The 144,179-nt window shown below is 47.6% G+C and overlaps 1 protein-coding gene across 2 annotated transcripts; it reads right to left on the reverse strand.

Moving 5' to 3' along the window:
* Positions 1 to 10,144: 10,144 nt before the first annotated feature.
* Positions 10,145 to 111,282, reverse strand: LOC111162340 (exportin 6). 2 transcript variants are annotated; one of them, XM_022526704.1, is made up of 24 exons: positions 110,823 to 111,281; positions 80,042 to 80,132; positions 76,306 to 76,418; positions 75,340 to 75,537; positions 69,037 to 69,196; positions 66,856 to 66,933; positions 58,883 to 59,336; positions 55,457 to 55,583; positions 48,662 to 48,771; positions 40,169 to 40,277; positions 37,948 to 38,040; positions 36,698 to 36,767; positions 30,614 to 30,773; positions 27,198 to 27,290; positions 24,180 to 24,324; positions 22,669 to 22,815; positions 21,607 to 21,796; positions 17,552 to 17,707; positions 16,472 to 16,586; positions 16,124 to 16,295; positions 14,568 to 14,729; positions 13,730 to 13,828; positions 13,336 to 13,566; positions 10,145 to 10,849 (listed from the first exon to the last, which is right to left on the reverse strand). In XM_022526704.1, exons 1-24 carry the CDS (start codon positions 110,823 to 110,825, stop codon positions 10,748 to 10,750), a joined length of 3,378 nt encoding a protein of 1,125 aa, XP_022382412.1. In that variant the 5' UTR covers positions 110,826 to 111,281; the 3' UTR covers positions 10,145 to 10,747. The 2 variants fall into 2 exon arrangements, with proteins under 2 accessions (XP_022382412.1, XP_022382413.1); XM_022526705.1 differs by having other exon boundaries at positions 10,748 to 10,849; positions 37,948 to 38,037; positions 110,823 to 111,282.
* Positions 111,283 to 144,179: the final 32,897 nt, after the last annotated feature.

Raw genomic sequence — 144,179 nt, forward strand, 5'->3', positions numbered from 1 at the left:
GGCTCCTGCCAAGCAAGGCGGCTGTGGCAAGATGTCAGCCCCTGCCTGGGCAGTATTGGGGGGCCGGGGAACACTGTGTTAAACACTTCAGACTTTCCAATACTGTTTAAAATTCATGTCAAAATAATACCAACAAAAAATACCTCATAATACTCCTCCCTTGCCCTCTAAATTCTAGCCACACTGGTCTTCCTTCAGTTCTCAACCATGCCCAGCCGATTCTTGCCTCAGGACCTTTGCACGGCTGTTCCTCCTGCCTGACAAGCTCTCCATTTGTCCCCACCTCAGAGAGCCTCTCCCCCACCGCTGACCATCCATCCAAAGGTGGCCTCTCCCGTGACTGTGTACGTCCCATCACCAACACAGTCTTCGCTTGGCGCCGACTGAAATGGCCCATGTGTAGTTCCTCAGTTGTTTCATATCCCGGCTATTCTGTCTCCTCCCCTGGAACACCAGCTATCCGAGGGCAGGACCCAAGGGGGAGGCAAACAGAAGAGGATCCATGAAGAGCCACTTTCAGACGCCCCAAGCCCTTGTCAGTCTGAGATGAGCTTTGCCTCAGGACGCGGCAGGACCCGGTGACCGTGAACACAGGCTCCCGTGTCAGGCTCATCACGTGTTGGGATCCCGGACCCATCACTTGTGCCCTTGGACAGGACACTTAACCACCGCTGACTCAGTTGCCTCACCAGCAGAGTCGGGGTGGTCTCACGGGGGACGTGGAGACTCATTAAGATAATAGCTGGCTGGACCCCAAGGAGGGTTTTGTCCCTGCTTGGTAGCTAAGTGCCAAAGCCAAGGACCAAAGCTGTCCCGTCAAGTACCCCACCCCCGACACACACACACACACACACACACACACACACACACACACACACACACTCTTACAGAGAAGGAGGCTCTCTGAGAATTGCACAGACAGCCCGGGGATGCCTGCTGGGGAGGGGACTCTGGCCTCGTGCTTGCAGGCTGGAGGGTGGACCCCCGCCAGTGCCCCTGCCAGAGAGAAGCCCAGGCAGGAGCCTGGGGAGGTGAGTAATGCATCTTTATTTTCAGTCCCTCTCCCCCAGCGTGGGGCGGAAGATGGAGGTATGTCTTGGTTCCCTGGGGCCAGGATAATCCTGTATAACGAAGAGCCCCACTTGTTGAAGTGCCCACAACAACACGTGTTTATTTAGTTCAGGAAAAGCAGCTCACTGGGGCTGTTTGATCTAGAATGAGCTGGCTGGAGAGCTCTGCCGATCTCCCCGGGGCCCACTCGTGTGTGCGGGGAGGGGCGGAGGGGGGGGCGGGGCGGCGGGGTTGCGGCTGGCATCCTGCTCTCAGCTCTACCTGCTTGCCTGTCTGGGGTGGATCCGGGCTGGGTTCGGCCGCCCAGCTCAGGGCTCTGCGGCTGGCTGGTGTTGGCGAGCTAGACTGGCCTCGGCTCTTCCCCACATGTCCTCCACCCCCTCCTGGGACCAGTGGGGCTGTCCCCGCTGACTCTTCCTGACAATGGCAGACGGGGACACAAACAGGGAGTCTCTGAAGGTCCGGCCTCAGAAATGACCACCGTCACTTTCACTTACCCTCTAAGCCCAAGTCACAGGGCCAAACCCAGAGTCAAGGGGTGGGAAAGAAATTCCTCCTCTTTAGTGGAAGAGTGGCAAACCACAAGACAAAGGGGGTGAAGAACCAGGGCAATGGTGATCTACTGCTCAGGGCTTGGTTGCTGGAATTTGGGGGAGCCCTTTGGAAACTGGACATCAGTGGCATTTCTGGCACAGTGACTTTTGAAGGTGGGAGGTCCATTACAGGGGTCCAGGACCCTAGTTGATCTCAATCTGAAGGCCTCAGGACCTTTGCACTGACCTGGAGGGACCAAGGGGAAATCCCCTTTCTTTGTCCATGGTCCTCAGAGGATAGCAGAAGTTGTCTCAGGAACATGCCCAAGGCCATTCAACAGGAATCAAGAAGACTGGAATTCTGAGTCTATAGCTATGCTGTCTCCCATTTTAAAGAAATGAAACCATTTCATTAAACTCCAATGAGTTAAATGCCCCAACACAGCACTTAGTAGGTGCTCAAGAAATATTAACCCCCTGGCTTTTGCCCCATCTGCTGCTGACCAGCCATCACGAGGCCCCCGACAGCCCAGAGGACCCCTGTTTATTGAGCAACGACTGTGCCCCGAGTTCGAAGAGGAATGCTTCTGTCATCTCCCGTGGCCCTTCAAGATCCCCTGGGAGGAACGCGTCCTAAGGCTGCTCTGTAGATGAAGGCCCAGCACCAGAGAGCCTAAGTGATTTGCCCGAGGTCACACAGCTGGGCTGACGGACGTGCTCTTAGCTGCCCAAGAGATCAGCCTGCCTACAAGGGAAATAGTTCCACTTGAGAAATAGCAAATCTAACTCTCGGACTTTAGTATTGGTTTTGTTTCCCTCCCCTCACCGCAACCTCAGTTTTACTAGCTGACTGGTCTAACTGACTTAGAACTGCTTCTATTTGGAATTACTTAGCGGTGGGAGTGGCACTACGCTTTTTCCAACATTTAGGGCATGACCCTGCAGTGAGGATGCAGAAACATGGGAACTTGAACCCAGAACCCCAGATCTGCCCGCATCTGACTCTTGCCTCCTCGGTGAGGTCAGAGAGACCCTGACTCCCACAGCCAAGCCCTCAGACACCTACCTCTCCAGCTGCTTCCAGAGAGGTCGGGACTGGGAGAGGAAGACAGAGGGAGGGGGCCACCCCCCCACACCCACACACCCCTGGAAGACCCAGGCCTGCAGGCTTGCTCCGCTGGCCCCCCTCACGGAGGGGAGGGTCTGGGAGGCAGGTCTGGCTGGAAGAGGCCCAGGGATCCAGAAATACCTGTGTGGCCCCCTAGTGGGCACAGGTCACCTTGCAGGTACCCACCGCCTTTGAAATAGGCTTTGTGTCTGGGGGAAATTCTCAAGTCGGGAGTCCATCCCCACCCCCTACCTCCAGTGTAGATGGCGATACTTGCGTCCCAACCCCCCTTTTATCAGATGTGCAAGCTGGGAACGAGGCAAACCGCTTCTCAGAGCAGGAGGCCGAGCGTGTGCGGGGAAGGACATCAAGACTTCAGAGGCAGGCTGTAGGGCTGACTGGCGGTTGGAGTGTGGCTCCTAGTGGAAGAGCTCCGGGCCTGATTAAGGACTCCCCGGGCAGCCGGATGTCCTCATCAAGTCGCCTGGGTGAGCGCAGACATAAGGCATCAAAGCACCTTTCCCTACGGAAGTGGATTCCCTTGGTTCTCGCCAGTGTGAGTGGCCGGCCAGGAAGCTCCTGTCCCCTCAAGCGCATGAGTCCAAGACTGACCCCCAAACTCAGCCCCTGGGAGGCTGAAGGAAACTGGGGGATGGGAGAGAGAGAGGGCAGACAGACCACATGGAGAGAGGACCAGCGGCCACCACCCCCGTGACCTTCACCTGTTGTCACATCCAAGCTGCCAGAGCAAGGACTGACCACAGAGGATGGGGTGGTTGACAAGAGGGAAAACCCTAAACCCCTGGGGCCCAGGAGGACCAGAGGGAGGCCGCTGAGTCACCCGAGCCAGAGCAGGGGGGTGGGGAGGGGGCCAGTTCCCATGATGGGAGAGGAGGGCCGAGGCTCATGAGTAGGGGGACCCCTGTGCTGCCCAGAGCAACAGGCCACCTGGGCAGAGGGGAGCGGCTGCAGCACCCACGCCCAGACTGGGGGGCTGGGAAGGCAGGGGGGTTGCTCACACCCACTACAAACAACACTGAGGCCTCAAGGCCGCTGGCTCTGAACCTCTGGTCTGCTGACAGGGACAGTGGGGTCTGCAGGGGCCAGCAACAGCCTTCACTAATATCCACGGGCTGCATCCTGCGGGAGACTGGGAAAGGCCAGATATTACAGATGCGAGCATGGCCTATAGACTCACGGAGCCTTGGATCCGGAATCGAGTCCATTCTGGATATTCAAGCAGCCCTATCTACTGAGGGTCTAAAGTCTAAAACAAGGGCCAGAGGTCCCTCCTGCAACCCCATAGACACATGAGCTGCACCAGCCCCATTAAAGCCACCTTGGAAAGAGGAGGGATGAAGGGGAAGGGATACCTTTTGAGACAAGACAGTTTTGATGGAAGTTTGACAAATTCGCCATGGACAGCCGTGCAAGTTGTTCACTGTCCAAGAAGGCCTGGCTGAGGGGAGAGGTACCAGCTGAAATCGTGCCCACCCTCCACTCTCCTTGTACAGCGCTGCACCTGCTCGGAGGAAGAGAGCCTTTTGGAATTCGCACCAAGCCTGTCTAGAGTTTGAACTTTAACTGAACATTTTATCCGGAAGAGCCTGTTTTAAATCTGGAAAGAACGGGTTCTGTTAAATCCGCACATTTTTTCAAAACACATTTTTCCTGCCACCCGTTTTCCAGAGCACGAGGAGATCAGTTATAGAAGGAGGTACATTCTGTGCCCCTCTGACTCCGATCAGAGCACACACAGTACATTCTGTCCACCGCCTAGCATGTGTGCGTGTGCACTCACACACGCATATCCAAGTAAAGCCAGTAAATGGGGCACACAATAGGACCCCCCCCCCCTTTCTGAAGGACGGGACTCCTGTGTTATCCATGCTTCACATCTAACCCTTGACCTGGCACCCGTCACAGTGAAGACCATCAGCAAATGTCCGGTGATCAGCAAGACCGGACCATAAATGACATGCGTCCTTGAACTGAGGGTGGGTCGAGGTGCATGGTCACAGCAAGGGGAACCTACACAGCCGGCCCTGGAGTCCACAATCCCCAGCCATGTAGAAACCCCAAGGACCCTTGCCCTCCTGGGGCCAGAGTGCCCAGGGCCTCCCGGATGTGCAGCCCCATCTGGATCACGGGCAAACCTAATTCTGCAAACAGCTCTCAAAGCCCCCAGGACATGGAGGACAGAGGAGCAGGACCCCTGGCTATGGAGACCTGCCGTACCGTGCGCCAGGAAGCAGGTCCCCTCCTCACACCCGCTGGCTTGACTCCCCACCACATCTCCAGACAAACAGGGCCCAGAAAGGGACGGGGATGGGACGGGCAGGCACCATGAATCCAGGACGCACGGGGACCCCGACTCTGAGCTCTCAGCTCCCTGTTCTTCCCACAGCTCAGGCACCACCCACAAAGTGCCTCCACTCAGGTCTGTCACGAGGAGGAAAACAAAGCAAAGCAGTCACAGTGTCTCTGGCAGGGAACAGAGAAAGATTTGGAATTCTCCAGACTCTGGAGCCCTATGGACCTGAACGCGGACCCCAGCTTTGCCTGTTACTTGCTGTGTGGCCTTGGGCAAGTCACCACCCTCTCTGAACCTCGATATTCTCATTTCTAAGCTTTTGGTCTGAAGGCAGGGAATCCTAGGTTGGGGGGGAGCACCTGCAAAAGGACAAAGCTGGCTGTGTCTGGGAGGCGGTGATGGCCTGTCTCCTCCTGTCTCTTCCAGCATGGAGGAGGTGGGAACCATTTTTGGAAATGCCACAATACAGATCATTAACGTAATAAAAGCCCCCAGAGCTTCCTCTGGGCTCCTGGCAGCTCCCCAGGCAGGCTCGGCAGGGAAGATTGAAATGCTCCGCACATCTTTCTCTGGAGTCTGAATTCGTCCTTCTTGAGTGCCCTTCAGAGGCTGGAACCAAGGTCGCTGCCACTCCTGGGGAACTCGGGAGTCATCTGCTTCAGCATGGGAACGCGGGTAGGGATGGGGAGGAGGCAGTACAAGGACCTCCTGGAGGCCCTGGGCCTCGGGCTCCACCTCTGTATAATGGGGGTTGTGCCTTCCTCAGTGGCTCCAAGAATGACAGGGGTCCTCTCTCTTGACGTCAGGGAGAAGACTCACGTCTGGATGAGTCTCTGGCCTCAGCCCCCCGCTGGCTCCAGACACCACTGTGAGTCTGCGAGACGAGGTCCCAGATGAACCTCCCACAGTGTCCCAGCGGCCACCTCCACCTAACCACCCTGGCGTGGCTTAGACTGAAATAACCACGGAGACCTGGGGTCTCCCCACATGATTCGCCCAGAGGGGTGTGTGTTTTTGTGCAAAGAGGCTGCCACACACGTAACATGATCTTATTCCCACTGGGAGAAAGAGGTGTTATGTACGGACATATGTATGTAAATGCAAGGAAAGTTCTGGAAGGCCACCCACTGAGACATTATTAAATGGCTTTGTAGATCTTCATGTTGTTTATCTCCAAGGAATATGTATTATTTCTGTAATAAAGGGGGGTGAACGAAGCTTATTTTTATTTTAATAAAGATTTATTTACTTGAGAGAGAGTGTGCTTGCGTGTGAGCTGGGGAGGGGCAGAGGGAGAGGAGAACGGGAACCCCAAGCAGACGCTGTGCTGAGCTCGGACCCGAGGCGGGGTTTGATTCCACAACCCATGAGATCATGACCTGCGCTGAAATCAAGAGTCAGACGCTCAACCCACTGAGCCACGCAGGCTTATTTTTAAAAAGAAAATCTACCCCATTGCCAAAATGCTCACCTACATCTGGCCTATGTTTTACTTAAGTAATTTTTCAGCCCACCCTCAGCCCACCCCGGGCAGGCACCTGGCTTGGGCTCAGCAGGCGCTTCTGGTGCTCTTCAGGGCCCCTGGGGCTCTGAGCCAGCTTTGGGCCTAACCCAGGAGGCCGCATGACCTGTGTGCCCTGAACCACGCCACCCCCACCAACTCCAAGGCTGGAACCAATGAATTAACATGGATTTCTAAAGATGTTTCCAATGATGCACGCAGGGATGAGCGGAAAAGGGAGCCCTTGAAATCCTTCACTTAAGAGCTGTTTACTCGAGTGCTTTTCCCTGAGGAGCCCTGAAAAGTAAGGCCGCGTGTTCGCAGCAGACACCCAGAAGACAGCAAATACCCAGAAGACAGTAAATCTGGAAAACCCTCATGTGCTCGACATTTTGGGGCACCCACTGGGGGCTGAGCCCCACCCTCTGCCTTCATTCAGGTGGGGGCTACCACAGGGGCCGTTAAGGTGGGCTCAGGAGAGCTCCCGAGGTGGCGGTCAGGGAAGACCTCTGCTTTCCCCCAGAGCGGATCCCGGAGACGCCCCAGCGCCGCCAGACCACATCCTCCTGCGTGCTCGAGGCACAGAATGGGACGCTGCCCGTCAGCTGTGTGTCCCTGGGCTGGTCACGGCGGCGGGCCTTCGTCTCCGGCCATCTGTGCTGGCGTGCCAAGCCCCACAGAGCCAGAGGCCTTCTCTTCCGGGACGAGGGAGAGCGGAAGTCCCGGTTTGCCCTGCTGGCCCAGGATGGCTGCTGATAGTGTCTGCTGTCACTCCAGACATCCTTGTATGCAAAGAAAAGCAAAACTGTTGGGTCTCCCCAACCATTTCTCCATCAAAGCTTCACGGCAATTTGGCAATCTGCGAAGTCTCCAGGCAGCTCCCGCCTGCTGGCCTGCCTTCAGAGGCCGTCACCCCGTGTCCTCACCGGCTTGCCCACCGGGGAGCTCCTCCACACCCTCCAGGGACGAGTTCGGTGGTCACCATCCTCGGTGAAGCCCCCTGATCCTCGGTCCTCCATCTGTTTTCCAGCCCCTAACCCCCATCACTGTACTTAGCACATCTCTCTCGGCAACAACCCGTCTGTCTGTCTCCTCATGGCCTGCAAAGTCCTGGCGGGCACCAGCTGCCTGATTAGCCTCCAAGTCCTTCACTTGCAACCCAGCACCTGGCTTAGGCAGGGATTCCGTAAATAACGTTTGTTAAATTCAGGGCTGTCAATCAGGTTCCTGTCAAGGGCCCAGGAGTCAGCTAGAACCAACCGCACCTTTCCTCACCCTGGTCCCATCCTCCCTGCAGAGACGTCACTCTGGAATAAATGGTGACTCTCGGAAATGGGCAGGAGAGTCCCCAAGATCCACAAAAAGCCGGGGCTGATATGGTCAAATGATCTCAGTGGACCTTATCCGCTCAGACATTTTGCAACTCTCAAGTCTGTGACTTAGCTTCTTCAGAATAGGAATCAGGCCCAGCAGGATCCATCAGAAGCCTTGAGAACACTTGTGCTGTCACCTTCGCACGGAGGAGGAGAACCTGCGGAAACCCACGACACAAGCACGGACGTTCACGGGCACAGATGCTCACTGCAGCACCGCTGGGGATCCGGAAAACTGTACACAAAGCGAGCGCCTGGAGCGGCCCCCGCCATTAAAAATCAAGTTTTAGAAAAATGGTCACAACGTGATAATGAATAAAAAAGGTTGCAAGACAACACGAGCTTGAGTTCACAGAGGAAAAAAGGAAAAGGAAGAGCAAAACTGTTATGTATTTGTACGTATTTGGGAAAGAAAATTCACCAAAATATTAACAGTGGTTTTCTCTGAGCAGTAGAATTAGATGACTTTTTTAGCTTTCTGCATTCTTCACAATATGTTAGGAGGGGGAAAAAAGGCAACAGAAAAGAAAGTTGACCCTCCATGGTGTGAGGCTGATGGCAGGCAAGTGGAGGAAAATGCTAGAAGTTGGAAGTGTTTCATCAGACCCCTTCCCAGAGCCAGCGGCTGTGCCTCCGGTGGATGCCGCTGACGGGGACAGACTATCACGGCGGCCTGCCCGCACGCAAAGATGGCAGAGCAAGTGTCCTCTTCAGTGAAAACTTCGGTGTTGTCAGGACTGACCTAAAGCCTACCTGCTATCCATCTCTGGCCTCCCCGTCCCCTGCCTCAAATGCAGTCTCTGGGTTTGTCAAAGGCCTGAGAACATACCCCATTCCAGCCACACTCCTTAAAACCTGCAGGGTGGGGGGCGGGGGGCACTGCAGACAAGAGGGATGAATCAGGGGAACCCACCAGGGGAGCAGCTCACCCAGCCTCTGCTTGCACACCTCCAAGGACTGGGAGCTCACTACAACCCACACAGCTGGGGCCATGCCCAGCAGTCTTGGAACAGAACCGCTGGGCCCACCTTATTCCCCGCAGCCTTCCCCCTACCCGCCGGAGTCCTGCCTCGAGTTCCATCCAAGGGTGCAGCTCTCTTCGCCTCTTCCATCCGCGGGCATTCAAAAAGCCCTTTCACCAGCTCAGGCGTAGGCCACACCCGGGCCTTTCCGCACAGGCAGGTGAGGCGGTATTTATAGCCCAGGAATAATTGGATGCTAATTCCTTTCTGCAAAAGAGCGACTGGAGTTTCAATTTCCTCCTCTCCGAACTCTGAAGAGGGGCTAGCTGCAGCTGGGAGGCTGTGACTGACGTGCACGCACGCACCGCCCAGGTACCCCTGCCCACCCCCAGCCCCCTCCCCCCACTGATGCTAATAAAGGCCTCAGAAGCACAAGCCATCAGACCCCAGCTCCCTTCCTCCCCAGTTCTACCACCAAGCCAGCTGCCACCCTCACTGCAGGTGAGCGAGCCTCTTCCCGCCAGGGCTGGGCCCACATGACAACCCAGCCTCATCCAGGGGCGCCCGGCAGGCTCAGTCGGTGGAGCGTGCAACTCCTGATCTCAGTGTTGTAGCTTAGAGCTCCGTGCTGGGTGTAGAGCTCACTTAATAAAATCTTAAAAAAAAAAAAAAAAAAAAAAAAGAATCTAGCCTAGTCCTGTTGGTCCGGTCACGGGGACTTTAAGGCAGGAGGAGCTGCTGACACGACATCCCAGCAACTTCAGGACAAGCACCGCTGCCACACATGAACACGGCCGACAAGGCCCGGCTCTCAGACACACCCGTGAGCCCTGAGTGCTCCCCAGCCCCGACCTCTCCTGAGCACACCAGTCACCCAGCCCTCCCCGCTGCTGCTGACCTCCGGCAAGACTTTGGTCCACCGCCGGCCAATGCCCGGCTGGGTGTCTCGGGCGGTGTCCATTCTCTAGGATGATGAGCGTGAGCCCAGGCCTGAGGAGTAGGGGTGGTGGACCCTACCTGGCTCCAAGCCCACCCGCACCTCAAGGGGAACCGTACGGACAAGTCCCTACCCTCTGACTCTAAGAAACGGGGCCCTATGTCTTCCTGCCGCTTAATGGAGAGGCGGCCTAGGGGTCCCAGCGCGAGCCAGCCCTCCTCTGCTGGGCTCTCCCGCGGCCCCGCCGCAGGCCTTGTGGCTCACAGCCCCGCTCCCCACCAGGACAGCCCCTCCACTGCACACTGGCCCCGGCGAGCTGAGTGGAAAGATGCTCCCTGACCAGCGTTTATATAACAACAACATAAGCATTTTATTTTTTCATTAAGCTTCTTAGTTTCTTAGTATCACAATGGAATGATGAGAAAACAAGAACAAAACCCCGCAAGTCTGCAAATCTCTGACGAAGAGCAGAGACTTCAAGGCAATCGGAGGGGAGGGCGGGAGAGGCTTGACAGAAGCGCCCCAACAGTTCCAGCATCAAGTCTCTCCGGGGCCGGCCGGGCCGGAGGTGGGGGTGGAATGGTGAGAAGGTGGCACGGTCACGAGCAGTCCTTGGCGTTTCGGCCGCATGGCTGACGCCCGCGGGCATGGCGCAGACCAGCCCACAGGATTCCCGCGGGGACTCCCTGGCACCTGGCCGCACGAGCCTCTGCCCGCTCCCGATGCCCTGGGCACTCCAACCAGTGCTAAGGTGCACCCTGAAGCCAGCTCGGCTGGGTGGGCAGCAGGACAGGAGCGTGGAGAGGGACGGGGGCAGGCAGCACTGTTCAGGGTGCGAGAATCCAAGGAGTGGCCGAGGCCTGTCCGGGAGCCATGTGTGGCAGAGGCGGAGGGGAGGCGGGTGGCAGCAGTGGGAGCTCGTGTCCCTTGGCGACAAGCAGGCCGTGCCTAGAGCTTCACGGTGCCGGGGGGCAGGCTGTCATTGCAGAGTCTGTAGTAACGCAGGTCGTTGACCAGCCTGTGCACGTTCTGGGTGAACGAGGGCAGGTCCTGGAAGGTAGGGGCACAGCTGCAGCCCAGCCCCACCCAACACCCCAAATCACCCAGCAATCCCACCCCAGCTACTTCGATCCCGGGGCGGGCCGCAGAGGTCTGCAAATGCCTTATAGAAGTCAGAACTGCTGCTCATTCACTCACCCTGTGTCAGCAGCGGCCCTACGGGGGCAAAAGAACAGAAGCTAACATTCCCCAGGTGCCCACCACAGGCCAGGCCCTGCCCCAGGCCATCCGGGTGCTAAGCCACTCAGCTTCCCCATGAGCCTGCAACGCAGGTTTCAGTAGTGTCCCCGTGTGAAGGGTGAAGAAAGTGAAGCACAGAGAGCTTCCAAAACTTGCCCCAGTTTCCACGGTAAGAAGGGAAGGGAACCCAGACTGGACTCGCCCATGAACATGGGTATGTCCACCAACGCACAACTCTCCATCACCACAGCTGGCCAAGCCGTGTCCACAGACTCCTCCCCGCCCAGGGCTCCCGATCAGAAGGGACACCCCCGCAGGAGCCCACAGGCCTCAGACACCAGTGGAGAAGGTCCCTTGCAGCTGGAACCCCCAAGTCTCCCCCAATCCAGCAAGACCACCCCAGGTCCACCTCCTCATGCTTAGGCTGGGATCACTGGGGGCCAGACTGCAGGTCCAAATGCGGAGTAACATCAACGGTGCCTGCCACTGCCATGGGGCCTGTGGGACCCCATGTGGCTGGCAGTGCCACAGGAGTACCTTCTGGAAGCTCGCTGGCGGGGCCCCTCAGCATCTTTCCCCTGGCTAACCTCCTTTCTTCTTCAAACTCATCTCAAAGCCAGCCTCTGTCAAAGAGGCCCCAGACGGCTGAGGCCGGCCCCTCTGCTCCTCGTTCCCCAAGGGCCCGGGTCACCGGCACGTGGGCAGTGCTCATTGGCTCCGCAGCTGGAACCCCCAGCCAGGAGTCCCGCTTCCTGGCTCAAGCATTCCCAAGTTCTCTAACCGCCAACTACAGCTGAGCTTGCAGAACCTCCGCTCATCTGTGAAATGGGATTAGTAACAGGACCTCCCCTCGGAAGGCTGCTGGAGGCTTCCACGAGCCAGGGCACGTGAAGTGCTTGGCCCAGTGTCATCAACAGGGAGGCAATGTTGCCTGTCTTCCCAGCAAGGCTCCTCTGAAGGCGGGGAGGGGCTGGAGCCCCAATGCCCCCACAGGGCCGGAGAGCCAGCCAGTTTCAGGTACCCGTGAACAGATGAATGAAGGTGCAGGTTCTTTTACTTATTTTGTCCTCCAGAAAACAAACCAAAGAGGTGTCTCTTAGATCAGTGGCTCCCAAAGGCCAAATTCCAAATGTCCTGGGGGGAACAAAGAGTATGTCTCTGTACATTTAATAGGCCCCCAGGTGCGCTGATGCAGAACTAGACTTGGAAGCCACTGCTTTAAATCAAGAAGTTGACTGATAAGGACATCATTAGAAAGTGAGAGTTAGGTATCAGGACTTGGCCTCAAGGAGCAGGAAGGAAAACTACCCAAGCAGCTACAGTGAGCTTCCAGAAGCTCAGGAGAAGACAAGACAGATCCCGGGGAAAGAAAGATTACAGACAAAGGAAAACAGGAGCTGCTGAGTCTAAGAGAAAACTACGCTGACGCATATCACAGACGAGATAAGGAGCGAGCAGAGTCTGTTCCAGCGGGAGCAGCGTGTCCGTCTGCACACGAAGTGGGGCTGCGGCCCGGCCACTGCAGCAGAGAAGGCAAGGCAGGGACGCCACAAGGATGGGGGAGAAAGGTTTCATTTTGCCACACGTCAGGCGGTGAAGGATGAAACAGACTCGTCCTAGGAAGAGTTCCAGGAAGAGTCCAGCAGGCAAGTGCAGAGACCTAATGGCTGAGGAGGGCGGGTGAGTGCCCAGACACGACACCCTGGGACAGGAGAAGCTGGGCGCCGTGGGACTCAGACGCACCAGCAACCATGGCTCCGTGTATATCCTGGGCCTCCGCCTCCCTAGCCCCCACCCCCCTTCCCTGCCACGTTCCCTGGGCAGACAGCAGGGGGCGACAAGGGTCCTCCCAGGTCAAGCCCCGCTGAACCAGGAGGCCTGGGCAGAGCCCAGGGTCACATTCCTAACCCTGGCGGGACTCAGAGATGTGGCTCCTAAGCACCAGTCTTCCCAGACTACAAGTCTGGGCTATAGCAGCTCAGGACCCAGGAGGAAATGACTGTGGCTGGGGGGCTGTGTGCATGATGCGGGGCAGGGAGCCCAAAGAAGCAGAGGCAATCAGATGGACTGCTGGGGCCGGGGCTGGGGACTGATGGCTGGGACGAAGAATGCACTTGCTGCAGAAGCCCACACCGTGGGTAGGTGCGGCCCAGCGTCCAGCCACAGCACCGAGTCATTCAGAAGCCACCAGTGGGCACAGACCACACACGGAAGTGGCCTGCCCCTTCCTCCCTGAGCGGGCGCCAGGGTGAGAACCCACGTCTGCCCGCCCTTTAGCCTCGCCTCTCTCTCCTCACCCGATCCATCTTGAAATTCCGCCCCAGCACGTTTTTCTGATTGGCATCCACGCCGTCACAGCTGGTCAGAAACTCTGGGAGGAAGGCTGCAAAGAAGCCATCAAAGTCCACAGAGGCCATATTGTAAATGGCAATGCCGATCTCCTCCTGCAGCAGGTCATGGGACTTGTGCACCAGGACCTGCAGCAGCACGTTCACAAACTGGAACAGCATGGTGGTCCGGAAGATCTTCTGCAGACAGAGAGGGTGGGCTGAGCGATGGCCCAAGGGCTCACTCCGCCCCCAAGCCCGTCCACATGCCATCCCGTGGCCCACCCTGAGCCCCTGAGGCTGTCCCAGAAGGCTGGGACTCCTCCTGCCCCACTGCCCCCTCCTTCTGAGAGAGGGCACTGACCTTGTGGTATAGCTTCTGCTTGGTGTTGAGAGTTTCCAAGTAGAAGAGATTTTGTTTAAATAGGTGGATATCCGGCTGGAGAAAGGACTGTCCGAAAGCCTAGGGAATAAGACCACTGTGTTAGGAGCAGCATTCAAAGCACCTCAGACCTGGCCCTTCTGGGGCCCCCACCCCACACCCAAAGAACCAACACTCTGCTGGTTCCTCGGGCCCAGCGGCAGAACAAGGGTACCCACGGCCTTAATGCCTCCGATCAGACCTTGGAATGTTCCTGAGTCATCTTAGCTCTAAAGCCCTCCTCCACTGGGCCTTACTTCACACATCAATCTCACCTTGACCTTTTGTAATAAACATCTGGAACCCATTATGGATTCCACCTTTGAAGCTAGAAGCTACTCAAGTGACTAGTCAAATCTTCAGCAATCCCAGCAGACTCTGAAGCCTGCCTCCTGCCTTCCCTAGAGCCAACCTCTGTCAGCAGACCCCTGGGCCCTTCCCTCAAGAGACTCCACTCAGCTTCTGGGCAAGGGTGCCTCAGTGTGCTGCAGGCAGCCCCCCACCCTTGGCAGCACCGGACAAGGCAGAGAGATAGGCATGTATCCAGCACCCCACTGGCCAGCTGCTGGGCAGAAGCGAACTCGGTCTCACAAAACAGGCAGCTTCTCTCTACAGATGGAGACCAAAGCTCCAAGAACTTAACTACCTGCCCAGCTGCTCAGCGGCAGCACCACGCTCGGACTGGAGACTATGGCGCTTCCCCATACACCAGGGCACCAAACCAAGGGACAGCCAGCCGAGGGAGCAGGTGGAACCCTCACGGGCCCTTCCCGCGTGTCACCTGCATGATGGCGCTGAACTGAGGCTCGTTCTCCATTGGCTCCTCGGTGACACCCCGCTGGACGCTGGCCAGGACACTGGACTTAAAGAAGTGCCTCCAGTTGTGATGGAGCGTGCGGAAGAGCAGCTCGAACAGTTCCGCCTTCACGTCAGGGGAGGGGCGCTGCGGGGACACACAGACCTTCACAACGGCCCTTCCTGCAGCTCCAGAGCAACACAGACCAAGCAAGCCTGCGACTGGCACCAGCACGGCACGGCACGGCATCAGAGTCAGTGTCCCGCCCACGTGCTCAACTGGTCAGGTGCCCTCTCGCGGGCAGCTCTAACCAGGCATCCTCTCGAAAAGACACGAGGCCCAGGTTGGGGCCAAGGGACCCTGTGTTCTTTTACTTTTTTCTAACAATTTTTTTTCTTAAGGATTTTATTTTTATGTAATCTCTACCCCAACATGGCGCTCAAACTCACAACCCCGAGATCACGAGTCACATTGTTTTACCGACTGAGCCAGCCAGGAAAAAAAGGCTACCTATTGCAGAACAATCAGAAATATGGCTTTCCTATTTAGAAAGCAGCTGGTATGACCTGTCACGTCGTCATGTAGTTCCTTTTCCCAGAACAAAGAATGCTGTTCCCAGCTAACCTGTTGATCTTACGCAAAACAAGTAAGAAGCTTTAAAAGCAGTTCTGCCCTCTGTGGAACAGGAGTTTAAAGTGCACCTAGAGCCACGGAAAGCAGCGGCAGAGGACTCCAGTGGGAGGCAGCGGGTGGGACTGGCTGCTCCCTGGGCCTGTCTCCGCTGTCACCGGTAGCAGGATTCGGGGAGGAGGGGATGGAGGGAGGAAGGCTCAGCAGTATTTTCTAACTGAACCGAAAACCTCCAAGTCATTGGAGGGCAGGCCAGGTCACAATATTCTAGATGTCTCTGTAAAATTAAAACTGTAAGGCCCAGATAATATTTAATTCACTCTTGATTAAAATTAAATTGGGACCAGAGGGCACGAGCTCCCATGGCAGGAATCCTTACAGGACCCAAGCGTGTTTAATGATGCAAAGCAACTGACTTATTTAAGCCTTAGTTGGGGAATTACAATGATTAGCTCTTATTTAACTATCACATAAAATGTAGTTAAATCCACACCTATTCTGGATCATGTCATTCTGAATGCCTGTTTTCTACGGAGGAAGAATGTCCCTTTAACAATAAAACCTTTGCACGGATCCAAGAACTAGCCTTAGAGTCTTGAGATCAATGGACGTTCTTACTGGAAAGTACATGTGTTACAGTGTTCGCTGGAGAAAACCACGTATTCACCTAAAGTGAGTGTTTGCCAGGGCAGACTGATCTCCCTCACCAACCAGCCTTGCTGTGCTTTCACTAGACCAGCTCGGATTAATCCAACCAGAAAGACTGGACTGAAGGCATTCTTTCTTGGAAAAAATTATTTTTACAAGAAAAATAACAAATTAGCTTTAAAACACAATGCGTTTTCTTCACTACTTCATTTCCTCCCCAGGTGCAGACCGGAGGCAGCACCGGGGGCCAGGCCCCCCCATACCTCGGCAATGATGGGATACACCTGCTCCATGCAGAGGGAGATGATGCTGGGGAGGAAAGGCTTGAACACCTGGCCAGGCTCCTGGACCACCACCTGCAGGATCTTCAGGAACTTCTCCACCACCCGGCAGCCGGTGCTGCCTTCGTTGAGGATGCTGTCGGCCAACTGTTCTCTGCAGACAAGGGGAAACGCGTGGTAGCCAAGGAAGCGTTTCTCTGCGGGCCAGCATGAACACCAGCGCTTGTGGCAAGTGAAGAGAAGGAGCAGAAAGCCCCAGGCTCTGTAGCCGGGGCCCCCCTACTTCTCGCTTGGGAGTCTGGAAGCCACGGAGAGCAGGTGTGCGGTTACCTGGTAAACATGTTGAGGAAAGTCTGTATGATCTGCTCTGTGAAAGGCACGCCCATCTGTACTCTGAGGCCTCGAAACAGAGTGAGGAAGAAGCTCAGCATCTCGTCGGTCACATCTAAATGAAGGCGCAAAGCCGAAGGTCAGAAGCCGGCGCACGGGGTAAGCAGAAGCGGCGGCCCATGGCCGTCCTCTGACAAGCCGCACTACTATCTCGACCGAAGGCTTCCTGCTTGAAGAAGTTTCCCCAACGCCCCCGGAGCCCATGATGGAAAGTGGGAAACCATCAGGGACATGCCGGAAAAATAGCTCTGGAGTCGTGAACCTCTGGCTGACCACAGCTCACTAGAGGAAGGGAAGGTCACTGGGCAGCCATCCTTACCGGCCGGCACCCAGCGTCACTTTTCTCCCTCCGACCACTAATCCGGGCACTTGGGTCAGGGGTTAAGTGGCTGAAAGTGGGTAAGGTGGATAAGGAGGGTGTATTCAGGCTGAATGGCCCCGGCCCACGAAAAGGGATTAATCGCAGAAAATACTGGCTACAGATCTAAACCATCATCTTGTGCAGTGTGTTTTGGCTCTAACCTCACACACTCTGCTCACAAGAGGCAATGAGGGAGCGCGTGCTGATTGACAAGACTCGTGCAAGGGCTCTCAGGAGAGCCAGGCCACGTGCACCGGGAGAGCCTCTGTAGGTGACACTGACGGAGGGCGGGAACCGTATCAGCAAAAGCCACCCTGCCCTCTAAGGAAATAAGCAGCACTCATGGGAAAAAGCTCTTTCCTCTCCTGTACCATGACCCCATCGCCTCATCCTCGCACATTTTGCACTGGGAGAAGGCAAAGACTTAGAAGTGCACGAGGCAAGATGCCCCAAGTGATTCTGGGCCACACAACACAGGCGCAAGACCCAGGTGAGGGCTCCCGGGGTGGGGGCTTGACCCCAGACTCTCCATAACCAACCCCCACTCTGCCTTCAGTGTCAAGGCCCGCGCTACCCACTTGGGTGGGCTCTACAGAGCCCAGCAGTCACTCTGGGACTTGCGGGCACCCGCCACCACGGGGCCTGCCACCAGCTCCTACCTGACTGATGGATAAAAGCTGGAAAGAGGGCCAAGGAGACCTGCACGGATTCCTGCAGCGACTGGTAGCAGATCTGCCGGGACTTGGTGGACTCCCCAGAGATATTCTCCACGATGTCTTCCAAGACACTAAGTGTCTGGTGGATAATCACTTTGGCTGCAAATCAAGATTCAGTGTGTGTTAGGACTTGTCTGAGGATAAAGCAGGATAACGGGAAACATACGGGAAGGGGACATTTGCACAGGTGGTTTAGGGGACAGCTGCAGAAGTCTTGCTAAAAGAACATGGTCTCTCTTGATGGAGTGTCCTCTCTCTCTCTTTTCCTACATCCTTTTCTCTCTTCTTTTTCCCCTTTTTACCGCCAGGACTCCGCTGGTCTGCCTACTCAGGTTTTTTTTTTTTGCCTCTCTTCTGCTTCTGTCCACCAGAAAAAGTCCAGAGAGAGAGGAAGGTACAGTGCGGCCTCCAGTTAGATGACGGGTAAGAAAGTAAGCCTCACAAGGGGACTACCCCGGGCGAGAGTGGACATGTGCACATCAGACTCGCCATCAGTTCCAGGTCTACGGCTAGCGGGGCAGTCCGCACCGGCACCCAGCAGCACAGCTGCGGCTGCGGTTGCGCTTGGGAAGACGCCATCTGCACCCGGGGCCTGATGATACACGTACGATGATTATCATATGACTTTGTGTTATTAACCGCATCTACTCCTAACGAGACCCCGATGATGCCCCATGTAGCACCCCAAGAGAGCAGAGGCAGTGGTCGGCCAACAGCAGGAGCTCAAGACGACGCCGCAAGGGCCCGGCCCAGATGAGCCGCAGAGGAACGACAGGTGAGCACTAGATGGCCCTACAAGTGGGGCAGGACTCCCGTCAGGGCACTGGGGACAGCCAACAGCCCTAGCGCTGCAGGGCTGCTGGGAGGAGGACAAACAAGTTTGAGAATGTTTCCAGCAAAGTGCCTAGGATATCAGAAAGTTCCATACAGGGAAGCTGCCGTCCTTCTCCAGCACTGGTGGAGCTGCCTCTCACCCTCAGACACAGGGCTTGCCCCCAGCTGCCCCCAGCAGGCCCCCGTGGCTCAGCCTGAGCTTGCCACTCAGCCCTGGCAGAGCTCCACAGGTAGAACCAGAGGCTGAACCAGAGCTGGGCTGAGAGCTGGCCTCCAGCTGGCCATGCTTCTGGGGCCGCCCTGGCCCCCCATGCTCCTCAGCCTCTAGGGGGCTGAAGCAGCTTCCAGGGAAGGTACGGCAGAAAGAATCGATGCTCTGGAGGTAGATGCGATCAGGTTTGACTCCTGACTCCGCTGCGTTCTAAGTTGCAGTTCCTCTTCTGAAAATGTGGAGAGAGAGATGACCCCACCTCACTCAAAGGATTTTAAAATAATGGCTCATAGAGGCACCTGGGTGGCTGAGTGGGTTAAAGCCTCTGCCTTCGGCTCAGGTCATGGTCTCAGGGGTCTGGGATCAAGCCCCACACTGGGGGTCTCTGCTCAGCGTGGGGCCTCCTTCCCCCTCTCTCTCTGCCTGCCTCTCTGCCTACTTGTGATCTCTGTCAAATAAATAAATAAATCTTTAAAAATAAAATAATGGCTCACAACAGGCTGGTCTTCTAACAGCTGGTCACACGGATACTGGCACGTGAGCCAAAGACACGGCGTCCCACTCAAGGAGCCACTCACGCCCACTACTGCAAGCACAGAGACTTTAGCTAAGCCAGGACACCACACTTGGGTCAGAGGTTTCCCTAAGAATGCACAAGGCGCAGGGAAAGCAGTTTAGGGGGAAAGCTAAAAGGGTAAAGAGACCAAAATCTGACCTCTGGTGTATAAGGAAATTGAAACAAGAACCAAAATGCATTCACAGAAATGTACAAGAGGAAACTGAAAGCACCATTAAATACGTAATAGGAGAACAGGTCTATCACATGTACCCCCACTGGACAGGACGTTACCAGACCATTAAAAACAACACTTTCAAGAGCAAAGGGGCAATGTGGTGAAGAATCAGGATCCGGAGCCATTCAGACCCGGCTCTGACTCCTGACCGCACCACCTTCTCTCTGATTCTGAGCAACCTCCACCTGCCAAGCAGGGGACGAGGGGTGGGTGGGGACTTGACAGTGGAGAGACTAGCAGTGCTGCTGGAGCAGATGATCACCCCGAGCATGCCACAGGGGACGCACAGAAGCGGTGCGACAGAGAGTACACAACACTGCCCAGGCGGTATTCCTGCCCCAACGGCTGGAAACAATCAGAAGAGCTTCTGGGACGTTTTACGAGAATATGGTTTTGGACTCTGCAAAAACGTCAATGTCAGGTAAAACAAGAACCAGGAATGCTTTTCTGTATTAAAGGACTGGAAAGATGTAACCAGCAAAGAGAACACATGACCCCGGACTATATCTTGGATTTTTAAGAAGCAAACGAACATCTGTACAGAAAGTTCTCGGCCCAGTGCGGGTCCAGGGAACATGCCACAGATGTGAGCTCTGCCATTAAGTCTGTTCCCTGTGGAAATGGCTCCTCCTGTTCAGCAGATGGCCCCAGCATGGCACGGAGGGCAAGGGGGCAGCATCCGCTCTGCAGGGAAGCTGCGGCCACATACCCCGATGCTCTGGCCACTGAACTGTGAGCGAACATACAAAGGCCGCGTGTCACCTGCAGGCCGGTGCTTAGAGCCGCTGGGAGCGCCACTGCACCATCCCCTGCATCCCTGTCCCAGTGTAAGAACAGACTGTGGGGTGGCCCTCAGCAGCCCAAGGCCTCGAGTGACCAGAATTAACAAGCAGGATGTTGCCAACCCCTTAGCCCCAGGTGAACATGTAAGAGCAGCAAGAAATACATCTTTCCTGGATTAAGCCACTAAGATTTGGGGACTGTCTGTTACCACATAGCCTCTGCTGACTGATAATAAGTACGTGTAAGATAAAGGGAGAAAAGACCATCGAACTTTCTAAAGTGTGATTCCACACTAGCCCTATGTAACCCCTGGGCAAATCACGTTGTCTTACACTAGTTTCCTCCCGGACTAAATCAGGCAACAGCAACGGACTCATAGGCTCCTGTGAGAATTAAATGAATGACAGAACGCTCAACACTGAGACCCAAGACCAGACAAACACCGGACCGTGAAGGGCGGTGCCGGCACAGCAAGACGCAGAGATGGAGAGAAGATGGCCCAGGCAGGGGCCCGCACAGGGCGCCCTCGCTCACTCTGCCGCTCTCACGCACCCACAGAGCTACAGAAGACACTGAAACAGAGAAAAAGGAAGACAACAAGATGCTAAAATGGTTACTTCCTAAAACACTGAAACGAGAGATTTAGTTTTTCCCGTCTTCATAGTATTCTAATATTTTTGTACAGTGAGCACTTATTAATGTTCCCGATTCTAAAAATAATGTTCTTAACAAGAATGCTGAGTACTTATCACTATTTCTAACATTTCACAAAGTGTTTTTGTTGACATTCTATAAACAGTGTCTCCCAATGTTTCGGTACTTAGTGTGAAAATACTGTACTTTTATAGTATTTCTATAAGATTCCTAGAAATCTGATGCCTTCTACTTGAACTGAGTTTTCTTATCTTTTTCCTCTCTTTTGAATATAAACAATCAGACTTGAAGTGTCATTTGTGAAGATACCAAGTTTTTTCAAAGCCTCTGAAACACATGTTTTTAGAGAAAGGTTAAAAATAATTTCAGAAGACAGTACTTAAATCCATTTTTCCCAACATGCAAAGGTGAAGTGCTTTGATTGCTTATACAAGTATCTGAAACGGATCAATTAGTCACTGAAGATTGTTTATCCACGGAAGGCATCACCGATGGTTTGCTTATTTTTTACATTTTCACTAAGCGAAGGGGTGTCCTATACAGGAAACAGGTGCAGCTGACACGAGCACAGAACTCCACAGACAACCAGGACTCTACCACCTAATGCTGGCTCTCCCCAGCCAGCAGCTGTGCGACAACGGACAGGTGAATACTTCATCGGCCACAAAGGAAGACGGTGCCTGCCCTATCTCCCTGGCCATCCCTGCCTTGGGGACACTTACTGTCATCCAGTGGCATCTTCCTCTGCGGGGCGACAGCATTGGGTTTCAGGTTGCGATAGTCCCGCGAGAGTGCGGAGATGAGACTGGCGTGGTTGATGGAGCGCACAGGCCACTGCTGCTCGTTCTCGGGGAGGTTTGGCCATGGAAGCAGCAGGATATTGGAGAGGGCTCGGCACACCAACACCTGAGCCTGGAGGAGACCCACACGTCAAAGGGCGAAGAGCAACATGCAAGTGCACATGACACGACCTAGGCACCTGCCACACACACACACAGTTCTGACCTCCAGGCTCCTTTCTCACAGGCCGGCCTGGGGCTTTGGTCCCAGTCTAAGGTAATGGCGGGAGAAAATGAAACAGCGACACCTAGTCTGGGTCCAGCACACTCCTTGGCCAGCCCCAATAATCTTTCCTGGTGCCATCCCTTCCCCTCGGCACCAGAAGCATTACTATAGAGGGAGAAGTCACAGACACGGCAGACACTGGCCTTCGACACCCTCTGAGACGCTGCTCAGAATAGGGCTGAGAGCGCGAGGCCGCAAGAGCAGCTCTCACAGTCCCTGTGCCCTCGGCGCTGGGTCGGAAGCAGCACGTTGACAGCCAGGTGCTCTCAAGGAACTGCTTTGACTGCCCTGACACCACCTCTGTTTTGTTTGTTTTTAAACTTCTAGTCTGAGCCTCCTGAAGGATTTTATGAAAATCGTTGACTGGATGGAGTATCTCTACCTCAAGAAAATACAACAGAAACAGACTATTTGTAAACCAAAAGGAGTGCAAGGGGCCTCTGACAACACCAGCCACATGGCCAGCTCTCAAGGCAGCACCCCCGGCTGCCTCCTGGGAGGAACTGTTCATGTGTTCTGCACACCGTGCGGCCGCGTGGTAAGGGCCCATCGGGAGAGCACGGAGGCTGCCCCAAGTGCCACCTATGGAAGAAACCACCCCTGTCGGCGTGGCCTGTAAACTCCGAGTGCAAAAGAAGAGCCAGCCTCCTCCTCCTCGGCCTCCCCGAGTCTGAGCCACACGGCTCCAGGGCTGCTGCGGGTTGGCCCTGGGGTCTCACCTTATCGACAAGTCGCTGAGCAGAGGCATCGGTGATTCTGTTGAACACCTTTTGCACCGCGGGGATGCTGATCAGAAAGACAGGCCGCACGGTGGTGGCCAGGGACACCAGTAAGTGGCACGCAGACAGCAGCAACTTGTCCTGGACCTGGAGACAGAAGAGGACATACCGGCTCACTCGCTCTCCTGGGGGGCCGCTATTAGAAGAACTTTAATGAGGTAGCCGCAAGCCAGATACGGTGCTGGGAGCCATTATACCACCTAGGCTCTGCATCAAAGCTTCTAGGGATGATGGCCAGCAATGAGGCCCCCTCCTCTGTGCCACATCGCGGCTCCCAATGTCAAGATGGAAACAACCCCTTCTGGTTCCTCTTGGCCTTAGTCACCGAAACCTCTGGGCTCAGTCACTTGTCAGCTCTACAATCCCATGGCAAATCCCCTCGCATACCATTCAAACTACTCGGGATTGTTCATCTCACTCCAACCACGCCAACCTCTCTCTCCACTTGCCTTCCTGTACCCCACCAGTCATGCCAGGCTCTCCTGCTTCCTCCCTTCGGTGTGCCAATCAAAACCTTGGTTCAGGACCATCTGTCCTTTTCAAATTAGCAAAAGAGAAAACTACAGATAGGATCTAATGCTGGCAAGACTGGTGAAAAAAGGCACACTAAAGAGTCACGGGCATGCAGAACTATTTTGGAAAGAAGTATTAGAATTTCCTAGAACCATAAACTATCTCTAACCTTTAATCCCCCTTACTCTTAAAAAATCACCCAAAAGGATAAAGGTAAGCTCGGGAGTATATACATTTCAGAATTATCTAGGGTAACTTTTTTTCAAATGGAGGCAACTTTAAAGTCCAGCAATGGCTAGGTAAATTATAAATTATATACCCCCCCCTCATGGGACACTGTAACTCATTTACAAATTACAATTACAAACTCAACAAAAATTTATGGAAAACAATACACTGTGAAGAGCAGGGCAGAATGCTACCCGTGGTTAAAACTACAAAAAGACAAACAAACAATCTATATGTTACACAATATAAATCGGTGTCTTCTCGAAGGACAACTGAGTAGAATCTATCAAATTTACGTGGATCCACCTTTGACAGCAAATCCACTTCCCGGAATCCATCCTACAGGGATGTACACACCAAGAACTAACTTCCATCAACAGGAAAATTATAAAACATCCCACTCCAGAACGGCAGGGTTTCGGAGGAGGGAACCAAGGAGTATCACGACTTTCTGGTCTATAAATCTAAATGGTATTTTACATTCTCACAATGAGCATGTATTTATGTGGGACTTAGCTAAAAAAAATAAAGTTATATTTGAATTTATGTGGGCCACAGTTCAAAAGGAACATGATATGACACACTGCTCTACCACAGTGGTGAGAATTAAGGGTCTAATACCAAGCAAGATCTGGGTTCTCTAGTAAGTGCGTATTTGGACAGAAGGGCAAGGAGTCCGCTACAAAGGGCAGCGCCCGCGGTTTCAGGACCTTGGTGCTGATCAGAGGTGTGACGGCATCCATGGTGGTGGAGATGAGCGTAACAAACTGTTGTGTGTTCTGCCGATGGGCTTCGCTGCAGTACTGCGCTAGCCAGTGCGAGTAAGCCTGAAGAGCGGCCAGCGACTGAGCGTGCCTGCGAAGGGGAGAGAAGATGCGATGTTAAAGGCCAAGGTCAAAATATGTTTGCATTAAAGGAAGAATCCCGCCCAGTGCATTTACTGTTTGAAGATACGTGTGATGGCACAGAAATCATTTACTTGCTCGGGTAGGACCTAAAAATGAAAACACCATCTAAACCTTGCCACCGCTGCCTCTAACACAGAAGGCAGTCAGCCCTCTAAGTAGCTGTGGCTCCTTTAGTGGAGAATGCACTTTAGAAACCAAGAGCCGGGGTCCTCAGGGGAATGTTCTTTCTGGGGTCTCACTGCTCCCAGGAACTTTTGGGGAACAGAGCTAGGACTCAGGCAAACCACATGGAAATCAAACTGAGCATCAACTCAGGAGGGCAAGCGGACCTCGAGGCAGGAAGAACACACGGCCACATAAATGTTAAACACCAATCTCATACAGTACAAAAACAACTAGACAAATTCAGACTTTTACGATTTTCTAAAATAAATAAATAAAGGTCTAAATGTCCAAAAATTCAGTTTCTCTTTCCCTCTCTTCCTCTCTCTTTCTCTCCCCGTCCCCTACCAACATGCACAATCTGGAGAGCTGGTCTAGATGACAGAAGGTAAATGTAACATGATTCGGCATTAGTTAGACCTTGGGTCAAAAAAAAAAAGATATAAAGGACATTTCTGAGATGACTGGGACAATCTGAGTAGGGAAAAATAATATAGATACACACACACATACACACACACACTCTTAAAAATGCTACATATTGGGGCGCCTGGGTGGCTCAGTGGGTTAAAGCCTCTGCCTTCGGCTCAGGTCATGATCCCAAGTTCTTGGGATCGAGCCCCGCATCGGGCTCTCTGCTCTGCGGGGAGCCTGCTTCCCCCTCTCTCTCTGCCTGCCTCTCTGCCTACTTGTGATCTGTCTGTCAAATAAATAAAATCTTAAAAAAAAAAAAAAATGCTACATATTGGGGCACCTGGGTGGCTCAGTTAGTTGAACGTCCCAAATCTTGGTTTCAGTTCAAGTCATGATCTCAAGGTCGTAAGATCCATCCCAGCACAGTACAGAGTCTGCTTAAGATTCTCTCCCTCTGAGGGGAGGGGGATGGGGGAATGGGTAAGCCAAGTGATGGGTATTAAGGAGGGCATGTATTGCATGGAGCACTGGGTGTTATATGCAAACAATGAATCTTAAGAACATCGTATCAAAAAAAACTAATGATGTACTGTATGGTGACTAACATAATAAAAAATTATTCAAAAAATTTTAAAAAAAGATTCTCTCCCTCTCCCTCCACTCATGTGTGCTCGCTCTCTACCTCAAATAAATAAAATCGGATGACTTTGTTCCTAGAGAAACATGCTGAAGGATTTATAGGTGAAGTGACATGTTGTCTGCAATTTACCTTCCAACAGTTCACCTAAAAAAATTAAAAAAGTATGTGTTCACATGTGAATACAAAAAGCGTAAGAAACAAAAGCCAATGGGGCAAAATACTCATAACTGATGAATCTAGTTTGAGTATGTAAGGGTGTTCATTCTATTTTTCCCCTTTACTACAGGTAGTAACTTTTTCAAGATGAGAAGTTAGGTAAGAAAAGGTATTAAGTACCTTAAAGTACAAAAATACAGGTAATTCATAGTGATCAAGTAGTTACTTTGTATTTTATATTTAGAATGCATTGATTGTTTTACCCTTCAAGCTTTGAGTACCAAAATTAAGAAAAGGACATCAGTGTGCCTTTGGGGTCTAGGAATTTCAGTCAATCTAACCAATTCACAGACCTCTGTAAGGCTGGAGAGAGGGGGCTCTGAAACTTCCTGAAACTGTGTGCAAGATGTTGTATTTATGAGCAAATTAGCATTTTTCTCGGCAGAAGCTTCACAGCTTTCTCTAAATTCTCAAAAAGGAAAGCTATATATATACATGCATATACATACACTCTTTAAAAAAAATCCTAAACCACTCCAGTAAATAAGACTCTATCATTTACCTAATTTGCAGCTCAAGAACTATCCAGAACAGGGGTTAGCAGACTTTTTCTGCCAACACCAGAGTATAAATATTTTGGGCTTTGCAGACCATACATACTCTCTCCGTCACAGCTACTCAACTCTGCCGCTGTGGCACAAAAGCAGTCACAGACGATGTGTAAAGAATGGGTGTGGCTGTGTTCCAGTAAAACTTGATTTACAAAAAGCTGGCAGTGGGCCCGATTTGGTACAGGCCATAGTCTGCCAACCTTTGCTCTGTTCTAGGGCAAGTCTGGGCACTGTGATCTCAGGGACATAGGCCCACCTCCAGTCCCCATTCCTCTAACCCTCCCACTTTCTTAATGGCTCTCCACTGTCCAAAAGGCTCCTCTGAGTGTGGTCCCTGAACGTCCTTCAAAATCACTCAAGTTCCCGCGTAACACACAAACACCCGAGGAGCCTCAGGCCACCCTGCTGTAGTCAGACTCTCCGAGTCACTCTCCATAGGCTACAGTTTCAGCCACTGGCCTACAGAACAAGACTTGAGGCCCTCAAGTTGTTTCCACTGTGGTCCTCCCATGCCTATCCGGCCTCCTCTCCCACCACACAAACTGCTCACCGCTCCCTGACTGTGGAACCCCGCAACACATCTGTGTCTGCGCTCCTGCCGCTCTTCCCTCCTGAGACGCCCACTCCACGCGCGCTGTTCTCGGCGGTCACCAGCTTGCTACATTCCACTTACTCCAGCCTCCCCTGCCCCCAGACAACCCTCTCTCCCTAGGTCTGGAGGAGGGAGTCTTTCTCTTCTTCACAGCAACCACCGCTGTTCCTTTTTATCTATAAACGGACTGGGACTAGAAGACTCGGTCTTTCCCAAGAATGCACCAGCAGCCCACTCTTACTTACACATCGATGAGATCAGGTTTCAGGACCGACGGCACAGCAGTCTCAATGTTGTACAATTTTATCTGAGATCCATAAAGAGTGACTTTGACCAACCTGTTGGCAAAGAAATCGGCAGGAAGAGACACTCAGCTTACAGACTATAACAGACAAAATGGACAAGGTAGCAACAAAGGTCCCAAGGACAGACATTTTTCCATCCAAATAAGAATCAAGACCAGACCTTCAATTTTATCCCAAAAATCTAATCTGAGATGTGCATAAAGGTTTATATAAAATACTAAGGCATGATTTACAGAGCCAAGAAATTCTGAACACAAAATAAATATCTAACAGGGAAATACAGTATAATATACACCATAAAAACAGTTAAAATCCAAGTATTTTATGTTGTGTATTTTACGACAAAAAATAAGAAAAAAGTAAATGTTTCACATGAATAGACATATGATAAAGAAAATAGAGCAAAATGTTCACTGTAGCATCTAAGTGATGGGTATATATGGGTGTTCGCTGCACAATTTTTCCAATTTTTCTGAAGATTAAAAAAATGTTCCTGTTAAAATATTTGAGGGAGGGGGCAGGGCATGAAGCAAAACTTTTTAGAACAAATTGAAGGGTTTTTAACTTCAAGCACAATCCTTTCAGAAGCAAGTTGCTGAGCCCACTGGCCGCCCACAGGCTCACTGCATACAAACAAGCCTTCAGTCCAGTAACCAAGAGCCAGCTTTCGGGGAAATGGAAACGCCTCTTTCACTGGAGACTGACGTTCCCTTCTGGGCAAAGGGAAGAATCCGGAGGCCCGGGGCAGCTCCGTCTGTGCCGGCTCTGTAACGAAGCTCTCTAACGGAGCAGGTCTGAGGCAGACACCAGGGAAGACAGAGGGCGTTCTCCGCCTGCGGTGCCCCAGGGCACAGCTTCTCAAGCTTAAACGACCCAAAGAACCCACAGGGGAGCTTGTTACTGTGCAGCTCCCGGGTCCGGCCCCACAGACGGACTCCGGGCAGTGAGGAGCAGCCAGCAAGTCTGCATCTGGCACTCCATGCCTGGGGACCACATTCTGAAAACCACTCCTCTCAGAAGGGAGTGGAAAGCAGGACCTGCCTAGAAAACCCCAAGCTTGAGTCCCAAAGCATGCAGGGCTGGGGAGCAATGGGGGTCAAAGAGCCAAGGGCTCTCAAGCGAAATTCTGGGAAGGGGCCGGCATGGTAACACAAGACACCCGTGCACCCAGCGTGTCATTCTGCAAACCACTCTCCGTTCTGTGCCCAGAGTACATCTCAGCCGTGCTGGATATACACACAGCGGGCAAGCACCGCCACGCGTCCCCTTTACCTTTTCATCCTATAAAACTCCACATCCACCTGCTTAAGAACAACTCCATCCCCCCTACCCCAAGCCTGGCCTGTCACTGCCCTTGCTCTCTGGTTCTGACTAGTGTCTGTATCTCCCGTGAGTGGAATCACACCGTGTTCAGCTTCACGTCTACAGCACCCTGAGTGCCGTTCCGCACTAAAAATGACTGCTGAACGCGTCTCCCGCCACTGCTGCACTTGGCAGCTTCGCCAGTAGGTCTGTCACATGCAGCCTGCAGGCGAGAAGCCGGCTCATCCCACTGGCCACGAAGGTCACGCAGCCCTAACGAGGAGCCTTCTCTCACACTCGATTCTAAACGAGGACAGAACAGCCAAGTATCTCTGAGTACTGGGCCTGCAAACCCAAGCAGTGCACAAAGAGGTACACCAAGGCAGGGAATCCGAAGTCTGAAAAAATGTGGTATCAGACAGGAAGAAAGACGCATCCCAAGCCTTGCCCAGGAAGGAGAGGAGGGGCGCTGGAGGTGGAAGCCCCGTGGTCCGAAGGAGCACAGCATGTGGACTCGGGAAGCTGGTCACAATCCAGGGTTCCCTCTTGTGAACCATGTGACCTGAAGCAACAAGGCACTCCCCATCTCGGGCCACGGCTGGCTCACAGATCACACGAACACCCCCATCCCTCAAAGTACAGAACAAAATAAAACGTGCAAGACCACTTTTTTGAAAATTTCCTATTACTGTGTGCTTTTACTATTATTAATCTGCCTTTTAAAGATTTACTTAAAACTCTTAGTTATCTGTGCTTTTAGGCGAAGAGTAACAGTTAAAGAAAACTCAGGTGTGCAAGTCACTAGGCTTGGGGCTCGGTTTTGCTCAGTGAGTTACCAATGATCCGGCTCCTGGGCCAATGACAGAGTCCGGTGACCTGACTTCGGCTGGACCCACATCCACCCAGTTTTGATCTAATCAGTCCACCAGCTACCTTGAAACAATCTGAGCCTCCTATCACACCGGAAGCACCTTTTTAAAGTTATTTATTTAAATTCAATTCCGTGAACATATAGTATTATCATTAGTTTCTGGGGCAAACAGCTGCATGACACCCACTCTCACTCCACCCCGTGCCTCCTTAACGTCCGTCACCCAGTTACTGTTCCCCCCACCACCCCACCCCTCCCGCAACCCGCAGTTTGTTTCCTAGAGTTAAGAGTCTCTTATGGTTTGCCTCCCCACTTCTGTTTTCATGTTATTTTTCCTTCACTTCCACCATGTTCATCGGTTTTGTTTCTTAAATTCCACACGAGATTGTACATTATTTGTCTTTCTCTGACTTATTTCACTTAGCATAATACTCTTTAGTTCCATCTACGCCATTGTAAATGGCAAGATTTATTCTTTTTGATGGCTGAGTCATATTCCTCTGTGTGTGTGTGTGTGTGTGTGTGTGTGCACGCGCGCGTGCGCACATGCATGTACACGTATACCACATCGTTATCCATTCGTCTGCCAAGTACCTGACTTAATATTTAAGCACATGGGTTTGTGAGAGGGGAGCGGGAGGCCTGGGCAGTGGGAAGTGGTCCTGAGCAAATGTCGCTGTACACCTGGGAGGGCCCCGAAGGGAGGGTAATGGAGAAGGCTGGTAGAGAGGTAGGGAACCACCTCTCGGGTCAGCTTTGACTCCTCAGGACTTAACAGGACTGGGAGAAGTCCCACCTCTGGCATCTGGCTACCTAGTTGGAAGAGGCTGAATGACCACTTATCTGTCCTTCGCCTGCCGGGCCTTTCCTACTGTCTCTTTACCGTGTGGGCTGAGACGTACGATTGACCTCACCTGGTTTCTTCTGAGACCAATCCTATCTTTTTACCTACAGACCCGTCTGCTATGTTCTGGGCACTGTGCTAAGTGCTTCCTCTCACTAATTCTCACAGTCAGCTGCAAGACAGCAGGTCCCTTCCACGTTACAGACAAAAGGCCTGGAGTTCTCAGAGGGTACGTGCTGCTCTGTGTGCACCACACACCTGGCCACACGCTGCCCTCACACAAGAAGGAACAACCGGGCTCTGAGGAAGGGAGGGCACCACGACGGAGCCACCACCTACCTCTCCACGACCGTGAGGGCATCGCTGAACCGCGCGGCGAACACATCTCCGATGAAGTACTCGGCCAGCCGGCCCACAGCCTGCAGGAGGGAGCTCAGGTCTCTCAGGGAGCAGTGCAGGCGCCGGCAGTCGTTCTCCGCTGTGATGTTCAACCTGTGTCCTGCAACACAACACCGCCAATGGGTTCCCGCGGGAAGGTGGCGCTGCAGTTACCGCTACAGCAAGAGCTCATCTGGGCAACTAGAGGGAGCAAAACCAACTGCCGAGGGGCGCCTAGGGAGCACAGTCAGTTAAGCGTCGGACTCCTGATTTCAGCTCAGGTCATGATCTCGGGATCATGAGATCGAGCCCCACATCAGGGTCTGCAGTCAGCGGGGAGTCTGCTTGAGACTCTCCCTCTCCCTCTGTTCCTCCCCCGACCAAACGTGTGTAAACTCGTACACTTTCTCTCTCCCTCTAAAATAAATAAATCTTAAAAACAAAAACAACTGTGAAACACAGCAACTTGCAGGCTGTTTCCCAGTAACAAGCCAGAACAGAGGGCCCTGCCTCCACCCAAACCCGCACACACAAGCATTGTAGGCCCAGAGAGAGCGAACAAGAGGGGCACACAGCCCACGGTGTGCAAACACGGACCTGATGTGATTCCTCTTGGGCCAGAGGTAGTGACACCACCAATCCTTCGCCCAAGGAAACAGGCGGGGCGGCGCAGTCACTTGCCGATACAGGTCATACTTCTGGGGTGGAACTGGTGTCCTAGACTGGCCACTACACCTGCAAAGCTGCCCACTTTCCACACCCGGGCTGACCATAGAATGCAGCCTCAGTGGGCAGACAGGCAGGATCCACCGCTCCGCAAAGAACAGGGTGGAGTCAGCACTCCACACCCCAGAAGGTCCGAAGAAGCATGGTCTGGGATAAAGGCACAGGGCCTGGAGTCCGAAGACACAGGGGCCCGAACACCTGCTGGCTCTGGGCCTCAGCCAGCCCTTCTGAGTCTCAGTTCCCTGTCTTTAAAAAGGAAAATAATGCTCCTATGGAATTCACTAGTGTACGGGCAAAGTCAGATGGCTTGCACAGGAAACCCTGTGAACTGTAAGGTGTAAAGCATCACTCAGTGTTTGTGTCACTATATATAACAAAGAGCATGTGGTTTTCTAAGACCTGAAACTTTCTTTTCAATGTAATTTCTTCACGCTGAGTGATAAAGGCACAAAGGTGAGGGACAAAAATACTTGCAATTCAGACACCTCCTTGCCCTGCAGACCCCTCCTCACAAAGGTCCACAAAAGACAGTGAGCATCGCTGGGCAGGGAGAACTCACTCTGCACTGGATCAAGTCCTGCACCCTCACGCTGTGGGAGAGAGGGCGAGCACCTGCAATGCCAGCGCTCCCAAAATACCAGCCCCCTCCCGCTGCCATGTCAGGAGTTTCCTCTCTGTGAGGAGAAAGAACTGGCTAAAGGCCACCCCCTCCTACGGCATTCCCCAAACATCTTCCCAGAACCCAGGCCTAAGCACACAGCTCCCCGTAAGCATGGTGCCAAACCACCTGGGGCTCCCTCCTGGCTCTGTGGGAGAACCTGAACCCCCCAGCATCCACTCCAGGGCTCTCACTGCCTCCTGCCATTCCTATTTCCCACCTGGACCCCCCGGGAACCCCCGGTGGCTGAGGTCCCCGCCTGGACTGCCCCCGGCATCCCTGGTCCCTCCTGCCTTGCGTACTCTCCCCACTCTCCAGACTCACCCAAGTCCCTTCTGGGAGGCCTGCCCTCTGCACTGCCCAGCAGAAGGAAAAGGCTTCCCTCCCGTCCTGCATTCCCCGCCAGGGCACCTCGGCGCACACCGGGAGATACACTAAGGAGCCACACGTCTCCTCACAGACCATGAACTTCCACAAGGGGAAGGGCGGTGGCCAGGACCTGGCACAGGGCCAGGTAGAGAACAGGCAACCACAACGAATGACTGAATGAGATGCTACAGAACACAGAGCAAACCGAGTAGGACCAGGTGTGTCAGGTGCTTGAGTTCCTCATACAGCCCTCCACCCTCAGGAATGTTCCCTTGTTATTCTAAGGCCACTGTGGACAGGCACTGTGAAGCCGCAAACAACAAGCCTGAACACCTCAGAAGGTGGCCAGGAAGCGGCAAGTCTGAGGCCTCAGACCCTACACAGACTTCCAAGTGCTGAGGCTTGGAACAGAGCCTGGGACAGCCCCCGAGCGTGGACAGGAGTCTGGAAAAGGGTGTGGGTCACGTTCCAGGGAGCAAGAGGACAAAAGGAAGGGGCGATGCAGGGAAGGACCTTTTAGGGACAGAGCCAGTGACAAAGGCCAGCTTTTGCCTGCCCCCCAGTCGCCTGCTCCTCCACCCTGAACAGGGAGCAGTGCCTCAGGGAATAAATACCAAGTGGGGAATAAATACCAAGCGGGATTCCCAGCCCGCAGGCGGCCTTCCCCAGGCCCCAGGAGCGAGTGCCAAGGAAGGCGAGCCAGCTTCCCCCCACCCCCCCTCCCCGCCCCTCCGTCAGAACAAGAGCTATTTTTGGTCCTCCCCGCGCCCAGGCCCAGCAGGCTCCACTCTGCCCACCAATTCTCAACTTACCCACACCTGACCCTACAGCTACGTACCCTTAGGCTTCCCGAAGAACTAGGTGCTTGAAGAGCAGTTACACAAAATGTTTCCCTTTTAAAAACCAAACCAAAATACCACCCCCTAAATCAGGTTTCCACTGGAGTGGGTTCTCAGCAGTCATCCTAAGGGGTCTGCCCCCCGCCGTCCCCACCCCCTGCACCCACATGAATACACCTGAGGCAGGGCCTCTTCCCCGACGCCCCTCCAGGGAGTTTTGCCTCTTCAGTCAGCTTGGTCAGAAACACTGAGGGAAGAAGTAGTCTTCCCAGTTCCTTATGATCATCAGCGGTACCCCCCTGCCGAGGGGAGAACACAAAAGCAGCCTAAGCCTGCTGACCCACGCCAGTCTTGAGGAGAGGGTGAAATGCAGCCCTGGGTCCCTTCATTTCTTGTGTCACCCTCCTGCTGAGAATCCTTGCCATCCTGACCGGTCCCCTCTAACCCACCCCGAATCTGTCAAAGAGCAGTACTTAGAGTAGAAAACAGATTGGGACTGCCATGATTTTAAATGATTAGTCTGAACCATAAGAAATTGCTGATATTTGACCATTTCTGACCGACCAACACTGCAATTCCATACAATTCAACTGAATACACATGTGCCATGTAAGGTTCACATTAATGCGAACTGTAGCTGCTTCCTTCCCGCTGCCTGCCAAGGCAGACACGTGCATAGGCAGGAAGTACCCCAAAGCAAAGTCGTCGCCCCCACCTCCAAACCCAGAACTCTCATACCACCGGAAGCACAAAATGTGGTAAGGAGCCAACCTCAACTCGAGGGGCAGGCCTGAGGGTCCACCAAGAAAGCTGTTCCCAACTACCCACATCTTCTGTTTGGCTAAGGCTTACATGTCCTCCTGACAGCAAAGAACATCCACAAAGGGGGACCCTCTGCTACACAGAGGTTTTCAAAAGAGAAAATCCTCTCCCCTAAAGCAAGTTACCCTGAAGCTGTCGAGATGCATTCTTTACCACGTCCAAAGGACAGCTTCCTGGCAAATCACATCTTAATGTTAACTAGAACTCCGTCTTCTCTTTGTTGGGGGGCTGGGGAGGTAGGGGTGTGAAAATCATTTGAGGAATTCCACTCTGAGAGAGCAAGTAGGTCATAAATAAACCCACGCAGAGCAAAGAATGTTTAGAGACACAACCACTGAAGACAGGACCTCTCAACCCAAGAACGGTGGGAACGACCAACAGGAGCAAAGGGGGAGCTCCCGGGGGCTACAGGGGAGCACAGCCACTGAGGTGCCATAGCAGCAACATGTCTTGCCTTGGACCTGATCACAGATGTGGAGGCAGAAGACTAGTAAGAGTCAACAGGAAGACTCCCATCGATATAGACTCCAGAGACCAAAGAATGAAAGGCTAGTGGGAAGCAGCACACAGGAACAGCGGGCCCACCCTGTCAGAGAAGACACCACGGTCTCTGGGAAGAGGCGGTAAGGCTGCTGACACGGCACGAGGGTTATGTCAGAGGGTGAATGGCCATGGGACCAGGGAACAAAATGTATTCAGAGTTTCCATTTTTTTAACAGGCCTTGCATTGGAAACTTGGCTTTGGAGCCACCAAGGGGTGGGGGAATGCTTCATCGTGGATAAGAAAACGTGTTTTAAAACGGGAAGTAAGTATTTTTTTGGCCTGAGAGGTTTTTGCCCCTGGAGTGTGCACCAAGGATCAGTGCTAGGGGTGAGATTTACAAACAATCTGGAAAAGCCAAGCACACTGTGAAATTACCAGCAAAGGGCTTTCGATGAGAACAGGTACGTGATATTGCACATAGGGAAAAATAAAACATTATCCTTCTCGGATGAGAAGTTATCAGTATGTCTCAGAAAAAGGACTTAAAAATCACTCAGACTTTTGTCCAAAGACAGACTCAATGCAACGTAAAGAAGGTAGAGACACCCTCGAAAAGGAACATGGGGTCAATGCAGGGAAGGAGGGGAGGGAGTGCTTGCTCAACCTTTTTAATGATCAAGAATAATGTCTCGAGGATGCCGAGTACATTCTAATTTGATGAGTGGCCCTGAGGAAGAGACCACCAGGGCACAATTTCTCCCCAAGAATGGATGCTAGAAACATCGGTAGCATTGGACCACGGTCAAAAGGATTTTTGTTAATGTTGACAGCATATTCTACAGGCATGTCTGCTTTGAAAAGTGGTCTTTTTAAAGTTCTAAGTTGTTCTTAGCCTATCTACAAACTTTGGGGCATGCCAAGTCCCATCGACCTCCTGGGGCCCAGTGGATTATTTAGAAGCTAATACAGTCATGGAAACAAACCGTCACAGGCCACCAAGAAGGGCAGCCTCAAAAAGAGCCTCTCGTGGAGGTCCTGCCATGAATAACAAGCTCGTCCAGGAGATGGTCTCTACCCTGGGCAGCTCTGTGCCAGGCTGAGACAACAGTTACACAACAGAGGGACCGGAGGCCAGGGCTGGGCACAACTCCCAGAGGGGGAACACTAAAGAAGAGCAGTGTGAAACCACCACCAGAGACGGGAGGGGCTGAGGGGCTGAGGGGCTGGGGGGCTGTGGGGCTGTGGGGCTGGGGTGAGCACAGGTGCATCTGCAAGCACAAGGGTAAGTTGCTGGGGTTTCTGGTGTTTTTGGCTAGCAAAATAGAAGTCAGGTTGGACTTAATTCAACCTTTTAATCGTTCCCTGTGACACCATCTTGGGACAAATAAACATCTCTGGACATTAATTTCCCATTCTGTGAAAAAGAAGCAACTGGTACTAATCCTCCCAGCTACAGGACAGGTGAGAGAGTTAAGGAGTGTAGGCAAATACTAAAGGGCCAGGCAGGTAATGCGCATTTAACAAATGGAAGCTATTACTGTCATCAACAAAACCCCAAAATGCCAAGAAGAAACCCCAAGCAGGCACAGCCAACAAAGGGCCACCCCAAGTCTTTCCGCGCAGCTATGGCCAGGCCTCCCGCGGGCCATCGACAAGAGGGCTGCGGATCGCTAGCTGTCAGCGTGCTCCACATGAGTCCACCTGCTCCGGAGCCGCTCCCATGTCCTGTTTCCAAACACCCAGGAACAAAGAGCACATGGCAGGGAAGCCCAAGGCCATTTTCCCTAGCATACTTGCTGGCTGACAAGACCTAAGGAAATATCCTAAGTGCTGGGCTTTTTGTGTTTTTTTGTTTTTTTCTCTTCAAAGTTCTCCCTCTTTGCTCCAATTAGCTGCCTCCCTCTCTCTCTCTCTCTCTGAAACAGCTCTCCAGAACGCACTGTCAGAGTCTCATCTTTTGCCTCCCCACAGGTCCTTCTTATCATATTCTTTAGAAAAGTTTTCCCTGTGCAGAAGTGGGGAGAGATAGAGCCACAAGGAGGTGGTAGTGGAGAAATCATGTTCCAACAGCAAAGACAGCAATAATGAAATATCAGCCCGATATTTTTTTAATGTTGGTTAAAGTGAGAAAATAAAAACCAGTTTACCTGACCCTGAAGTAACTATAAACTGCTGTAACCCCAGATAAACTTCTAAATTGTCCTGAAGAACTGGGAACTGAAAACAAAGAAACAAAGATTAAAAAAAAAAAAAAACATAAACGCAAATTTTAACAGCATTTTTAACATTAAAACATAAGTATCTATGGGGGGGTGGGCATCAGATAAAAGAAATTTCTCTGGGAACTTTTACAGGCAGCTAAGCTGAAGTGTCTCCATTCAGTGCCCTGCCCTCAACAATTTCTACAATTCACACCGCCAACTAACAGTTGGAGTAAGAAAGAAAACAACATTATCAGTTCGATACTCTTTTTCTAAACAAAGCAGTGGATGCTGGGTAGGACTATCAGAACTGTCATGTTCCTAAAAGAGGACGTCAAACCCCAAATGGTCTAGACCTTCTAGAGCTCAGAGACAGGGCCTATCTATATCCCTTCAATTCCAAGGGAAACTGTTCTGGAAAGAACTACCAGATATGCCTTATTAAAGTGCATAACAAAGTGAAAAGACAGGCCAAATTTTCTGGAAGTCAGATTCCCTTAGTCATTTAGTACACAGGACCTTCATAGCCAAAGCTCTATCTTTTCCTTCTAAAGCTGCTAACTCACCATTAAGATAAAGATCAGACTTTAATGTGACAGGTCCCTATGAAAGGCAGCTGGAAAACACAACAGCACTTTCTACAAGAGAACACAAGCCCCCCAGATCACCTCGCCCTTTGAAGGCTTAGGGAAATCTCCCCAAATAACAAGCACCACTTAGTGAATGAAAGCAGTCCTTACGCCCAAGAGTCTAGCACATAAATACAGGCAGAGTGCTAGCGATGAGCTTTACAAAGGCTCACTTTCCAGCAATGTAATCTTTGTAAGTCCTCTACGGGGCCTGGCCATTTCTGAGTTACTGATGCAGGCATGAAGGCAGACATTAGGAAAATTCCTATTACATCCAAGAGTTCAGGAAAGAAAAACAGCACTTCCAAAAGTTGATTTAAAATATTTGGGGAAAATGTTAACATTTGTTAAACTTAAGGGCTGGTTATGGTAATTACTATGTTCTTTAAAAATAAATAAGTAAAATTAAAAAAATATATATATATATACACACATACATATGTGTATATATATATATATATATATACACACAAAAAAAAGTATCAGTGAGCAAAAAAGCTTACTACTCATGCTACATGTGCAGGGAAAAACCTTAGGCTCCTCATCCCCCTCCGAGAGGTGAGTTACCAGTGTTGAGAAGGCGTGCGTGGGAAGGAGCTCCATCACCTTGGCCACCACCTCCAAGCTCTGGCGCAGGTAGCGCTGCCACTCTGTCTGCTGCTGCGGGGGAAACAGAGAAGGATTAGCTCTCCCGGGAAGGCAGAGTCTTGACATCTCCCCTGCCCCTTCATCTGTAACCTCAAGTCCACTCTCACACAGAGAATCTTGAAGAAATGGCAAATGATGGAACTGGGTTACTCAGTACTTTAAAAAGATCAACCTAGAGGGGTGCCTGGTGGCTCAGTGGATTAAGCCTCTCCCTTCAGCTCAGGTCATGATCTCAGGGTCCTGGGATGGAGCCCTGCATCGGGCTCTCTGCTGGGTGGGGAGTCTGCTTCTCCCTCTCTCTCTCCCTGCCTCTCTGCCTACCTGTAATCTATCTCTCTGTCAGATAAATAAATAAATAAATAATCTTTTAACAAAATTAAAAAAATAAAAAGATCAACCTAGAGTATTTTTTTTAATCCAATGAATTAACTTCATAAAAAGTTATTTCCTCAGAAAGCACATGACCCCCAGAGAATGGCCTAATTTTTCCCCTATGGTCAAAGGAATACAGATTTCAAAAAGCCACTTGTGAAGTGCTTGAGCCCCCCTTATGCCGTCCCAGCTATAGAAGTGTTCACGCATTCGTCACCTTCTGAGACAGTCCCTGACTACCTTCCTGTCAGTACAACGGACCACATCAGTGCCACTCAAAGTATCGCCCACAGGCAAGGCAGCATCTCTTGCAGGCTCGTAGAGAATGCAAATTCTGTGGCCCACCCCCAAATCAAAGTCTGCTTACCAAGCTGTCCCAGTGATTCTCACCCATGCTCAACCACGAGAAGCACTGTATGAAATCATACGGTTAACAAGAAGTGAAGCTCACATTTACCACACACACACAATGTGCCAGGCATGTAGCCAGTCCCTCCACAAGCTACCTTCATGTACCTGTCAGACACACTGCTCCCCTCTCGGGTGAGGAGAAAATTAAGGCTCAGAGAAATTAAAGGCCTAGACTTCTACCTCCTTGGGATCCAAGGCCTTTGGGCTCCAAGTACAAGGCTCTTTCTAAACCAAACATGGCCACCCCTCAAGGTCTCACCATGCCACCGTCATTGTTATTTGGAAAGACATACCAGTGACCTGAAAATTCTGAAGTGATGGTGGGTAAGAAAAAGGAACATGGGAATTGTGTCCTTCGACACATATTCTTGGATGGGCACACCAGCATCAATGAAGTCAAGACTGACTTTAAGACATGGATTTACAAAATACACTCAGAAGAGACTTCCTTTCGTTCTAGGCTTACCATTTAAGTCGTGCTTTATTTCCACCTGCATCCAGCTGGCTTTTGTTTGTTGCCCAAAGTTGGGGGCAGAGGTGCGGAGGCGAGGCAAGGGAACGAGAGGAATACAGAGCCCTTACTAAACCTCTTCTCACTGTGCATATGGCTTCTCTACTTACATCTCTAGTCCATACAGATAAAAATGCCTGCCAACTTCCTTTTACAACTACGGAACCACAAAAAACGAATAGGATATACAGCTGACCCTTGAACAACAGGGGTCTGAACTGCGCGGGTCCACTTATGTGGGATTTTTTCTCAATAAACACAGTACGGTACTAGAAATTCATTTTCTCTTATGACTTTTTTTTTTTTAAGATTTATTTATTTATTTGACAGAGAGAAAGAAAAGACAACAAGAGAGGAAATACAAACAGGGGGAGGGAGAAGCAGGCTTCCCGCCGAGCAGGGAGCCCGATGCGGGGCTCGATCCCAGAACCCTGAGATCATGACCTGAGCCGAAGGCAGCCACTTCATGACTGAGCCCCCCCAGGTGCCCCTCTCTTATGATTTTCTTAGTAACATTTTCTTTGGTCTAGCTTACTTTATTGTAAGAATACAGTAAAATACAAAACACGTGTTAATCAACCATTTGTTTATAAGACTTTCATTGAACAGTTAGGTTATCAGCAGCGAAGTCTGGGGGGCGTCCTAAGTTATACTCAGATTTCTGACTGTGCGGGTGGTCAGTGCCCCTAAGCCCCGCACTGTTCAAGATCAGCTGTAAAGTTCAAATGCACGACTCAAACTGTAAGACTACTCTGGCTCCAGAGCAGAGAGCTTACAGGTTCCGTCTCTGTCTGGACTCACACCAGAAACAACAACGACTAAGGTCGATGAGGACATGCTGCTTACATCGTCATCCAGAGTCTCGTCATCCAGCTCCTCCAGCTGGGCCTGGTTGTATCTGAACTGGATTCGATTCAACACCTCCGTGAGCAAAAGGACTAGTGCGTCTTCGTACCTACGTGGCAGAGAGAAATTCAACATCAGGTGACAGCAGGCTTTTAGCCTAGGATTTTGAAACGGCCTCCTGCACTCTGAGAAAGAACGACGTCCCTGCTGGATTACCACTTACAAGTAGCATGTGAATTAGATTTAGTTTGTGGGTTGACAAGTGTGTGTGTCAGAGTGGAATGGCAGCAAGGCTATTTCCTCATTTCGCCACGTGCCAGGCATCTTCCTGATGGACTGATGGGTCCATCTGCACTGATGGACTGAAGGATCTTTTTTTTTTTTAAAGTCAGCTCATGCCCAGCGTGGAGCTCAACGCAGGGCTCCATCTCATGGCCCTGAAATGAAGTTCCGAGCTGAGATCAAGAGTCGGACGCTTAACCGACTGAGCCACCCAGGTACCCCCCGACAACCACACTTCAAGTCTATCCTGCCTGATATTTGCCGTGCAACCCCCCAAATCTCTTTTGGTTACTGTCTGCATCGAAAAACTCTTACTTTCAACCTATTTGTGTCTCTGAAACAGAAGTGAGTCTCTTAGAGACATGTAGTTGGATCATGTTTTTTTAATCCATTCTGCCAATCACTGCCTCTTAAACTAGAGAAGTTAATTCTTCACATTTAATGTCATTACTGCTAAGGAAGGACTTCTGCCATTGTGCTACTTCTTCCCTCTAGGTCATGGCTTTCGTTCAACACCTCCATGACCACCTTCTTTCACGTTACAGACATCTAATGTGCCATTTTCATTCCCTTGTCACTCCTTTCACCATGCATTTGTGAGTCATTTTCTCCATGCCTGCCCTGGGGATTATAGGTAATTATATATAAATATCAAGTTATACTGATTTAATATAGGATTCAATAATTCAATCCTTTTAACATCTAAGAGAGATGGCTGGTATTACTGGTCTATTTCTGATGAGGAAGCCAGAGTTAAAAGAAGTTAAATAAACTAGCCAAGGTCACCAAGCTAGGTGATTTGAACCTGGGATTCCATAACTCAACATCCTATGCTCTCCCCCATAAACCACCAACAGTCTTTGGGCCTGCTCCAACCACTCCCCAAAACCTCATCTTTAGTCAGTTTTAAAGAACACTTAATACCTAAAGGAAGAACTGGAAAAAGCCTGGGGGAACCCTGCTTCTTTGACCTATATCTAAGAACTTCTTGAAGAAACATTTAAAGCTCCAGGCCTAGATATCTCCCATACGTGGTAAGAACCTACCTCAGAAGACACCAAGTTTCCTGCAGCAGGTACACCAAAAGGGCCAACAAGCCACTAATTTTCAAGGACAAACCAGCTGCTAAATCCCTGTCTGTCCCAGAACGTTTCAAAGATAGGTTTAGGGACTCCCCCTCCTCACAAAGCTGAGCATCCAGGCCAGGAACTCAGCACCACTCTATCCCACACTCTAGACTGGTGTGGCTGTGAGCACATAAAGCACCCTGGTCCTCCACCTCAGGGAGCCTCTGTGGCGTGGGCACTGTAGGAAGACCAAGGGGCAGAAGGGGCACAGGGACACCATTCTTCGTGTGGGCTCATCATCCTGGCTGTGTCGCCCCGGCCAACAATCATAATGGTTATAATGGTAATAAATGGTTCCACTTTCAGCTTCCCCATTCCTGGAACCAGCCTCGTGCACAGCCAGCCCGCACCCCCTCCTCTGCAGAGTGAGCTCCAGCTCCATGGGGCCCCTCCTCTGAGCTCCTGTGGCAGCTGGGTGCCACCCTCTCCTCAGAGAGCTGAGCTCCAGCTGCATGGGGTCCGGCCCTCTGATCTAGATTTCAGTAACTCTGCCTTGTTCCCTTGGACCCTCAGCCCTAGCAGTGGGGTTGCTTCCTATAGTTCTCATCTGCTTTACCTTGCTGTTTCCTTCTTGCTCTTCCAATCTTCCAACACCAATTTCACCACTTTCCTACACTGAATCCTTAAAATAATTAAGTCTGGTTTCCATCTTCTTAACAGGTCTCTACCTAATGCAGGTGAGTTCCAGCATAAGCTAACCAGAGCTAAAAGGTATCCAGTGCCAAGATCAAATACAGTCCGTCCCATCTAAGTCACAACCCCTGGACTGAGACTCTGTACAGAGGGTCTGCAGACTCCACCCCTCCCCACAGTGTTTGCAAATGACTTAACCTAGGCTAGACAGGCAACTGAGCATGGCCCAGAAATGAATGCTGGTGGCAAAAATCACTAATAACGTAGGCAGCATCTGTGGGGAAAATTGCCAATAGACTCAAAATCCCATTTCAGTAGACTTCAGAGAAAAAGGTAAGATCAAACACTTAAGCCTGGAGCTTATATCTGCCATTTGCTCAGATAAAAATTCCTAAAGTTAATTATAGAAATTTTATGCTATAAATTGCTATACTGAACCAAAACATTTTCACAGCTTTGCTAGGAAAGAAAATCCACTTCAGACCAGAGGGCAGATGAAACCTGTCATCTACAAATTGTCTTGCTGAGCTAAAAGAGAATGTAAAGACTTTGTATGCATAGGATAACCTTAAATTAGACCTAAAACCCAACTGGCAGTTAGCAACACTGGCGCAAAAAAAGCTTATCACATAGAAATTAAACCCAACTAGAAACCTGGCTAAAGCACACTTAGGTAGTACTTGCTCCCCCAAAGTGTCTGATGAGGGTAGGGAGAGCATATGGGTGTGGCAGACTCTGGTTGTCTACCCAATACCCATTCTTCTTTTCTCCCTCAGTTAGACAACCGGGCACTGAGGCCAACTGGAAGACTACATTTCCCAGCCTCCCTTGCCGATGGCAGTGGCTGAGGACATATTAAGAGAAGTCAGTAGGCAGAGCCTCTGGAAGAGCATCTTTTGTCCAAAATCTCCCCTTCTCATTTTTGCTATCTGAATCGTGGTGTGATGTCTGTAAATGCAGCATCCATCTCTGACCACAAAGTGACTGTGGAGATGGAAGCCATGCCCGAGGCTGGTAGAATAAACAGGTAAAAGGATCCAGAATACAAGTAAACATATAAAGAATGAGAAGGCACTGACCATTTATCAAGGGAAAGACAATCAACAGAAGCCAACCTAGAGATGCCAGCACACTGGAATTACCAAAGACTTTTAAAGCAGCTATTATGAGCATCCTCCATAAGGTTTTTCAGATAGAAGGTGCTAGGGACTGAATTGGGTCCACTTGCAATTATTATGTTGAAGCCCCAACACCCATGTAACTATATTTGGAGGTAAGGCCTGTAAAACAGCCAGTGGTATTCTGTTATGTGAGCTGATCAACAGAGTAGGTAAATGATCACAAGAAAGAAACCTGGAACTTAAAGAATGAAGGACAAAAGAAAGAGAACTGGCAAGTATCTGGGTAAATACCATTTCTCTAGTATTTTCCAGACTACTCCTCTCCTCCTAAGATCTTTAAAACGTTAATGATGGATGAAAGCAATAATAAAACATCTGATGGGGTTTTCCATGGATATAGATGTAAAATGTGGCAACCTCCATCAAAGAAGGGAGGACAAATGATGTATGTGGCAGCAAGGTTCCTACATACATTTGCAGTGGTGAAATGCTAATGTGAAAAGCAAATATACTGTAATATGAGAGCAAGCTCTAGAAATCGCAAAGAAATATTGTAAAACAATAAATACACTGAAAAGGGAAACTAAATTTGTGTGAAACTAACAAGAGTCCCAAAATAAATGAAGCAAAAATGATAGGGCTGAAAGGAGGCATGGATAAACCCACAATTATACACAGAGAGCTCGCCTCTCTCCTGGTCACGGACAGAGCATGACAGAGGACACACAGAACCCCACTGCCAACCTGACCTAACAGACATCTACCGAACACCCCATCCAACAACAGCAGAATACATGCTCTCGTCAACCACACTCTGAACAATCACCAAGAAGACTGTCATAAAACAAACCTTAGCAAATTAAAAAGATCTGAAACCACAGGAACTATGTCTGCAGATCATAGTAAACAGAAGATAGTAACAAGAAGATAGATGGGAAACCTCCAGATATTTGGAAGTTAAACAACAAAGAGAAAACCCCAAGAGAAATGAGAAAATCTCTTTGGCAAACAAGAAAAGGGAACATAGGACAATCTGATGGGCACGGCTAAAGCAGTAGTCAAAGGGCAATCTGCAGCACGACATGCTTGAACACGCAGTGGAGATAAACCTACAGGACCTGTGTGGCTGGAGCCACAAATGTGATTCCTGAGCACCCCAACATCTGAGTTAAATAAAATGGCAGCAACTGCACAGGTGTTTAGTAAATGACAAGTACAAATGAACAAAAAATGAATAAATGCACATGCAAGTAATGGACAAAAGTCCAAGTCAGGTGACTACAAAGTCTGGGGCAGGACCCTAGACCGCTTTTCTTAACTCAATGCAGTAACTGAGACCCCATTCACTTGCTCTCTGTGGCCGTCAACAGCATGAACAACAGCATGAATTCCTCCTCACAGGACCTAGAAAACTCCTGGAGCCCTGACACAAACCTAGTTATCACCTTTTATTAACTGTCTCAAAATGCCACGTGCCACAAAGGCACTTCCTTTTCGTTAAGCAGAAAAACCCACCCAGAAAGAGAGGGGAGCAGGTTCTCTCACGCTTGCCCATGTTTGTTTACAGTGCAGCCCAGTGTCACTCAGAAGCCCTGGCTGATCTGTGGCCGGGACTTGCCAGTACTCTCACGACAAAGGGGATCACAGGACATGACTCAGTAACTCTAGGTTGCTTAACTCCCTTCAGCTTTCCTCATCTTCCTGTAAAAATAAGTTTCTACACAGGTGGCTGCTCCCACCGTGACAAGCACAAAGAGAAGGGAAAGCGGGAAAGAGAACGAAGAGAACCAGCACTTATCCACTGCCGGCAGCCAGGGCACTGAACACGCTCCAGTTCACTTCCCTTTCTCAACAGCTTGTAAGCAGACACAACGCTCCCCGGAGTACAGCACAGGAAAAGGAGACTGAACCTCAGGCCTTTGCAAACCACCCCGTGCAAACGGCCAGTGTGGACCATGCACTCCAGCAGCAGCTCTGCTGGGTGTGCTGTGTTACCGAGCACATTCCTCTGACAGTGGGACATGAGCCCCAGCAGCTCTGATCAAGAAACTCGGGAGCATTCTCACTGAGTGAGGAACATGCAGCACTCCAATCCCCAAGCTCCTGGGCCCAAAAATAAATCCATGTACATTTGTGCTTCTAAATGAAGAGCTTACAAAGCCTACAACACTTTGTTGTGATGAATGATGCAAAACCAATAGACCACAAGGGACAGGAACTGAGCGCGGTCTCTAACTTAACCACACCCACGTTTCCCATTTAAGACACCAAGAAAACATTCTTGACTAGTTCCTGCAAGTTCATTTACTTCTGAAATTCCGGTTCAAGCCACAAATGTGATTCCAAAAGCACCTCACCTTCTTTCAGAGGAGTTTTATCAGCTGAAAAACATCTGATCGTACTTATGTGCTTTTTTAAAATGAGTGGGTCATTACCACGAGCCAAAGCTCTTCAACAGCCCTTCTGCGGAACTGCACATGTCTGACATATCACGGTCTCTTAGAACCTACAACAGTGGTTGCCACATTTCAAAACCTTCATCTAAGGACGTCAGCACACACCTGCACAAATGTATGTGTAAGAGGTGACAGGAAAAATACAGGTATTAAAATTCAACTCTTTTCTTTGTGCCCCTCAGGGGACTACCTTATACACCGTCTTTGGAGCCGCAAGCTACACCACCAGGCAGTGTCTGATCAATAAACAGTTCCCCGGGAGATGGTTACTATTCAATATACTATTCGAAAACCACAGACTAGCTTTGAAGGGTTGGGGTTTTTTGGTTTGTTTTTTCAAGGGCATAAAAGTGTTCTAAGCATACGTTTTAAAAAAAAAAGTCATTAAAAATCAGAAAGCCTCACTTAGGATGACGATTGAATGATCAATGAGAAAAATTCCTAAGGTTTAAAGCGGTCAGGCTTCATCCGCGACAACTGTGACATCAGAAGACAGATGCGTGGGCAAGCGGGTCAACTTGTGCAGGTGGAGGGCTCTATCACTTAACTCCACGGTCACCGGCATGGCTAAAGGGCAGCAGTGTCTTCTGCTACTTATTATCACAGTTGTGGTCATCACTGTGATCAATGACTGAGTGCCAAAATTAGGCTAACTACTGGCCCAGGGACTTTATATACACGATTTCCTTGAATCCTAACCATCCTGCAAGAGACATCAGTATGTGCATTTTGCAACAGGAAATGTGATCAGCATATAACCTGACCAAAAGTAACACTGCTCCCACGAAGCAGAAAAGGAATTTAAATTCTAAACCAGTGCTCTTTCTGTTGGTACAAAAATGTGCACAAGTGTATTTTAATGCTAATAATCTGCTAGCACATATTTTCTCAATGAAACCATATTCTCCACACCTAAAACACGTTTGTACTGTGCTTTAAAAAGCACCTGCATATTAATCATTTCCTCAGTTTATTCTTCCAACAAGCCTGAGAGATGAGAAATATCTACCACTAAATATAGCAAAATCAGGCACAGTCCCAGAACCAGAGTACAACCGTTCAGCATACAAAATAGAGAATAAGGCAGATGTACCTTTTCTTTGAGAATCTCATTCAAAAACACTATTACTTAGAGTTGGCAAATTCACCAAAACAGGATCTACTGTTGTGTAACGAAGTCTCAGATACATGACTGTGCTGCCCATAAAGCACATCTGACCTGACACCACAGCAACATGGAAGCTGTTGTGCAATCACAAAAATAACGGTTTGGGAACAAAAGTGCAACGTTTAAACTTGTTCAGAATTTTTAAAAACTCGTAAAACCTCAGCAATACAAAGGGTTTTAGAGGGTCAGTCTGACCTCTTCTCAGGTGGGGATTCGCCTTACCACCTCCGTCGAGCACACTTCTGGGGAAAGGCTGTTCACTATCCCACCACCAACCACGGATGCCACGGACTGAGCAAGTGTTCATAATGCGCCAAGCGTTCCCGATACATTAGTTCATTATTTCATTTCTGAAATAAGTAACTATAGGGTCCAGGAAATATACTTTCTGCCTGTAAGAAAAATGATCTTGATGCAGAGAAAGGGGAACCCTCCTAAACTGCTGGAGGGAATGCAAGCTGGTGCAGCCACTCCGGAAAACAGTGTGGAGATTCCTTAAGAAACTAAAAATAGAGCTACCCTATGACCCTGCAATTGCACTACTAGGTATTTACCCTGAAGATACATGTGTAGTGATCCAAAGGGGCACATGCACCCGAATGTTTATAGCAGCAATGAGATGTGGTATACAGATACAATGGAATACTATGCAGCCATCAAAAAGATGAAATCTTGCCATTTGCAATGATGTGGATAGAACTAGAAGGTACTATGCTGACCAAAATAAGTCAATCAGAGAAAGACAATTATCATATGATCTCCCTGATATGAGGACCTTGAGAGGCAGGGCGGAGGGTTGTGGGGGGTAGGGAAGGAAAAAATGAAACAAGATGGGATCGGGAGAGAGACAAACCATAAGAGATTCTTAACCTCACAAAACAAACTGAGGGCTGCTGGGGGGGAAGGAGGTAGGAATAGGGTGACTGGGTTATGGACATTGGGGAGGGTATGTGAAATGGTGAGCGCTGGGAAGTGTGTAAGCCTGACGATTCACAGACCTGTACCTCTGGGGCAAATAATACATTATATGTTAATAAAAATAATTAATAAAAAAAAAGAAAAATGATCTCGAGAAACACCTGAAGGGAAAAACATTTCCCCATTTACTCTTTTTAAAAAATACAATAAAAAGTACAAAAGTAATTTTTGTTGGACTATGGGATTATGGGTAACTTTTCTTTATATTTTCCTATCTTTTCCTACTTTTAAAAATACTTATTTTTCACAAGGCTTTATTACTTTATTTAGGAAGTTTTCAAACATATACAAAATGACCACGAATATAATGAACCTCAAGTTAGCATTAATAAAGGTCAACATCAATTATCAACACATGGCAACCCACTTTTCCCTCTATCCTCAGTGGATTACTTTAAAGCAAATCACAGATGTCTTATCATTTTATCCAATAAATATTTCAGTTTTTCATCTCTAAAATAAGGGCCATTTAAAAACAAACCCATGAAAACATTGTCACACCTAAAACATTAATAATACAAATTATTTTTTTAATCAGAAAAAAATGTTTTAAGAAAATAAGATATTTAAAGGGGAAAAAAAATATAAAATGCACAATGACATAACTACTAACCAGTTTCCGTGACCCAGTCTCACTGAAAAGGTCTTGCTGCATAGCTGCCCCTGCAGGCCACAAGAAAAACTGGCAAAACTGTCTATTTCTAGTTACCAGCGTTTCTGGGGTTTACCTGTTGAGAACCGCTTCCTTGTCTCCCAGACGGCTTTTAATTTTACTTGTCAGATAGTCCAAAAAGAGCGTCCAGATATCCAAGCAAGAGAAGTAACCTTCATGAGTAGGCTATGATGCAAAAGAAATCCAGACAATGAAATTACTTAATGCAACTGCTTCTTAGAAACACACCCACCGGTGCTTATTCCCACCAGAATGGTGCGACCATAAGCCTAGATTCCCTCCACTTCCTTGTAACCACAATTGGTATATTTTATTTTATTTAAAGACTTTATTTATTTATTTGACAGAGAGAGACACAGCAAGAGAGGGAACACAAGCAGGGGGAGTGGGAGAGGGAGAAGCAGGCTTCCCACTAAGCAGGGAGCCCAGTGCAAGGCTCAATCTCAGGACCCTGGGATCATGACCGGAGCCAAAGGCAGACACTTAATGACTGAGCCACCCAGGTGTCCCACAACTGGCATATTTTAGATGGTCTTCATGACTGAGCCCTAGTGATCCTAACAAGATAAGGGTGTCATAAACACATCATTAGGGAGAGACTATGCAGGACAAACTGAATTACAAAATAAGCCGAGCAGATGCCAATCTTTAAATGTGAGATTGATTGGGGTAGGGGTGGCTCTCAAAGATCATCCAATTCAAATCTGTTTTAGAGAAAAAGAAACTGAAATCCGGAGTCATTTTATTCAAGGTCAAGGGTAGAAGCAGGTCCCTTTACCCCTAGCCAATGCTCTTTCTACTATATACACCTACAAAACCAAACAAGTCAAGCAGAGAAAGACAATTATCTTATGGCTTCACTTATATGCAGAACATAAAGAATAGCATGGAAGACATTAGAAGGAAGGGGAAATGAAGGGGGGGGGGATCGGAGTGGGAGACGAACCATGAGACTATGAACTCCAGAAAACAAACAGGGTTTCAGAGGGCAAGAGGTAGGGGAATGGGTTAGCCCAGTGATGGGTATTAAGGAGGGCATGTATTGCATGGAGCACTGGGTATTCTATGCAAACAGTGAATCATGGAACACTACACCAAAAATTAATGAAGTACTGTATGATGACTAACGTAATTTAAAAAAAAAAACAAAACCCCAGTGGCTCCAAAGGTGCCAAGTTTACACATCCGAAGGTTAGGAAAGTAACATTTGCAGTCTTCCTACAGAACAGACTGAAAACGAGCTTCATTCTGACCCTCGGGCGTTATCTCTTTTGCAGAAGGAGCGGTGTCCAACAGGCTCATAGCAATCTCTAACCAGGTGTTGATAAAGACAAAGTGAGGAGGGAAGAAAAGAGTGAGTCTTTGCAAGGTCCTCATGCTCCAATTTTTTAAGAGCCTTGAGATTCTACTTCATGCAAAAATCCACTATGTTCTCCACAACCTAGTCCTTCTCACACATATTCGATTTCAACCTGTGACCCCCAATCCCTTCTATATCCACTCAAATTCTTGCTACCTCCAAGAGCTCTTTTGTTTTATTTGTGATTACTTCACTGAGCCCCATGTTTGCTGGCAGGATCAGACAGGAAAATAAATAATACCATCATCTTCTAGGATCAGTTTCCTTCCATTTCAGATCTACAAGGAAATCCAGAGGCTTACAAGGGTGTAAGTGGGATTTACGCATTGGGTGGTAGCATGAGGTGGAAGTTCTGTACCCAGGCTGAGTCCGAAACAGAAAAACTTAACTTTTTCGGGCGCAGACGCAGGCAGAGTCCAAACTCACAACCCATAGCGTCTCCCTGGAACTGGAATGCACAGCTTAATAAGGACCACTGACAGGGCCGTCCTCAGAAGACAAAATGACCATTTCCTGTCTCCACTTCATCCTCTGCAAAAGCCAGGATGTCCACAACACCAAAGGAGCCAGAAGAATAAGGGGAGAAAACAATAAGCCAGGTGGAAATAGTATGGGCGGCTTGTAGACAGGAGATGGAATCTTTCCTAGCTGCGGCTCGCTTAGCTTCCTGTAGGTCGCACACAGTTGTCCCTCCTTGATCTGAAAACACCCACCTCTCCCTCCACAGAACATAACTGATTATATGCATATGGAAGTGCTTTTGGGAAAAGTCACCACACAAACCCAAGTTTTATGATTATGTCAATTATTATATATTACATATATAAAATATATTATATACATATTATATACTACAATTATACACATCCTCCCCATGCCTCTGAATTGAGGATTTACCATGTGGCTCAAGACCAGAAAATCAGGTGGGCAGGTACACCCGCAGTAGGACCTGAAACATGTCCCCACCTGCAGGCCCCACTGTGAGGCCCTCGTGAGCTGCGCATAATCTCACCTTTGACAACTGCTGTGGGTACAGATGGTTAAGCTCATAAAGATGACAGGCTGGCTGCAATTTTGGAGTCATCCAACGTTTCAGAACCCTCACAGACCCATTTTAAAAATATATCTAGGGGCGCCTGGGTGGCTCAGAGGGTTAAGTCTCTGCCTTTGGCTCAGGTCACGGCCGCAAGGTCCTGGGATCAAGTCCCACATCGGGCTCTCTGCTCAGCAGGAAGCCTGCTTCCCCCTCTATTTCTGCCTGCTGCTCTGCCTACTTGTGATCTCTCTCTCTCTCTCTCTGTCAAATAAATAAATAAAATCTTAAAAAAAAAAAGTATCTGTACTCAGATTTATTTTTCACACTCCAGGGCTGACTGATCACTAAAGAGCCTGACAAGTTTCTTCAAGAATTTAGTGATCCTCCCTTCTCCAAGCACGTCACAGTGCATTGGTCTTTCTGATCAAAACAGCCCCAGAAAGTGGACAGGTGTTTTTCTTCTTCCCATTTTACAGATGAAGAAACAAAGACTCAGAAGCAAAGTCACCTACCCAAGGTGACAAGATAAGGAACAGAAAGAGAACTAGGATGTGGAACTTAAGCCTCCTGGTCCTGAGCCCTGTCCCCGGTGCCACACTACCCCAGGCACTGTTGTAAGAACGACAGGTAGGTACTCTGGCAGGTGAAAATGCAAGACCAAGAAGGACCTGGTGACAATGTGGTAAGAGATGGAGCAGGAAGACAGAAATCAGACACTTCTAGGGACACCTCAGCGAGGAGAGCAATGGTGGAGGCCAACGCCTGCCACGGCTGGAGGCGCTACGCAGGACACTTTGGTGAAAAAAATGTAGGAAAAGAAACAAGAGAGAGGAAAGAGTTAACGAAAGATACAAATACCATCTTTGTCTCATTATTATTCTTTCAGTGTACGGTAACCAGTACTAAAATTTCTTACGGATTCTTTACCCAACATGGGGCTCCCGGAACTCACAACCCTGAGATGAAGCGGCGGAGGCTCTACCGCTGATCCGGCCAGGCGCCCCTTAGGAATTTTAGAAACAAAAGGCAGAAACACTTGCGTACACTCATAAGCCTCTAGACAAGAGGAAAGAATGTGCTCCCACTCCACAGATAATTAAATTATGATAAATTAAGATCACACTGTTAATGAACAGATGAGAACTTAAAGCTCTAGCTTGAGAGCACGTCACTGCTGACTCTTAAATCTTATCCCAAAGAACTCCCCTGCTCCCACCAGCTCCTGGCCCTGGCGTGCACTCTGCCATCTTTTTTCACTCTGCCTTTACAGGCAAGGGCAGCCTAGCCTGCAGTGAACCGCACAGATCACCTTCCAGCTTCCTGCTCTTCTGCCCAGTGCTCAAATCTGCGTCTGCCTGGACCCCAAAGGACACTGACTCCCACAGCCTGGGAGCCTCTGCCCAGAAAGGAAGGTCCTCATACAGGAGGCCGAGAGAGAACAAGGGAGCTCACCTGACAATTACCTCAGTCAATGGAGGAAGAAAAAAGCCTGTTGTTTGCTTCATGACCATAGCCATTTCCTTTCCCAGTATATAAATATAACACATATAAATACATAATACCACTAGGAGTTCAACAGAAAACGAACACATGGGATTCTAGAGAGGGGACCACAGGTGATGAACACTGGGACAGACTGTGAAGGTGCCCACCACAGTCCGTCTCCTTAGGTGAGGAAACTAAATCTAAGGAAATTAAGAAGACTGATCCAAGGACACAGACCTCATAGAAATAACCAGAGCTCAAACACAGAACTATTTGTTGGGTTCAGGTCCAAAGAAGCAGGTGTAAGAGCTGCATACTTTAAAACTTCTATTAGGGGCCCCTGGCTGGCTCAGTCGGTTAGGCATCTGCCTTCGGCTCAGGTCATGATCTCAAGGTCCTGGGATCGAGCCCCACGTTGGGCTCCAGGCTCAGCGGGGAGCCTGCTTCTTCTCCCTCTGCCCCTCCCCCTGCTCATGCACACACACTTTCTCTGCCAATAAATAAATAAAATCTTAAAAAAAAACAAAACCACACTTTTATTTAGCTTTTTTCTATACTGCGTATAAAAGGCAGATAGAAAACTTCACACACAGAGCAAAAGAGCAAAACATTTTATTCCATTTTCCCAAATAAACCCCTTCTTCCTGACCTCTGCACTGGCTCCTCATCTCTTTCATCTGCTACACTTACTCTAAGGTGTCTACCAAATCCTTTCTTCCTGGCCCCCCGGATGCATTTCTCTGGATCCGTCTCAAATTGTTCCCACCTCGAGTGCTTCTGGCCTACCTCCTCACCCTTCCCCCATCTCGTCACCTCCTCCATTCCTTCTCAGGCCTGGTGAGCTCAGCGTGCTGCCATTCTAGCTCTGTGCCCACCAGCCCCTCTACCAGACATCTTGACACATCCTCAACCCAGGTCCTCCTCCACCTGCACCCTCCCCACTGCTCCCAGGAACAGGTCACCCTTACCCGCAGGGTGCTTAATTTTATGTGCCCCGAGGAAACCTAGCTCACCACTGTACCCTCAGCCACATACACACACCCCTCCCAGCCTAGGCCCGTGTCTCTATTCCAGCCTCATTTAAGCTACAACATTAGTGGTTTCAACTACCAAAACGGGTGCCTGAGTGGCTCAGTCATTAAGGGTCTGCCTTCGGCTCAGGTCACGATCCCGGGGTCCTGGGGTCGAGCCCCACATCAGGTTCCCTGCTCAATGGGAAGTCTGCTTCTCCCTCTCCCACTCCCCCTGCTTATATTCTCTCTCTCTTGCCGTGTCTCTCTCTGTCAAATAAATAAACAAAACCTTAAAAAATAAAATAAAAAAATAAACTACCCAAACCGTCTACTTATAAAATCACATGCCCTCACTGACCCAGTAATGTCATCACTAGGATACACCAACAGAAAGAGCTTCATGGAGAAGGACACCCAAAAGCATGCATGAGAACGTCCACAGCAACACCACTCATGATCACCAAAAACCCCAAAGCAGCCCAAATCAGCTGTGGAATGGACTTGCAGAAAATGACTTACTATAAAGCAATGAGGGCAAACTACGGCCCCACACAACACAGGCGGATCTCACCAGCGGACACTGACTGTAAAGGCCAGACAGAACAAATACATACTGGATACTTCTGTTTAGAAAAGAGCTCGAACAGGCAAAACGAATCTGGGACATGAAGGCAGAGTTGGATAACATATAGGGAGAAGTGAAGGGGAAGTGACTGGGACGGGATACGGGCGGTTGGGTGGGGGGGTGCTGGCTGGCAGTAATGTTCTATTTCTTGATTGAGGTGGTGGTGACATGGGTTTGTTTTTTGGGGAAAATTCATCAAGCTGTCCATGTATGATCTGTGCACTTCTCTGTGTGTGACACTTCAAGGAAAAAACCTTATTCGAGAGACACTCACAAAAGGATGAGCTCTGAGTGAGGTACAGAACTGCTGAATAGCTACACCGTACACTTCAAACTAATTAACGCTGTGCACAAAGTCTACTGGAATTAAGAAATAAATCACACATACACACACACGCACACACGTGCACATGCAGGATAGGGTATGACAAAAATGTCTGCAGCCCAACTGGCTGCACAAGTCTACGAACTGACTGAACATCTCTGAACTGTACAATTACAATGGGTGAATTTCATTAAGATGTAAATTTTACTGGGACGCCTGGGTGGCTCAGTTGGTTAAGCGGCTGCCTTCGGCTCAGGTCATGATCCCAGCGTCCCGGGATCGAGTCCCGCATCGGGCTCCTTGCTTGGCAGGGAGCCTGCTTCTCCCTCTGTCTCTGCCTGCCTCTCTGCCTACTTGCGATCTCTCTCTCTCTCTCTCTGACAAATAAATAAATAAAATCTTTAAAAAAAAAAAAAGATGTAAATTTTACTTCAATAAAGCTTTTAAAATACACACACACGCACACATATATATAAAAAGACACTGGGTCACAAAATGTAAACTCAATAAAGGCACAGACTTTGCTTGCGAGGGTTATGTGCCTAACCTACACAAGACAAGCTCGAAAAGTACCTGTTGAATGGGGGCAAAAATCGGATCCACCAAAACTTCACTCTTAAGAGCTTCACTACTTGTAATCTCCTTGTAGAAAGTTTTAGTGACAGTTACAGAACTAAAGGCCCTAATTTCAGACTATTTGCATCTTTTGCTTCTCCAGCAAAACGTGGTTAAGAATACAGACTCTATGAGTTCAAACCCTGACCCCACCACTTACTGATCATACGACCCTGAGCAAGTTACTCTTTGTGCCTCAGTTTCTTTATCTGGAAAATGGAGACAGTTAGTAATACCCACCTCAAAGCATTGTTAGAAAGGATACATGTGTCAATCTTCACAAGGTAAGCATCATACAAATGTCTGAGAAATAAAGAAGCTCTTTCCCCTGAAAGCAAGAGAGTAGACTTTGGGGGGGGGTGGGCAGGATAAGCCATTCTGGTGTTTTTACCTGATGAAACGTGTACTTGAACAGAAGCGTCAAGAACTCCACCACGGGGAACTGGGAGTAGGACTCGATTCTTCGCAGGTGGACACTCACAAAGAGCCTCAGGAAGTCAGTGAACTTCTCTACGTAGCTACGTAAGACAGGAAGACGAACGGTGACAATTGGAACCCCAGCCACCCCCTCAGAAGAAAATTCAAATTCAATCCAAATTTCTTTCAGTACAAAACTATACAGATTTAAAATAAAATTTCAGTTAAAAATATAAAGGCCTGCAACAATTACCTACAGGTCAGGCAACCCTTCATTCCATTACCACCTGAAACATAGCAGAAAAGCAACTTTAATCCTCAGACACTATCCATTAAGGCATCCTATAAACTAGCGCTCTTACAGTTTCTAACCCTTCAGGTTATGACCCAATTCAAGTGAAAGGAAACGGTACTAAAAAGTCGATGGACAGAGCGTGTGCATCATTTCAATGTGGCAAGTGTGGAAGGCTGGCTGGCTTTGCTAGGAGGCCAAAATATTAAAATGAATGAGCTAAGAACAAAAGCAAAATAGGAGTAGACCAAAGGCATGGCACCCAGGTAATGTATATTCAGGCTTACAACCTGATGCTTGTTCTTCCCCCAACCCTCCGGCTCCCAGTGGCTAATTAAACACAAGTCCATCCCAGTCCACTCTGAAAGTAATAGCAAAAATAAGGGAGGCGGGCTGCCCGAGCTGGACAGGCCTCGGGGACAACTGAGTCTGGTGCTTCATGGGGCAGATGAGGTCCAGGAAGATACAGTGACCCGCCCGAGGTTGCTGAGCCAGCTTACGGCAGAGTGGGACCCCCATCCACTCCCACACCAGTGCTCTTTCCTTTCACAGCACAGGGACTCCCCCGTTCATGTGTATTCACAGTGTCATTGCCCAGAGGAGTGCAGGTCGCAGCGGCAAGGATAAGAGACTGCTGTTACTGAATGCACAGCACACCGTCGCTCTCACGTTTCAGAAACTGTCACTGTAGGCCCCTCGATACCAAGAGGTGATTAGAACATGAGATGGACACACCTCCATAAATCCTATTTTGGAGACCAATAAACAAAGATAAAGATTCACTACAGGCCTTAGTCAAAAATTAATTATTGGCCACAGGCAATTCTGACACTCACCACTGCAAAAAGCTTTTTTCTTTTTTTTTTAAAGCAAGGATTATGCAATAATAAAGGTGGGAGAGCAAAAGACTACTCCTCGGAAGAGCAAATCGGCCCATAAATCCAACGTCCCCTCCCGTACTGTTCCTGGGACCCAGCACCCTGCAGGCGGCCCGCCCGCCTATCTGACCTCCTCACCTCCGCTAGGAGCTAACACGCGATGTGTAAGCTTCTTTGCAACTTAAAAAAACAAAAACGAAAACCATTCATTTGCTCGTAAGGAGAAAGGCGGTGTCTGTGGATCATGGGACCAAGGCCTTGAAGCACAGTCAGGCATCCAAATCAACAGTTTTCAGAGAGAGTCAGGTGCGAGGAGACTTCTCTCCATGCCTTGGCCCATGCATTCTCCAGAGGCGGCGCCTCCTGCCTCGCTCTCCTTGTCATGCCCTCTTCTGCCGTGGCTGTCCAGAGCCATTACCAGAAGACGCTCGATTCCCTGCTACCCATCAAGTAAAGGGAAGTCTTGGGGAAAGGGTGCACTGCCTCAATTTTAACCTCCAGCCCCATTTTTGATGCGTACAGACAAGGGCCGTTCGGAAGCAGACACTCTAGATTTACTTCACCTCATCTTCCTCCCCTTGCCCACCTTCTGGTACAGGTGCTAATGAGCAGTGGAAAGTTAGAAACAGACGCCAGAGGAGAAGAGGAGCAGAGGCCTTGGGTCGGAAGCGCCTAAACAGCTGAGAACGGACGTGGCTGTTTAGAACTAGCGCTCAGGGGCCCAAGAGCTGGGGAGCCAGCACACAGTACTGTTCAGGTCACCTTTCTGCTTCCGGGCACCTCTCAGCTTTCTCAGGGGTAAGAGGAAGCACAGGATTAAAACATAAAACCAAAAGCACAGAAGTTACACGTAACAAAAGTGTGACATTGACAACCCGAGACCACATTTCTCTACTGCCCGATGCAAGCCATCAAGAACATTGTGCTACAAGTAAAACTCAAAGTATTGGATACCTGACAGCTGGTGTGGGCAGCCGGACTTCCTGTTAACATATGAAAATACAGCCTTTCTCAACCAAAGCTAGAAAGGATTTAAAATTGTGTGTTTGCATACTGATGCCTTTGCATTCATAGAGAAAGCGATTATGAAATAATGAGAAATAAAATCAATTTATCACCATACGGGATCATGAGCTCTTTTGTGATTATACAAAGAAAATTTCACACAAAGCTTGTTTATAGGGAACCAAACCAAAAGAATCTTATGAATCCACGTTTTTAACTTTAGAAAACCCTTAATAAAATTGCTAAATTTAAAAAGCACTAAGGTGGTCTTTAATCACTTGACTTTATATTCTGCTATTTACTCTAAGAAAAAGGAAAATGCCTTAACTCTGTGTAGCTTAACAACAAAAAACAAGCCCAGGAAGATGGATTAAAACATGAGCAGCATTAGCTGCCCGGCAACCTATGAATATTTCCCAACTCAATACGATTTATCCACCTGGAGGTTTCTGAACAGTCAATATGATGCTTTTAATACAAGCTTCCAATTTCCCCTCTTTCTGGTACACAGTGGTAGCATCGCATCATTGAAAGCTGTAGGACAGACAAATGACATCATCCAGAGGATGACGCCTCGGGGAACCGTGATGGGTTATCTTTTGGAGTACATCGGAAAGAAAAGCAAGGTCATTTTCAGCTCCACTCAAGGGGAGGGAACGAAGAAACCCAAGTGTGTGCTACGTTAACACGTGCCCTTATTCACACCCCTCTCTGTGGATGCAAGTGTGCCACCTGCGGGAAGCTCCCAGTAACACCTCTCCTCTCTGCACCGCAAGATTTCACTTGGGAGAAGTCAAATAGTAAAAACTGATGGGCAACATCAAGTGAAAAGGGGGGATTAGAGCTCCTGTACCTCCATGGCCTCCTCTCATGTTCCTGGCTACGCACGAGCAGCAGACTTGGCTCCTGCGCCACCTGAGACCTGCAGGCGAATTGTGAGGATGGGGCGGGGTGGGGGGTGCGGAAGGGAGGACAGGAGGCAGAGGGGGGAAAAGACAACACACCTACACAGTTCACAGTCACCTTCCCAGCTCGTCTCATCCCCCTAGCCACCCTAGCCCTTCCGGCTAAGCTCAGACTTACTGGCAGACACCTACCTGTCCGTTCCTCGTCAGGAGCCCCACACTCTGAAACCAAAGAGGATTACAGACACTATGCAGCACAGCGCGACAAACAGTCGCGGCCCTTCTGAGGACACGGCCGACTCCACACTTGTTTTCATTACCTCTCATCGAGTTCTTCCAGCCTGCTCTTCACCGTGTGAGCATTGTTATCCTTGGTGATTTTCTGCAGGAGGTAGAAAGTCTGCTGGAACATACGTAGTAAATACTCCTCGAATTCCATAGGCACACAGTTCTTGGACATGAGTTCATTGATGCAGGACATGGCCAGGACCCCAAGCCGGCCGCGTTCCTGACCCAACACACAGTTCTGGCTGCTGCCGTTAACTGATGCCATCTTTCTGGCCCGGATGTCACAGCCAAAGCGCGCAAAGTGGAAGATGGTGGTTAGGAGGGATGGGGTGATGCTGGCAGACAGAGGAATCCAACTGAAGAGATGGGCCAGGCACTCCAAGGCCAGGGAACAGATATACTCACTCTCCGCATCAAGGATGGGGATTGGCTGATTCAACAGTTTGGCTGAACTAGGACTCTGCAACAGGTTACTCAGTAAGTCACCTGGAAATACAAAGAGCTCTTAACATACACACTATCGAGTTTCTTACAAACCAATTTACCTACAACAGAGAGAAAGCAAAAGCCATCTTTCGTTAAACTCCATATTAAAGAGATCCATAAAAATATAAAATAAAGCTACTCTTACTTCCCAGGGTTCAGTGAATTTTTCCTTTGGAGAATATATTTTTCATGAAAACATATAATTTGTTTATAAGCAGAATTCATCACAGTTCTTTTTTATTAATTTATCAGTGTAGGGCACCTGAGTGGCTCAGTCAGTTAAGCATCTGCCTTCAGCTCAGGTCATGATCCCAGGGTTCTGGGATTGAGTCCCACACCAGGCTCCCGGATCAGTGGGGAGTCTGCCTCTCCCCCTCCCATTCCCCCTGCTTGTGTTCCCTCTCTTGCTGAGTCTCTCCCTGTCAAATTAATTAATTAATTAATTAAGGAATAAAGAAGAAATGTAGGCCAAAAAACCCCACATACACAAAGGAGAAAAATCCACATTCAGACTTCCCCACAGCACACAAGAAGCCAGACAACAGTGGTACTGTGTCCACAAGTGCTGGGGCAGGAAAAACTTAACCCAAAGCTCTCCTTTGAGTACAAAGGAAGAGGACAATCTTCTCAAACACAGAAACTCAAATAATATATTGCCCACAAACTCTTCTTCCTTTTTAAAAGATTTTATTTACTCATGGGTGTGTGGGGGGGGGAAGCAGAGGAAGAAGCAGAATCCCCACTGAGCAGGGAGAGGGATCAGATTTGAGCCAAAGGCAGACACTTAACCAACTGGGCCACCCAGGTCCCCCACCCCCACCCCACAAACTCTTCTTAAGCAGGAGAGTGAATAGTGAAACCATGCAAATAAAGCAATAAATAAAAACGAAGAATTAAGGAATGGAGCAGCTGTGGCAAGGGGACTAGAGCAAGAACGGAATTAAATATAGAATGAAGACTAAACATATGGAGGAAATCTCAGAGGGTGTGCTAGCTGACTCTTCTTTCACAAGCAAGAAGTCTCAAAATATATGGGCTAGAATTAAAACATGTAGTAAGAAACTGGGGTTTTCATCTTCTTTTTCTTAATCCTAGAGATACCTTTTACAAACTAATATTCCTTGTGGAAAAAGCTATTCCTTTCATTTTAAAACTTCCCGTTAAATTCAAGTGAAACTACAATTTGTTTTTATTAAAAATAAAACGGAGAGCATCTGGCTGGCTCAGTCAGAAGAGTATGGGACTCTTGATCTCAGGGTCATGAGTTCAAGCCCCATGCTGGGTATAGAGATTACTTCAAAATAAAATCTCTAAAAAAACTAAAAATAAAAAAATAAAAATGGATATGATGCCACTTTGTCTTTTTATTTAGCTTACTCTCTCTGTAACTACGTATAAAGAGGCACCTGGAATGGTGTTATTTCTGGATGATGGAATACTGGCTACACTTATACACTGTATTTTGTGCTTTATAGCAGCAGTTCTCAAACATTTTGGCCCTAGAACCCCCTTTACACTCTTAAAACTTACTGAGTCTGCCAAAGAACTCTTCTTTATGCAGGTGATTTCTGTTCACATTTGTCACATAGAAATTAAAACTGAAGTTTCTGAATACTTCAAATTTTTAAATTTTCACTTAAACACATTACATGGTAGCATAAAATATTCTTAAATGAAGAAAATGCATTTTGCCGCCAAAAAAATAAGTGGGAAGAGTAGCACTGTTTGTACATTTTTGGAAATCTCTGTAATGTCTGTCTAGCTTAAAAGAAGACAGACTCTCTCATCTGCTTCAATCTGCAGCAATATGCTGTTCTCGCTGAAGTGTATGAAGACAACAGCTTCACGCAGATATGAAACTGACAAGGATGGAAGCGCTTCTGTGGCCTTCCTAGGTGACTGCAGCTGTTCCTTAATATGATATAAAAATTCTACTAGTAGTCATCTCTTAAAGGTTAATTGCAATGTGGAATCTGAATGAGTTTTATTCAGTATACTCATGAGAGAAGGAGCAAAAATGACAAACAACGTCCTAGTATTTTTATGGACATGTATTTGACCTTTGGGACCCCTGAAAGGGCTTGCGGGACCTCCAGGGCCCCCAGATCTATCGAGAACTCCTGCCTTACATGATGAACACCAACAGATTAGTTAACCTTTCTCAGCTTCATCTCCTCGGCCATTAAAATGAGGATTTGCGATTTATTAATAAGGGGTTTAATTTCTACCGTTAAAAGTAAATTAGAAAGCTGTCCCCTGGCATCTTATGAGGTGTTTCCTGGCTTCTGTTCTGAAAGAGCTACATTTTTTTTAAAAGATTTTATTTATTTATTTATTTGAGAGGAAGAGCAGAGTGAAGCTTCAAGCAGACTCCCCACTGAGCACAGAAGAGCTCACATGGGCTCAATCCCACAGCCCCATGAAATCATGACCTGAGCCGAGTCAGACACATAACCGACAGAGCCCCCAAGTGCCCTGAAGGAGCTGATTTAATACTGGATGAGACTCATCATGATCTCAGCTACCCACGCTGATAATCAGAGAACCTAGTTTCAAAGAATAACACAAGAAGGATGTTCAAGTATAATCTGCACATAAATTATCCAGTTTGTTATGAGATTAATAAGATTTATTTTTTTTTAAGATTTTATTTATTTATTTGACAGAGAGATCACAAATAGGCAGAGGCAGACAGAGAGAGAAGAAGGGAAGGAGGCTCCCTGCTGAGCAGAGAGCCCAAGGCGGAGCTCAATCCCAGGACCCTGGAATCATGACCTGAGCCAAAGGCAGAGGCTTTAACCCACTGAGCCACCCAGGCGCCCCAATAAGGTTATCTTTACATGGCTATGGTGGCTGTCCACCTGAGTCATATGGAGTCATATGCAACTTTCTCTCATTCAACGGTAAGTGACGGTTTCTGGTACTGCTCTTCTCATCATTCATGAACCGGGGACCACTTACAGAAGATGACGGAGTCAGACAATTCACCACTACCCAACTAGAAGAATTATTGGGGTAGAGAATTAACCAGGATTAAATGGAGGCTTCAGCAAAGGAGAAACGACCAGACACCATCTCAGTATGATCTTCTATTAAACCTGGACATTTCTGGGCCCCGAGACCTATTTATAAAGTCTCTTCAACATTTTTAAGTAGAAATAAATTGTGGCTTTAAAAATGAAAACAAAACAAAAAAGTTGTCCCTACTCTTTAGCTCAGAAGAATTTTTCCAGAGTAGGATTGCTAAGGGGGGGTTGGAGGGGGGAAGCAAAACAACAATAATAATGTGGCGAACAGCTCTCGCCCGATATGCTATTACTTCACAGTGCTGCACTAAGCACTTTACATATTCTCACTTCATGCTCACCACTCTAAGGTAGGTATTATTACCCGCATTTAAAAATTGTTAGAGTAACTAAGATACAGACACATTAAGCATTTCCCCCATGTTCCTCAGCTAGTAAGTAGAGCTGAAACAGAAACCGAGGTCTGTCCCCTAAGCCTATGCTTCTTTCCAGAAAGCAGGTTAGCTAGAAAGACCATGCAGCCAGGAAAAGTGATCTGGAAGAGAGCTAATATTTAAATGCAGAAAAATATGCATGGTCCAAAGTCCTGAGTAAAACAGCCATGTAGGCCATGACCACAACTTCACAAAGATACAGACGGGCACAAGGACAAATACTGACCGGGGTGACGCAAACGTAAAAACTATTGAAGTGGATAAGATGACCTATTATTTTTCTCCCCTCAAAACAAGAATCTCTGAAGACTGTTCTCGAAGAAAATTATTTTACTCAACTTTAAATGTTCTAGTCTTTTAGTAGGTTACAAAAAGTTTTTCACAAATTTTATTTTAATCAAAGTGGGAAGGAATTCCCATAGAACAGAGCGACTCTGCTCCACGCTTCAGCTTTCCAGCACAAACCTGAGCAAGCTGGAACAAGCTACCTCTGCAGGAGGCCACCCCCGGATTATTAAGCCCGAGGACAACTTCAGCTGCTCTGAACTGGGCCAGGCTCCGGCGGAGTACGCAAGCCCTGCCAAGAGGTCGCGGACAACTCCGGTGCATTTACTCAACTGGAAGCCACCCAGACGGGTTAAGCATTTGTGCAAAGATCCCTTTGGCCTTTTGACTTTTTCAATTATTAAAATTTCATGTTTTCTATTCAGTTCTACATTTACAAACTGACATTTGGCCAGGATAATGACTTCTTCGTTGTCCTGCGTGTCGAGGGACACTTAGCAGCACCCATGGCTTCCACTTACGAGATGCCAGTAGTACCCTCTCCTGTCATTACGTTATCCAAATTATTTCTCCATGTCGCCAAATAGCCCCTACAGGGTAAAAATTGCCCCAAGTGACAACCAGGGATCTCACTGTAGCCTCAGTCCAGCAGAATGGGGAGAAACTCCATTCAAGGAGTCTGAGGGAACAATGAGCTCACGGGAGCGGAGTGGCCCTCCCCAGCCCCATTTTCCTACACATGGCTTATAAGGGGAAATGTGAAAAGATTTGCCAAGAGCATAAAGATCTGCAATCTGCAAAGTCCGGGAGAAAACAGAAAGGTATAAACTACTCTCCATCAATCAGCTCTCCAGAAACCTGCCAGTGCCAGGATACGTACAGACCTAAACTCGACAGAATGTGCCACGGAGTCAGGAAAGACAGCGTCTCGAGTTCTATCGCAGAAGAAGAGCAAACTCAGAATCTCAGTTATTTACACCATTTCGTTTTGTTCACTGATTCCTCCCTGCCCCTGCACTTGTCCAAGCAAAAAGAAGTGAGGACGAGAGGAGGCTAAGGAAGGAAGAGGGCCGAAGCTGCCCCCGTACAGCAGGAAGCCACAGCCCCAACATGCAGAGGGCATGGCCACGGCTTCCCCCATTCAGTCCTCAGAGGACCCCTCCTCTCCTTTCACAGCCCAGGAGGCCAGCGGTCAGGGAAGGCACAGAGAACACGTGGCAGAGCCAGGGCTCTAAACCAGGGGCAGGAGGAGGCAGGCAGATGCCGGGAGAGTGGTGGAGAAAGCAAACTTGGGGCGAAGGCCACGCACCTAGGCTCAGAAGGGTTTCCGTCCCTGCTCTGACACCAGCACTGGGACTCCGCCCCCCCATGAGCCCCAGTTTCCTAGTTTGTAAACGAAAGATAAAACCATCATCTATTTCACAGGATTCTGGTCTAGTGAGGCAAGTTTAAAAGATAAAGCAACAATTTGAGGAAGTATTCTGAGAAGCAGACCACAAGCGCACTTCAAAGCTTTTTCTACATCCAGAATGTTAGAGTGGCCGTTGCAGGGACTAGTTCCTCGGCTTTGTTCTTTGAAAGAGATCAGACCAAAAACGATGTTACCAGAAAGCATATGAGGAAAAAAACGCCATAAGCCACGGGGCTGCCAGAGAGCTGCATGGGGACTCGGGCAGAGCAGAGAGAGGCGGGCAGAGTGCCGGGGCAGGGGGGCGGACGAGTATCTGGTTTACTCACTGGGTTTCCTGTCCCCACTAAGATCTTCGTCCACAACAGTGAGCTCAGGGTCACTAGAGTTAAACAACCTCCTACAAGCTCTCCTGCTTCACTTTGCGACTTCAGTGCGCAGAGGAAGTTGAGCAAAACCATGAAAATAAATGTTAATTAAATCATCAGCACCGTCCAAATAATGGAACAGGACCTGAGAGCTTTGCTTGCAACTGTCAGGAAGAGAGAAAAGGCGCACCACGTGAACATGTAAGCCTACTGTTTTTTAAGGAGAAGTGCGCCAGCTTAAAAGCCTACTTCACTTCCCAGGCCCCCAACAGTCTCCATTTATTTTGCCTTTTCTCAAATACTAAAACTCAAGACTTGAAAAATGCTTTAATGGTGCCTAAGAGGCAATTTTCAAGAAGTACGAACCACACTTCCAGGTTTTGTTTGTATGGAAATGTCAAGTCTGTTCACACTGCGTTTCACCTCACCTCACCCACAAAACCTAAGCAGTGCAGAAGAGAGGCAGGCATCTATTCTGGATTTGTATTATCTGATCTTCCCCAACCTGGCCTCCATCAAAGCAGAAATGGAGTTTGCTCAGCACATGCAGCTGAACGAAGCCAACTAAACACGGCCTTCGGTACCAGCAAATGATCTCTGGGAAACAAGTTCAAACCGCGGTAACTCAACACTGGACGTTAAGCCAGTGTTCACTCACCTAAAACCAAATCCAATCCAACAGAACTACTCTTTGCAAACTGGTGTCTAAGCAAAATGACACATTTTAAGATCAACCAGACTGCAGGAGATTCCAGAGCCTGAGCTCATAAAAAAATCAAAGCTCTGCCTCATTTGTGATTTTTTTCTTTAATCATCAGGTATTGCAAAATGTAGAACTGCTAAGTCATCGCAAATATCCACGTTGAAAATGAAAGTCTGTTACCAAGTACAAATAATGTTCAAATCCCTGTCGGCTTTTAGTACACTCTCAAACTGAAAGTGTTGAATCTAACAAGTCTAACAAATGACTCTCTAACAGTTCTTAATCCAAGTACGGTAAGTGGAACCCGGAATAAATTAGTATACTATGAGCTGTCCTCAAAACGTCACGCTGTATTTTCAGCTCCACAGCAGCTCTGCAAGAATCTGAACTTCCGCTTGTTAACAACAGGCTACATGAAACAGCGCAGGCTTGGAGGTTTCTGATTTCAACAGCCCGTTTCCTGGGGTAAAGGAGAAAGATGGGGAAATCGTTCTCATCAGCCCCACCAACCTTTACAGGAGAGGAAGAAGTGTGTGCAACCCACAGGACATACTCTACTTGAAAAGCATCTGTGATCATTCAGTGTAAACACAAGCATTCAGAAACTAAAAGTGTCTGCTCAGACACAATTTCCTCTTTCTATCTATCCTTGAAAATAGCCATTTTTAGGCAAAATGCACTCTGACTTTTGAAAAGGGTATTACTGTAATTGTGGATAATGAGCCACCAGTAAACGACTTAGTGACCCTGCAAATATGCCCACGCTTGACCAAATTATTCGGAACTGATGTAAAGTCAATGCTGATTACTGCACGCTGATCTCATCTTCCCCGAGTCCCGTAGGGAAGAAGACCCTCCACACCCTCTCTTCCTCCCTGTCCCCGCTCCTCCTTCAGGAAGCCAACCAGCTCCTGCACAGCAGACCTGTCAAGCCCACAGGCACATGCCAACCCCAGCATGAGCAATACACCATGAAATCTGAGAAAAAAACAAGCCAGAAGGGACAGCCACCAGCTCTAAACTGAAGGGGATGGAGGTGGATGAAGACGATCAGGGGTGTCCTCTTTCTGACAGGTGAGGAAGAAACAACATGAGTTGTTCAAAGTGTATTAGAAAGCACAGGTACTTACAAAGAACTAAGCAGAGCTAGCTCCTCAGAACACATGGGCAGAAAGGCCGAAAATAGATCAAGGAAGAGTCAGCATCTGTATCTGGCATAGGTAGCAATCACTACCCCATCGAGACCCCAAACTGATTTTAAAAGAGGAACACCATCTGTGGTGGGCAGACCATACCACTTTCTCCTGAGGTCGGGGACGGCGGGGGGGTGGCAGCAGTGACGCTGTGTTTGTCCCATACGGTCTCCAAGATACCTATCAAGAAAGGAGAAACGGAGTTTAAGACAGAAATGAAGTCTAACCTATGAAAATCAGACTAAGAAAAACGATCTTGTATCTCTGATCAAACATCAGTATTTAAACATCCCTCTCTCCATCGTATGTCCAACTGGACATTCCTGGACACCACCACTGGGATGGTCCAAATCCCATTTATCATGCCCCAAATACGTGCCTCTACTCCTGCTACGCTCCTCACCCAGCCAACGGCTCCATCCCACAGGACCTCGGCCTCAGGCCTCTGCTGGCCCATCCGGCCTTGCCCCCACACAAGCTGCACACACTCAACTGTGTGCTACTCCTTTCACACCAACCTCTGCCCTGCTCTCCTCCTTCCCTCCAAACCTGACCTTCCCCCCAGACTGACAGCTGCTATCTGTCCCTCAGAGTTACACCCAGCTGTCATCTTTCCCAGAAAGTTCTGTCCGCTCAGTTCTGCCTGCCCTCTACTGTAACTCCTAACACACCCGTTTTAGCTGTCTGTCTTTCCCCCCAGCACCCCAGTACCCTAGTCCCCTCTAGTCCCCCATATTAGAGGCAGAGACTGCATTTTACTCCTCTCTGTATCTTTTTACAGAACCTACCACCTAAGATGATGGAGCGTAAATGCTTTTGAAAATAATGTGTTTTCAAAATATTTAGTATTATAATATAGGTGAACCTTGAAGTATCACACTATGAAAAAGAAGCCAGACACAAAAGGCCACATATTGTATGATTTTTTTTTTTTTTTTAAATGAAAAGGCCCAAGAGGAAAATCCATAGAGACAGAAAGATAAGTGGCTGCCAGGGGCTTGGGGGTGGAGGGGGAGGGTGGTAAGGAAAATGTTCTGGAATGAGATGGTATGATTGTTGTGCAACCTTATGAATATATTAAAGACCACCAAGTGGAACACTGTAAACAGGTGGATTTTGTGCGATGTGAACTAATCCCAATTTTAAACATTTGAATGTCTGCACAGTAGGACACAGAGGTATCAGACATGGTCCTCGAGTGCAGAAATATGACCTCTAGTTGGGGCATCAGAGAATGTGCTCTGAATGAAATGCTCTGAGGTATGGGCTCCCCCTAGGAATGTGGGGAAGGACAGGGGGCAAATGACAAGTTTACTTTTGATCAAGCATTCCTCACCGATTTTAAGTGCCCACTGCATGTCATGCGCTTCTGTAACCCCTAAAAAAGAAAAAAGTTCCTAGACATCCAAGAGGAAAGCCAGGCAGAGGAAGTGGAGATAAAAAGGCTTTTTCCACTACAACAACCCTTCAAGCAGCAAGCTTAGGCCCTCTTCCGCACTCAAGGGCCCCGGGCCCTGGGCTGCACCTGTGCCTCCTCAAGAGCAGCCCGGCCAGGTAGGGCCACCGCACTCCACCCTCACCCCACCTTCCGCCCCCTTCTGTGGTTTGCTTTTGCTTTCTGTTTAGCCCTACTCCCCACACGCCATCACGAGGCTCTGATAAAAACAGACAAGATGAGGGGCGCCTGAGTGGCTCAGTGGGTTAAGCCTCTGCCTTCGGCTCAGGTTGTGATCTCAGGGTCCTGGGATCGAGCCCTGCATCAGGCTCTCTGCTCAGCACGGAGCCTGCTTCCTCCTCTCTCTCTCTGCCTGCCTCTCTGCATACTTGTGGTCTCTGTCAAATAAATAAATAAAATCTTTAAAAAAACAAAAAACAAACAGACAAGATGATGAAGAAAACACTACTTAAAACTACAGGCTAACGCACCTCGTGCTGATGCTACACCTGGTCTTCCTTCATGGCACAAAATTTGTAACTTTCCCATCCTCCTCTCCTCTGGCTTCTTCTGATCTTAAATTCAAATCCTCTTTAATAAGGTGCTTGCCACCCACCTTCCTGAGAAGGCAGCGCTTGGCATTTCAATCACATCCCTGATGTGACTGGCGGGCCAATCCATAAAGACAGCAAAGGAAGGAGGTCACCAGCACGTTCAGAGGTCCTACCGCGGGCCGGACACCGCGCCCGGCACGGGCAGCCCACACCGTGTTCTGTTTTTCGGCTCCGCCACAGTCACAACGAGAGTGACTACTCGAGATGGCAGAGCGTCAGCGCCACACTGCTCACCTGTCAGCAGCCCGAGCACAGCCTGCACCTGGTCCAGCAGCAGCTTCCGCAGCTCCTCCTTCCGAGCCACGCTGAGGTCCTCACGGGGACAAGCCAGCTCTTCTGACGTCGTCTTCAACATGATCAGCCCGAGGGGGGTTGTCACGGGGGACTGGATCAACTGCAGGCAAAAGGAAGTTCTGAGCAGGCTGTCCAGCCGACGAGGGTACAGGAGGACAGGGGAAACAGTAAACCTAGTAGTCCCTCCATGGTAGAGCCTCGCCGACACAGGCCACATCACTCAGGGCTCTGCAGTCCATTTCAGTTCCTTCTGTAGCCATTCAAAGTGTCTTCTCATCTCAAAGGACTAAGGTTCTAACCATGAACATGATGCTCTTTTACACCTAACATGACAATTTTTTTACACATCTACCTTCCCAACAGAACCTTGGTCACTCTGCCCAGACTGATGTAATAGTGACAGAGAAATGTGTAAACCAATTTGCGATACCTCCATTTCCACGCTTTGCCTGCTTCATGGAAGTTTGAGATTAAGCATGTGGTAGAGCAGAAACATGCCTACACATCACTCACCCATGACTTCATCATCGACAACGGTTACGATTTTACAAATACCTATGTCGCACATTTTACTCTTTCTATCACCTGCACTATCCACTGTGCTCTAAGAGCTGCCTTAAGCAAGAGACAGAAAAAGGTACCCCTTCAACAGCATAACACTACTTAGATCTTTCTAATCAACTTCACAAAATTGAAAGCATTACTCACCAATCATTTTTCAGTTTCCAGAAATGGTAAAAGCAAGCTGCCACTAAAATTCTGTGGACTTACAGGCTACACTCTAAAAAAGGGCACACGGGGGCGCCTGGGTGGCTCAGTGGGTTAAAGCCTCTGCCTTCGGCTCAGGTCATGATCTCAAGGTCTGGGATCCCCGCATCGGGCTCTCTGCTCAGAGAGGAGCCTGCTTCCTCCTCTCTCTCTCTCTCTCTGCCTGCCTCTCTGCCTACTTGTGATCTCTGTCAAATAAATAAATGAAATCTTTTAAAAAGGGGGACGCCTGGGTGGCTCAGTTGGTTAAGCAGCTGCCTTCGGCTCAGGTCATGATCCCAGCGTCCTGGGATCGAGTCCCACATCGGGCTCCTTGCTTGGCGGGGAGCCTGCTTCTCCCTCTGCCTCTGCCTGCCATTCTGTCTGCCTGTGCTCGCTCTCTCTCTCCCTCTCTCTCTGACAAATAAATAAAAAAAATCTTTAAAAAATAAATAAATAAATAAATAAATAAAATAAAAAGGGCACACGACTGAAGGAACACTTGACCAACTTCTTTAACCAGAACGATAAATTGTTTGTTTATTCAATCTACAAAATGAGGGAGGCGGAGGGCACAGGGAACTGCAGCGGAACAGAACACCTCTCCTCCACTTGAAGCAGCACAGGGCACTTGCCTTTCTTTTGCAAACAGCTCTCCCTGCTACGGAGAGCTCAGGAGAGCTCATCCACAAGAGCAGGAAATGCCTTCACGGGCGGGAACTCAGGATAAATTCAACTGCCCTCAGGAGCAGCATGACGTGAAAACAGGGGCCACGGGAGGCGTGTTGAAAATGTTGTCTACTGCATCAACTCTCCTGAAGGCTACAACTGTAGACACAGCCTCCACGGGCTTTCTTGCCATCCTCTACAAGTCTGGGCTGCTTCTAACGTGAGAAGATGCAGGACGGAAAGAACAAGAAATCCCTGCAGCAACTTTTCTTTACCAAATAAAGAACTGACCCTTCACATGCATCTCTTTCCTTCCAGAGGCCTGTGGGTTACCAATTCATACTTTAGGGTGACGGCCGTTAAGGAGGAGGGCGCCTGCTGGGATGAGCACTGGGCGTTGTATGGAAGGAATAAACCACTGATTTCGATTCCTGAAACCAATCCTGCACGGTATGTTCACTAACTTGAACTTAAATAAAAATTTGAAAAAACAAAACAAAACAAAACTAATAAAACAAACAAATAAATAAAAGAGTTCCATTACTTCCCTCCCCCACCACCCCCTTCTTCTGCTTTTCTCCTCTACCTCTTTCATCTCTATTTTTCCCCAAAGCCCTCATTCTTACTCTCTCGGCTGGGAATGCCATATATTCCATTTGACAATACATTTCCCTGTAGATAGGAAAAGTTCTGTGCTCTGTAGGAAGTAAAAAATTCCTGTATTATGGAAAATGCAGCTGAAAGCCCTTTCTCTCATTTGGAAAAAAGGAAGATGACCAGGCAAAAAACCAACTGAAAATGAAACTTGTTCTTTACCTGAAAGAACAACTGGGTCAAATATTTTATTTTAGCTTTGTGTCCAGAAGACTTGTTAGTAAAATACTGTCTCCCTTTACCATCTTCATATGTATAATTTATGCTCGTAACATAGGTCGTTCTTGGGAATTTATTTTAACAGAGAATAAACACTTTTAGGTTGAAGTTCAGGTAGTGTGAGCTTCTGAAAAGGCTCAATGATTTTTACTACACCACCGTATCAGAAACGAAATGGCAATTATTTCTATGCTGCTTGCCCTTTAATTTTCTGGTCCCAAGCACAATGTGACCACAGGTCCAGCTTAGCAGATTTCAGGAATCTGAACAGACTCTAGAAAGGTATGATATTTGGTCTTCTGTTTTGGGGGGGAAGGGGAAGCAAAGGTCAGTTTCGACTTCAACTACTTCCTGCTCCAGTGGCTACAAAGGGTATAACCAATACACAGAACTACAAGTGTCCTTCTGGGGCCCAAAATCAACTCCCCTTGGCCTAGTATGTGGTCACAATGATGGCATAAATTGCATAGATGCCCAGCCAACCAACACAGAGTTAAAAACAAAAACAAACAACTCTGTATCCCATACAGCAAGCAGAACATGATGGAACTGAGTCAGAAAAAACCTTTCCAGATGGTTTATTTAAAGGATCGTCATATGGGGCACCTGGAAGGCTCAGATGGTTCAGTGACTGACACTTGGTCTCAGCTCAGGTCAGGTCTCAGCTCATCTCAGGGCTGTGAGTTCAAGCCCCACAATGAGCTTCCACAGGGCCTACTTAAAAAAAGGCAGGGGGGAGGGCGAAGGCGCCTGGGTGGCTCAGTGGGTTAAGCCTCTGCCTTAGGCTCGGGTTATGATCTCAGGGTCCTGGGATTGAGCCCCGCATCAGGCTCTCCACTCAGCATGGAGTCTGCTTCCCCCTCTCTCTCTCTGCCTGCCTCTCTGCCTACTTGTGATCTCTCTCTGTCAAATAAATAAATAAAATCTTTTTTTTTTTTTTAAAGATTTTATTTACTTATTTGACAGAGAGAGATCACAAGTAGGCAGAGGGGCAGGCAGAGAGAGAGGGGGAAGCAGAGAGAGAGGGGGAAGCAGGCTCCCCGCTGAGCAGAGAGCCCGATGCGGGGCTCGATCCCAGGACCCTGAGATCATGACCTGAGCCGAAGGCAGCGGCTTAACCCACTGAGCCACCCAGGCGCCCCTAAATAAATAAAATCTTAAAAAAAACTTTAAATTTTTTAAAAATAATAAATTTAAAAAAAAAAAAAAAAAAGACTAGGATGGTGAAATTGACTCCAGAACTGGTTTGCTTTTGTTTGCCACTAAAGAAAAGTTTACTTTATCATCATCATCAGAAACATCATCAACTGGAGATGTCTGGGTGGCTAAGTCAGTTAAGTGTCTGCCTTCAGCTCCGGTCATGATCTCAGGGGCCTGGGACAGGGCCTGCATCAGGCTTCCTGCTCAGTCAGGAGTCCGCCTGTCCCTTTGCCCCTTCCCCCTGCTCCTGCTTGCTCTCTCTCTCTCAAATAAATACATAAATAAATAAATACTTTTTTTTCTTTTTTTAATGTCAGAAACTGAGCACCATTATTCTTGACATTTTTTTATGTTGCTATTTATCTCATGGATAAATGAGGAGGGAATAATATGACAAAAAATATGACCAAAAGGATTTTAGAGATCACTTTGTTCAATCCTCGTTTCACAAAGGAGGAAACAGAGGTTCCCAAAGGGGCAGGAGTTGCTAAAATCAAAGATGATTTGTGACAAAAATGGACACAGACCCCAAACGCACATGCTCTCTCCAGTGCTCTTTCCACTGTGGAGTGTTTCAAAGTCACAAAGGCTACATGAGGTAAGCATGAAGGGTGGAAAGAGGGAAGTGGTGAACAGAGGAAGAAAACTAGCCCTTTTAAACTCCATGAGCACTTCACCTAAAAATGCTCTTCCAAATTGTCATTTGTTACCAGTAATTATACTTCAAGGGCAGACAGGAAATGTCTATTCTCCATCAAAGGAAGTGACCCCAGGTGGGTGGAAACGCGGCTCCTCCCCACCTGCTGCTGCTAGGACCACATGTCTCAGGCTCACATTCCACTGCTTCTTCTCAGGGGACATGCCACTAGCCCACCTAGGAATGCATTCCCACTCTAGGAGGGTGATGGAGAGTCACCACAACTGTCCTCATCCCAGAGTGAAGGGAAGTGTATCAGAGCGAGCCCTCACTTTAGGTCCTACCACTCTTGCTTCGCTAGCCTCCTTGCCATTCCTCAGGGTGTTTGCAACTGCTATTCCCTCTGCCGCAAATGCTGTTCCCCTAGATACCCACATAGCTCACTCCATCGCTTCCACCTAGATTTCTGCTCAAATGGCGGCTCCTCAAAAAAGCTTTCTATCATCATCCCAGCTACATGACACCCCCTAGCATTCTCTCTTTCTCCTTACTCTGGATTTAATTTTCTTCGTCTTACTTATAACTACCTATAAGCTTATTTATTGTTTATGGATGTCTGCCCACTGGGTATAAGTTCCACGAAGGCAGGGACACTGTTTTTGTTTCATTACTTTATCCCCACCAGATATCTAGCACATGGCTGGTATTCAACAAATACCTTACTGAATCAACGAATCTCCTTTGCAGTATCAACCCAAAAAAATCTCCAGATAAACGGATCACTATACAGAACCAAAACAAATTTTTTTTGAATGAAGAATTTTTGTGCCACTTTGAGGCAATCTGAGAGAAGGAATAAGGATACTATATTTTTTTCTTAGCTATCCCATCATTCAGATGCCTTGCAGAGAGAGCAGTCAGAATGTTAGAAAATGTCCTGAACCTATCTATAGTCACTGAGACACTGATTTTCAGAGACTTTTATTCCTATAAACTGTACATAATACCCATTTCCTGCATACCCACAACTATCTCAATAACATGAAACTGTTTCCAACATCAGTCAGGATTCAAATGAACAACAGCATCTTCTGCCTGGCTTTTAGGTCCCACCCTTACTCTGATGACTTCCAAATCCTGACCTGTGGCCAGACCTCTTTCCTGAGCCCCAGATCTACAGTTCTCAAAGTCTCACTAGATATCCAAAGAACACACAAACCATGAATGCGTTTTCTGCCAAACTGAACTCCCCGTCTTCTACCCAACTCCATTTCCTCTCCCTTCACCCCTGGCCTGGAAAATCGGCTACCAGAGCCAGAAACCCCCCTTCCCTCACCCCTACCACCCGGCACTGACCAAAGCCTCTTGACTGGGTCTCCTAAGTGCCCCATCTCCACCCTCCAGAAAGGCCTCAGGGCCAGGTCCTCCCTATCTCACTCACACTCAGGGCACTAGCCTTGCCCCTCTGCAATCTAGACTCCTACTGTTCCAGAGCTGTCTTTTCAGCACAAAAATGTGGCTGTGTGTTCTCCCCTCTACACACCTTTCATGAGCTCCCAAGGAAGGACTATGAATTACAAACTGAAGGCCCCTGCAAAATCAAGGCCCTTCCTGGCCGGGCCCCGGCCCATCAACCTGGCCACTTACTCCAGCACCCCACCGCCTCACACCTCACCCAACAATGCTGAAAACACGTCAGTTCCTAAAGGCTGAATGCTCTGCCGTCACTGCACTCCACACACACCTCCACACCATAATTAGCCACAGTGCTGGATAATTACTGTTTGCACAGCTAGTCCCCCCACCAAATTAAAACTATTGCTCACCCCTGTACCCCCACACCTGGAGCAGTACCTAACAGGTTTTCAAATTTTGCTGAATAAAATCTCACAAGAAGTTAACAAAGGGATTGGGTTCTCCCCCCTCTTTTGCCACTGCACAAAGGTACAACATGTCTCAAGAATGCAAAGTTAAGCGAATGAGTTCATGTATCCTACAATGAACTCTCTACTATGGTTCCAAAATGCTGATCTTAAAACTCATCTTCAAGAGAAGGAAATAACCACTTCTACAATCAAACAGTTTATGAGATGAGGTTTCCTTAGGTATATCCTTACCTGTAAAATGTTCGTAAAAAAGTCATGGTAGAACATGGGCCAATCTTGACGGCCAATATCAACAATAACTTTGCAGAGCTTGTTCCGGATAAAGTAAGGTAAGGTTTTGTGGTGAGCCAAAAGGAGTTTGGGCAGGCAGCTACGGATTTCCATCTTATCTTGAGATGGGACCCCAAGCCACATTTTATTGATCAGATTCTGAAACACAAATACACATCTTTGAAGTTAACCATCTCTACACAAAAGTAGCTGGTTTTCATCCAATGGTTAGCTACATCATCTCAAACAAAAAACCCTGCTTTTAAACAAAGGTTTAGGGCAAACTGGCAATAAGAGTACCAGGAACATTTAAACCCTGTAATACAACACTCTCATTCCTGGAAAGATGTGCTAAATAATTTCACAGAAACAAAGAGCTCCACATGCAAAACTTTCTATTATACATTGTCTCTAATGGCCACCAAAAATGACAAAAACAAGTGTAATATTCAAAATAGGAGAATGGCTTGGTGAATAATGGTATAACCACTTAGTGTTACGAGCTATATGATTATAACTAGGTTTTTTAAAATGGGCACAGAAAGACAAAATCTAGAAGACAGTTGAAATAAATGAAAATGTTGGTGGTTGGGATAATGGTATTATGGGTACCATCTCTCCTCCCAAAGTGTTTTTCTTTCATTATCTTTCTCTTTTAAATGACAACATGGAAGGAAAAGTTGCATATTAACACAAACAACCTACCTACCAACCCAGCCCCATCTCACCTTTCTGGGTTGGAAGATGGAAAGGTGCCCCAGGACAGTAGATATCCTGACAGAGACCGTGTGTGGGAGGAAGCCCCTGTGCTGAGCTACCATTCTTTCCCAGCCATCTGCACACTGAAGCTGAAGTCCAATGTCAACAACCTGGCACTGTGACCACAAAATACTTTTCCAAACAGCAGAAAGTTGTTTGACAACTTACCTCAAACACCGTTAAACTATACATCATGACATAGTCATTCCTGGTGCTGGAGAGGAAATAAAGGCAGAGTCTCCAAGCTCCTATTTGCTGGGCAAAGTTATCGAGAAGCTCCTCTAGAAAAGTTAAATAGCAACAAAAGAAGGCTATGAGGGACATGAAATCAACACAAGGCTAAGGTGTCTCATCAGGTTTTTTTTTTTTTTTAGGATTTTATTTATTTATTTGACAGACAGAGATCACAAGCAAGCAGAGAGACAGGCAGAGAGAGAGGAGGAAGTAGGCTCCCTGCTGAGCAGAGAGCCTGATGTGGGGCTCAATCCCAGGACCCTGGGATCATGACCTGAGCCAAAGGCAGAGGCTTTAACCCACTGAGCCACCCAGGCGCCCCTGTCTCATTAGTTTTTAAACACATATTTCTCCATATCATGTGACTGACCCCAAAACACTAGAAAAATCCAGCCATGTATTCGAGGTAGAAAGGACAGACTGTACATTTTTCTGACTCTAACGTGACCACGAGCGTGGATAGTGTGTTTGGCCATCTACAGTCTAATACCCTATGGGTACTTGTTTAGGCAGAGAAACTTTCACTGTTAAAGTTCTTACTTAACCTGGGGCGCCTGGGTGGCTGAGGCAGTTAAGCATCCAGCTCTTGATTCTGGCTCAGGTCATGATCTCAGGGTTGTGAGATGGAACTCCATGTCAGGCTCTGCACTCGGAGTGGAGTCTGTTTAAGGTTCTGCCTCTCCCTCGCCCTCTGCCCCTACCTCCTCAAAAAAAAAAAAGTTCTTACTTAACCTAAGTATGGTCAGTTATAAAATACCACTTCAAAAAAAAAAAAAAAATCATTTCACCTTATGAATGATGGCTAATTATTAACTTGTTTCCTCTGGAGTACCGGCCATATATTCTTTAGGACTCACACTGTTCACACAAACATAAAATGATAGCTAGGGAAGCAGGACAAGAAAATATTAAGGATAACCTTATTAGTATAGGGCAAGGAAAATGCAAGAGAATTAAAGATGGGTAATTCTCTTTATTTGGTCTTCATTTGGTTTTATTTTAAAATACCACACCAAAAACAGTCTGTAAATCACAGTAGCAATCATGGGCTTGGAAGCTGCCAGAAGCAGCCCAGTCCACATCCAATCAGTTAGAAATGATTTCCTCCTCCTCAAACGGCTGGCAGCAACAGCCAGAACCCCAAGATAGCAAGCGCTAAGAATCTGTCACCATGTCTCTGGACACACTACCGCTTAGTCACCTTGACCTGCTGCTCTGGTCATGGAATACAACACAAAAGGGGTAAAAATTTTAAAAATCAAAATAAACATAAATTTAAGAGGATAAAAAAGTAATTAATTTAAAAATTAAAAAAAAAAATCTTTGTAAAAGAGTAAAAAGATAAAACATCAACAACCCCGGGGCGCCTGGGTGGCTCAGTGGGTTAAAGCCTCTGCCTTCAGCTAAGGTCATGATCTCAGGGTCCTGGGATCGAGCCCCACATCGGGCTCTCTGCTCAGAGTGGAGCCTGTTTCCTCCTCTCTCTCTGCCTGCTTCTCTGCCTACTTGTGATCTCTGTCAAATAAATAAAATCTTACAAAAACAAACAAACAAACAAAAAAAAACCTCGTCAACAACCCCAACAGATTCTAGGAAAAGCAGGAAGTACAGCAGCCCATTCTAATCCTAAAATCACTGCCCTGCTAGTACTCTACAGCCTCACTGAAAAATCCCACACAAGAAAGCTGATGGCCTACTCTTTCAACTAAGTAAAAGTCTGTAAGACTCCCAGAGCAGGAGTCGAACCAGAGAGAATGATTCTGGCCAGAACTCTGGGCTAGAGACTTTGCTGCTCGTTCAGAGTCTCATTCCAGGTGATCACTGCTCCTCTTTGAGGCTCCGGCTTCCTCCACTGTGAAAACGACCGGACTGTCCCCCGAGTTTCCCTGCAAACAGCTGTATCTCTAGAGCACTAACAACATGCCTTTGGTGGAGGGTGGATAGAGTCCCTGTAATAAAAGGCCTCCTTCCTTTCTCCCACCTCGCCACGAGAAAGCCTTCAGTTTACCCAAGATATCAAAAAAGAAGCCAGTGGTTCCAGCCCACACACTCAGACAAAGCCCCAAAGACTAGATACAAAGAGAACTGAACTGAGACACACCCACCATATAGAGCCAAGCACCCAGGGATCCCCGTTAGCCTGCATTTAAATTAGACATCTGTACTATCTGGTTATTTAATGCTATTTTAAATCAGATTAGAATACGATTTTAGTTCAGAGGTTCCACTTTTAATTCAGGAACACTGAAAGTGAGCAATAGCTGCTTTGCAAACCAAAAAATTAAGAGAAAAACCAAAAGCATTTCAATAAGCTAAAAATAGGACTTCTAAGATATTAGTGTTAGGATATAGTAGACTGATGTAAGGGGCAGATCCTTCACCCGCTTTGGTAAAAATCACCAGTGGTATTTTTACTGTAAGTATAAGGTACTCTGGTAGCATAAAACTAGCGAGAAGACAGATGACTCTGGAGGCAGTAGGGTCAGCCCAACTGAGTACTGAGTCAGTCTAGGGAAGCAAGCAGAGTGGATATTCTAGGCCAAATGCCTGATTATCTATTGGGTTCAGCTTCCGTCAGCATCCCTCTGTTTACAAATATTCTAGTTCTCTACAGTATACTCCCTCAGAAAAGACAGGCATGCATAGGACAGGCCTAAAAGAAATGACCAAGTTTAAAAGTTTAAAAAAAAAAAAAAAAAAGGAGTAAGAAATTTACAGCTAACAGGAGCTGATGTGTTTGAAGAATGCAAGAGAAAATGGACTACAGGACAAGGTCTGGCCACCTGGAAACCCAGACTCCAGTCAAACTCTGGACCAAAGAGTCCTAGAGACAGAAAAAGCCCTCTCCAGAGGCAATGAACATGAGGTCCATACAGAGCAGTCAGACATCTGAGGGGAAAAGCCTTTAGGATGGGATAGAGAAGAAACATTTCTTGTTTTGAAGTTCAGGGGTTAAGTGTGGACTCAGAGGGGGAAAAAAGATTACTCCAGGAATACAGTGCAACATGTCTCTGAGGCAGAGATCGGACTCTTGAATACACACTGTAGTTTACAGTATGCTTTAACGAATATTGTTCACGTAAATGAATATGAAATTCAAAAGGAAATTCTACAAAGCACTAAGGTTCCCAGAAGACCTAAGATAACTGTACCTACATCTCTGTGCTGTTTGAAGCCTTTATTCATCAAAACCTGCAGAACGGAAGAGACAATGGCAGAGATAAGGAAAAAGATGCAAGAAGCCCCCAAAGGAAATACCAGTTAAAGGATCTGTGGGCACTAGGTAAGGTCTGGATGAGACTTCCATACACCGAAATCATGTCATTCTGACACCTTCTTGAGGTTGTTTTTTGTTTGTTTTAAATTAATAGTCACAGGCTTCTTTTATATAAGTTCAACATTGCTGAAACTAAGAACAAAGCAGTGGGAGGGGTTTTCCACACTTGGCCAAAGGGAAGAAAAGCCATCACTGTGGATGACAATGGGCCCCGTGGACCACAGCCCTTGCACAGCTAGATTTGCAGATGCCACCGAACAGCAAAATGAGAGCAAAAAGAGCAAGAATTCCAGGGGAAACAAGCAGGCTTGACCAGTGCAGGCCGCAAACTCCTTCCTCCTCACTAGGCCTTTTCCTCTCAAGTGACTCTTGTCGACTCAACACTTCACTTACCTATCTCACGTTTTCTTTCATTGGTTGTACAATCGTGGAAAAATTCTGTCATCAGACTTTCCAATGCCCTGAGGGAGGCTTCTTCAGATGCCTAACAAAGGAATTTGAAAGAAAAGAAAAAGATCAGTAACTCTATCTCCTACTCTCCTCGCTTCCCTCCAGGTCACATTCGTAAATTTACTTCCTCAAACATCTTGGCTCAACATTCTTCAAATGCATGGGATTCAGAAAAACTGAAGGGAGTTTCCCAGCTGGCTCAAAACCCAAATTTTGAGTATACCCTATAAATTCATGCTACTGTACAATCAATTTTCAATTATTTATGCTAAGGAAAAAGGGAACAAATAACTCAAAATATCGTTCCAGAAATATATTAAAAGCAAATTAACAGCCCCCAGCCCTGACTGAACAGACGGAGTGAAGAGACTAAGGGAGGAGGTTAGGGCTCCCTAGAGACTGCCTGTCGATGGTGCATTTTCCCCACGTCTAAATAACTGGCCATATTTGGACTGAGAAGAACTGTAGTCAAGCTGCTGCACGGATCCGTGGGGGTTCTGAAGGTGCTTCCGGGGTCACATGTTCTGACAAGTCTCAATTTCAAATGAGCAGCCACCAGAGACTAAGGGTAGGACAGCTAAGAGGCAAGCTGAGTAGGAACTCAAAATGAGCGTGTCCCAACCATGGACTCTCAGCAGAGCCGCTCGGGCGGAGGTGGAGAGCAGGGGCTCTCGACCCCGATGCCCATCCTCTCCCTCCTCCACGTGGAGCCCCGAACCCACTTACTCTTCTCCCACTCACGTAGGTGACGTCCTCTGAAGCAGAGAGGTGGAGTCAACACTCCACTCACCCATCTGCGGAAAGGTGAGCACTCCTATACCATTTCTGAATTCTCACTGGCATTATCTACCCAGAGATGATCAAGAGCCAAGGGTGGTTCTGATTTCTTAATTATCTCTTAATTGCAGTCTCCCCACCTTCCCCCTCCTCCCTTCTCCACACCCTCTCCATTGCTTCCCCTGACCCCACAGTGAGAGCAGACTATGAAAACTGTATTTTAAAACGTGTCCACACTCAAATATATGTATCAAACCATAATATTACCGGAGGCCTCTACTTGGTAACTGACTTTTGAAGACACTGAGGAACTGGGCCACCTCTGTGGGTAAATCAGCTCTTAGGACTGGTACTAATTCCAGAGGCGGGTCAGGCTTGCACTAGCCCAGACATCAACAGACAGAACACGCACACCACAGAACACAAGGGGACCACATTCAAACAGTACCAGGCATGGCTGTCCCTCCCATGCTGCGGTCACATACAAACGGCTGTGCCATGACAACTCGCAATGACATGCTGAGTGATGAATTACTGTAATAGTTTTAGCTCTTCCAAGTTTTCTAAATTTTGTATTTATGATCAAGATTAGCCCTTGAACCTGGGTGGCTCAGTGGGTTAAATCCTCTGCCTTCAGCTCAGGTCATGATCTCAGGGTCCTGGGATCAAGCCCCACATCCGGCTTTCTGCTCAGCGGGGAGCCTGCTTCCCCCTCTCTCTCTTCCTGCCTCTCTGCCTACTTGTGATCTTTGTCAAATAAATAAATAAAATCTTAAAAAAAAAAAAAAAAAAGATTAGCCCTCGAATCTTACTCTTTTTTTAAACCAATGTATCAGCTCAACTGAATAATATCCTTGGATCACAGGTTAATCTGAATTACACATTTTGGGGCACCTGGCTGGTTCAGCCGGTACAGCACATGACTTCTTGATCTCGGGGTCATGAGTTCAAGTCCCATATTGGGCTTGGAGCCTGCTTAAAAAAAAAAAAAAAAAAAAAAATACCTACACATTTTTTTCAAGTGGTGAAATAACTGAAGTGTCAGGCTAAAAGAAGCCTGAAATCTTTTTCACCTGTTTCAAGTTTTTGTGTTGATCAAAACATCCTCACTGTCCCTGCTTTCCTCAGTAAATGCTGAAAACTCAAATTCCTAAAATGAACTGCTGTAAGTAAAAGAGTGCCTTGGTCTGTTTCATAAATCGACCTGGGATACCCATTTCATTTGAAAAAAGGATTTGCTTTTTTAAAAAAAGTTTCTGGAAAGATCTGAAAGAATCAAAGGAAAATCTCACAAGCAACTTACTGGCAAAAAATTAAAATTAAAATTAACATAAATTAAGAGATATCTGTTGAACCTAAGTCAGTTATTTAGTTAAAATAAATCAGTTGGTCTTCTGGAGCCAAAATGGGTCCCTGAAAACTCAAGACATTTTCAAATCCCACCTGCTCCACAACTTTTTCTTGTAGTGAAACATTTCAAAGCTAAGCCTAGTAAACACCTGAGCTCACCACATTCAGGCACTCAACCATCAAGGTCTATTTTGTACTGGTTCTTGAGGCAGAAGTTTGTGAACTCGCTAATTCCCAGCCACGTATTAAATGCTACTGGGGCAAGTTCGGGACAATCTCTCCAAAAAATGCAATTCTAACTCCATTCCCAGTCCCATCCACCCCTCCCCAGCTCAAACCCAAGAAGCATTCCAGTAGAAAAGCAGAAAAGATTTAAACATCCAGAAGGATCAGACTGGATGCCCTCCACCAAATGATGGTCACATGAAAACAGAAACTCTAAAACCTAACCCAGTAGTATCACCAGGTATTTCCCAAACAAGAACAAACAGCAGGCTGCTCACATTTTCAATCACCCCTATACTGTAGTAAGTACTAATACCTACCTCACAGTGACCCGTGTAAAGCTGCTATGTAAACTCTGAAGAACTATCTAATTCAGTTATGGCTGCTATCATTTGTATTTGGTCTTAAATACCAAATGAAAACAGACCAAAACACAAAAACAAAAAGAGAAAGAGAGAGAGAGAAGTGGTCAGGCCTACTTTGAAACTGGAGATTCATGTCCTCGGGCTTTACAGGCTTTGTCCAAACATATCTAGTGAGGCTTTTCCAACTGGATTTTAAAAATTAAACTATGTAAGTTTACAGGAGACAAAAAGAAGGCTGAAGAAGCCTTGCCAACATCATACAATTAGAAAGAGATGTTAAAACCTAAAAGATAGGCTCAAAACCTGCAAATGGCCACAGGGTATTGGAAAAGTTACCCCAACTGGCAAGAAAGCTACTGGAACCTTTGCCAGGTGGCGAAGCCAAAATCCAGATTGCTGTGGGTTTAAGAATTAAAAGCAAGTAAGGAAGTGGTAATATTCCAGCAGACTACCCTTCCTAGCAATAAAGGGACAAAAACATAAAACAAAAACCAAGTGCCATGATGTGGTAGGAAGTGAAGGTTCCAATTCCCAAAGACTATTCAAGCACTGCACTAATTTATGAAGCACATTCAGGGTTCAAATACACCCGAATGCTTCCCAGCTTGTGTTTGGGATAGGAGATCCACATCTTGAAGAACAAAGGAAAGAGAAGATTAAATTAAAACCAAGTAAGATATATTCACATGAAAAAAATTCCAGTTGGATTACAGGTATAAAATGTGAGAGATAAAATAATAAAGCTTCTAGAAAATAATATAGAACATCTTCATGACGTTGGGGTAGGGAAAAACTTCTTAAATAAGACACATAAATGCACTAAACATAAAGGAAAGGAAAGGATTAATCAATCAGAACATTCATCAAATGGCACAATGAAGAGAGTTCAAAAGAAACCCACAAAGCAGGGAAAGAGATTTCCAACATAAATAACTAACAGAGGACTTAGACGAAAAACAAATGACTCATTTTTTTTGGACAGGCAAATAGTTCATCATAAGAAGGTATTCAAAAGCCTATACAGAACCTCGTCAGCTGTCAGGAAAATGCAAATTAAAAACACAACAGTGTTACCCATTCACCAAAATGGCTAAATTTAAAGAACAATAACAAGTGTTGGTAAGGATGTTGAACAGCGGGCACATGCATAGAGTGCAGCTGGTAGGAGTGTGCACTGGGATAACCACTTCAGAAAACCATTTGGCTGAACAGAAGATATTTGCAAATGACATATCTGATAGAGGGTTAGTGTCCACAACATATAAAGAACTGATACAACTCGACACCCAAAAAGCAAACAATGCAATTAAAAAATGGGCAGAAGACAGGAACAGTCATTTCTCCAAAGGCATCCAGAGGACGCATGAAAAGATGCTCATCATCACTCATCATCAGAGAAATGCAAATCAAAACTACAATGAGATACCACCTCACCCCTGTCAGAATGGCTAAAACCAACAAGACAAGAACAACACGTGTTGGTGAGGATGTAGAGAAAAAGGAACCCTCATTCACTGCTGGGTCAGAATGCAAACTGGTGCAGTCACTTTGGAAAACAGTATGGAGGTTCCTCAAAAAGTTAAAAATAGAGCTACCCTATCTCCAGTAATCACACTACTGGGCATTAACCCATATAAAAACACTAATTCAAAGGAATACATGCACACCTATGTTTACAGCAGCATTATTTACAATAGCCAAATTATGGAAACAGCCCAAGCATCCATCGAAAGATGAATGGATAAAGAAGATGTGGTAGATATACACAATGGAGTATTATTCAGCCATAAAAAAAGAATGGAATCTTGCCATTTGCAATGACATGGATAGAGCTAGAGAGTAGAATGCTAAGTGACATAACTTGGTGAGAGAAAGACAAATACCATATGATTTCACTCATATGTGGAATTAAGAAACAAATAAAAATGAGCAAAGGGAAAAAAAGAGACAAACCAAGAAACAGACCTTTAATTACAGAGAACAATCATGGTTACCAGAAGGGAAGTGGATGAGGGGATGGGTAAAACAGGAGATGGGGATTAAGGAGTGCACCTGTCATGAGCACAGGGTGACGTATGAAGTGTTGAATCACTATATTGTAAACCTGAAACCAATATAATACCATATGCTAAGTACACTGGAATTTAGAATAAATAATTTTAAAAAAGAAAACCAATGGCAGCTGAACACATGCATACTTTATGATCCTGCAATTCTACTCCTTGATAACCCACAGCAGAAATCTGTACAAATACATCAAAAACAAGGTACACAAATGTCCACGGCACCATTACTCATAATATCCAAAAAAATCAAAAGAACCCAAATGACCATCACCAGTGGAATGGATAAATAAGTAGTTTATTCACCAGAAGAACATTTAGGACAACAAGAATGGATAAATATTGCTACGTGCTACAACATGGACGAACCCCACAAACACAACGTTGAGGAAAAAGCCAAAACACATCCTTCATTATCCACTGCATGCTAATTTTAAAAGCACGATGCACCTGTGGTGCGTTATAATCACAATAGTGGTCACCTTTGGGGAAAAGGGATTCCGAGATGCTAGTACCATTCTGTCTCCTTGATCTCAGTGTTAGGTACACAAGCATGATCTTTACATTACTTCCCTGTAAATACACACGCACCATTTAAAAAATCAATGTCGGGGCACCTGGGTGGCTCAGTGAGTTAAAGCCTCTGTCTTTGGCTCAGGTCATGATCTCAGGGTCCTGGGATCGAGCCCCGCGTCGGGCCCTCTGCTCAGCGGGGAGCCTCCTTCCTCCCTCTCTCTCTGCCTGCCTCTCTGCCTACTTGTGATCTCTGTCAAATAAATAAATAAAAATCTTTAAAAATAAATAAATAAAAATAAAAAACTAATGTCATACTTATTTTCAGCGTTCAGGTTGGTATTTTCAGATGCCGAATTTAGAAGGTGTGTTTTTTCTTCTACTAACACAACTACTGAGAGCAACTGGGGGCCTGCAGGTCACATGTGAGTGGGAGGCCTCACCTATTTGTTTTCAGAGCTGTTGAGGGCGAAACACAAAGGATAACAATCCCGAAAACCTGTGTGTGCTTCCCCAAGAGTTCCCTGGCTTACCGCAGCAGCAAATTAAAACCCTGGGGCAGGAACTGAAAATAAACCTGGGTCAGAAGATACTCTCAGAGAGCTATGTGAATATCTAAAATAAACCAAAGTTTTTTGTTCCAGAAAGAGTTAAAATCTGGGAAGTGGAGGAGCTTTCAGCTGTGCCTGCTCTGACTGCATCTGCTCCTTTTATACCACTGCTCACAGTTCAGCAGCTCAGAGACAGGATCTACTACTACTAGACTCATTTATTAAGGAGCAACGAAGTCAACCAACACCAGTAATCACCTAATAAATTATAAGGAAAACCTGAAAGGGGAAGGATCACGTAATCTGAAAAACTTTTTGACTCTTTCTTATATCATCTATGCCCGCAACTAAGGTCATCCGGCTGGCTGGTTCCTGCTTTCCACTGTCTTTTAGATTTGCACCTTTTCCCTCACCACAACTTCTCCCAGGCCCTAATCCCCTCCTGTCAGGGTTACTGTAATTTCTCTTAGCTTGGTCGCCTTGATGTCAGCTTCCCCAATTCCAATCCAATCTGTGCTTCACACCAGATAAATTCTTCTCAGCACTGATTCTTTGTCCCCAATTATTGTAAATCTAGCTTTAAAGAGCCTTTGAATCTAGACAGCCATTCATTCGACAAATCAGCTCAATGCTCACTAACTGACTCTGTGTTAAGCCCCAGAGATATAAAGGTAAGACCGTCCCTGACTTCAAGGAACTGGAGGAAGCCTGGGGAGAGACGGGGAGAGCCTATACAAAAAAGGAGAATACAATGGTTTACATCATCTAGCAGTGACAGAGGTATGGCTAGGTTCAGGAGCCCAAAGGGAATTAACTCTGTCTGAGGGGCAGAGGAGATAATGTATCTTGTGTTTTAAACAATGCAGAGAAGTTTACTAGGATGAATGGAGAAGGAAAGCATGCCTGATTCACCATCACTCATCACAAGCAGCCAACACTCCAGTCTGAACACTCATGGTCTCCTAAGCAAATGTCGATTCCCATCCTGCATTTGCTGCTGGGTCTGCAATTCACAGTTCTACCATCATGAAATTTTTCACAGAATAGAAGTTTACGGCATGGCTTCCTTCTTTGTATCCTGAGTCTCTGTCATGTAACCAGTACTGCAGTTTTGCCCGTGGCCCTGCTCTCTGGTCAGTTCCACATGCCGTGACGGAATAGCACAGGCTCTGGGCTTGGGCTCCTTGGTTTTGGTTTTCCAAATGCACCTCAACCTCGGCCTAGTTATTTAATCTGTCAGGACTTTTTTCCTTTTTTTTCCTTTTGTGCCCAACTGGGGATAAGAGAACCCAACACATGGGATCATTCTAGGGATTAAGTAAACTGTATAAAGCACACAGTGAACACAGTGCCAGGAATAAAGAAAGGGCCAAAAGCCCCATCTGTAAGTTAACACTTCATCAGTACTGGGCCTCTCTCCTTAACCAGAACATGAAGTGCCTGGAAAGAGACTCTGCCTAACACATCTGTACTTTCTACCACATTCAGCATGGACTGCTGCTCAGACATTTTAGACCGAATTCAGGAGAGAAAACGGAACAAGAAGACAGTATCACTTTCAGTTTCTCAGGATTACTGGTGATCTCTCCAGATTTAAGATACATGTGACTATTTAAATTTCCCCCTTTAGGGCCTCTGACACAGTGACCTTTGCTCACAAGCACGCAATAAACATTAAAACAAACAAACAAACAGGAGGCTGCTAACAATATATCTTAAAAAACACTGAGACTGGGGCACCTGGGTGGCTCAGTGGGTTAAAGCCTCTGCCTTCGGCTCAGGTCATGATCTCAGGGTCCTGGGATCGAGCCCCGCATCGGGCTCTCTGCTCGGCGGGGAGCCTGCTTCCCCGCCCCCCCTCTGCCTGCCTCTCTGCCTACTTGTGATCTCTGTCTGTCAAATAAATAAAATCTTAAAAAACAAAACAAACAAACAAAAAAAACACTGAGACTGAAGGTGATTAAATGGTCCCTTACGGCACCTATGCGACAGGTTTCTCAAACCCTGGCTTAAATTTGTTGTGTTTTATCTAATTGCCTCTATAACACCCCCTCTAACGCATAACCTTTGGGGCGCCTGGGGGGCTCAGTCAGTTAAGCATCTGACTCTTGATTTCAGCTCAGGTCTTGATCTCAGGGTCCTGTGTCTAAGCCTCACATTGCTGGGCTCTATGCTGGGCATGGAGCCTACTTTAAAGAAGTAAAAAGTAATAAATAAAGCATAACCTTTTTACAAAATCGATGCTGGGGGAAAAAAATGACTCTTTTTCAAAGAAGCTTTTATCAAGCTTTTTGGCACCTTTTCCAGGAGCCACATCTCACATATCCCAGAGGCGAATCAGATGAGCCTCCTATATTTAGGTTCACAGCCTCCTTGACAGCAAACCTAAAAACACGAGGACTAGCATCCCAGAGCCCCATTCAACATTCCCGCGGCATATCCAGAACAATGTTACTACTCCACCTGCCTGTGTATAAAGAAGGTACCTGAGAAAAGAGATGCTGTACTAGCCGCTGAGCAAGGCTGCGAAGTGCGCGAAGCATGCCTGATGTGTCACGACAGATGCCATTGGCAGAGACATTCAATCTCATATAAACTTCCGGGAACCTAAGAGGATTATTGTGGGTGTTCAAACTCTCCACTCTTTCTCCCCTACTCTCTTCACGGCAAAGAAAACAGATGAGCAAAGAAGTCCCTCCGGCCCTCTGGCCTGCCTACGAACATGAGATGGAATACAAAGCTTAAAAGAAGGCATGATGGGAATCAGTGTGACATCTATCTGGCCCCTCTGATGTCACCCGGCTCAGAATGCTAAGACAGGAAAGCCTGAAGAGGAAGCCCCAGCCAGAAGGGCAACGTTCACCGGTCTTTTCCCACTTTCCTGTCTCTGCTCTGTGTGTCTGAAAGGGCAGATACTAACTTTAAAAAAAAAAGAAAGAAAGAAAGAAACCACACATTGTGATTAAGTAGAAATCTCATTTAACCTCTCTAAAAACAAACTGTGTCGAAACCAATTAGACCTTGGAAGTCCAGCACTCAGAAGGGCAGGCCCTAAAACCGGGTGAGCCGAGTGCCTTGCTCACACAAGACTCTGTCAAGCCACGCCCGTTGTCCAGGTGTCCCTTAGTCAGTCTGTGATAGAGAAGTAGAGAAAGAGGCAAGGCTAAACAGAGGGGTCATCTAGGGCTTCAGATGTACAGGGAAGTAATTAATTCCAAAAATTATGTACAGGAGTTACAGGAAAAAAATGTTTTCTACTGCAGGAAAGAAAGGGAGACACTCCATGTTCTGGGAAAGCAAGTCCGGGGCGATGCAGTTACCATGAGTCCGAGAATGGATGTCTGGAACTAACTACTGAAGTTAGGCATTTGCCTCACAAGGGCTGCGCACTGTCTTGCCTACAGCGTAACCCTGAAAATATGTGCCCTTTGGGAGTAACCACAGATATAACTTTGTACAGTAGCGTCACACAGTTACTGATGCTTTATAATCAGATCAATATCTGATTAAAACACGGACTTTAGCCACATCTGAACAGAATTCTAGCCATTAAAAGGCACTTTTCTGCATCAAGCTGACCAATGGCCAAAAAAAAAAAACCTCCAAGTATTTCTTGGGTTTGGGTCAGACTCTTCCATGAACAAAAGGGGTCTACTTCTGGGGACTAGGAGGTAGAAACAGGATAACTGCCAGGCATCTGGGCCAGAAGATCCAACTGGTCCCCCTGTGGTGGTGATAAAATCGAAGCAACTTTTTCACCCCCTCCAAGGGACTAATGAGAGGAAACATCTTGTACACGGAGGACAGTATGTTTGATGCTGGGAAAACCTATCCATGTACTACATGGGACAATACATAAAAACAAGAAGAACCGCTGGACAGGAGCACCAGTTTCAAAAATTTAGAACAAATCTAAAGAAGATTATAGCATCATGACAAGTAAATGCTACACTCTAAGGCTAGATCCTGTGCTAGCCTTAGAGTGTAGGGGAAAACATGATATGAAGGACAGAACTGGGCCAAAGGACAACACTGGATATGGACAATAGATCAGATCAAAGTCCTGAATTAACCGATGTTGATAACTGCACTGTGGCTTTGTAAGAGAACATCCCTGTGAGAAAATACACTACACGGGGTCAATGGCAAAGACGGAGGTGACTTCCTCTCCAACAGTTCAGGAAAAAACCACTACACGTGCATATATATGCATATATACATACATAGAAAAGGCATAAGTAATAGGGCAAACAGAGCAAAACGTTAGCCATAGTAGAGTCTGGGTCAAGGGCATGAGAGTGTTCTCAGTACTATTCATTCCTTGCAATCTCTGTCAGCTTGAAATTATTTCCAAATAAAAAGTTTTTTAAATGTAGCCATAAAAAAAAATGAAATCTTGCCATCTGCAACGACGTGGATAGAACTAGAGGGTATTACACTAAGCAAAAAACTCAATCAGAGAAAGACAATCATATGATCTCACTGATGTAAGGAATTTGAGAAACAAGGCAGAGGATCATAGGGGAAAGGAGGGGAAAAAAGAAACAAGACAAACCAGAGAAGAGAGACAAACCATAAGAGACTCTTAATCTCAGGAAACAAACTGAGGGTTGCTGGAGGGGAGGGGGGTAGGAAGGATATAGGGTGGCAGGCTGATGGGACACTAGGGAGGGTATGTGCAATGGTGAGTGCTGTGAATTGCATTAGGACTGATGAATCACAGAACTGTACCCCTGAAACAAATAATACAGTACATGTTAATAAAAAAGTAAAAATAAAAAATAAAAAGTTTTTAAAAACTTCTGTTAGATTGGTACCTCCGACTTTGCTCCGCACTGCTCCAAGCTGCCTGGGTAAAGAGGAAAGGGAAAGTGAGAAACAAGGATCCAACAGGCAAGAGGAGACTGACAGTTCTCTCAGGTGCCAGGTTTACTATCACACGCTGTTTTCTAAAGAGGATAGTACATAGCCTGGGCATTAAAAATTTCGCATCTGCTGGCTGGGCAACAAGCATGTCCCACTAGGAGCTCAAATACATGTAAGTTACATGCTTATTTATTTAGATTACAGTGGAAGGCTTTAATTACACAGCCGAAAAAGCAAATGGTAAGAATAGTTATTGTGCAAGAGACTAACATAACTGAGTAATAGAGCCCCAAACAGGCTCTCTCTTCACAATTCCATCTGCTGCGTTTTCCCAGGTACTTCTCCCAGGAGGATGAATATTTATATCTGCACGCCTAGTCAATTAAACGCAAGAGATACTGAGCACGTTAACACAAGGCACGCTATCAAGAAATCCTAAAACAGAACCACTGAATCTTAAGAGAGAAACACAAACCCCAGAGAACAGCAAGTCCAACCTCATTTTCAGAGAAGGAAAACGAAGCTCAGAGAGAGTATCCTGCCCAAAGTCGACCAGCTATTGCTGGTGAAGTGAAGGCCCTGAGCACAGCCACCAGAGCCCTCTCTCCCAGCAGCAGCTCCTCTACCCCTTAAAGGAGGACACAGCGTTCTAGGGCTATGAGAATGATGAGTGAGCTGGCGTTACCTTGCAGAGCATGAAATCAGGGAATGAATGAGTATGAAGCGGACAGAGCACGATAAATGCATGCTGCCGATCCTAAGCCCCGATCAACGCTACAGCTCATACATAAAGGGTTTCACATCAGCTGCTCTTACTACCTGCAACTGTTTAAGGGCAAGTTTGTAAAAACCCATGCCACCTTCATCCTGAATTATTCCCAGACAGCACTGGCATTTTACATACCAGTTAAAATAACATTTCTTTCACTTTGGCAAAAAACGGCAGGCCGTTTCAGACTGTTGGGTTTTGAAGGAGGATAATCACTTCCTTTCTCCCTTCCAGGTTCTAGCCAGCTGCTACATAGTCACAAGCAACCAAGTGCAGATCAAAGTCCAATGTCCTCTTCACGACTGGCCAAGTTGCAATGCCTCCTCCTTCCCATCCTGAACTGCCCAGTCAGGCCTAGCAACAATAGGAAGGCAGGACACGGCAGGTGACAGCTTCTTTTGAAGATAAGCAGGAGAGAGAAGTCCAAGGACAGAGCCAGGCAAAGTTCTGACACAGAGACCTCACACCTGGGAGACACCGGCCAGTGGTTTTGGGCTCTTCCCAATGCAACCCTCATGAATAAATCAGGAGCTACATCCTTCCTGTGGGAAGGAAAGAACGAGAAGGGGAAGAAAGCACTCAGAAGAACACGCCCCAGTACTGCTCCCACCTGGGGTACAGATGACCACGCCTCGAATGTGTGCCAAGCCAGCAATGAGGACACAGGCGCACCGCTGTGAATGTACACTCTCTACTGTTACTGAGCTGTACATTTGAAAATGGTAAATTTCATGTTTATTTTACCATACACACACACAAAAAACCCTTCACTGTGGGGGAGAAAATATGTTAAGGCCCCATTTCTAATACATTAAAGTTAAATATAAAGGATGCTTAAGTAAATAGTTAAGTAAACATAAAATAAACCTACAAGTGTGACCTATAAATCCTATAAAGAGACAAAAACAGGGAGAACGCAGATAGCAAAAAAAAAAAAAAAAAGACAAAAATAAAATCTAAGTTGGTGATAACTCTTCCTACCCCACCCCCAAAAAGATATTATGGAACAATGAAGCCATTTTTTTAACCTATTAAGTTTGCAACAATTTTCTTAAGAGTACCCGGTGCTGAGGGGTGTATTATCTACAGCTGGTGGCAAGGATAAACTGGTATAAACTTTCCAGAAAATATCTGATGACGTACCTTAAAAATGTTCATACTAAATCTAAAACTATTTTAAAATAAAAGTTTTATTAAAAAATCTTCATACCCTTGGGTCCTTCTGGGAACCAAGCCTAAGGCAATTTTCTGAAATACAGAAAAAGCTCTTTGCGAAAACATTAATCACATTATTATTTACAATGGCAAAAAAAATGGAACAACCCAACTACCCAAGAATCCATGCAATGCAGTATTACCCAGCCACTGTAAATATTTATGAAGTATTTGATGATCTGGAAAACCACTTATATTATAATGTTACATGGAAAAAGCAGAAGGAAAAAAGTGCATTTACAGTGTGATCTCAGCCACATTTAAAAAGTAAACAGGAAAAAAGACTAGAAGGAAACAAAATGCAAGAAGTTGAATCAGAGGACAGTGAGCTCCTGTCTGTTTTGTACTTTTAACAATAACCTACAGAGTTCAAAATACTTTTTCCCATAAGGGGAAAAAATAACTATGCAAAATCAAGAGGTGGTAGAGAAGACCGTGACAGCGTCAGCACCTACTTCAGTCACTAAACGGTAGGAGAACGAAGTAGCCACAGAAACTCAGCTAACTCACTAGTCACAAGTCTCGGAAGGCTTGACTACTTTTTTTTAAAACTAAATTCCCATGGGAGAAGAGGATGCAGGAACCCCCTGTGCTATTTGTGCAACTCCTCTGCAGGTCTAAAAGTACTTCAAAATAAGATGTTTAAGTTAAATAAATAAATCCTTGGAAGATCACTACTCTTTCTCTCAAAACAGAATGTGGAATATAGATGAATAATTTCCAGGGCTGGATAAAAGCACAGGGCTCCTTTTGTTATGAATTAAATAAAAGACTTTTCTGGAATGGATGCCTTCACAGAAATCATCGGGGCTGCCTGGTAGACAGCTTGCGCTGCAGCACTTCAAAGCTTTTGTCTTCAAGAACTGACCATTCTTCCATGCACATCTGTGGCTTCATCTGCCCTAAAGTGGCCCTTCTGCTTCTCCACCTCAAGCCCCAAATTCTTGCCTCGTGACTTCCTATTTCTGCTCTGAAACCCAACCCAGGTGTCAACTCCTTTGGGAAGCCTTCCTTGATACAGCTCTCTAATTTGGCCAGGCTTTTTTTTTTTTTTTAATATAGTTGTACCCTTTACAAGGCTCTATCTCTGCACTTTTCCCCTAGCACAGTAATCATCTGCTGACATGTACCTTCTCATCCAGAGTTACAAAATTCCAGAAGTTAAAAAATTCTAGAACTTGGGGCACCTGGGTGGCTCAGTGGGTTAAAGCCTCTGCCTTCAGCTCAGGTCATGATCCCAGGGTCCTGGGATGGAGCCCCACATCGGGCTCTCCGCTCAGCAGGGAGCCTGCTTCTCCCTCTCTCTCTGCCTGCCTCTCTGCCTACTTGTGATCTCTGTCTGTCAAATAAATAAATAAAATCTTAAAAAAAAAAAATTCTAGAACTTATCTTCACCCTTTCCATCCTCACATTAACTGTAAAGCAGATTTCTTCCCAATTATTTTGCAATGCTATTACAAGAAAGCCCTCAAATTCACCAACAGTGCTTCCTTCACCTCCTAACTTTCCATTTTGGTAAAAAAAAAATTACCAAATTAGAAATCACACACATAGGGACACCTGGATGGCTCAGTGGGTTAAGTGTCTGCCTTCAGCTCAAGTCATGATCTCAGAGTCCTGGGATCCAGGCCCACACTGGGCTGCCTGCTCAGTGGGGAGTCTGCTTCTCCCTCTCCTACATTTCCCTCTCCCCTACTGTTCTTGCTCTTTCTCTAATAAACAAAATCTTAAAACACACACACACACACAGAGCCATGCACAGACTTCCTACCACAAGTCTTTCCTTTTTCTTTTTTTTAAAATACTCATTTGAGAGAAAGAGTGTGCACATGAGTGGGGAGGGACAGAGGGAGGGAAAAAGAACCTGAAGCAGACTACACATGAGCACAGAGCCCGATGCAGGGCTTAATCCCACAACCACAAGATCATGACCTGAGCCAAAACCAGGCTCTGACGCTCTACTGAGTGAGCCACCCAGGAGCCTCACAAGTTATAAAGTCTTTTCAACTTTCCCTCCATCATCAGCAATATTTGCAGTAGATCAGCACTCCTCCAGTATTAGGAACTGCTTTCCTTTCCTTCTACACCTAGGGCATGGTGAATCCAAGACACCAAACTTAACATTCTACTCTTGAATTTATCCAGGACTTCTACTTCCTCACTAAGAACTTAACTTCCTCATCTTTTCATTTGTATCACCAGTTCCAATTTCTTTGGGGGATTATCTTCCATAAAGTAATGAAGACTCTTGTAACTCCCAAGTCACAACCCAGAATGGTAAAAAAAAAAAAAAAAAAAAAAAAAAAAAAAAAAACCACCAGGTTGCACTGAGCTAGGAGGTCAACTGGACCCACTCACTAGCCAAGTGACTTGTTCTAGACACTGCAAGAAATAACTTTTTAAAATAACAAATGATTTATCAAAGGCTTTGAAGGTCACTGGCAATCATCAAAACCACAAGGGGTAAATGTCAAGGAGTATGTGCAGATAAAAGTGGTCCACTCAAAGCCCTTTCACTTTCAAGCTGTTCATTATCCAGGTATAAAGGGGTATTTTTTTTTTCTCAAAATCTTTTCTGATATTTGTTTGAGGTCTTTGAAAGCCTTCAAGTATCTTCTCTTCATAAGAACTCACTCTCCTTTAATGGGGCGCCTGGGTGGCTCAGTGGGTTAAAGCCTCTGCTTTCAGCTCAGGTCATGATCCCAGGGTCCTGGGATCCAGCCCCACATCAGGCTCTCTGCCCAGCAGGGAGCCTGCTTCCTCCTTTCTCTCTGCCTGTCTCTCTGCCTACTTGTGATCTCTCTTTCAGATAAATAAATAAAATCTTTAAAAAAAAAAAGAACTCTCCTTTAAGATTACACCAGGATGGGATTTTTCAGCACTTCTCAGCCAAGTAGGTCTGTCCACAAATGTCTGGAAACATGGACCGGTCACCCCCACAGTAAAATGAGATGAAGGCCACCTGGTGTTCCTCAAAGATAACATATGTGCCTGGGTCTTTAATTCACTTGTGAAGACTGGGGAGGGCAGGTAGGGAGGACGGAAGAGAGAAAGAAAGTATAATGATTTTTAAACAATAAATGTTTAAGGTACAACCCAAGAGTTTCAAGAAATGTCAGATTTACAGAGATGCTCTGACCTATATCCCAGGACAGGTACCTTCCTTTAACCAGGTGGAGGCGCTCTCTGCCATGAGGGGAGTTTCAGGAGAAAATAAAATCAGAGACACACTATGCATGACTGGTAAACTCCCTTATGAAATTACTTCATATATCCTTTAGCATTCTAAAATAACATTCTGGTTCATAAACCCAGTTAACAGACGATTACCAAAAAAATCACTTCACCAAGGTGAGCTCCACAGCTTTCTGGCAATGGAATCGCTTTCCTATAATTAAACCTGTTTTTATGGGATGTTATGACAAACACGAAGCCAAGTGGGGAAGAATGTAAGCCTTAACCACATGGATCATCAGAAAAAAAGTTTAGAAAATGGTAAGGTTATACAGTCCCATCACTAAAACAAACACATTAGTCAAGTCCAAATTTTAGTATACAGGAAATGTTAGTATTCTTATTCTGAATAAAATCAGCAGCATAAGATTCACCAACCAAATGTGCAAGCCATTCCAAACATAACTTTATGGATTCTAAAATTCAGCCAAATTATATTAAAAAAAAAAAATTGCTGGCTGACCCAAAAGAAAAACATACAAAGATCAGAAGACCAGGAATGGTCAGCAGACATGGGAAAAATACATATGGCAATAAAAAAATCAAAAGATGTTCCACTTCACTGACAAGTAAAGAAAGGCTTGCATATGATGTGCCTGATGTGCCATTTTCACTCTCCACGTTAAAAAAAGTGGTAATGGTCGGCCAGAAGGCAGGGAAACAGGAAGTTACTGCATCAATGAGAATAGAAACTGGTTATCTTTTCACAGGACTAGCACTATCTATCAGAATTTTTAAATACACTTACTGTTTGTCCCACAATTCTTCTAGAAATTTATCCTACAATTTCACAAAGTAGATAAAGATATATTCAACATGTTTACTACAGTATTAGCAGCAAACACTAGAAATCTAAAAGAGCCAACATCAGGGAATTAGCTAACTACCTTAAGGCAGGCATACCAAGTTCTAGGACAAAATGACAAAAAAAGAATCCACACTCGGGGTGCCCAGGTGACTCCGTTGGTTAGGCATCCAACTCTTGATTTCAGTTCAGGTCATGATCTCGTGATCATGGGATTAAGCCCCAAGTCAAGCTCCGCACTCAGTGTGGTGTCTGCTTGAGATTCTCTCCCTCTCCCTCTGTCGCTGCTCACACTCTCTAAAATATAAATAAATCTTTTAGGGCTCCTGGGTGGCTCAGATGGTAAAGCATCTGCCTTCAGCTCACGTCAGGATCCCAGGGTCCTGGGATCGAGCCCCACATCAGTCTCCCTGCTCAGCAGGAAGCCTGCTTTCCCCCTCCCTTTGCCTGCCTTTCTACCTACTTGTGATCTCTCTCCCTGTCAAGTAAATAAATAAAATCTTTAAAAAAAAAAAAGTTTAAAATAAAATAAAATATAAATAAATCTTTTTTAAAAAATCCACACTAAAAGATATCTTAACTGAGTTACTGAACTTCAGCAACATAGATTTCTTCTAACAACCATATATAAAAGGCAAGCTATCTCTAACTGGGGTGAAGGGACAGCACTATATGAATTAGGCTAACAATGCTTTTCTTTTTTTTTTTTTTTAAAGATTTTATTTATTTATTTGACAGAGATCACAAGTAGGCAGAGAGGCAGGCAGAGAGAGAGAAGAGGAAGCAGGCTCCCTGTGGAGCCTGATGTAGGGCTCAATCCCAGGACCCTGAGATCATGACCTGAGCCAAAGGCAGACGCTTAACCCACTGAGCCACCCAGGCACCCCAACAATGCTTTTCTACACAACACCATTCAATGGCAGAAAACAATGGAGAAATATCAACAAAATGCTTACAAAAAGAATACACGAACCCATTTATGGAGAACAACAGACAGGCATACTCAAACATGAAATAACTCAAGGAATATAGCAACCATAAACTCTTCTGAAAAAAATTATTAGAGGTGCCTAGGTGGCACAGTCAGTTAAGCATCTGCCTTTGGGATCGAGCCCTGCAATGGGCTCCTTGCTCAGCAGAAGAACTATTTCTCCCTCTGACTGCTATTCACCCTGCTTGTGCTCCCTGTCTCTCCTTTCTCTGACAAACAAACAAATTAATAAATAAAATCTTCCCAAAAAATTATCAGCTAATCAATGCTGAATAGATTAAAAGGGTCAACAAAACGCTCAATCCCAAATGGTGGAACAATGTCCAAGGATCTGCAAGAGAGAATGCAAACCCACAATTTTATACCTAGCCAAGATGTCCTTCAAGCATAAAAGCAGGCATTCCTGATTCATCAAATAAGTGATAATAAAATCTAGCCAGCAGGAAGATGAATTAAAGACTTCATATACGAACCACAGTTAAAAGAACCAATGGGGAACACTGAATCCTTTAAAATATAAAACGAAGGGGCGCCTGGGTGGCTCAGTGGGTTACAGCCTCTGCCTTCAATTCAGGTCATGATCCCAAGGTCCTAGGATCGAGCCCCGCATCGGGTTCTCTGCTCAGCAGGGAGCCTGCTTCCCCCTCTCTCTCTGTCCACCTCTCTGCCTACTTGTGATCTATCTCTGTCAAGTAAATAAATACAATCTTAAAAAAAAAATAAAATATAAAACGAAGACTAAATACTGGTTATAGTCATGGAACATACTATAAATGCTCTAAAGACCCTGACAAAGTAAAATAACCACCAAGAATGAGAAGAGGGAAATAGAAGGAGTCCAAATGTTCTTATTTTTGCTATTATTAAGTTCACTGATACTGCCTAGAACTAAAACATGGAATATATTTCTTAAAAATGATGCCATCTTCTTGGAGCACTGGGCTGATTCAGTCAGTAGAAAACACAACTCTTGATCTTGGGGTCATGAGTTCAAGCTTACTTAAAAATAAGTAAATAAAATAAAAATGATGCCATCTTCTTAATAACTTTCATAATCTTTTTCCTTAACCTACGGGGATTTATCAAGAGCTAATGATTACTGAAGCAAAGAATCATTTGAAATTTGACAATTCCTTTTTCTGTTTCACTTGTTTTCTTTTTTTGCTATAAAATTCAAGTGACCTCAAAGGCACTATGCTTAGTGAAAAGAGTCCATCTCAAAAGGTTACATACTGACTACAGTTATACACCATTCTTAAAATGCCAAAACTATACACAGAGAAACAACTGGATGCTAGAGGAGAGAGGGTACGGGGCTAGAATACAGAGAGCATTAGGCTTGAGGGAGTTCTGTGCTGATGGGACCACTCTCTATCTTAACTAAGGTGGTAGTTACACAAATCAACACATGGACTGAACTGCACAGAATCATAATACAAGTGACTGTAGGTTAAAACAGGTGAAAACTACATGGGGTCTAGAGTCAACAACTGACATGGACCAACATCAATTTCGTGGTTTTGACACTGGACATAGCTAGTAAAGATGTCACCACTGGGGACTCATAATAATCCTTTTGCAACTTTCTGTATTTAAGTATTTCCAAAAGTATACACTTTGTGGAACGCCTGGGTGGCTCAGAGCGTTGGGCCTCCGCCTTCGGCTCAGGTCATGATCTCAGCGTCCTGGGATCGAGTCCCATGTTGGGCTCTCTGCTCAGCGGGGAGCCTGCTTCCCCCTCCACCTCTCTCTGCCTGCTGCTCTGCCTACTTGTGATCTCTCTCTGTCCATGAATAAATAAAAATCTTTTTTAAAAAAAAAGTATACACTTTGTTAAAAAATACAATAGTAAATTGATTTTTCATTCACTTAAAAACGAACACGATCCGAAAAATCAGAATGATCACTTTTTAAATGAAAGTACGTATTTTAGGACTCCATCTCATTTATCCAGATAAATAGATACATACAAAAACATATGGATGTTTATGTAAGGTTAAATGTAGTTCAGGCTGGTAGGATTTGGGATAACTTCTTTTTTTGCCAACGTTCTTGGCACCTTTTAATCTACTTTGTTTTTAATAAGCACATGTCGTTTTTGTAAAAATTATCCAGTTATTACTCTTTTCTAAATAAATAAAGACATCTTTCCAGGTCTGCTTACAAGCCAATTTAGAAACCAATGTTTTTTTTTTCCCCCAGCTGCATTCAGCTCATAAAATACCTTTACCTTTCCAGGGAGTCTGAGACCAGAGATCTTTTTCATGATGACGTTTGTATAAAACAGCCCCAGGCTCTGTGAGGTACCTGAGCTACTGCACCTGCTAGACCTAATGGGCTTCGCTGAACTCAACTGCAGAAAGTCAAGCCACCCTCCTCACTGCTGACGTCCTGTAATGTGGTCCAGCTACCACCGTGCCCTCAACCATCATGCTTTTCCCAGTCCTATCGCATTAGAGGATATGCAGACACCTAGTTTCTCTGTTACCAGCAAACTTCTACCATCCTGCCCTTTCTGTTAGGAAGTCAGTTTTACAGGTTTTACAGTTAGAGGACTAGATGTACTATTTTTCCTAGGACAGTACACCCAGTAGGGCTACATTTCAAGTGAATATGCCTGTATAAATGTGCACTGGCTTAAGGAGAAACCTACTCATACAGAAAAAACATGGGCTGTGGAGTTAGAACCTTGAGTGTGAACCCAATCTCTACCAACCTGCTGTGTAATTTTGGTCAAGTTACTTACCTTGCCCTCCCTGACCCTCAGTGTCCTCATCTTCCCAAATGTACAACGGGGACAGATAAGACCTACCTTGCCGGGCTGCTGTTAAACTGAATGAGGTACCATGCGCAGTGTACACGAGGGCCCCTCAACAATGACTAGCACCGAATGTAATTATGAAACACACAGACCTTCTGCTCCCTCTGACCCCCAGCTTCCTTCCTTTCCCATCAGCCTCCTGCACCTCCCTCACTTCTCTCTACACTGGGAGTTTCCTCAGTATCCACAACCCCTTCCCTCACCACACCCCACCCCCACTGTGCCCCAGCACTTCTCCCAGAAGCAGTCACTGTCTGGAGCCTCCCCCTAAGTACATATCTACACAGCATTTCTTGTAACAACTTCCCCTGTTCACCTGTCCAGCCCCCCCAGCCCCATAAACCACCACCACCACCACCACCACCACCACCACCACCACCACCACCACCACCCTCACTCCCCCTGCCCGTCCCCATCCCGTCTACTTGCCCAGAAGAAAAATGCCCTTATCAGAGATTGCTGGCCGCGTGGGTTTTGGAAAAAGACAGTGCTTACTATATTCATACTCTATTTCAATCTTACCACACTCTCCAAATACTGCCATTGTCATTTACTAAGGTCTAAGGCCCACCTTGACCTTCCCGGATTTTTTTTTTCAACCCTGCCTCTTTTGACTGTCTCACTATGTGCAGAATGCTTAAGAGGCACTGGAAATGCAGAGGCCTAAGACTCACCCTGATAGGAACTCCTAAAGACAAAGAACTAATCCTCCCCACCGGCAGGCTTGGAGTGGGACTAAACGGAGACCAGAGGATTTGAAGAGTCTTATACTGTGCTCTTCAAACTAGAAGAATGTAGTCTTATAATTTCTATACAGCAATAACAAATACATCAAAATAATAAAAGCCAAAAGAAAAAACCTAACTATAATAAAAGATGGTAAATGTTAAACTACATGCTGGAAGGCCTCAAAGAGATGGTATTTAGGGTGACCTTGAAATGGTAGGGAAGGTCTCACCTGCAAAAAAGAAAAGGACAGCAGAGCAGAGGGAACAGCACTGAGCAAAGAAAAGTATGAAGTGGACTCAGTGTTCTGGGAATGACAGGTGGTTTGTTGTGGCTAGAGAACAGGTACAACCTGGGAAGTCTTTAAAAGACATTCCAAATCAATCACTTTAAGCATTTAATAAATCATCGTCAATCCGTACTGAGAGGACGAAAAGTAAAACTGAAAAATCCAAGGCCCAAGTGTTTTCCATCATTCTGCAGTGATAACAACTTGGTCTTTGGGGAGTCTGGGCAGCTCAGTAGGTTCAGCATCCGACTCCTGATTTCAGCTCAGGTCAGGAGATAAAGCCCATCTTCCCACTGGGTTTAGGATTCTCTCTCTCCTTCTCCCTCTGCCCCTCCTCCATACCCTCCCTCCCTCCACTCATTCAATTCTCTCTCAAAACAACAACAACAAAACAAACTTGATCTCTAACAAAGCGGGCCCTCTGCTCTGAATGACCTGGGGTCAAAGTGCATGCTCCCTTCTGAGCTCTACAAGGTGGCTCAGGTAGGAATACAGACGATGAACTGCTAGGGGGAGAAACCAGAAGCTGTCAAGACACTACGAGTGAAAAAGCAAGAGACGTGGCCTGACCAAAGTGGACAGAATGGAAAGAAAGGCTGGGGTCAGAACACAAGTCAGGAGAGCATCCATAGGTCTACAAGAAGGGGACTAAAAGTGAAGAGGAAGTTAAAGATGACTCAAGTTTACCACTTGAGTGTCCGTGAATAAAGTCATGAACAGAACCAGGGCACGGGGTGGGAGGGGGTCACTAACCTGAGAGAAAGATGACGGATTTGGTTTTAGACATGTTTAATCTGATGTCTTCAGGACACAGGTGGATACCAATGACAGGAGAGTAAGGCTGAGTTCTCTGGGACACACAGGTCCTAACTGAAGCCATGAGAAAGACCAAGGGAGACTGAACCAAGGAGTAATATCATAGGAGCCAAGAAAAAGTCCAGTGGTTGCCACGGGCCAAAAGGAAAAGTCAGCATAAGGACTGAAAAGAGGCCCTTTATATTGGCTTCAGCACACAGAAGTTAGAGGTGATCTGGAAAAGTGAAGACAGGAGGTCAGTATACAATGGGCTATAAAAAGTGCAGGCTGAGAGCAGCAGCTACAAGCTCAGGAGCCCCCTCCCTCTTCACCCCAGCCTGTACTATCACATCTTCCTTGACTTGGACACATTTACCGACAATCCACTTTCGTAACATCGTCAAGACCCTAGTCCTGCCCAACGCCAACCACCTGCATCTCAACCCAGCAGTAGCTGCCCATCTCCCCACAGAGCAAAGTCTCCTGTCATCTTCCTGTCAGTTTCTTTACCTGTCATCTCCATTCCCAGCAAATCCAAATCACCCATTAAGTAAAACCCCCACTATCCCTAGTCACCAGGTTAGAGGCTGCCAAACTCAGCTTGACCTTTTCCCTTTCCTTTATCCCCTGATTCTAGAATCAGTTTTTCAAGCAGTGAAAACTCTATTGTTCAAAACTCTATTGTTCAAGTCCTCCTCACCCTAATTCCACACCCAAGAACCGACCTTTGTCACATCCAGACATGCAAGGTGTCATATCCGGTTTCCCACACTGATCTAACCCTGCACGGCAGATGGATTCCTTCTCCTTCACGGAAAACACAAAGCCAAACTCCTGAGAGTAGTATCAAAAAGCCCTCCATGATCTAGCCATAAACCACCTCTATGGCCTTCTCTCCAACTACTACTTGACAAAAACCACCACAGCCAAACCAGTCTATCCAACGGTTTGAACACTACACAGTTAGTTACAGCCTTCTCTTCTAAAATGCCCTCTCTCTGCAAGTTCTGCTCATCAGAGGGAGCCTCACGGACTCCCATGCTCTAAAGACCCTGTAAGCACCCAAGACCTTCATGGCATTCCCACCCCAGTGTAACTGTCTCCCATGCCAGAAACCGTTTCAGGCTCTTGGGACACATCAATGAACAAAGTGAAGATCCCAAGCTCTAGGGAGTCAATATTTTAGCAGGAGGAGGTAACAAAAAAAGACCTCATAAATAACGTTATGTACATAAAATGTTTAAAAATGGGGGCACCTGGGTGGCTCAGTTGGTTAAGGCCTCTGCCTTCGGCTCAGATCATGATCCCAGGGTCCTGGGATCGAGCCCCGCATCGGGCTCTCTGCTCCGCGGGGAGCCTGCTTCCTCCTCTCTCTGCCTGCCTACTTGTGATCTCTGTCTGTCAAATGAATAAATAAAAAATCTTAAAAAAAAAAAAGATTTTAAAATGTTTAAAAATGGTAAATGCAGGGCACCTGAGTGGCTCAGTTGTTAGGCAGCTGCCTATGGCTCAAGCCATGAGCCCAGGGTCCTGGGATCAAGCCCCACATCGGGCTCCCTGCTCGGCAAGAGGCCGACTTCTCCCTCTCTCACTCCCCTTGCTTGAGTTCCCTCTCACTATCTCTCTGTCAAATAAATAAATAATAAAAGTAAATAAAAATAAATAATAAAAGTCTTTAAAAAATAATAATAAATTTTAGGAGGGTGGCGGGAGCCTGCGGGCCTGTAGGGCTGGCGACCAGTTCTGAAGGGCAGCGTGCAGGGTGAAGATGTGATGACCTGGGTACTCGAAAAAGAAGTCCTGTAGGGTGAAGCTGTCTCTTCAAAGAACAGCAGAGGCCTGCAGGAACACCACATAGCGTTGCTCCAGTGAGACGTAGGCAGCCCCGGCGACACTGCCAGCACCAGACAAATCACGTGAAAATCGGGTTGTAGGGCCCCAATTGCAGTAACTAATTTGTGACTGGGTTTTTAAAGTTTCACAGTTGGTTCTGGGGTATTGCGTTTTGAGAAATTCTTTCTAACCAAATGGCCTAGTCTGGCCTAGTCAGAGTCTGTTGTGAGGGGGCCTGGATGGCTCAGGTCATGATCCCTGGGATGGAGCCCCACATTGGGTTCACAGCTCAGCGGGGAGTCTGCTTCTCCCTCTGCCTGTGCTTTCTTAAATGAATAAATAAAATATTTTTAAAAAATAAAATAAAGTAATTGAATAATAAATTTTTAAAAATAAATAATAGATGGGGCGCCTGGGTGGCTCAGTTAAGTGTCTGCCTTCAGCTCAGGTCATGATCCCAGGGTCCTGGGATCAAGCTCTGCATCGGGCTCCCTGCTCTGTGGAAAGACTGCTTCTCTCTCTCCCACTCCCCCTGCTTGTGTTCCCTCTCTCACTATTTCTGTCAAATAAATAAATAAAATATTTTTTAAAAATAAATAAAATGGTAAATGCTACACAGGGCGCCTGGCCGGCTCATTCAGTAGAGCACGCAATTCTAGATCTCAAGGTCATGGGTTCAAGCCCCACGTTGAACATCAAGCTTACTAGAAATAAATAAATAAGAAAGAAGGTCAATGCTACAAACAGAAGTAAAGCAGGCTGTGAAGGAGTGGGAGCAGAAGCTCCGGGGAGGACTTGAGAACCAACCACCGCTGTAGCGCCCGCAGAGGGAGGGACCTTGCCTGTGAGCTAGAGAGAATGGAAGGCCAGCAGTCAGGGAGCGCTCTCCCCTGGAGTTCTACTGCAAAGGGGAATAAAGAAATGGTGCAACAGCCAACCTGGGTAGAAGCAGTAAAGAAAGGTATTTACCATGAGAAGACATGCCATGTTTGTGTCCTGCAAGTACCCAGCCCCTGAGAAAGTCCTCAGCACTCAACAAACGTTAATTCCTTCACTTTCCCTTGACACCTGCAATTTTGTTATCTTACTGGCCCATACCAGATCTGTGCAACTACCTGCAAAATTTTCCTAACCCTTCAAGACTCAAATGTGCCTCCTGGGAGAGCTTCCCTGGAACCTCTCCTCAGCGAGTCCCCCTCAGCTGGGCTACCTTTGCACCCATGCATTCTTCCACTCTCACCGTCACCACGGCCTCTTGCAATGGCTGGAATACAGTCCCATCTGCCTCACGAAAATGACTCCTGGAGGCCAGGCGCTACCTACCCCCATGGGGTCAAAGTGTAACAATGAAAAGCTCTCACTGTGCTCTGACTCTTGAGCCAGACTGCCTGGGTTTGAACCCCAACTTCATCACTCAGCTGCAGTGTGGAAGGGCCCTGGATATTCTCATCCATTTAATGAGAAATAAAAATAGCCTCTACCTCCTGGCATTGTCTGGAAGAGTCAAGAAGTTAACGTATGTAAAATACAGGGCATACTCTAAATGCTGTAACTATTAACTATTGTATTATTATATTGTACCCAGTGTACCTAAGATTATAAGCTTGACAAAGGAAATCAATCAATTATTTCACAAATGAATAAACTGAGGCATTAAAAAGCTCTGTACATTACAGTCTGTGTTTTCGTTTACTTTACCAGTAAAGTAATTCCATCATTTGAACCAGGTCATGTCTAATTTTCTCAAAAGCTGTTAAAGTCATTTCTTGATTACCGAACCTGCCTCCCAACCCAGCTCTAATTACGCGACTGCCTACAGAACCTCTAAGGACCACGGACCCTTTCCCTAGCATCTCCCCACACCACCACGGCTTCTTCATACCTCCCACGCATGCGGGGGACCATGGAACAACACTGATGACCAAGTGGATGACATGCCACCTGAGTGGCCGAATCTAAGGTCTGATTTTGCCTCCGTTATATGGACCACTCACCACTTGTTATGGAATGCCACAGAAGGGGACATTAAAACTTAAGTCTTTGTAACCAAAGCAATTTTCTAAGCAACTACAGAAACACTAATTTAAGCAAGAACTCGGTTTTGCACACAATTTCCATAATAACCAACAGATCACTCGGTATTAGGTAACAACTTTTCAGAGAAGTAGTGGGAACCTCTAAGATATTACATCACTTAGGAACTCATGGGAATTCAACAAAACCCAATGACTTAATCAAATGTACTTACAGTATAGTTGTTACAGTAATTCTGGACTACACTACAAATTTTTTTGTTCTTACATTTTTATTTATTTAGTTGAGAGAGAGAACGAGCAGCGGGGAGGAGCAGAGGGAAAGGGACAAGCAGACTCCCCAGTGAGGAGGGAGCCAGACACAGTGCTCAGTCCCAGGACACCGAGATCAGGACTCTAGCCTAAGTCAGACACTTAACCAGCCCCCATCACCATCTACCTCAGAACCAAACAAAATATATCCAGATGGCGTTCCAATGACCTTCCATGATCTTCCGTGTGAGACCTGCGCATGTGCGGACCGACAGGCCCCAACTTACAAATGATTCAACTTTAGGAGGCTGCAAATGCAATTCACAATCAGTAGAAACCATACTTGGAATTTTGACTTTGGATCTATCCCTGGGCCAGCGACATGCAGTACAAAATTCTCTCGAGATGCTGGGCAGTGGCAGCCGGCTGCGGCTCGCAGTCAGCCCACGGTCCCCAGGGTCAACAACCGATACAGCCACAACCATTCTCTCCTTTGCCTTCAATACAATATTCAGTAAGCGACATGAGATATTCAACACTCTAATATAAAACGGGCTTTGTGTTAGATGGTTCTGCCCAACAAGCCATCCCTTGTATGCTTACATGTTCTAAACACATCGAAGGGAGGCTAGGCCAAGCTCTGATGTTCGGCAGGTCGGGTGTAATAAATGCATTTTCGACTGACAGTATTTTCAGCTTACAAGGGGTTTATTGGGACATAACCCCACTCTAAATGGAGGAAGATCTGTCCTGCCAAAAAGCGCAGGCTTTGCAGTAGAGTGCCTTGGTCCAGATGCCGGCTCCACCCAGGTATCCTACAGCTCCTCTGTCCTCAGCCCCTCTAGTAAAACTGGCAAGAATGTAACCTAGCAGGGTGGTCTCATTAACCAGACCAGACTGACTGACTACAAGAAAAATGATAGCTAGCTTACAGCAGATATGTAATAAATGGTGTTCTTATCGTATTATACTATTTTCATCTCATCAGGATTGAAGTTTTACAAAGACATGAAAAAGGCTCAAACAGGCTGGCTCAGTTGGTTAAGCATCTCCTTTGGCTCAGGTCAGGTTCTCAGGGGTCATGGGATCAAGCCCTGCACCGGGCTCCCTGCTCAGTGGGGAGTCTGCTTCTCCCTCTCCCTCTCCCTCTCCCTCCACCCCTCCACCCTGCTTGTACAGGCGCTCTTACATGATCGTCTGTCAAATAAATGAATAAAATCTCTTTAAAAAAAAAAAAGCGGGGTTTGGGTTGGGGCGCCTACTTGGGGGTTGGGTTAAAGCCTCTGCCTTCGGCTCAGGTCATGATCCCAGGGTCCTGGGATCAAGTCCCGCATCGAGCTCTCTGCTCACCGGGGAGCCTGCTTCGTCCTCTCTCTCTATCTCTGCCTGCCTCTCTGCCTACTTGTGATTTGTCAAGTAAATAAATAAAATCTTTAAAAAAAAAAGCGAGGGGAGAGGCTCAAACATGTGTCAACTATTACTCCTAAAAGTAAAAATGTTGAGTAAGAAATAAAAAGGCAAAAAAGTTCCTGGAATAAAGCAAGAGATGTGATCCCAGGGGGAAAACCTCCTCCTCCAGTAAGACACACACCAGGCAACGATTTCCTCGCATTCTGGTGACAAAGCCTGCCCCACCCACACCCCTGACCCTTGGATACCTACAGGATATGAACCCCCAGTGTGAGTGATGAAGAAAGGATGTGATTAGAAGGTCCTAATCTGGTCACAGCCACTGTGGCCACCCCTTGCCTGCTTAAGTATGTGAGGTCTAGCTTACAAAAAACCTTGACTCGAAACTTAGCCCCAGAAAAAAATGTACATTGTAATCATGAAGTCAACTACTTTACAATTGCTCAGAAGTGGCCATTTTCATAATGTCCTGATTGCCAATTAAAATGAATTCTGAATGCAAGGATGCTTGGCTAGCTTTGTCAAGAGCTGGTAAGATTCTGCCAAGGGGTCCTAAACCACCATTCCTGGCAAGCTCCCTGAGGGGAGGAGCTTGTCTGCCCGTTCATCAGACATTCCCTAAAGCCTGGTGTCCAGTGGCAACTTAGAATTCAAGGAAAGATTTCTACACCACTGTTCTAGGCAGCATCACTCCAAACAGCCAAAAGGTGGAAGGAACCCAGGTGTCCATCAACAGATGAATGGATAAACGTGACATGTACTCACAACAGAACATTATTTAGTGTTCAAAATGAAGGAAATCTGACACATGCTACAACATGCGTGAAACTCCCGGACATCACGCTGAATGAAGCCAGTCACAAAAGACTCAATACTGTATGATTCCGCTTCTGTGAGATACCGAGAGTAGTCAAATTTCCAGAGACAGAAAACAGAGCATGGTCATAGGGGATGAGGAAGAAGGGAATGAAGTTATTGCTCCATGGATACAGTTTCAGTTTTACAAGATGAAAAAAGTTCTGGGGATGTGGGGATGTACATTCACCACAATGTAAAAGTACAATGTAACCCTGGAACAACATGGCTTTGAACTACACGGGCCACTTACACACGGATTTTTTTTTTCCCAATAAAAACAGCACAGCACTGTAAATGCATTTTCTCTTATGATTTTCTTAGTGATATTATTTTCTCTAGCTTACTTTGTTAAGAATACAGTATAGAATACAAATAACATACAAAATAAACATTAATCGACAGGTAACGTTATCAGTAAGGCAACAAGAGACTAACAGTAAAGTTTTGGGGGAGTCAAAATTATAGATGACTTTCCACATCATGGGGGGCAGCGCTCATGACCCCCACGTTGTTCAAGGGTCAGCTGTACTTAATGCTACTGAACTGTAACACCTAAAAATGGTTAAAATGGTACTTTTTATGTTCTATGTATTTTACAACTTAAAAAGAAAAACCAGAAAATTAACTGAAAGAATAAATGAAGAAAGGAATACTGAGTACTACCTTCATCACTCACTCAGTGTTCTACCTCATACCTCCGGATTATTCATTAAGGAATTCCTACCACCGTATTTTACAGATGAGAAAACTGGGCCTCAGAGAGCTTAACCTATCTGCCACTACACTACACACAGTATCTACTACACAGGGCTGCTCAGCATTCATGGTGTATTTTACCCCACTGGTTGTAAGGCCCCGTGAAAACAAGGGCCATGACTGAGGTCTTCTTTCTATGCCCAGAACCTAACGCAACACCCACAGGCCCCTTGTATGTTTTAAAAAGTCCCACTGGTCTGAATATCTACATCACAGATGTCATTATGTCCCTTTCTCTAAGTCCCTAACAGAAGTAAAATGGACAGCCCTAACAACACTTCCTTCACTGGAGGTGCTCAAACACAGCCTGAGCACTCAAGCGCTCCCCCACCGGCTTACTATGTACCAGGAGCTGGGGCAGATAAAGGTTCAGACAATTTCATCTTGGAGGGCACTGAATCCACTGCTGTGGAGAGAGAAGGCTCAGGAACGATTATCACAAGACAAAGGCTTAATAAACAGATGTGAGTACACAAATCGAAGGGAGTGCCGAGAGTGTCTCTGGGTCTGAAAACCGTGGAAAGGATCTTCAGAAGAGGTGGCTTCTGAGCTGGATCTGGAAGAATGAAGAGCTTTCCAGGCACTACCAGGGAAAAAGGCCAGGGCATGAAGCAGAAACAACAGCATGCTGGGTGTCAAAAGAACACCCCCATTCTGACTTTGCTATTACCCGGATAGGCGACCTCCGCAAATCACAAACCCTGTTTCCTTCTATATAAAACCACTGCAAGACCCCATCCAACCCTGTGTGTTACAGCTAACAGAAGCTCTGAAGTCAAAGGGCCAAGTTCAAATCGTGCCACTGTCACTTAAGAGTGACCTTGAGCTAGGTAACTAGTTGCTCAGAGCCTCAGTCTCCCCATTTCAAGAGAGAGCTACTGAACTCATTAAGTAACACATGTCAATCACTCAGCACAGGCCCAGGCACATAGTAAGCCCTCAAAATACAGGATAGCTCCAGTCAAATAGGCTACATTGTAAGGGAGGCAAACCCCAGATGCCAGGGTAGTGCCAGCTGCGCTTCCAGGTCCCTCCCAGTCCTGAGACATCCCTGGGGGGATGGGAGCGGCGAGCCCGGGCTGCAAAGCCTGCACGCATGTGTCACTGCTGGGCTCGGCACGCGCCTCTCCCCGCCCCGGGGAGAAGCGATGGCTCAGCAGTCCCGGGGCCCGCTTCCACCCCTCAGACCCGGCACTGGGGAGGGAAAGGGGCTCGGACCCCACTTACCATGCTGGCCGGGGGAGGGGCGGCTCAGGTGAGCTGGCTCTCGAGCTTCGGACACGTCCTGCTCGCACAGTTCAGGTCATGGTCCCGGCAGGCTCGGGAAGTCCCCCGCCCATGCAAAGACAACCGCTGCCCCACCCGGGCCCCGCGGGGACCCTCTAAAAAGAGCGCAGCCCCCCCGGCCCGCCTCATCGGGGACCCCCTGAACAATTCATCTAGAACCACCCGCCCCTCCCCAAGAAAACTGAAAAAGCAGGAAATGGGGCTCGGAAGCCGGTGAGAGGGCAGCGGCTCCTGGGGCCCCCCGCCGGGGCCCGACCCCCGAGGGGAGGCTCCGGGCCCAGGCAGGGGCTCCCGGCCTCCGCGTTCAGAAGCGGCTGCGGGCCCGGCCCCGAGGCTGAAGGGGCGGAGGCTAAAGGGGCCTCGGCGGCGCAGCCCGGGCGGCCGGCTCAGGGAAGAGGCCCTGGGGCCCGCGCTGTCCTTGCCGCCTCAGCCCACACGGCCGCCGCCACCGCCCCCCCGGAGCATCCCTGCGCGCGCCCGCCCCGGAGCCACCCGCTCGCGCCGCGCGGCCACCCCCGACCAACAGCCCCAACGCGCCGGAAGTGGCAAGCGCCCGGCGCGGCCCCACGGCGCGGCCGCCGGGCTGCGGCGCTGGAACCGGACCAATCCGGAATCGAGCGGGGAGGGGGGGTGGGGGTGCGGGGCGGGGCCGCACCTGACGGCTCCCTCCTGGCCCCGCCCCCTCCCGGCCCCGCCCCGCCCACCGCCCATCCACGCGGGCCGGCGGCCATGTTGGTAAAGGGCCCGGGTCTGCCATCTTAGTAAAGGGTCGGTTTCCCTTTCGCTTCGGTAGCCCATTCATTCTGCCGGTCTTTAGGGAGCGTTTTCTACGCGCCAGGCTTCTGGCCGGGAAGTCCGTGGCCCACAGCCTCTGCCCTCGTGGAGCCTACTTTCAGTTCACGCATACTGTAGTCCTGCTATGGCCCAGGCGCTAGGACTGGTGCAGTCAGCAAGCCTGCTGTAGACCCTGCACTCGAGGAGGCCAGAAGCAACGAGGGCAAATGAATAAATTAACCGTAAGAAAGGAGGAGTGAATGTTGTGAACGCAACAAACTAGCAGCGGGCTGAGATAGAAAATGCAAGGGAGGCATGGAAATGTAAACTGACACCCGAAGAATAAAGTCAGTAATGGAAAGCATGATCAAAGCCGAAGGAGCAGTAAGAGGCGGCTGCCGGCTCAGTCGGTGGAGCGTGCTGATCTCAGGGTTCTGAGTTTGAGCCCTGCCTTGGGTGTAGAGATTACTTTAAAAAAAAAAAAAAAAAAAAAAAAAAAAAACCTTAAAAGAAAAAGCTAAAGAACAACAACAGCAGAGGTGCTGAGGGGGTAGAATGTGAGGCGTTCCTGTTCCTATCCTCCAACACGCTTTACTTGTGAAAGTGCTGATTTTAAGGAACAGAGGCAGTAAAGAACACCGACCCGTAGAGGTTGAGCCCTCGCGTGTTCCCACCGCGTAGACGAGAGCAAATCTGTACGACCGGGTAGTTTTCAAACCAGCGAGAACCAGAATCACCCATCCCACCCCTGCGTATGGAAGATTCTCGCTCAGTAGGTCTGGGTGGGGCCTAATTTACATTTCTAAGTTCCCAGATGATGCTAATACTGGCGGGTCCTGGGACCGCCCCTGGAGAGCTGCTGGGGGAACTCCAGACCCCCCAAAAAGCAACAGCTTTCATTTATTCCTTCATCAAATATTTATGGCAACCCACTAAGTGACATCCACGGTTCTGAGGATTCAGTGCCGAGAAAACTCTTATGAAATAGACACGTTATTATAAAAGTATTATATGATAAGTCATCAGTTATAATTGTGATAAGGGTGTGAAAGAAAAATACAAACCACCATGAGAATTAATGGCCAAGGGATCTAGGTTAATCACCAGGGTAGGATTGGGGAGGAGGTCAGGAAATGACATTTATTTAAGCTGAGGCCTGAAAGACGCCTTGTAGTTTGCTAGGCAGAGAGAGGGGCATAGACTATTCTAGGCAGTAGAAACGGCATGTATTAGAGAATCCATACCCGGAGGTAAATGGATGAATCAGAACCCAGATCAAGCAACTTGACCTTTCCTGGCTCAGCTTAGTGGGATGACCAAAGGCTGTAGGATAAGATGGATTTGGAGTGGAATCCCAGCTCTTAGCACTCGCTGAAGAATGTTAAGCGCATGACTATCAAAGTCTTGGCTTCCTCACTGTGTAAATGGATGAAATAACAGAAATTCAAGTCAGACTCAAGTAGAGGTATGCCTTTGACTCATATAATTCCCATAACTGGACATCTGGAAATAGGTCAGTTTCAGGCCACTAGACTGTTTCAGTCCATAGAACGTGCATGCTCGTGAGTTCAAGTCCCATATTAGGCAGAGTGTTAGGAAGGTAGGAAGGAAGGTGGAAGATAGGAAGGTAGGGACAGGGAAGAGAGGAGAAGAGAAGTCAGGTTCATGCTGGGAGTAATGGAGGCCCTGGGTCCATTCCTCTAGGATTTTCTTGGCTCTGCTCTCAACGGATCAGCCTTGTCCTCAAGATGACTGCTAGGAACAGCCAAGACCACAAGCATCCAATTTCACATCCAGCAAGAGAGACCCCCCCTTATCTCACATCCTTTCTCATGGTAATAAAGTTTATCCTACTGGTCCTGGTTGGCCCTATGCCTGTCCATCCCTGAGCTAGCCACTGTGGAGAAGGATGGAATTGATATGATTGGCTTTGAGAACCCTCTCCTGGAGCTGATTTCAACTCTTCACCTGGCACATAAGGCATGCAGTAAATCACAGCTATTTTTAATTTTTCTCCAGGGATTTTGTCCAAGTCAACTAAATAACACTTTGTTATTAATATTAATCTCAACCTGTCTACTCCGAAAAAAGATTTAAGGCTGCTATTACTTTTTGTTGGCGCTCCAGAGATGGCTCCCATCCATCTCCTCTGGCCCATTCCTACTCTCCCGCCTTGGTCCCATTCATTCAGTTATTCATTCAACAAACATCTGGTGAGTATCTACGTTTTGCCAGGCCTTTTCCTAAAGACCGAAAATTCCAAAATGAATAAGATTCAGGCAAATTGTTCAGTGCCTCATAGCAGAAAAAATTCCAGCACAAGAAGGCACTATAATAGAGGTGTGTACAAACCTAAGTGCGCAAGGAAGAGGGGAAGGAGCAACTCGCCATGGACAGAGGAGTGCTTGGAAGGTTGAACAAAGATGGTAACATTTTCATTGGGTCTTGCTGGATGAACAGAGGTTCTCCTGACTGCTACAGAGGCCCCACTCCCCTTCCCACTCCAACGTCTCCCACGGCATCCAGACTGTTTCCATTGCAAGTGATGAGATTGTAGCTCTGGAATTTGGAACCCTATCAGAGGGGAAAGGGGACTTTATTGTCTCATGTAAGAGAATCATCCAAAGATTTACATTGATTTCAGACATGGCTGCATGCAGAATCTGAAATGTCATCTCTCTCCATTTCTTGGTTCTGATTCCTTGACTGGGGTCCTTTATCCACACCGCCGCCACTGGCATATCTAGGCTTTATCTTCTCCCAGAGGGAAGCCTGGCAGAGAAGAAAGTGTGCCTCTCCTGCAAGTATTCCAGGGAAATAATCCCCTTGGCTTTGATTGGATCACTCCTGAGCCAATCACTGTGACCAGGGGAATGTGATGCGCTGATTGGCTGGACCTCAGTCACATGCTCTACCCCAATTTCCAGAATAGCTCTTCCTATGGCTAAAATCTCTCTGAGCCCCACCATAGCTCTATGAAGCCATCAGAGCGTGAGGAATTCTCTCATTTTTCCTGCAAGGAATTGATTTCTCAAGAGGCAGAGGTGTTATCACTCAATATGGATTTAATGAATAAAGAAAGAATGAGCTTCTGGCACCCTCTGTAGGTGACAGGAACAGTCTCTGTTTAACATGGCATTCAAGGCCTTTGAACCTCCCGCCATACTCTCTGGTTGAGTTTTTATTCTTCTTATGCAGCTGGATGGCCTTGAGCAGGTCACCTAAGCTCTCTGTACCTCAGTTTCCTCATCCATAAAATGGGAATGGTATTAGTACCCACCTTAGATACCTGTATCATTTGCCTTCTATCAGGAAATTCTAGTTAGCATTTGAAGAATTGACAAGGGAACTATTTTTAAAGAGGTGTAAGAAACCCTACCAAAGATCATACAGTAGCCCCAGTCTAGTAACAACAGGACTCTGAGTACCACTAGACCTGAAGGGGTAAGAGGAGGAACAGTTGCCAGAACCTCTATAGAGAGAATGGTGTGAGCAGAGCTTGGGGAAGCAGCCAGCCAAGGTGTTCCTGCAGGGAGGAAGCCAATGGAATAAATACCCCGACCTCACTCTCTTCCCACCCTCTATCTCCTGTTGCGAATCCCCATTGGACAAATCCATCCAGAAGCTGGAGAGGAAGGGAGTCTAGTGATGTGGTTGTTGGGGCCAACTTCCTGGACACAGAGAAGGGGGAAGGGGACTCCAGAGGTGCACATGGAAGAGATCCAGCAGAACATTACCGTTACTGTGGCAAAGCACACAATGTTTAGAACTGTGGCACATGGAAAAGACGTTCTATAAGGTTTAGACATTAATTATTGATTATTGTTTCCATCCGAGTTGCAGCCCACCTTCCCATCTCCTTTCCCTCCGCAAGCCCACCGAGTTAGACTTCTCATGGCTCCTGGAAAGCAGCAGGCTCTTCCCTGTCTCTGAGCCTATGCTTATGTCATTCCATCATTTTGGAATGTCCTTTTCCTCATCTATCCCCTTACATTCCTACTTACCCCAAAGACACAATTCAAATGTCTCCTCCTGAGTGACCTCCTCCCATAAATAAATAGCAATTTACAAATATCCATTAGTACGAATAAAGGAGAAATCTTGTCTAAAGACTTACCTAGTTGGGACATCCACCAGATATATCCAACAGGAATTATCCATGGGCAAGGCATGATGGGAGAGAGACTTCTAATGCTCAGCAACATCGGCCTCGGCTCTCTTCCAAGTTCAAGGGAGGTTTATACTTCCCCACTTCTTGCAGCTGAATAGGACAATGGCAACTGGGTGGAAGTGACCGTGTCACTTCTGAGCCAGAGCGTTTCCTTGCCTGTACAAGTCCCTCTGATTCTGCTTTCCCTTGCCACAGAGAGCTCTGAGGCATCATGTTGAGACTGGGGGGAAACCATGAGATGGATGGAGTGACTGCATGGGGCAGAATGCTGCCCTCAACTATACCAGGCCAGCAGAAAGAGCAAGAAACAAACTTTGTGTTTCGAGGGACTGGGACTTAGGGGTGCTTGGTTACTGGAACACAACCTGACCTATCTTGACTAGCACACAAGACTATGTGTGGTGGGTAGTCTACAAAGAAGGGCCCCCGTTGAAACATATCTGTCAGAATTCCCATCTTTGTACAGTCCCTTGACTTTGACCCTGGGTTGGCCCTGTGAATTCACTTCTGACCAGTAAAATGGAATGGAATTGAACATGACTTCCAAAGTCAAGTCTTAAAAAGCTGCATGGTTTTTGCTTGGGTTTCTTAGGTATTTCCTTTGGGACAAGCCAGCTAGCATTTAAGAAGTCTGATTACCTGAGAACCCCAAGCTGTGAGAAAGTTCTAACCAGATATGTGGAAAGACTATGTGAAAAGAGAGAGTATTGCCTGACCAGCTCCACCATTACAGTTGGCTCAGCTGAGGCACCAGCCATGAGAGGGAAGAGTCTATCTTGGACTATTGAGCCCAGTCATGACTTGGGAAGACTCCAGCTGCTGGCATTTCTCTGACTGCAACTACATGGGAGGCCCAAATGAGTACCACCCAGCTAGGCCCCATCAGTGTGCAAGACTAGAAGGGATAACAATGAGTGGCTCACATTATGCAAGGTCACCCCTCTTCCAACCCCAAAACACACCCAGGTCTCCCAGCTTCAGTGAGCCCGAGGTGACCTTCTGGATAGAGACCTTCCAGCTTGAGGCCAACTCATCACCTTCACTGTGAGCTAGTTGCTGAAATGGATTTCTGTTGGCTTGGGAAACTTCAGAAGAAATGACAAAGTGAAAAGTCTATGGATGTTGCAATACCTCAATTCTGAACAATGTGTGTAATAGTTATTTTTATCTAAATTATTTCCCGAACAAGATCTAAATTTAAGAAATCCAGTGTGTTATGGAACAATAATTACTTTTTTAATGGCACACAAGAATGGGGAGGATAATAAAAGATCAGAAATGGATCCAAAAATATGGTGCTGACAAAAGAGAAGATGGGCCCTGGTCTGTGGACCAATGCATACAAATTGAGTACAAAATACATCTACTTTATATGCAGATTAGAACGAATAAAAAATGTAAAAGGCAGAAAATTAAAAGAACAGCTTGTTACGAAGCAGATGACAAATGAGGAAATAAACCAAGGCTGTAATGAAGGAAGATAGAAAAAGACTCATTACGTGATGACTGTATGCATCGTCAAAGTCTTCAATACAGGTGTGACCCAAGTGTCAGCTGTTCCTTTGTCCTCTGGCTCCTGTGTGCTTTGGTTTTGTCCAACTTCAACCCAGATACAAACTTCTGAGCATCTTTAAGTTTCCCATAACAATCCACTCATACCAAAGCAGTGTTTCCAGTGGGGGTGCGACTGGCCTTGTGCAAGAGACATCTGACCAGGTAACGTGATCCTGGTCACCACGTCAGTAATGATCATGCCCCCAACCCCCAGCAGGCATTACGACAAGTAAAACCAAGCCCACATGTTTCCAGTGTTCCTGGAGGCAGTATTCCCCTCAACAGAGAAACCCTGCACCAGAGCAATAGGGACCGATATTTACTGAAGATTTCATAAGGATGCAGAAGAAAGGACTTACATCACACATTCCGTAGCAAACAATCTAAACCCTTCATTCTCATTTTCTGCAATTTTCTGCAATCGTTCATCCTCCAGACTGCTCCTAGATTATTTTTGCCTCAGCTCCTTACCCCTCATAATGCCTGGCTGTCTCCTTTATCTTTCTTCCCTCCAGAATTTCATTCCAAATCTCAAGTTTCTCTCCTATGATGCAGAGAGGCACATCAACATTGCCTGTGATGCTACCCCATCTTTGTATATTCACGCTCATCATGGGCAGTGCAAAGGGCCCTCTCATTAATAGAACCCACCATTAATAGAAGGTGGTAGACCCACCATTGCTGGTTACTTGACCACACCCAAGTGCTGTATCAACTGTGTTTGCTCTGGAGCATTCCGATATACAAAATTGTCTCCATCGTGTGAAACAAGAAGGGTATAGATGATGCGGGGATATCTGGTTTGGTTTGGTTTGGTTTTCATGTCCCTTCTGATAACTCCAGTTTTGCTACGAAGGACCACCTTTCCTTTATACTCAGTTTTCGAAGTTTTTGGATGGGCCTGACCCCACTCCCTGGTGTCAGAGGTAAGCATGTGACCCAAGATAATGTGGTTTCTGTTCATCTATTAACAAAACCAATGCCATAAAAGCCAATCTTATGCATACACATAAATGCGCAGCTGTATCTATAGGAGAAATTTATAAAAGTAGAATTACTAAGTCAAAGGGTAAATGCCTTTGTGATCTGATGGATTTTCCTGAGTCGCCCTCTATAGGAGTTGTCTACTCTTACCAGGTATAAGGACTGTATCTATACTGGCCAATAGGATATACTGTCAATCTTCTGGATTTTTGCCCATCTGAGAATTGACATCACAATTTTCATTCTTTCTTTCTTTCTTTTTGAAAATTTTATTTATTTATTTATTAGAGAGAGAGCAGAAGCAGGGGACGAGGCAGAGGAAAAGGGAGAGGGACAAACATATTCCCCACTGACTGGGGCAGGGGATACCCAACGCAGGGTTCGATCCCAGGACCCAGAGATTATGACCTGAGCCAAAGACAGATGTTTAACCAACTGAGCCACCCAAGTGCCCCGACATCATGATTTTTTTTGTGAACTGTCCATTTTTGTACTTTGCCCCTCTTTGCTCTTGAGTTGTTGGGTTCTTTGGCCACATTTCTAGGAATTCTTTATGCAATAGGGAGATTAACCCTTTGTGGTATTGACTTGCAAATATTTTTCCCGGATTTTTGTCTTTTGACTTTGCTTATGGTTTTGCTTTTCAATGAAGAAGTTCTGATTTTTTTAAATAGTTGAGTGAATCAATCTTTAATGGCTTCTGATTTTTGAGTCATACTTAATAAGGATGATTCCATGCCAATGTTTAAAGGAATTTACCCACACTCTCTTCCAGTACGATCTACATAGAATTTATTTAGGTGTATGGCATGAGGTATGAATCCAATCTGTTGTTTGAGCTAGGAGAAGCCAAACCCAAACCAGACACAGAGTAAGGTGATTGAGTTCCCAGAAAGACACCAGACCTATTGTCAGAACCTGATGCATGAAATGAAAGAAGTGTCCATAACTGGCCAGGACAGCCAGGGCAGCACCACATTCCAGGAAGGTGACAGCAAGAAGACAGCAAACCCAGGGTCCCCATCAGCACGAGGATACAAGGAGATCAGGAGAAGGACCTGGGTAGCTGCTTCCGTTCTCCAGCCTAGAAAAAAATAAATAAATTCATTGTTCTTCTGCATCATTCAAAAGCATTTTAAAGTTTCCTTCATACAAAAAAAATTTTTTAAGTAATCTCTACGCCCAGTGTGGGGGTTGAACTCATGACTCCGAGATCCAGTGTGGCATGCTCTTCCGACTGAGCCAGCTGGGTGTCCCTCCTTCATATAGATTTTATGCATTTCTTACTAAATTTATTTTTGGGTCTTTTACCTTTTGTGTTGCTATTGTGGAGGGAGGTCACCACTTCCATTATCTCTTCTAAGTGACTGTTGTTAGTAAAAATAGAGAAGCTATTTATTTCCTTCGTTAAATTTTGGACCCAGACAACTGAGTATTTTTATTGTTTTGTTTTGCTTTATTTTCCCAACAGATTCACTTAGGTTTTCCAGGTATGAAACTGTATCATCTAAAGGGCGCCTGTCTGGCTCAGTTGGTAGAGCACACAACTCTTGATCTTGGGGTCATGAGTTTGAGCCCCATGTTGGGTGTAGAGATTACTTAAAAAAAAATTCTGGGGGCGCCTGGGTGGCTCAGTGGGTTAAGCCTCTGCCTTCACCTCAGGTCATGATCCCAGGGTCCTGGGGTTGAGCCCCGCATCAGGTTCTCTGCTCAGCAGGAAGCCTGCTTCCCCTTCTCTCTCTTTCCCTGCCTCTCTGCCTACCTGTGATCTCTGTCAAATAAATAAATAAAATCTTTTTTTTTTAAAGGGAGAGAGAATCTTTTTTTTTTAATTTGATAGACAGAGATTACAAGTAGTCAGAGAGGCAGGCAGGAGGGAGAGGAGGAAGCAGGTTCCCCTCTAAGCAGAAAGCCCGATACGGGGCTCGATCCCAGGACCTGGGATCATGACCTGAGCCGAAGGCAGAGGCTCGAACCCACTGAGCCACTCAGGCACCCCTAAATAAATAAAATCTTAAAAAAAAAATCTGTATGAAGGAAACCTCCCTTCATCAATTTCTTAGAGACGACTGAAAATCAAGGAGGGTGTTTTCACTGATTCCAAGTCTCCTCACCAAGTTCCGTGAGGAGAAAAAAAAGAGAAATTCTCATCTCCTGTGGTACCTCCTAGCCTTTATGCAGGCTCACTCCTTTTCCACTCCCTCTCCCTTTACGTAGTAAATTTCTTTCTTTCTTTCTTTTTCTTTCTTTCTTTCTTTCTTTCTTTCTTTCTTTCTTTCTTTCTTTTTAAGATTTTATTTATTTATTTTAGAGAGCATGAGCAAGAGAGAGAGAGAGAGCACAAGCAGGGGGAGCTACAGAAGGAGAGGGAGAAACAGGCTCCCTGCTAAGCAGGGAGTCCAATGTGGGGCTTGATCCCAGGACACACTGATATCATGACCTGAGCCAAAGGTAGATGCTTAATGGCTGAGCAACCCAGGCACCCCGATTAATAGATTCCTAACAGACTTCCAGCCCCAGATCAAATATCACTTCCTCTGGGAAGTTCTCCTTAACCTCTCTACCCTTATCTGGGTGGTCTGTGCTTGTCCATCATGGAGGTCACCCCAGTCATTGTGCTGCTCCATCTGTGTGCTGAGCCCTGAGCTATGTGGGGAAAATGAAATTGATCAGAGCCAGCCTTTGGCCTGGAGGAGTTGACATCAAAAGAGAAAAGTTGAAGAACAGCCAAGTTTGCCAAGATTTAAAGACCATCTCAGGACACCAATGGAATAAAATGGCACACACTTCCATGCCAAGAGAGATTCACTCTGGGCTGAACCCAGTGGTCTGGGAAATCTTCAAAGAAAAGGCAGAGCTCAAACATCAAGAGAAGCTATGTGCACACAAATTCTCCCAGGGACATTTTGGATTCAGACTCTGGTCAAACAGCATGCTGCACTGGATTCCACAGCAAGCAATTTGGACTTTCGGTGTCAGCCTAAATGCTCACCTGCCACACTGTTTGTCATGGGCTGAAATTCTCAAAACTATTTTAGCTTGTATGAGAGAAAAGCAATTCAAATTGGCTCTAACAAAACAGGTATATATTCTGGTTCCTATATATTGAAAGTCTGGGTTTAGGTGGCCTTCAGGCATAGTTTTATCTAGGGACTCCTACCAGGCCCTTGGAACGTGATCTTGCTGTCTTTTAGTTGATTCTTTGCTCTTGGCCAAGCTCTCCCCTACTGTTGGATCTTGGCTGTACCAGACTTACCCTCTCAGAAATAAGTCTAAAGGAAAGAACAGCTTTTTTCCTGAATTGTTCTGGAAAGGATTCTATGACTTAATCTAGATTAGCTTTAGTTGAGCCATCACTTTTGAGCAGGATGGAATTTAATTTGAAGTCCTGGATGATACTTATCTGTACTCTGTCATTCCTTTATTTCCAGATCTTGGTAACCTCCAGTGAGGAAGGATGGAGAAGGGAGAGACTAGCAAAGGGACTTCTCCCTGCATAAAGGGAGACCTTAGCCTGGCACCTCCTCTTGGAGCAGAAACCTATTCAATGTATCATGACACATGTTGTAGAAAACTTTAGTAGACAGGTCTGGATTTTCTTTAAACATTCAGTGAATCAAGGCTTCTGCTGGACAAAAGGGAGCCCAAAAGACGTGATAGGTCCCAAGGTTGACAATAGTTGGTAAGCCATCCCCATCCTCCAGCCTGCTTGAAGGAGCAAGGTGTTCTGTTCAGTACCCCTGAGCAGCATTCTCTTATCTGCATGACTCACTTCGACAAACAGAGCCTGGCATGGGAACCACTGGGACAGAGCTGGTGGCTGAGCCTGGGCTGAGCAGGCTGGAGTGTGGTTAGGAATGGTCTTGCATCCATGTGGCCCAGAATTCAAGAGGCTGCCACTGTTTAGACGGTATATGTGACAATAAACAAAAACCCATTTGTGCTCATTTAAATACAGTGACAGTATATACATCAGGAATGCTTCAGCTTCCAAGTAACAAAGACTTAAAAATGAGGACTTTTTTTTTTTTTTGCCTAATAGTAAATAAGCGATATGACACTATGTAGACTCAGCTGTTCAGTGGTGTTATGGCGTCTCTATGATTCTCTTAGCCTTGCCCTCATGGTGGCAAGATGGCTGCTGCAGCACCAGACATTGTGTCCACATTCTAAGTAAGAAGAAGAGGAAAAGAGAATGTGCCAGCCACACTGGCCCTTGCCTTTTTTGGATAAAGGAAAAGCCTTCCTATAAACCTTGAGCAGCCTTCTGTTCCCATCTTATTGATCAGAACAGAGAAAAACAGCCTCCTTAAGCAGCAAGAGCAGCTAGGAAAGGAGACAGTCTAGTTTACTAGACTACAGTGATTGTAGAGAGAGTGAGGAATACCAGACAGTGTCAACCACAGGAAAGTTTATTATAAATATGGTGGCATAATGTTTTGGGGACATCAACCTCTGTTCTTTTCAATTTCCTGATATTTTTTTTTCTTCCCTGCCATCCAGCTTAAAGTTGTGCTTGGCCCCTCACGAGAAGAATGTGAAAAAGTGAAAAACAGAAAAAAGCCATGAGTCTGGCTTTTGTGTCTCAATACTTTAAGTCCTTATCGGAGAAATATAAAAGCCAAAAATAAGGTTTTCCACCTTCAGATCAGGAATATTTCCCTGGGATATAGGGGGAAAGAGAAAGAGGAGATGTAATGAAAAAAGAGAGAGTTTGGAAAGTCTCTGAAGGCCAGACCCTGAGCCCTCCTTCTTGTGGGGGAGGCAGCAAGACTCCAAAGAAAGGTTTGAGAAGTCCAAGAGTGGATGGAAAAAATGCTTCCCAGAGTACCTTGGTTCCCAGCGGGCATGAGAGCAGCAGAATGATCCCTAAGCCTTGGCGACAGTCCAGGAGAGGCCAAAGCAGTTGCGCAGACAGAAACTGAGTGGCCTGTGTAAGCTGATGGCCAGGGATGGATGGCTAAGAACGGATGTCTTGGGCACACCGGCATGGACTTCAGGACCGACACTGCCCACCATAGCCAGGCATTTCAGAAGCCACCCAGGAATTAGACACATTCACACAGAAAGGTGCAGGTGCCATCTTGGCTTGCAACAGAAATGGTGGTGAATTATGAAAAATATATCCTTGAGTATGTCGACTGAAGGGATAGTCCATGACAGAGATGGCTGGTAGCCTTCCCCAGCATCCATTCTCCCCTTGCCCCCAGGAATGAACCCCTACTTTTAGCTGAACACATTTCCCAGACTCCCTTGCAGCAAGGTGTGATCGTGTGACCACGTGGTGGCCAAAAAGTCATTACAGAACTGCCCTGTGGGATTTACAGGAAGCCGCCTTCAAAGAGAGGGACCTGGGAGCCTGGGTGGCTCAGTGGGTTAAGCCTCTGCCTTTGGCTTGGGTCGTGATCTCAGGGTCCTGGGATGGAGCCCCACATGGGCTCTCTGCTCAGCAAGGAACCTGCTTCCCTCTCTCTCTGGCTGCCTCTCTGCCTATTTATGATCTCTCTTTCCCTCTCTCTGTTAAATAAAAGATAGAGAGAGAGAGAGACCTGGGAACCTGGGTGGCTCAGTCAGTTAAGCATTTGACTCTTAATTTTGGGTCAGGTCCTGGTCTCAGGGTTGTGAGATCGAACCCAAGTCAGGCTCTACACTGTACATGGAGTCTGCTTAAGATTCTCTCTCTCTCTCTCTTCCTCTGCCCCTCCCCCCCAACTCATTCTCTCTCTTTCAAATAAACAAACAAACAGACAAAAGGAGGCACCCATTCTTTTCCCCTTCTTCCTTGTTGCTACCTGGCATAAGCCGCTCCAGGAGCCATCTTGGTCCAAGAGGTGACCTTGAAAACAGAAGGGGGGAGGGAATGGAGCCTGAGTCTCTGGGATGTGGCCTGCCTGCCTCTGGACATATTTGACATGAATGGGAGACGCACTGCATCAAACAAAGTGCCACAGGCCGAGGGGCTAAAAGAACAGAAACATATTTTCTCACGATTCTGGAGGCTAGAAACCCAAGAGCAAGGTGTCAGCAGGCCTCCCTCTTTGGCGCATAGGCAGCCACCTTATCCTTGTCTTCACATGGTCTTCCCTCTGTGTGTCTCTGTGTCCCAATCTCCTCTTCTTCCAGTCATACCGGATCGGGGCCCCCCTGAATGACTTCATTCTTACCTTCATCACCTCTTTAAAGCCCCCATCTCCAAACCTGGTCACATTTGCAGCTGCTGGGGTTAGGACTTCAGCACACACCCTGTAGGAGGGCCACACCACTCAGCTCCTACACACACTTGCTCTCAGGAGCCAGGCCTGCCTCATGACGCAGCTCTGCGTAAGTCACATTCCTGCCCTTGTGGCGACTCAGTTTCCTCTCTTGTGAAGCAAGGGGCTTAACAAGTTGATGGCGGCTGTTGTTCATGTTGCTTCCCTCTAGGGCTGCTTTTCAGCTAAATTTAGGGCCAATCTGTCCCCATCGTGGGCTTGGTGTAGCTGGAGAAGAGTGTGGGCAGACTGACACAGTGCTGGCTGTGAGCCCACAGCCTCCCTCATGGCCTCCCTCCCTCTCCCGCCAGGAGGCTAGGTAGGACTGGCTCAGGCCCTCCACTGACCACCGACAGTCCTCCCATGATGCACTTGAAGAAGTTGAGGACGAGGCCTGTCCCTGTGGTCAGCCCTCCCTAGGCTTCAGAGAAGAGACAAGAGTTCCATCTGACATCTGACATCCATTCTAGATGCCTTTCATGGTTAGCTGGAAAACCTTCATTTTACAGATGGAGAAAATGAAGCAAATCCCTACCTTTATACCAGGGTCTGGAATCCCACCCTCTCCCACCTTCTTGAAAACTTCCCTCTTTTATATTTTCAACCACTTTCAACTGGACCCATCCCATTAACTTTTTTTTAAAATTAAATTTATTTATTTTTTTAATAAACATATAATGTATTTTTATCCCCAGGGGTACAGGTCTGTGAATCACCAGGTTTACACATTTCACAGCACTCATCATAGCACATACCCTCCCCAATGTCCATATCCCCACCACCCTCTCCCGTCCCCCCTCCCCCATCCCATTAACTTTTTAAAGATAATTCATGGAAGCGCCTGGGTGGCTCAGTCATTAAGCATCTGCCTTCAGTTCAGGTCATGATCTCAGGGTCCTGGGATCGAGCCCCGTATCAGGCTCCCCACTCAGCGGGAAACCTGATTCTCCCTCTCCCACTCCCCCTGCTTGTGTTCCCTCTCTTGTTATCTCTCTCTCTCTCTCTCTGTTAAATTAATTAATTAATTAATTAATTTTAAAAAATAAATAAAAATAAAGATAATTTACCAGTTAAAAAAAAAAAACCCTAAAAACTGTTCCCTACCCTCCCTATGCCCCGACCCCTGGTGGGACCACATTTTACTGTTTTCCCCAGTGTTTTTTATGCAAATATAAGCAAATACAGAAATATTGTCATAATTCCTATTTTCCCCATGACTTACACAAAAGATGGCAAGCCGAATACATACTTCCTCCCATTGCCTTTTCCCCCCACTTAACGGTATATCCCAGCAATCTTTCCATTACAATACATAGAAACTTTCTTCATTTTTTTTTATAGCAGCAAAATATTCCATTTTTGCCTGTACCATGGTTTATTTAATCTGTGCCCCATTGGGCTTTTTCCAGTCTCATGAGAAAAAAGTCAACAGCAACAATAACCAACACACACACACACACACACATTTTTTTCCATGCCAAGAGCTCCATAGCATAAATTCCCAGAAGCGAGACTGCTAAGTCAAGGATAAAAGCACCTGTCATTTTGATAGATAGTGACAAATCGTCAATCACAAGAATTGTACAAATTTGCCAAACCCCTCAGAAAATGTACACAAGTGGCTATGTCTCTTTTGGCTCCCTAGAGTCAGAAGAAAAATGAAAAACTAGGGGAAAATATTTGTAACCCAAATCACAAATGAAGGACTCCCCTGCCTAATACATGCAACACTTAAAATCAATAATTAAAAACAGCAGTGAACCAATAGAAAAATGGATTAAAAACATAAAAAAGATAGTCTCTAAATTTCCCCATACCGATGAAAAGCTGCCAAGTTCACCTGTAATAAGGGAAATGAAATGTCCACCAAACATACCTGGGTGGCTCAGTGGGTTAAGCCTCTGCCTTTGGCTCAGGTCATGATCCCAGGGTCCTGGGATCGAGCCCCACATCAGGCTCTCTGCTCAGCAGGGAGCCTGCTTCCCCTCTCTCTGCCTGCCTCTCTGCTTACTTGTGATTTCTTTCTCTGACGAATAAACAAATAAAATCTTAAAAAAAAATACCAAGAGGCTATTTTTCACCTATTAAACAGTGACCAAAAAATCCAAAAGGTTGACATTTCCTCATTATTTGTACATTTTCTTTTTTTAAGGTTTTTATTTATTTAAGTAATCTCTATACCAAACGTAGCACTCGAACCCATTACCCTGAGATCAAGAGTCTCACCTTCTTGGGACTGAACCAGTCATGCACCCCCATTATTTATACATTTTCAAAGTGCTCTCCTTTGTCCTCTCCGGGTGCTATCTTATTTCTCATCTCCACTCCACAAGGAAACTTTTAGAAACATCTAATGTCACTGCTTCCATGTGCATGCCTACCCTAAACACTACCAAGGCAGGAGTTCTCAACCGGGTGTGATTTTGTCCCCCAGGGGACATCAGGCAATGCTGGAAAGAATTATCATTGTCATGGCTGGGGGTGGGGTGTTACCAGCATTCGGAGAGTAAAGGTCAGGAATGCTTCTAAACTTCCTCCAAGGCAGAGGACAGGCCCCGCACTGCAGAATCATCCAGCCCAAATGTCAACAGTGCCAACGTTGAGATTCCTGGCATTAGGATTACCTCTGGCGTCCAATCTGGTGGACTTTTTCTAAGTTTTCATGTACCTTGACCCCTCATAGCATTCAGCGTGTTGACTGGCTCTCCCTTCCTCCTTTCCAAAAAGCTGACTTCTCTGATGCTGCCCTCCCCTCCATTCCCTTCCTAGATTCATGCCACATACATGGCAATCCAGTGCTGGGGTTCCTTGAGGCTGGGGTTCTCTCACTCCACACTGACTCTAGTTGACATCACACATACCCTTGGCTTTAATCGCTGTCTGGCCGAACCTCACCTTAGACCTTCAGTTTTGTAGCACTAACTTCCTGACCCACAGTTCCACCCAGATGTTTCTAAGGTCCCTGGCGCCCATCAGGCCCAGCTTGCCTTCTGGGTCCCCCATATCACCCTCAGTGACTAGTAAAACCATCAGTCTAGAGATGCTAGCCGGATGCTGGGACAGGATCCTCAATGCCTTCCTCTTCATCAAGCCTCACCAAGTCCTGAGATGTACCCTCTAAATATCTCTCTAATTCATTCACTTCTCCCCAGTCTCACTACCACCAGTCCTCTCCAGATCACCGTCACCTTGACCCTGGACCACCGTGTTATTTGTATGGGTTCTCCACCACCACCCTGGACCCCAGCATCCACAGGGAGCTTTTCAAACCCCACATCGGCCTCCACTTGCTCTTAAGATCAAATCAAAACCCTTTACCTGCTTATCTCATAGCAGCAGAGAGGGTCCCCACCCCAGAAGACATTACAGGGGACTTTCCACCTGAGAGGTCCCGTAATTCAGGCCCCTAGTCACTTAGAGTCCTTAATGTCACTTGATACAGTGACACTTGAGTGACACAGACCTGAAGGAATTGAGTGGCAACCTGTGTTGCAACCTGGGGCAAGAGTGTTCCAGATAAAAGACCAGGAAGTGCAAAGACCCTTGAGGAACAAGACAAATTGAATATATTTCCCCACATACTTTTTGGTGGTTTGTGTTTCTTTATTTTGGAACTGCCAGTTCATGGTCTTTGCTGTGTGTCCTCTGGGGCTTGTGGGCCATTTCTTTCTGATTTGGAAGAGCTAATTTTGTAGTAGGATCCTAGCCTTTATCTGTCATTTGAATTGCATTCTTTAAAAATAGTTGACCATTTGTTGGGGCGCCTCGGTGCCTCAGTCGGTTAAGCGTCTGCCTTTGGCTCAGGTCGCGATCCCAGGGTCATGGGGTGGAATCCTGCATCCATCTGGGCTCCCTGCTCAGCAGGGGATCTGCTTCTTCCTTCCCCTGCTCTTCCACTGTCACTTGCACACTCTCTCACTCCCTCTCAAATAAATAAATTAAATCTTTAAAAAAAAGTTTAAAAATAATAAAAATAGCTGGCTGTGTTTGTTTTGTCTGTGGTAGTTTTTACTGTGTAGAGATTTTAACATTTTTTATCGTCAAATTTATGATTTCTGAACTGGGTTTCTCGCCAGCAGGACACTTTTCCATTGATATTTTTTTTTTTTTACCCCATTCGTATTTTCTCCTAATTCTTTTACATTTTTAGTGTTTTGAAAACCTTGATCTGTCTGGTGTTTCCTATGCTTTAAAGAGTGAAATATGCAGTGGGTAAGGATCTGGATTTATCTTTTTCAAAGAAAATAGAAAAAAAAAGAAAATAGAGTAGCCCATCTTTTCCTCATGAATTTGAAGCCCTCATGCCAGATATTAAGCTCAAATCTACCTCTTCACACTCGCTCAGCAAGGCGGAGGGCAGGGCTCTGCAAGCCAGCTTTCTTCCGGGTCAGCGCCATGTACACTCTGCCCATAGGGGGCGCTAGAGATAGATTTTGAGGCTGGAGAATGAGAAGGACCATCCTGCCCCTGGAGCTAGGACCTGGAACTAGGGTGATGCTAAGGGGTGACTTCAGGGGCTTTAGCTCTCCTCCTGCTTCATCAGATCCCACCCAAGTCTTCCCACAAAAGCATTTTTTTTTAAAAGATTTATTTATTTATTTATTTGACAGACAGAGATCACAAGCAGATGGAGAGGTAGGCAGAGAGAGGAGGAAGCGGACTCCCCGATGAGCAGAGAGCCTGATGCGCAGAGAGCCTGATGCGGGGCTCGATCCCAGGACCCTGGGATCATGACCTGAGCCGAAGGCAGAGGCTTTAACCCACTGAGCCACCCAGGCGCCCCCCACATAAGCATGTTCTAAATCCGTTGTTGCCTCAAAACAAACTCCTCTTCCTCTTTCCATCAGATTGCCTTCCCAAAGATGTCTACAGAGAAATTCTAGAACGGATCATACTTGGGTTCAGAAGGAGAGATCAACAAGTCCTAAGGGGCTGCTGTCCCAGACCTGAGACCCGCCTCAGGGGACCTACACACGGCTCACCCAACCTGTGCAACTTGTCTTTGCAAAGCGGAGCCCACACAGGGGGGTACTGACTCAGAGTTGGCATTCCCAGCCCCTCACTCTCTGGGTCTCTGGGTCCTCCTCCCAGCCACATACTATTCCAGAAGAAGCACCAAGGCCTCAAGGCAAAGTCCCCTGGTGCCAGGGATCCAACCCATCATAAGACAGGATCATGTGGCAGCAGAGCTCTTGCTGGCATCTGTTGGCCAGGCTGCTGTATGCAGGGAAGGGGTTCTATTTTGTGTGACTCCCCAAGGACAGACTTAGGGCTCAAGGGTGGAAGCCATGGGACTCTTCCCATGCCAGCAGCCGCCTTAGGAAGGCTTGAGTTCCCCATCCCTGATCCTTTGCCTGGAGCGCGTTCCCTCCAGTATTGACATGACTCACCACTCATCTCCTTCAGCTCTCTGTCACTCAAGTGTCCCTGTATCAGTGAGCCCATCTGTGACCGCCTAATCTAAAATTGTAAACCTCCCACTCCATCCCTCTTCCCTGCTTTGCTTCCTTAGCACTCATCATCACATATTTTATTAATTAATCTTGCTTATTATCCATCTCCCACCACTAGAATATAAACTCCACACTGGCAGGGTTTTTTTTTTTTTTTTATGTTCTGCTTATTACTGAATTCTTCGTGTCTAAAACAGTGCCTGGCACATAGTAGATGCTCAACAAACTCATGGTAGATGCTCGACAAATATTTGCTGAACGCATTCCTCCCCACCACCTTCGAGGAAGGTGTTGTTTTTATCCCCATTTCACAGAAACTGAGGCACACGAAGATGAAATAACTGGCCTTAGCAGCAGCCATGGGTTTCCAGTCCCAGATGTGCTGTGCCCAGCGCCACCACCCTTATCTCTATGCGATATTGTGGTTACAAAATGCTTATTGCAGCCTTGCCTGAAACAGAAGAAGCCTGGAAACAACCTAATTTCCATCAGTAGGGGAGCAGTTAAATAAATTACGATACTAGGCATCCTGTAGTAGCCTATAAAATCAACCTATAAACGAATTAAGCAAATCTGTATGCACCTATTTGGAACAAGCTCCAAGATATTGGTGAGTAAAAAATAGCAGGATGCAAAACAGTGCATTGCTTGTGTTCTTATCCATAAAAAAATAAACAGGAGAATCCCATGCACATGGGTTGGATATGCAGAGAAAAGTTCTTGAGTGGATACTGTAGAAAGGGTTGACAAGGCAAAAGGGAAGCTTGGGCATCACTAGTAGGAGGAAGCCTTTGCATTCCATTTTGTATTGTTGGGATCTTAAATCATGGCATGATTTGCTTTTTTTTCAGAATTGTACATCTTCCACGTTGTTTAAAACTCAACAACAACAACAAAAAAACCCTACAGGACTTGTACAAAAAGTGGGAAGTCCCCTACCCCATCTCTTTGTACCACAGGTCTTTTCCTAAAGGCAACAAACTCAACTCTTTTAGATGTTCCTTCTGTTTGCTCTTCTCTTTCTTTTTTTTTTTAAGATTTTATTTATTTATTTGACAGACAGAGATTACAAGTAGACAGAGAGGCAGGCAGAGAGAGAGGAAGGGAAGCAGGCTCCCTGCTGAGCAGAGATCCCAATGCGGGACTCGATCCCAGGACCCTGGGATCATGACCTGAGCTGAAGGGAGAGGCTTTAACCCACTGAGCCACCCAGGCACCCCTGCTCTTCTCCTTCTAAGTCAGGGTTTCTCAAACTTTAAGTAGCATGTTGAACCACCTGGGATCTTGTAAAAAATACAGGTTCTGATTCAGCTGGTCTATGGCGCGTTCCAACATTTTCCATTTCTTTTTTTTTTTCTTTCTTTCTTCCAGATTTTATTTATTTATTTATTTATTTATTTATTTATTTATTTATTTATTTATTTAAGATAGAGCGAGAGTGATAAAGAGTGCAAGCAGGAAGAGCAGCAGGAAGGGGGAGAAGCAGGTTCTCCACTGTGTAGGAAGCCCCATGTGGGGCTCCATCCCAGGACTCTGAGATCATGACCTGGGCTGAAGGTAGACGCTCAACGGACTGAGCCACCCAGGCGCGCGAAATTTTGCATTTCTAACAAGTTCCCAGGTGATGCTGTTGCTGCTGATCCGCGGATCATTCTCTAAATGTCAAGATTCTAAATAAATGCTAATACACCTATTTCTTGATTTTTCTGCTTTTGATCTTACTTCCTGATATAGAAAATGAAAATTTAGTTCTCTTACACCCTACCCCAGCCTCTCTCCCACACACATGCCTCCTGTCCTCATCCTCCCAATATAGTTATATACTCTTTCTGGTTACAATAATTTTTTAGTATTTACATTGTTATGCCTTGGTAGATAATAGTCACAGCTCAGCCACATAGTATGCTATGATTACATTTCCCTTCTTGTGCAACTTCTTGTTTTCCCTGGAGTTAATAATTGCTTAATTTTTTTCATTTCACCTTTATCAATGCATTCTCAAACTCTCCTGACAAAACTGAAAATCTCTTCTTGATAGATCCAAACACATAATACGCTCTAAATCTTGGAGCTTCTGTCTTCTGGGTCCAATATAGATTGGTTATTCCATACGTTTCCTCAATTAAAAAGACTAAGAAATAAACGGTAAACAGAGTTTGTGGCAGGAAGCAGAGTTGTTCCTCAGTTATAAATTAGGACTTAATAACTGCTCATTGTATCCTAATCTCCCTTATTCCTTTTAGTAATACTCCACCCCCACCCCAGTTTTTGGCTATGCACATTTCTGTGCTGATAGAAGCTGAATTTCCCAGTCTCCTTTCAAGCCGGAGGACTAAATATTTGCTGGCAATATGAGTTGATAGGAGGAATGCCACTTCTGCATCACTCCATCTTTCCTCCCTCTGGAGGACTAAAACGAAAATGGGGTTTCCATAAGCCAGCTTCAGCCAAGAGGATCACCTAGCTCCAGAAGTTTACCTGAAAAGAAATAAAATTCTGGGGTGCCTGGGTGGCTTGGTCGGTTAAGCATCTGCCTTTGGCCTGGGTCATGATCCCAGGGTCCTGGGATCGAGCCCCCGCATCCGGCTGCTTGCTCAGTGGGGAGCCTGCTTCTCCCTCTCCCTCTGCCCGCCACTCTGCCTGCTTGTGATCTCTTTCTCTTTGTCAAATGAATAAATAAAATCTGAAAAGAAAGAAGTATATTTAAAAGGAAGGAAGGAAGGAAGGAAGGAAGGAAGGAAGGAAGGAAGAAAGAAAATTCTACCTCGTGATAAACTTGGACCAGACCTGGACTGACACAAACCTTTTCCCCCGTGAAGTAATTCACATGCTCCTCTGGGAAGACACTGGCGTTTCTCGGTGGAATGCTTGAACAACATTCTCATAAACCTTAATTCGAGTAAGACCTCTTCTAGGAAGTGAGCTTCCTATCCACTCAGCTGTCAGTCAGTCAGTGCCACTAATGATCCAGAATCAGACATTCCATTTTCTTGTGTCCAACAAAGAATATCTAACCATTCCCTTCCCTATAAAAGGGAAAGGAATCTGAACCAAGCTGGTCATAAAGCTCTTTCTTCATGGCAAACTTGAAATAAAACTTTGGCATACGCTCCTAATTAACTTATCAGAAGACTTGTTTGAGCTGCTGTAATGTGGGGCCTCTTTGTTACAGAGGCTTAGCTGTACCCTAATTAAGGGAGAGAGAAGAGCCATTGCCTACCCACCCCCACTGGGCAGAGAATCCCCTGCAGATGGGACCCTTTCCTCTCTGGGGCCTGTCTGGGTCCTCACATGCACTGCCCAGCGCACGGCCTGGCCTGGAGCGTGCCCCTGGTGACCACTGAATTTGCAATTGAAATGGGAGCTGGTGGTGCTCGTATCTGCCTCTTTTCCAGACTGGGAGGTTCACCCCAATGCTCATGGAGGTCTTGAGTGAAGGACTTTGAAAAACAGCTGTGCTCAGTGTGCCAGAGGAGAAGGTGTTTTGTCTAGGCTTCAGAGAGCCCCGGGAGAGAGGGCCAGTTCAGGAGATGGAATTTAACTGACCAGTTACCGTTACCAGGTATTGTCTATGCTCTGACTCACGTAAGTCCCCTAGGAGCCCGCACGGTGGGCGTTTGGAGTAAACCTTAGCCGGTCTGCCCGCCCGGTATCCATGGGGGTGAAAGGGAACAGGGGCATGAACAAAAACCAGAGAGGCCCTGCGTGGACCAAGAACAACTCCGTGTCATGAACTAAGGAGACGGATTAACTCTGCCTTCCGAACACCTGAGTCCTAAATGGAAAATAAGGAGATGTCGGGGAACACCCTCTGGGGCTTGATTGGAGCCTGGGTGAGGCCTCACAGGCACAGTTCTCCACCTCCCGGCCCCAGGGTTGCGGAGGACCACAGCGCTGAGCTAGGAACCCAGCAGACAGCCCCTGCCAGTGACCTGAGTGTTTCCAAATAGCCAGGCGTGGGCTCTAGGTCCCCCTGGGAAACCCCTGGGTTCCTTTTCTAGAGGCTCACTGTATTCTGGAAACATTAAGAAATGCCAAAGGCTGGGGTGCCTGGGTGGCTCAGTGGTTTAAGCCTCTGCCTTCGGCTCAGGTCATGATCTCAGGGTCCTGGGATCGAGCCCCACATCAGGCTCTCTGCTCAACAGGGAGCCTGCTTCCTTCCTCCTCTCTCTCTGCCTGCCTCTCTGCCTACCTGTGATCTCTGTCTGTCAAATAAATAAATAAAATCTTAAAAAAAAAAAAAAAGAAATGCTAAAGGCAGCGTTATGAAGACCAAAGGGTATCTTAAATGTTTACACTTGCCTAATAAATGCTTTGAACATACACACGAATCCAGGATAATATAGTTGTTCCGTTCACAAGATACTTGCAGGATTCATAAAGAACATTGACTCAGGGCACCCCATGGGATGCTGCGGGGAGGATGTGGTCTGAGATGGGAACACGAGGACAGGCTTTTAAATGTCCCATGAATATTCCTGGTCCTCACACCCGCCAGGGAAATTGTCATACCTGAATGTATAACAGTTGTAGAAATCGTATCAGAAGCTTACACTGAATTTTCTTTGAGAACATGAGACCGGGCCCAGATTTCCCCGATGCTCTCGGTGGGTCTGTGAGCCTGGCCTGAGACCAGCAGGACGACTGGGGCTGCTCCTGAGTTCTAGGCAAGGGGAAGGTTCCCTGAGGAGGCAAGCACGGGAGCCGAGGACTGCAGGCCTACAAATCCAGCACCCACAAGCTGGGAGGGCTGCCCTTGCTGGTATGTTTCTTGCCTGCAGGCCTGGCATACAGATCATCCCTCTTGGAGTGGGGAGTGAACGGCTGAGATTTAAGGACTCAGACCCTCCGAGATGCTTGGGGCAGAGTTTGGAGCTGTCTGGTGTTCCTAATCTTTCCTCCCCAGCTGGAATCAGAAGAGGGTAGGGGCAAGAGAGAGAAAGGTGGGGTCTCAGACCCCTACGAACTTGGTCTGAGCCTCTGACCCCACCCCAAAGCCCAAGAGCCTGGCCCAGTCACCCAAACAGGAGACAGATAGAGCTTCATAACCGCTGAGAATTAAAACCTATTGATTTTCCCCATTAGCTAGAGAACGCCATCAGAGTGCATTAAAAGCAGGCAAAGCACCAGCCTCGTGAATAATTAACATCCACAAATGACAACCCATTTGGGCCCAGGGGAGGGGGGAAGGGGCGCCTGGAGGCTGGGGACACCCTGACCCCTTCTGACTCCCACCCCAGGGATCCATAGCCTGGCCTGGACTAGCCTTCCCTCCTCCTCTTTCCCCCGACCCCAAATTTCCACGCTTCCTCCTGTCCCCCTCTTCTTTCCTCTCCTCTCCTCCAGGAAACACCGAGTCTCCAAGGCAAGCAGTAGGGAAGATAGAGCACTGAGCCGAGAGTCCAGGTGTCTGGCTCTGCTGTGCATCGCTGTGTGACTCCAGGGGAGTCTGCCCCTTTCTGAGCTCATTCCCTCTTCTGTAGAGGGCTGGGGTTGAATTAGTGGGCTTCTAAGGAAGTTTACAGGTTTGTGGCTCCTGAGAGGGACAGCGACTGACCCAAAGCATACAGCAGGACTGTAGCAGAGCCCACACTAGAACCTGGGGCCTCTAGGCCAGCCCAGCCTCTGGGGCACCTTGGTGCAAATCAGGAACAAGTCCCCCTCTTTGGACAGACCGATTCACAAAAGGCACCCCTCTAGGTGGACTGATGTTAAGAAGGCCATCTTCAGGCTGACCGATTAGCAAAATCGACCCCCCCCACACACACACCCACGCCATCACTAGGCTAAAGACACAAAGCTTGGCAGAGCAGACTTAGGGCTTGAGCCCCCCCACTCACCAGCTGCTAGGCTGCCCTGTGCACTGTGCGCAGCCTAGACAACTCCATGTGGGGGCTGCCTCCCCAGCCCCCACCTTCTCTTAGCCAAGGAGGTGCAGATCTGTCCTTCCAGCCAGTGGAATTCAGTTCAACAAATATAGATGTTTCCTTCCAAGCTTCTCCGCCCTCGTCCGCCTCCTCAGCCCCTCAGCTGACCCAGGTTGCCGCTTCCATCCTCCTCCCATCCATCCTTCGGGCATCGGAGCCCCGGGAGAGGCGACTCTGCAATGGTGATGACCGGCTACAGGCCTGATGGCATCACCTCCGTCTGCCCGCCTCGCCCCCCACCCTCCGTCCCTGCACCTGCTCCGCTCTCTTTCCTCCTGAGCTCCAAGAAAAACTGCTCGCTCCTGAAGACCCAGCTTAAAGTCCTGTCCCTCCGCTCGTCCCTATCTTCCTCAGACAGACCAGCTGGCTCTCGACTCTGGGCCCTTGCCCCTGCTGGTCCCTCTTCCTGGACAGTCTCCCTCCAGATCTTCCAGCTGCCTCCTCCTCCTCCTCCTCCTGCTGCTGCTTCTGGTCTCAGCGCCAAGGTCACCCCCCCCCAGGTCTTCCCCCAGCACTCTACCAAACCCCCTGCCCATCCTCACCCTCCCTCCCATCTCCTTGCTGTGTTTGTTCATAGCCCTTTTCACACTCAAAATTTACGTTTCCTCCTTTGATTGGTGTTTCCAGGGCCACTGGGAACGGTTGTGTGTGCGCTCTGAGTTGCAAAGGAGGCGAGTGGGGCTGAAACCTGGCCTGGGATGGACCCTCCCCGCTGCTGTTCGAGGGCGGCACCTGCCTACACTGGCACCGTGTAGATGAGCTGGGGTCCCACCAGCCTCCCACCATGACAGGCAAGGCCCCACCAAGGTGGGAATAGTGTCTTCCCTCTCCATTGCTCAGTGCCCAGCGCCCAGCACTGTGTCTGATACATAGAGGCTTCCAATGTTTCTCAAGCAAGCAAATTCTATCCGGGTTCCCTTCTTCCCACTGTATTCCCACACTCCTCAGCAAGATATGACTGCCTGTAATCCACCTCTGGGTCCCACGGGGTAGGGGGGTGGGTGGGAACTAGACCCAAAGTCAGCAATGATGGCGACTGTTCAGAGAATGCAGCGGGAGGATCCAGAGGTTGCAGGGCGGACGTGTGAGTGGAGGCGTCCAGGAGATTGCCCTGGAGCTCAGAGCCCGGTCTTGGGGGGTGCACTCCTGAGCTCCCCAGTCCTACCTGGCTCCCGGAGGTGCCTATGGCTGGTTGAGGAGGCCCAGGCACTCTGACCATAATCCCAATGCCCAGTGCCACACAGAGGCTGCTGGGCACGAGGTGGCATCTTGGGGTCCCGCGGAGGGAGGCAGGCTCAGGTGGGGGAGGACCTAAGGCACCGCCCCCCGCTTCCCTCTGCTCCCTGCAGCCGCTGCCCGCCCCTCCGGCCTTGCCAGCTCTGGCGGGGAAGGAGTTAACCTCCAGGCTTCTCAGCGTGAATGTAGAGCTATTAATACCCACAGCCAAGCGGTCTGCTGGAGCAGCCGCTGGAGTCGGAGGGAGCAGGCAGCCGAGGGAGCAAGCTCTCCAGCCAGAGCCAGAGCCAGAGCCAGAGCCAGAGCCAGAGTCAGAGCCAGGACTCCGAGGACCCGAACTTTCCTTGGGGGACAGCAGTGGGCACGGAGCCAGCTTCACCTGCTCTCCTCCCGCCTTTGAGCCGCAGGTCCTGATCCTGTCTCCCGGAGGCCACCGGTGCCCGGCGCCCCAGGAGGGCAGAACAAACTTTCTTGGGGAAGCCACCCCTGCTGCCCGCGCCCTGCTGGCTGGACGGGGAGCAGCAGACGTCTGGACCAACAGATGAACAGATGGACAGGGCACCTGAGAGCCTGCCCTCCCAGTCCTGACCCTGACAGGGAGCAGCCGAGTGGGCAGCAGAGGGGCCGAGGTTGCCGCGAGGGGCAGCGAGGGGCCCTGCTGGACCTTGGTCTACCAACCAGCGACCTCTGAGTGCAGGCGGCTCCCCGGAAGCCGCTTCCCAAGGCCCAGCCCTGTGGGCCAGGACAGGAGTCCCCATCCGAGCCACAGGCTCCTTCAGCCACCGGGGCGACGGGGAACCTGAGGGAAAAGGCACAGGTGGCAGGTGGGCAGGCGCGGGGCCCCGAGGCCAACCGGCTGCTGACCCTGGAGCGCTCTGGCTCGGTTGTCCCTGCCCAGGCTGGGGACGATGCCACCGAGGTCCCCACCAGCCACCCCTGCCCGGTCCTGGAGCTCCCTCCAGCCTGGCCCCTGGGCTGTGGAGCAGAAGATGGGCCCACCTTCTGCTTCGTGTGCTTCCACAGGGAAGAGGAGGAGGAGCTGCTGGAAGAGGTCCCACTGCAGAGGTCAGTGCCCCGGGGCTTGGGCAGGGCGAGGGCACAGGGCTCAGACCCAGGGAATTTCTCTGTGGGTCGTGGCTTATCCCTCACTGCCGCCTCCCCGAGTCAGACTCTCAGACACCTGGTTGGCACCGCAGCTTCCTCTCTGGCTCTCCCATTTGTGCCTTTCCTGTTCTCTCCAGTGGTGCTCGTGCCCACCCTGCTCAGAGCCCTCCACGGCCCTCCACCAGGATGGAGTCAGCACTCAGCTGGGCGTTCAAGGCCTGCATGATTGGGCTGACCCCACCCACCTCACTGGGCTCTGCTCCCCTCTATTCAGCCCCAGCAAAACTGCCCAGACTTCCCCTTTCCCTGGTTCCCATCCATCCAGGCCCAGTGGCAATGTCTCCTCCTCCAGGAAGCCCTCCAGGAAGCCCTCCAGGAATCCCCTGCCCCACCCCAAGCTGAGAGCCACCTTTCATCCCTGCACTGCACTGATAATGTTCAGTCTTTGTTGAATTACTCGGTGGAAAATGTCTGCGTGTCTATATGCTTGAAAGTGTGTGTGTGTGTGTGTGTGTGTGTGTGTGTGTGTGTGTGTAAAAGGGAAAGAGCAGCGACAGGGTGGGAATGAAGGTTTGTGTGGCTGTGTGAGCATTTGGGGGGGTGTTTGCGAATGTGCATATGTGTTCGTGGGAGTGGGTATAATAAGTTCTATGGACCTATGTAGGTGAGGGTTTGTGGACTCTTCCCCATGTGAGGGCTCATGCCCCAGGGGCCATTGTCCCTTTTGCCAGTTCTCCCCACCCCCACCTGCAGGGAAACCCAGGCTCCAGCCAAGTGCATTACCCAAGCTGTGACCACAGGCTCCGGGAATGGATGGAAAGTCTGCAGGGGACACAGGGGTCACCTCTGCTCCAGCCCAGCCCGCCCACGCCTCCATCACTGCCTGAGTCAGCACTACCCTGGGTGGGGAGAAGGGTAGGCTGAGGGCTGACCCAGGTGGCCCCTCCAGGCCCCTTTCAGGAGGGTGGGAGGTGGGGAGTCCTGCAGCCTAGACCAGTTTCCTCCCTCCCTGAATTTCTCTGTTGGATCCCCAGTCTGTAAATTTCCCTCTGTGGGCCTTTGTCTCCTCATCTGAGGAATGGGGAGATAGCCCCTGCCGTGGTTGTCAGTTCATTACTCAGTAGGGACTGAGCCCCCCCACCCCCACCCCAGAGCACCAGAGCCCTCACCTTCCCAGGGTCACAGCCTGCCAGGAGAGACAGACAAGCAAACAGATCAGTGTGGCAGGGTGGTGGGATCCCAAACAGGCATGGGTGCACTGTGCTCAGGGAGTCAGATGGGAAGACAGACCACTTGTGCCTGCAGCGGCCCTAGGATACCCTAGATGTCTGTCTTACGGTCTGGGTCCTCCCCCGGGTGGTGAGTGACATTGAGGAAGGAGCATCATGGGGAGCGGGACAGCAGGAGCAAAGGCCCGGTGGCATGAGAGAGAATTTGTAGGGGGATGGGAGGAGATGAGGCTGGCAAGTTTCCGGGGGGGCCAGGTCACAAGCGGCCTTGACTACTGAGCCAAGGACTTAATCCATTGGTGGTGAAGTGAGCAAAACAGGAGACTCATTGTGACTATCCATAGGTCCCAAAGCAATGAGCTCTGAGAGAAGCATTATTCTCATAGGAGGGGCTCAAAATGCTTGCTGCAGGAGTGAAGACGGCATGGGGACAGAGGATACCAGAATCACCTGAGGGGATTGTCAAAAAATACACACTTAGGGGGCACCTGGGTGGCTCCGTCAGTTAAGCATCTGCCTTCAACTCAGGGTCCTGGGATGGAACCCTGAGTCCGGCTCCCTGCTCAGCAGGCAGCCTACTTCTCCCTGTCCCTGTCATCCCCCCCTCCCCGCCCAGCCCCCTGCCACAGGGGAACTGCCCTCCACCTCCTGCCCTGGGGAAACAGTGGCCTGAGAGTCTTCTTTCCAGTTGGTGGGTGCTGGACCTTTAAGTCCCAGAGAGGGGACACCAGGCTGGGCAGACAGTGACCACAGGTGCCAGAGCTAAAAATACTGATGATGTGGACACTCAGGCTGCAGGCTGGAGCGGGTGGGAGGGAAGGCTCTGGAATCTTTCTTTCCTACTGTAGGAGTGGCAAGTGGGCAGCGAGGTTCGGTGGGGTCACCCATAAGGGACTGAGAGAAGGTGCCCCCACCCATACCCTTCTCAGCCCTTCTCCAGCCTCTGGAAGGTGCCCGGATCCACTCCCAGTAGCCACTGCCATACTCAGTAGCCCCGAGTCCCGCTGATTCTGTGGCCTCCTGCTTCTCTTGGGAGCCTCTGTAAAATTAAAGAGGTGACTTTTCTCAGGCACCTGGGCACAGAGAGGACTCATTTGTAAATTCAATACACTTTCCCTGAGATCTGCTGGGTGCCGAGACCATGGGGATGGCCGTGACACAGGCACGCTGCCCCGGAGGAGCTCGCAGACTACAGCGAGGACAAGACGGGCACACGCTGGAAGGATTACGACACGGGCCAGGCGAGGTGCTGTAATAGGGGGGCGAGCCCCAAGAGTCTGGGGCTTCTGCTGGGGGGTGATGTAAGATACCAGCCCGCCGAGAACACATCTGCATTGGAGGAAGGCTTGTCACTCACCGTGTGGCTTCCCGGCCACCTACCTCTGGCGCTTTGATGGATTAATTAAGGCGAGGCTAGCTGTCGAAACAAATAAGCCTGGAAATCATGATGGCTTGGCACAGTAGAGCCTATGTCCTACCCCTGCAGGGTTCCAGAGGGGCTGGGGTACAGGGGAGACTGCTCCCCCTGCTAGGTCTTTTGGGGACCCAGGCTCCTCCCACCTTGTGACGCGGTCATCATCCAGGGTTCCAAGATCTGTTGCTGGATTGTCTGCAACTGTGGGCAGACAAAGAAGAAAGAGCCCAGGAAGGATATGTGAGGTTTTAAGAGCCCAAGCCGGGAGTGGCGGGCTTGATCTCAGCCCACACTTATTGGGCAGGTTTGCAAAAAAAAAAAACCACAAAAACAAAAAACAAACAAACAAACAAAAAATCACCCTGGGAAATGTAGTCCAGCTGTGACAACCTCCTAGGTCTAGAAAAATGAACTATTTGAAATACCTGAAAGCATCTGGCACGTAACGGGTGCCCAGTGTGTCCATCCGTCCGTTCATTCATTCATGCCACAAAGTTCGCTGGAGACTGCAAGGTGAAAATACTGTCTGTGTGGCATGTGGCCAATGCGGGAGCCAAAGAAAACAGAAGTAAACAAATCAATATGATCAAAACCCACTGTTAAGGAAATAAGCAGAGGGATAGTGGGGAAGACACCCCCTTTGCAGAAGGTGAATGGGGGAGGTAGGGATAGTTCATCTGAGAGCTAAAGAATGAGAAGGAGCTGGGCAGAGTGGGGGTAGGAGCATCCCAGGCACGAAGAACAGATGTGCCAAGGCCCAGGGGCAGACGAGAGTTTGGCCAGCGTGGCTCACACAGAGCACACGGTGGGGAGAGTGGCAGGAGGCGAGGACCAGGCTGACTTACAGCGTGGACATGGGGTACCGGTGCAGAGGTCATGGTGAAGATGGAGGTGGCCTGGACCAAGGTGGACCTTGGACATGGAGAAGCAGATGTCTCCTAGGTATAATTAGGAGACAGAATTTGCAGATGGGCTAAAGGAAGAAGGGAACAGAGGATGAATCTGAGGTTTCTGGGTGGGAGAGATGCACGGGTGTTGGGAAGGTGCGGCGAGAAAATCAAGAATTCTGCCACGGATGTTTTCAATTGGAGAAGCATGTGAGCTGTCCAAGAAACGATGATGTCGAGTGAGGGCTTGATCCTGAAAGTCTGGGGCTCAAAGGGGGAGACTCTTGGCTGGTGATAGACTGTCAGAGGCATCAGCAGAAAGGTGGGCACTGGAAGCCGTGTGTGTGAGTGTGTGTGAGGTCCCAGCAGCCAAGAGAAGAGCGGCTCCAGAAGGGGGAGCAGACATTTAGCCTCAAAGACGCCAAACAATCAAGGGAAAAGGGAATGGATTTGGCGACACGGAGGTTGGGAGGGACTTTGAGAAGAAACATAGAACTTCTCTGAAACCCCATCAAAAGGAAGGAAGCGAGTGGATGCTTTAAGGTATGCATTTGGGTCCTGTGTTTGCTTCTACAGCAAATTACCAGGAACTTGCTTGCTTAAGACCGGACAAATGTATTATCTTACAGACCGTATGTCAGAAGTCCAACACAGGTCTCACTGGGCTAACATCAAGGTGTCGACAAGGCTGCCCGAGGAAGCTCTTTCTGGAAGAACTTTCTGGAAGTTCTAGGAGAGAATCCATTTCCTAGTCTTTTCCCAGGTGCCCTTTCCCAGAGGGGACCTGCATTCCTCCACTTGTGGTTCCCTCCCTCTCTCCCACCAACAGGGAGCATGGTAGCTTCTCTCTGATCACGGCTGAGAAAGACAGGTTTTCTGCTTTTTCTGCCTCGTGTGCTTAGATTGGGCTCGCCTAAATAATCCAGGATCCTCTCCCCACGTCAAGGTCCTTAACCTTAACCACACCAGCGATGTCCCTTTGTTTCAGGTAATGTAACATACTCACAGGTTCTGGGGATTAGGACACAGACATTGGGGCGTGAGGGGGGTTGCCCAGGACAGTATGAATCAGCAAGAACTGATACATTGCACAGGAGACAGCTGCAACAAAATTTTGAATCTGGAAGGCAGATGAGCCCTGGGTAAGCGATTTCCCAGCCCGATGACCTTGCACCTGAAGCCGGCCCCCAGCTGGGGGTGAGAAAAGCAAGGAGCTCCAGAGTTAACCCCACAAAACCCCCAGAGGCTCCAGTGGCATTAGTGGGCTAAGTACTCCCTGGAAACGGAAGGAGAGCTGGGCCCCAAAACAGGAGTATCGGTGTAAGAAAGGCTTTCGTCCTCAGGTCTCCTTCTCCAGCTTGGCACAGCTGGGCGGCTGTCCCTCCCCCGCCCTGACAGAGGCTGAAGGTTTATTCTCCAGAGACAATAAAACACGGGAGGGTCTCCAGACTGCATGATGAGGGGGGCAGTTCTACACCCAACTAGAAGGATTAGTTCAAGTCCACATCCTGAATCCGGGAGGCTCTGCCTCTTTACTCACCAGCACCTGAGACCTTCCTCCTCCTCTGGGCTCCCCGGAACAGTGAGGTCAGGACTCAGCTTTCCAGGCAGGACTCTCCAGAGTTCACTCCCTTCAGCCTCCAGATACATTCATGAGTATTCTGTTAGGGTTGTCCTTTGGGTTTCCTGTTCCTTCTCTTTGTCCTCTCCCTACACATTTTTGTTTCCTCTAAATTGCCTTTTGCGTGTCTGTATTAGTGTTGCCCTTTATTTCAGAGTCTGATGGATCAAGAAAAGAATAGGTTGGCATCAGGGGTTTCCCAGCGAAACAGACTGGCCAGGATTCTCTAGATTGAACCCCCGAGCCAGCCAGCACCCTGCCCCAACACAGGGCTACTCATCAGCTTGCTTTTATAAGTTGTATTTTTATATTCTTTAACCAAGGCATGATTAGAGTGGAATGCAAAGGTCTTAAGGGCTTGGTTTAATGAGTTTTAATGAAGGTACGCACCTGTGTAACCCACACCTTGATCGAGATCTAGCACATTGCCATGTAAGGTAGCACATTTTCAGGTCTCTTCACGCCCTGACGCCTAGCTGCCCCAGCATGCGTGCGCGCGTGTGTGTGCGCGCACACACACACACACACACACACACAGACAGCCTCACCTTTATCGGCTCTGTAAATCTGTTAAGCATGAACCAGGGACTGCCAACACTGGAGAAAAACCAGTGATAGAAAAAGCAGGACAAAAACAAACAGAAAAACAAAATTTGGAGGAAACAGAATACACAAGGGAAAGAAAACCTAAA

Source organism: Enhydra lutris, unplaced genomic scaffold, assembly GCF_002288905.1.
Source record: "Enhydra lutris kenyoni isolate GAN:26980312 unplaced genomic scaffold, ASM228890v2 scaffoldscaffold90, whole genome shotgun sequence".
NCBI classification, from domain to species: Eukaryota; Metazoa; Chordata; class Mammalia; order Carnivora; family Mustelidae; genus Enhydra; species Enhydra lutris.

Coding starts and splice junctions, on each gene's coding strand:
- LOC111162340 (XM_022526704.1), bottom strand. Junction 76,419..80,041: donor TGAAAGAAAACGTGAGATAG/GTAAGTGAAGTG, acceptor TAACTTTTCTAG/AGGAGCTTCTCGATAACTTT. Junction 10,850..13,335: donor GGAATTTCAAGATGGATCGG/GTGAGGAGAGAG, acceptor CCTACCTTCCAG/GACCTGCCCTCGTTCACCCA.